Below are 144179 nucleotides of genomic sequence, written 5' to 3'. Positions count from 1 at the left end.
GCAATACCACTGACAGAAAGTGAGCCCTGACTAGTCCTTAGTCCTTGACAGTTCTACTTAGGGGTATGAACAAATGACCATGCCCTTACGGTATTGCAGAGTACCCCAATCACTGAAGTCATTTTGATCCTAGGAGAAAAATCTCCCTTTGTATAGCAGTACACATAAGAAGCTGATGATGCCCCCCACACAAATGCTCCAGGAGAACAGAGTGTATGAGTGTCTACACAGTTGGGGAAGCAGATTCTGAGGGGTGGGAAGGAAAGATTTCAGATATTGCACTATAAAGTAATTATAAGTTTTTGAATTGCTAACCCAACTTCCTTGCTGATCCTTACATTTTGTTTCAGGAAGTGGTGGAATATTTATGATCACAAAATGGAGTTTTTAACCCCAGGCCCAAACTCTAGATGACATTGTTAGATCTTCCCACATGCCACTTATGCCAAATAAAGAGATGTGGTGGAAATCAAGAAAGGACATTGATTAGATGTTAGCCATGACAAGACAACACCTTAGCACAACTTCAGAACACTAAGCAATACTCACCTACATTTCTATTCATCCATGTCATTAGGTCTGAGTTGTATCTAGGAGTCCTCAGTACCTTCAGAAAAGGAAGATCTAGGACAGAACCCAAGATTGGTCTGGCATTTTGGACATAAACTAACTTGTTTGATGGAAATCCTGTGTACTGTCCTATAAATATGTGCATTTACCTTACTACATTTGATTCATATCCTCTCACTAAATTATCTATGATTGGTTCGGTTGCTGCCATAGCAGCTGTCTGGTGGCTCCATTTTGATTTCACTTTATTCTACTGAACTAGTAATGGAGATGGAGAGACTGACCACAGCACATTTGCATGTTTCTCAATGAGCAGTGATTGGCTGGGAAGTATTTAAGATTCTACCCATGTTCTTAGTTGCCTAGTACCACCTTGGATTCCAGAGTCAATGTTGATAAACAGGTACAGAAGTTACATGTAGCTTGCTGTGCCGGATTCACACCTAGATAGGCAGATCAGAAATTGGAAGGGTTTGGTGTGAAAGCCACAGGTTGATACAAAGCAGAAATGAAAGGATGTGGAGATGAAGTAAGCAACATGGTAGGAAAAGGAGAGATGGTAAAAGGTGATGATTACCTAGAGGAGACAAAGAAAGTTGGAAGCAACATTTGGACCTGTAGATCAAAGTACATCTGAGGTAGAACAGTCTGGATTTCCAGAGCCACAGAAGTTAGAAGAGCAGAAGCAAGCGTTCTTGCCCATTTCAAGGGAGCTCCCAGAATGCTAGGGTAAGAACTGGTAGCTTCCCAGAGCACTGCTGCTGAGCACTACACAGATCCCTTGCTACCATGATAATTGATGTTGGAGATGAGCAGTGAGATCTGTAAAAGGTGATTTCAGCCAGATGCTCGTGGCTCGCGCCTGAGATCTGAAGATCGCGGTTCAAAGCCAGCCAGGGCAGGAGAGACCGTGAGACTTCTATCTCCAATAAACCACCAGAAAACCGGAAGTGGCGCTGTAGCTCAAGTGGTAGAGTGCTTGCCTTGAGCTGAAGAGCTGAGGGACAGTGCCCAAGCCCAGAGTTCAAGCCCACGGCCAACAAAAAACAAAAACAAACAAACAAAAAAGGTGATTTCAGCTCACAATGTGGAGCCTGTTCTGCAGCATTGTGGAGTGTGGTCTCTCAGGATGCTAAGGGAAAAGATGCGAAAGCCAGTGTCAAAGATTGCAATCTATTTGGAGTAGACATTTATGGATGGAACATGCCTGAACCCAACATGCTGATAATGAGCTGCTAATGGTAATTCCCTAAAGATCTAACAGCCAAACTGGAGAGGGAAACTCTGATCTCTGCACCACATCAGTCTACCATGCCAATTGCTTTATCCTAGTAGTGGCTACCCAGTTTGCACACTCTCGACCTTTTTAACCTGATTGTGCCACCCTAATCCATCACAACTTTTACACTTTCACGTTCTCTTTTCCTCCTTGTCCCTGCTAAACTGTCTGGATATCCCAATCCTTGCAAAGCTGTTGGTGCCACTGTCACTCAGCGATTACAGTCACAATTCCCCTTTCCCTGGTATCCTATTCTCTGCTACTCTACTCTGTTACTCATAATTCACAACACCATGGTTCCAGCCACCTGGTCCCTGGCAACCTTGTTGCTGATACCCCCTTCCCTAACAAAGCAAGGGAAGAATGGGGACAGCCAGTCGACTTGGGTACTACTGTCTTCTTGTAGGCACATTGGAACAAGTTATTCCTCATGAAGGACAAACTGGAGGTGGAAATGAAAGAGGTTAATCAGAGGTGACTAAAATCTAGAGACATCAACATGTCACTGGTTGTTAGAAAAAGAAGGGCCCGAGGTGAATATTAATGGGAAAATAAAATTTTTAAAAGAATTTTGGGAATGATGCAATGGATTTAGCTTATTCTCTTCTACTAGTTATCTGCATTATTTTATAACGTAGATATGCAATTGTTTTGCATTTTAAAAATTACATGAAATTGCACATTGATGTGGTACTTATATTAATTTATGGAATAGTTACATAAGATCACGTTAATAATATTCAATATTTTATGCTATATGATATGCTCACCAATCTGCCTTTGTCAATATGAATTGAGCTCTCTATCAATAAATGGAATTTCATTGTCAAATACTAGAAGGAGATTACTGATGCTAGTACCAAAATGAAAGCTAGAACAGGAAAATTGAATAAAGCTACATGTTTGAAGGGAGGGTTCAGTGTTAAGGGTTATGATGAAAGAGAAATTCTTCACCGTGTAATCTGGGAAGAATAGAATGTGTTTTGTTGAAATACCAGTTTTTTAACCTTAGAAAGAAGAACATCATCTTTATTTTGCTTTTTGGAAACTTTTTAATGATTGGTTTACAAAAAATTATCAATATGACTGAAAATTCACTAATGTGAATGGTCAGATTATCATTATACTCAAAGCTGTCTTGAGAGACAGGGAGGTTAGATTCCTTTGCTATTAAATTAATGGAGTAGTGTTACTTTGGAATGGACAGATAACCCATGACACTTGTTCCAAAACAAGAAAGATACTGGAGAAACAAAAAGAAGAAGGAGACCCAAAGCTGCTGAAATGAGCCTATTTCCCATTTGGACTTAAAAGGGGTATTTTGTACAAACAATAAGGATTTCATCTTAATAATATAATTCCAAAATCTATGTGCTACAGAATAGCTTTTAAATGTAATATTTAATGCTTTGGATTACTTGAAGACAAAGTTATACAGAAAACTTTAAATTCCAGAAAAACTGCAATGCTCCAACAAACAACTAGATGAAATATAATTTAAAAATTCAGCCGGTTGTAGGAAGATGGTGTTGCTCTCACAGGTAACCCCATTAAGTGTCTCTGACCTAAAGAAGGTCTAGTGCCACAGCCACACTTTACCTCAAGAAATCCACTCCAATAAAACTCTAAACCCCTAAAGGCTTTTTCTACTACAAGAGGACTATCCTAGCAGGCAAATATGAAAAGGCAAAAGAGAAAGAGTGAACGGGACCACTGTGGCACACCTGCACCACATGCCATGATGTTTTGGGACTTTCTGCAGACTTTAAGCAGAGGAGTGCAGACTTTAAGCAGAGGAGCACCCAAAAGCTGAAGAAAGTGCTCAATACTATACCCATGGAATGTTAGGAGGGAATCTGGTGAAGATCTCCCAGTTGGTGAATGCCTCCTCTAACCTGTCCCCCACCTAGAAAGGCTATGGGGAAGGAGTTAACTTAGTAATACCGCCACTATTACAATTGCCAGAAATTGGCACCATCGGGTAAGCCCCCCAAATCAGCCCAACCTGCAGCACTGGCAGGATCCCTGTGGGCCCCCTGCAACCCTGCACAAGGCCTCCAGGAAACCAGAGCTGTAGCCAATACAACGTTGTATGCTCTAATGGCCAATTGCTCTGGCTATTGGGCTTTCTGCTGAGACCTGCTCCCTCCCTGCTGTCACCCTGCACAGACCCCAGGCTCTCAGCTGCTTCACCACCAAGCTTCTGCATGCATCTCTGCCAACAAACCTAGCAGCCACAGGCAGAAATTACCAAGACTGCCCTCCAGTGTCTGCCACCTTCCACTACATCTGCCGCAGTCCAGCATGGCTACTCCCCGCAGTCCACATCAGCCTGCCACACCAACCTCTACCCAGTCCTCCCTGTGCCAGGGCTCCCCACACCACCAAATAGGAGAGAGAACCTTCAGCATCAGCAAAGCCACCCCCACTTGGATCTGCTAACACCCAGACTCTCTGATTGAGAACCATCTTATCCACCATACGACAGGCCTTGTGGTGCAGCACACCATCAGCTACAGATCTTGTGAGTAACACAACTGGATCCACGCTCTGTGAGTGGTAATTTTCTGAGGGATCCCAAAGCCCCCTGACACAAGCCCACTTCCAAAAGGGATGGATCACATCAAAACTGAGCACAGACATAAGCTCTGTTCCTAAGGCTCCTGTGGCTACCTGGCAAAGCCTGGGAACCCAACTCCAGGCTTATGATAGCAGTCTACAAGCCTGAAACCCTCCAAACTCCCTGCCACCAGGCCTGAGAATGGAAATCTAGATAGCAGGCACCCTCCCCAATCAAAAAGACATCTGCTCCCAACTAAGCCACAAGGAAAGTGGACTACAGCAAGGCATATGAGGTTCCATCAGGAATCTGCTCTGAGGACTACAGGGAGATTAAAGCTCCCCAAAGAACCTGAAAAATCCAATCTTTAGTATTTTCTTCTTGATTTGGTTTTGCTTTGTTAGTTGTTATGCCTGATCATTTGTTGTTCATTTGTACTTCTATGTGTTACTTATGTGTATTGTGATTTAGGATTTGCTATTCCACTTAAAGTTTCTATTTTTCATTATTATTTGGTTTCTTCTTTTACTTTCCAATTTGCTAATTTGTAAGTTTTTTCCTCTTTCTTTTCTTCTCACTCCCCCTTCACCTCTCTTTCTCTACCTTATACTACTACTCCATCAAGGCTACCCTGTCTAGTTCTATACACAAATAAGGCCTCCTTCTATGAGAGTAAAAAATAATTACAGGAGTTAACTTAGATTAAGCAACTTTCCAATAATATCTGGATGATCTTTTTCTAATCTCAGCAAGTCTCCCCAATATATATATATATATATATATATATATATATATATATATATATGTATATATATAAATTATTTTTCTTATCTTCATCTTGATCTCTAAGCTACTTGCTACATAAGCTTTCTTGGAATTATTTAAACCTTTTACACTCAGTAACAAGTATTTATTCTACTCCTAGTAAATATACCCTTCCCAAAGCTGTTCTTACCCCTCTACTATCATTATACCCAAGTCCTCTCCTGAACTTAAATGTGTATCTCTCCAATCCTAATCCTTCACTTCTCCATCTGATCCAGCTCATTGATCCCTAATGATTTATATCTGACCAAACTTACAGTTGGTTCTATATTTGACTACAAAATTGGTTCCATTTGCCAACTTTGAGTACAAGGGGCCCATTTTGTTAACTTTAAGGAGCAAACTACTTATTAGTCAAACCTATATTGTCTGAAAAGTTACAACTATATGCAATCTCGACCCGGAAGCTAAAATATCCCTCTGCAAGCAAGGAAAAAGAGAGCTAAACAGGAAAACACCTAACCTTACCTCTGAAACCCTAAGATCTACAAATGTACACGACACCAGGTTGGCTCTGGTCCTAAAAGAGTGTCCTGTTGTACTAGTGTGGTTCTTGTCTCCAAATGGGTAGAACTAACTGCAGAAAAACAAGAAAAATAGCCAATAAACAAATCCCACCACCATCTCCACATAAACAAGCTACATAGCAGTCCCAGAATGCCTTAGAAGATGATGATCAAAATAGATTAAATGCATGGCTGGTAAACCTGCTAAATAAAAAATTGGACACCCTACATGGGGTTATCAGAGGCCAACCAGAAGTTAGTAGATGACTTCATGGCCCCCACAAATAAAAACATAGAGGAACTCCAGCAGAGGGAGAAAGAATCTAATTAAAAGATAGAAACTCAGATTAAAGAGTGGAAAAAGAAGTCAGATAATCAACTCCAGGAGGTAAGGTAATCTATTCAAGGCTTGAAAGAAAATCTTAATTAGAAGCTGGGCACCATTAAGAAAGACCAGCAAGAAGGAAAGGAGTTAAACACCAAAGTAAAATGTCTTCAACCTAGAATGGAAGAGGACAAAGAAAGAATATCAGTAGCTGAAGACAATTTGGAATCCATAGAGAAAGAGCACACAATTATTCATAACAAAATTAAGAATCATGACAGATCACTGAAGGAAATACAGGATACATTCAGAAAGCCTAATATGAGAATAATAGGATTACAAGAGGGCTTGGAGAGGCCAATGGATTAGGAAAAGCATTCAGCAGAATCCTAGCAGAGAACTTCCAAAATATAAAAAGGACATGCCTGTCCACATACAAGAAGCTTTTAGAAAACCAAATAGACCAGAACAGAAAAAGTCATCCCACCTCCACATTATAATCCATAATGGCTCAATAGCCACTAAAGAAAGAATTCTAAAAGCTGCCAGGGAGAAGAGAACAATCACATATAAAGGTAACCCAATCAGAATTACCTCAGATTTCACAGAAGATACTATAAAAGCAAGAATGTGCTGGAAAGAGGTCTGCCATGTGTTAAAGTCAAATAGCTACCAACCAAGAATAATCTACACAGCTAACCTCTCATTCACAGCCTGACAAAAAAAAACCTTCCACAGCAAAGAATATCTGATGCACTATATTGCTAACAAACTAGCTCTTCAAAAATCCTCAAAGACATTCTAAATATAGAAAACCAACAAGGACAGAATATATGCAATGAAGCAGTCCACAGAGAAATATCAAATCACAACAAGACCAGCCAAGGCACAGCTTCCCCCCCACCAAATGAATAAAATGGTAAGGACAAACACCTCTCAGTCCTAACCCTCAATACTAATGAATGGTCTTAACTCTAATTAAGCAACATATATTGTCCAGTTGGATCAAAAAGCAAGATCCTTCTATCTTCTGTCTTCAAGAGACACACCTGGTCCACAAAAATAAACATATTCTGAAACTGAAAGGCTGGAATAAAATATATCAAGCAAATGGACCCCATAAACAGGCAGGACTTGCAATCCTAATATCAGATAAATAGACTTCAAATTAAAATCAATGAGAACTGATAAAGAAGGTCACTACATACTAATTAAGGGATCTCTCTTTCAGGAGGATATTATGATCCTAAATATCTAATCACCAAATAACAGAGCACCAAAACTTATCCAAGAAACACTACTTTTATTCCAATCTCACATAGATCCAAAGACATTAATTGTTGGGGACTTTATCTCTCCTCACTAGAGAGATCAACCCGTCAAAAACTCAAGAGAAGATCGGATCTTAAAATCTGTATAGATCTACAAAACTTAACAGCATCAGATTACACCTTCTTCTCAGCAGCACATGGGACATTCTCCAAAATAGACCACATTCTAGGCCAAAAAGCAAATCTGTCCAAATTTAAAAACATTGAAATTATGCCCTGCATTCTATCAGACCACAAGGGAATAAAATTAGAATTCAACATCAAAAGCCACCAAAGGAAAAACTGTAACACATGAACGCTGAACAACACACTCTTGAACCACCAATGGGTATTGGAAGAGATTAGAAAGGCAACTCAACTGTTCATGATATTCAACAAAAAAGAACACACATATTACCAGCTCCTCTGGGACACAGCAAAGGCAGTACTCAGAGGCAAGTTTATAGCTCTGAGTTCCTGCATTAACAAATTGGAAAGATCTGAAACTAACAACTTAATGAGGCACCTAAAGCTCCTTGAAAAAAAAAACAAGAAGCTAAACCCAAATCCAGTAGATGGGAACAAATAATTAAAATTAAATCCAAATTAAATAAATTATATTTTAAAAAACTATAGAAAGAATTGACAAAACAAAGATTTGGTTCTTCGAAAAAATTAAGAGAATTGACAGACCCTTAGCAAATCTTATGAGAAAAAAGGAGCACACACCCAAATAAACAAACTCAGAGATGAGAATGGAAACACCACTACAGAAACAACCAAGATTCAGAATATACTACGGGCATATTTCTCAAAACTTTAGGCTAGTAAGTTTGAAAATCTGAAAGGTATGGACAAATTTCTAGCAAATATTGACATGCCCAAACTAAACCAAGATGATTTAAACCAACATAACAGACCCATATCAAGCATCGAAATAGAAGCAGCAATAAAAGACCCCCAAACTTTGCCAGGCACCAGTGGCTCACACCTATAATCCTAGCTACTCAGGATGCTGAGATCTGAGGATCACAGTTCAAAGTCAGCCCCTCCATAAAAGTCCGTGAGACTTTTATCTCCAATAAAACACTAGAAAAAACCAGAAGTGGCACTGTGGCTCAAGCGGTAGAACACTTGCCTTGAACTGAAGAGGGCAGGGACAGCGCCCAGGCCCAGAGTTCAAACCCCATGACCGACAAAAAAAGACCTCCCACCAAAGAAAAGTCCAGGACTGGATGTATTTACATCTGGATTCTACAAGGCCTTCAAAGCAGAACTCACACCAATACTCCTCCATCTCTTCAATGACATTAAATGCAAAACATCCCTATCACACTCTTTTTATGAATTCAGCATAATCCTCATCCCAAAACCAGGCAGAGACTAAAAAGCAAGGTGATGGACATGAAGTTCAGTTGGGGAAAAGAAGAGAAGGAATTCACAAAGATGACAACAGGAGAGACCCCAATAGGAGAGCAGACAGAAAACACAGAGAGAAACAGGGACATATACAGGTTCAAACAAGTCAGAAAGTCAACAGGTCATAGCTCCAAAAAAATGTTCTAGAACATTTCCAGAAAGTATGTTCTTGAATAGGTTCTAGAATAGGCACTGGAATAGTCTCCAGGATTGGGTCTGGAACATATTCTAGAATCTGTTGTACAATGTTTTCTACAATAGGTTGTACACTCAATATGTATGAAAATAGTGAAGAGAAATTAGAACACATAAGGACAGTATGGTTGATGGAGGCATATTTTAATCTTTAATTTAAATTTTTAATTATATTTAATTTTAAATTACATATGTATATAATTTATACATAAATTTTATGTGTACATTTACTTATATATTTATATAATTTTATATAATTTATGTATGCATATACATTAGCATATATTATATTATACATTATATTATACATATATTATATTATAATTACATTAAATTATATACATATATATGTATTTATGCACAAATTATATACATATATGTAGAAGCAAGTCCACAGAAAATCAAGTTAGAAGCATGTCTTTGTGGCTTAGCAAAGAATGACATTCACCTAAAGTAAGCTTCCAATATTCATGCAATCATCTATGTAATACTCACAGGAAGGATTCAAATGATGAAGATGATATTTGTACATTAAAGGGGTATTGGGGATGACCAATAACTACTATTTCTCTTTAGTGGAGCATGTGTGCCAGAACTGGGACTGAACTCGGGGCCTGGACCCTGACCCTGAGCTTTTGTGCTCAAGGCTAGCACTCTACGATTTGAGCCACAGCTCCACTTCTAGCTTTTTGGTGTTTAACAGGAGATAAGAGTTTCACGGACTTCTTTTCTGCCTGAGTTGGCATTGAACCATGATCCTCAGATCTCCAGCCTCCTGAGTAGCAAGGACTTATAGGTGTGAGTCACCAGTGCCCAGCTGACACACCCTTTTAAAGGTACAAAATTGAAATTATTGGTTACTATATATACTCAATTATCCTTGAAAGAAGTATTTGATTCTGTAAACTTTTATTCAAAATGAAAAACTATCCAGGCACCGGTGGCTTATATATTTAATCCTAGAGATTCAGAAGGCTGAGATCTGAGGATCTTAATCTGAAGCAAAAAAAAGCTGGAAGCGGAGCTGTGTCTCCAGTGGTCAAACTAGGCTTGAGCAAAAGAAGCTCAGGGACAGCACCCAGGCCCTAAATTCAAGCTCCAGGACAGGCACAAAAATATTTAAAACGATATATAGATGCATGGAACTGAATGCCCTAAATTTAAGCCCAAGGACAGGCACAAAATATATTTAAAAATACATTTAGATGCATGGAACTGAATATGGAGCTTATATATAAACCCCAACATCTGGAGCCAAGTGATTTTTGACCATGCCCAGAAAAGACAGGCAGGTACTGGAAAAGGGACAATCTTTTCAATACTTGAGACTGGAGAAATTAGATATCTTGCCTGCAGATGAATAAAATCAGATCCCTACTTTTAGCAGTTTCAAAAGAAGAAATCAACTCAAATGGATCCATGATTTAAATAAAGATTTGAAACTGTGTGATTATGATGTTTATATGTAATATTTCAATCAGGTAATACTTTATTTTCCTCACACATTTTCTTTTGAGCCTAGGACTCAAATTGGGTATCTGATGTTTTTGCTCATTGGCTGGTGCTCTATCACCTGAGCCATGCCTCCAACCCCAAACACCATTGCTCTATGACAATTGCAAATTAGGGACAAGTATTGGGAAAAGCAGACTAGCACATTACTTACAGGAACTCACAAAGGATCAAGGCCATCACAGGCCAAGTCCCTATAGAATAATGAGATGGGATTGTTTTTACAATCAAATGACTCTCACACTCTTACCTTTCCTTCTGGCCTCCTCAATTAGAGCCAAGCAGCTTTTGGTTACATTCATATAGGTGGACTTTCTTCTCTAAAACCTTTTTCTTATTAGACAACTTAAAAAATAAAAATAATCCAGGTGCTGATAGCTCACACCTGTAATCCTAGCTATTCAGGAGGCTGAGATATGAGGATTGAGGTCCAAAGCCAGCCCACAAAGGAATGTTTACGAGACTCTTATCTCCAATAAACCATCAGAAAACTGGAAGTGGTACTGTTGCTCAAAGTGATAGATAGCTAACCTTGAGCTGAATAGCTCAGGGACAGTGCCCAGGCCCTGAGTTCAAGCCCCATGACTCACCAAAAAAAAAGCAAAAATACCTTTATGAATACACAGATGAACAATAACACTTTCACTAAGCTCCCTTCAAAAAAAGGACAGAATACAAACATACATAGTAGCACAAAAGAAATTTTTAAATGAAGTTGTAAGTCATTTTTTGAGATAACAGGATATTCCTTCCACATACTAGAAAATGGGTTTTGAAAAATTGGCCAAAAGAAGGAAAATCTTAAGGAAAAACATAGTCTCATACTGTAGGATGCTTCAGAAGACAATGTGGAAACAGCTATAACAAATTAAATCACATTTCTTAATCAGCAGTTTCTTCACTAAGCATTTAGCCTAAAGTATGCCAAGGAAATTGTAGAGCTGAATATAAAGCAACCAGAAAAGAAAAAAAAAAAAGCATAAGCATCTGTCAATATCAAATGGGGCTAGACACCTGTGGCTCACACCTGTAATTCCAGCTACTCTGGAAGCTGAGATCAGAAGATCAAAATTTGAAGCCAACCCAGTCAGGATTATCTGTGAGATCTTATCTCCAATTAACCAACAAAAAGTAGAAGTGGAGCTATGGCTCAAGTGGTAGTGCTAGACCCCAGTACTGACACACACACACACAGAGCCATTGGGTTGCATCATTAAGTATTGCACATCCCTACAATATAATCCTGCACAATCTTTAAAAAGAATAAATTCAACATATCACACTGGCACAGAAAGGCTTCTAAGATAAATGGTTTAGCTAAGAAAATCAAGGTTCTACACAGAACACCCTCATATTTTTTTACGTGTCCCCAAACTGCTTTCCAGAAAGGAAAAGCTGTCACTTTGTGGAGAGAGGCTAGAGCTCAGGAGGAAGAACTTTGGTTGGCTGCTATTTGGTTTTGTGCTGTTGGATGAACTCCGGGCCTCATATACATTAGACAAATGCTTTACCATCAAGCTATACTTCCAGCCTTTGCTTGGTTTCTAAGCCTTTTGAAATGTATCTTTTTTTGCGGGGGAGGGGGGGTTCCGGTCTGGGGCCTGAACTCTGGGCCTGGGCGCTGTCCTCCAGCTCTTCAGCTCAAGGCTAGCACTCTACCACTTGAGCCACAGCACCACTTCCGGCTTTTTTCTTTTTGCGTATGTGGTGCTGATGAATCAAACCCAGGGACTCATGCATGGAAGGCAAGTGCTCTACCACTGAGCCACATTCCCAGTCCCCTTCTAAGCCTTTTGAAAGGTTTAGTGGCCCACCATAACTAAGGATCATTTTTTTATTTTTTTATTTTTTTGGGTGGGTCCGGTCATGGGGCCTGAACTCTGGGGCCTGAGCGCTGTCCCTCAGCTCTTCAGCTTAAGGCTAGCGCTCTACCACTTGAGCCACAGCGCCACTTCCGACTTTTTTTTTTGCTTATGTGGTGCTGAGGAATCAAACCCAGGGCTTCAGGCATGCAAGGCAAGCGCTCTACCATTGAGCCACCTTCCCAGCCCTCATTTATTTATTTTTAAATCACCAATTGTAAAGAGAGAGATCATGCATGAAAAGCAATAGATTAGTTCTGGCTCCAAGGATGAAAATGGCTTTCTGAACTTTTATTCAAAAATTAGCAAGAAGCTGTGTGCCAAGTCATGCCTATAATCCTAGCTACTCAGGAGGCTGAGATCTGAGAATCCTGGGCAGACAAATCTGGGAGGCTGTTATTTCGAAATAACCAGCACAAGAAAGTATAGGTATGGATAAAGTGGTATAACACCAGCCATGAGCAACAAAGTTGAACAAGAGCAAGCAGAAGGTTCTAAGTTCAAGCTTCAGTACTGGCATGCGAGTGCACGCACACGCACACATGCACGCACGTGCGCAAACACACACACACACACACAAACACACACACACACACACACACACACACACACACACACACACACACACACACACACACACACACACACGGTTAGCAGCAATCTCCGAACTAAACTTTCAGATTCTTGCTGACTACCCTGGAGGAATGGTAGCACTTGTTTCTTCTCATCTTTTAGAAGAGGTCAAGGACTATTTGTTGCTACCAGTAGCTAGGCATCAGCAACTTGCTCAATACATACATTAACAAATGGGAGTTGAATGAGGAAATGCCTGCCAAACATGCCAGAAGGAGGTGACCGCCCTTCCCCGAGGGAGCTAAGGCCCTCTGTCCCCCAGAGACGTGACACCTCACCCCTGAATCCTCATCTGGGACGAAGGTGACTGTCGCACTGACTCCATTGTCTGGCATGATGGATAAGGAGGATCGGAACATAAACAGAAGGCTTCTGCAGTGGTGGCTTCTATTGGCTTTCTGAACACATCCTGCAGCTGGATGGCTGTCAGGTGCAGGGCACAGCAATTTGTGATAATCCCTAAGCAGAAGCAGTCTCTACAAGGCTGGTTTGGCAATAGCCCGGGAACCAGAGCCAAATTCTCACATTCCTTGAAGCTGTAGCTCCTCCTGCACCAAAGCAGAAGAAGGAAGAGGCCCTGGTGTCTCTCTCTCTCATGGGACCTGAATATATCACTGTTGTTGAGACAATGTCCACCTGGGCGACCCAGATAGCTTCATCAGGCGAAGCCCAGCCAAGTGATACACAGGGATTTGCCACCCATCTCAAGATGCCATAATTCATGTTGCCAACAACGAGGCAGAGCTCTGCAGCTGATATGGCAGTCCAGGAAGAATAAGTATGACTGATGGAGCCCATGAGGCATGAGTCTATTCCCTAGCTTTGCTGTTTGTCAGTGAGTTAATCTTGGACAAGCTGCTTAACCTGTGTCTCCATTTCTTAACTATAAAATGACAAGTGTGTGTGTGTGTGTGTGTGTGTGTGTGTGTGTGTGTGTGTGTGTGTGTGCGCATGTGTGTGTATGTGTGTGTGCATCTGACAGTCTTAGAGCTTGAACTCAGGGCCTAGGCACTGCTCCTGAGCTTTTTTGCAGCTCAAGGTTGGTGCTGTATATAAAGCTCTGTATTTTTGGTGGTTAATTGGAGATAAGAGGCTCTCAGATTTGTCTGCCCAAGCTGGCTTCAAACCATGATCCTTTTATCTCAGCTAGAATTGTAAGTATAAGCCACTGGCCCACAGTTTGGCAATTTTTATAAAAGACAACTGCTTTGATCATAGGCTTGTTGTGAGATCGGAAGGAGATAGGACATTTGTTGAGGCCACTGTGTAACAGGCAGTTCAGGAAGTAAAATGGGTTCCTATTTATGATCAAAGAGATTGCATCTGGTGATCATATCACACATGGCTTCTTGAAAGGGTAAGGGATTGGGAAGAAGATGGCTAAAACATTCTTCACCAAATGGAGGTGGCCAGGAATGAACAAAAGGAACCACAGAAACAGGAGAAAAGGAAGAAGAGGTAACCATAGTTGGGCACCAGTGGCACATGTCTGTAATCCTAGCTACATGGGAGGCTGAGATCTGAGCAGAGATCTGAGATCTGAGATCTCATCATTCAAGCTCAGCCTGAGCAGGAAAATGAATGAAACTCTTTTTGTCAATTAAGCACCAAACACACACACACACACACACACACACACACACACACACACACACACACACACACACACTCAACAGAGGTAGAGCTGGGGCTCAAGTTATAGACAGCACTCTGAGACATCACTCAAGCCCTGAGTTCAAGACCCAAAACCAGCACCAAGAAGAAAAAAGAGGGAGAGAGAAACAGAACTATGCCCAGAGATGATGTGTGGTTTATGGGTCAGCAGGAAAACTATTGAATAGAAGGCTAAAGAAGATGCTTGTCTGAGAGTCGCTGAGTACCAGCAGAGCAATCCAACACTGCACTTCTGAAAAAGTCACGTGATAATACCTTGCTTAGCACAGGGGACAGAAGACGCTAACAGAGCTTAAAACAAGAAACCAACATCCCTGGCTCTTTCTCCCTCCTTTCTTCTCCAACCATGCACTTCTTAGCTAAACCACCAGCTGCCTACAGAGGCTGATTCTCTAGAGAGATGTATGCATTCTATGGCTGTATCTAAAAAAATGTCCCCAGGTGTATTCATTTCTCGTGTCTCTGCATGGTTAGTGGGGAGCCAGACAGTTCTTTGCTTCCCAAAGTAACATGCGCTGCTACACTGGATTTGGCCACCAGGGGCGCTGTTCACCGAGAGCCCTGCCCACAGAAATTCCACAGGCCACTCAAGTCCCTTTCCTGGGCCTTTGGCTTCCCTACCCCAAAAACTCAGCATAAAGGAATGATTGTCAGTCCACATTCTCTACAACCAGATGCTTTCACCATTATTCACCATATTCCACCCACCTCATCTATTAGGATCCCGTCCATCTTTCTACCATTTCTCTCACATTTCTTTTTTTCTTTTTTGGCCCGGTCGTGGGGCCTGAACTCTGGGCCTGGGTGCTGTCCCTCAGCTCTTCAGCTCAAGGCTAGCACTCTACCACTTGAGCCACAGCGCCACTTCCGGCTTTTTCTTTTTGCTTATGTGGTGCTGAGGAATCAAACCCAGGGCCTCAGGCATGCAAGGCAAGTGCTCTACCACTGAGCCACCTTCCCAGCCCCTCACATTTCTATGACCTTTTTAATTACAAAGAAATCAATAGAAGAAAAATAAAGCCAAAACAAAGCATTACAAAACTCTGAATCCTTTCCATCTCTTTTCCACTTGGAGGAGAAACTGGTGGTGTTCAGGAGAAAGGAATTGAGGTTCTCATGAAACTACAAGAAGGAAAGAGGGCTGACAAGAGAAAGAAAACCATTCTCAAACATGAATGCAGGGCTTGAAATGCAGGACTTAGTGGTAAAGTGCTTGCCTAGCATTCAGGAAGCCCTGAGTTTGATTCTTCAGGACCATATACACAGAAAAAGCTGAATATGGGGCTGTGGCTCAAGTGGTAGAGTGTTAGCCTTTAGCAAAAGGATCTCAGGGACAGTGCCCAGGTCCTGAGTTCAACCCCCAGGTCTGACAAAAAAAAAAAAAAAGAATCCAGCCATGTGTCAGTGATACACACCTTGTAATCCTAGCTACTCAGGAGGCTGAGATCTGAGAATCGCTGTGCAAAGTTTGATTCCTTTTGCCCAGAGACACTGGCACCCATTTATCTCAAAGAAAAGCAACAAATACCTTTCAGTAATGCTGTAGGTCTCTAAGTTTGAAGCCTCCCCGCCCCTACTTCTGAGGGACATGAAGGAGACACAAAGCTACTGTGCAGATGGCATTATCTCTGAAGAATATCCGGCTATTGTGGGAAGGAGAGGCACAGGGGGTCAGGGATGAAGATGCTCTACAAAGCGTGTTTTGTTGGAGATCAAAGAAGGATCGCTTCAGAGCAACTTCACATGTGGAGAATCCAAAAAGGAACTTATGTCAAGAAGGAGGAAACCCAGACTTTCCGTTTGTGGCCATCAAAGAGATGCCAGGGTCTCTTCTGTGTGCTTTTCCATTTTATCACATACTGCCTGGGTCCTATAATAGCCCACACTATGTAATCCTCACCACTAAATGCCCAGGAGAATTCACCTCATGTGAAGGTAAACTCTACTTTGTACTGTGTGGGCTATGGACCTAAGCAGGATATAAATCCATCCAAGACATGCTTACAATCTGCATCAGAAGCAAAAACAAAAACAAAAAACAAAACAAAAAACATGGCATGAATCTGAATGCTGGTGGCTTGTGCCTATAATCCTAGCTCTTCAGAAGGCTGGGATCTAAGTACCTCGGTTTGAAGCCAGCCTAGGCAGGAAAGTCTGTGAGAGCCTGATCACCAATCAACCAGCAAAGAATTGGGAACAGGGGCTGGGAAGGTGGCTTAGTGGTAGAGTGTTTGCCTAGCATGGCTAAAGCCCTGGGTTCAATTCCTCAGTGCCACATACACAGAAAAACCAGAAGTAACACTGTAGCTCAAGTGGTAGAACGCTAGCCTTGAGCAAAAGAAGCTTAGGAACAGTGCCCAGGCCCTGACATCAAGCCCCACGACTGGCAAAAAAGGGTTGGAAATGGAGCTGTGGTCGATATGGTAAAGTACAGTCTTAAGCAATAAAAGCCAAATGAAAGCTCCAGGCCCTGAGTCTAAGCCCTAGTACTAGCACAATTATAAATGGGCGTGCGCGTGTGCGCTTGCACACACACACACACACTCACACAAAGTTTAGAGGGAGGAAGAAATGAATTAGAAAAGGTTGAGAGACAGTTGAGATGATATGAATTCCTGCTGCTCTTGTCACCCCAGTGAGTCAGGCAAAAGTTCTATTTCCTTTCTAGCTATGCTGACTCACTCTTCTAGAGGTAGAGATAGAAGAACCATAGTTGAAGGCTAGCCAAGACAAAATTTAGTGAGAACCTACCTAAAAAGGAGGAGGAAGAGGAGGAGGAGGAGGAGGAGGAGGACGAGGAGGAGGAGGAGGAGGAGGAGGAGGAGGAGGAGGAGGAGGAGGAGGAAGAGGAGGAGGAGGAGGAGGAAGAGAAGGAGGAGGAGGAAGAGGAGGGGAGGAGGAAGAAGAGAAGAAGAAAGGAGGAGGAGGAGAAGAGGAGGAGGAGGAGAAAAGTTGGAAGAAGAAGAGGAGGAGGAGGAGGAGGAGGAGGAGGAGGAGGAGGAGGAGGAGGAGGACAAGGAGGAGGAGGAGGAGGAGGAAGGAAGGAAGGAAGGAAGGAAGGAAAAGACACTGGTGGCTCACATCTGCACTCCTAGCTATTCAGGAGGCGGAGATATGAAGATCAAATTCTCAGCCAGCCTAAACAGAATATCCTCTGGGTCTTATATCCAACCACCCAGCAAAAGGCAAGAAGTAGAAGTGTGGCTCAAGGGGTAGAACACCAGCCTTGAGCCTCAAAGCCCTGAATTCAAACTTTAATACAAATACTTAAAAAAATTCAGACATGATAATGCATGACTATAATCCCAGCTACTCTGGAGGCAAAGGTTGAATGACTGTGGTCCAAGGTCAGTAGGAGTAAAAACATGAGACCCCTATCTGAGGGAAACAAAGAAAGAAAGAAAGAAACCCTAAAAGTAAACAGGACTGAGGGTATAGCTAACATAGTAGAGTACTTGCCTGGTAAATGTGAGACTTTAAATTCAATCCCAAGGGCCACAAAATAATCAAGTTCTATTTCTGGTTTCTTAGGTATCTTTGGGAAGATATGTGGAAAAGAGATTTCCCGAATAGAAAAGAGAACCCTCTGGACACTAGTGGCTCATGTCTGTAATCCTAGCTACTCAGAAGGCTGAGATCTGAGGATCACAGTTCAAAGCCAGCCAATGGAGGAATATCTGTGAGACTCATCTCCAATTAACCACCAGAAAACCAGAAGTGTGCTGTAACTCAAGTGGTAGGGCACTGAAGAGCTCAAGATCAGTATCCAGGCCCAGAGCTCAAGTCCCATGACTGACAAATAAAAAGAAAGGAAAAGAAAGAAAAGGGAACCCTACCAGATTTCCATGCCCCACTGTGACCCCTGAGGAACTCAGATTAACAATACAAGCTTGAAGTCATCCACAAAACCTCACACAAGTTAGCTGACAGTATCTTGCCAGTTGCCAGGAGTGGGAAAATTTGACGGCTTCTTACAAACAGAAAATTAGGGCCTTCGTAGGTGACCTTCATGTCTCTATGTGGGTTGCAGCCCCTTATTCACAAACTGGTCCCCTGGATGAAGGGTTACCTAACAACGTCTCAATTATCCTTTGGTTGTTTTTCTTCATTTTGCTGCTATTATGCAAGAGTGGCACAGTGGATCTGGATTGGCAAAGGGGTTTTGTGACATGGAAGTCTGCTCCTCATGATCGTATTTAAGATACTCATTCTGGTCATAGATTTACCAAAAAAAGGCACTTTTTATTCCCACATATTTACTTCTCTGGAGCAGAAATCTTTACTCTACATGTGGAAAAAAGAAAAAAGAAAAAAAGAAAGTGTTAGAAATAAGGCAGGTCTGTGGGTTCTTGAAACAGTTTTTGATTCAAATTCTTGTGGTTATAATGATTTTTCCACTGATTATTATTTGTTGTTGTTGTTGATGATGTGGGACTTGAACTCTGGTCCTGGGCGCTGTCCCTCAGCTCTTCAGCTCAAGGCGAGCACTCTACCAGTTGAGCCATTGTGCCACTTCCAGTTTTGGTTTATTGGAGATAAGAGTCTCATGCACTTTCCTGCCTAGGCTGGCGTTGAACCAGGATCCTCAGATCTCAAGCCTCCTGAGTAGCTAGGTTGACAGGCGTGAGCCTGTAGCTAGGATTAAAGATGTGAGTCACCAGCACCCATCCAGACTGTTTATTTTTTTTAGCCTGATTATACCCTCACTCCTAATTGCAGCTTAATTTTTTGAATATATTTTCTAGCTTCCCTATCACCTTACCCTGCCTACATTATCCCAACTATGGAGTCTTTTTTTATTGTAATAGATGGCAGAAAATGACAACCATTTAGTAGAAATCATATCTTGAATTTGTGGGTAAGGGGTTTGGACGGTAAGTTCATGCACATGTTTGCCAGTCCTGGGACTTGAACTCAGGACCTGAGCACTGTCCCTTGATGAAGGCTAACACTCTACCACTTGAGTCATAGCTTCACTTCTGGCTTTTTGGTGGTTCATTGGAGATAAATGTTTCATGGTCTTTCCTGCCTGGGTTGGCTTTGAACCACAATCCTCATATCTCAACCTCCTGAGCAGCTAGGTTGACAGGCGTGAGCCACCAGTACTTGGCTCATATCTTGAATTTTCAATGTGAATCTTTTCTCAGGCTGATGAATGGGATTTTCTCCTGCAAAGCTGAACAGAGATGGTACCTACAGTTCAGATCAGCCCAGCAATTCTGAGAGTTAATAACTAACCACTCTAGCACATTGTTGCTAGCCAAAGATATCCAGTAGCCAGGGTGAATTAAACACATTTTCCAACACACAATATTTTTTGCTTATAATCATCTTTTCACATACAACTCCATCCCACATTAGGGAGCACCTGAGAAAACTCAAACAGGGCTGGGGAAAAGAAAAAAAAAACAATTACAATTCGGGCACTGATGGCTCACAACAGTAGTCCTAGCTACTCAGGAGACTAAGATTGAGGATCATGGTTCAAAGCCAGCCTAGTCTGGAGTGTCCCTATGACTTTTATCTCCAATGACCCACCAAAAAGCCAGAAGTGGAAGTGTGGCACAAGTGGTAGAATACTAGCCTTGAGTTGAAAAAATCAGAAACAGTGCCGAGGTCCTGAGTTCAAGCCTCAGGACCAGAACATGCACCCGTGTGTGCACACACACGTGTACACACACACACACACACACAATGGCTCACCATTTCCTTCCCAAGATACCCGGCTCCAGAAAGCACCACAGCATCAATGTTTGCAGTGCCCATGAGACAATCGGCATCCTATAAAAGACAAGCGATGTGTTTTGATTAAATGTTTGCTCTAGTATGTAAAGCATGGTTAGCTTGACAATGAAGGCCACCCGTATGAAGCACTAAGCACTGTCCTGTATGAAAATTTTGCCATGTATGTCAATTCACTTCATCATAGCAGTAATTAGCTTGAAAGGAATGCCATGATACTCTTATTTAAGAGCAGAAAGTTGAGAATGAAGGAATACAGTAGCTCACTCATAAACAGTCCTTAAGATGGCGGCAAGCCTTTGGCCTGAGTAACCTAGTTCTGAAATCAAGTTCCAAAAAGAATGACCTCATCATAATGACCTCATATTTCTAGTTGACCAAGAACTCAGGGAGGGGCAACGATATGTGCCAGGGGCAGGCAGCCAATGTGATGATCTTGGTGATGGGCTGGACGTAATTGGTTGTGAAATAACGGAAAAACAACTTGGAACACATAGGAGTGAATTCAGCAGGAGCATCTGCTCCATGTCTCAGCAAGAAACAAAATGCCCCATGGAAAGCCCAGTACTAGTAGCTCATGCCTGCCATCCTAGCTATTCAGGCAGCTGAGGTTTGAAGATCAAGATTTGATGCCAGCCTGGGTAGAAATGTCTGTGAGACTCTGATTTCCAATTGACCAAAAAGCAGGAAGTAGAGCTGTGGCTCAAGGGGTAGAACACAAGTCTTGAGTGGACTCAAAAAAAGCAAAGAGACCCAAGTCTAAGTACTTGCATACACACACACACACACACACACACACACACACACACACACACACACACACACACACACACACACACACAAATTCAGTTCACTTGTGTGAACCAACTGGAAGAAAGAAGTGATGGTAGGAGGTTAAAGAATAAACAAGGGCCACTGAGCCACATGGAGATTGGCAGCAAAAGAGAGTTGTGGATTCCCCAAGGCGAAAGGAGATGAAAGCTCAGAAGAAGTGTTATAAGTGTCCACAGAGAGTCAGATTTGTGCACAAGGGACTGTCCATCAGGGACCACACAGATGGAAGCCATGATGATCACCAATGTCACACTGAATCAATAAAGCAATAGAGAATGGCCTAGGCCTCCTTCCTACCTCCCACTGACCCAGCCCATCAAAAAACATCTAAGTGTGATATTTCACTGGCCCCTTTATATGTGAGACCAACCAGCAAAACTCATCCAGGTGAAGTGTCCTAGAAGGACCAATCTACCAGGAGAGAAAATGGGTCAGAAGAGCTTCAAAATAGTTGGAGAGAACTGAAAACTCAATCACATAGAACAGCTTTGGCCGAGGAATGGTAACCAGTGGGAATAGAACCTTCAACGTACAACGTGAATGGTTGACACCTGCAGAGAACGGAGAGGTTCCCCTCTGCTCCACTGAGAAGCATCAAGCAGAGTTCTCGTCATTTGAATGAAGGTCAAGCACATCTATACCAAATCTGTAGAAGAGTGTGCTGAGGCATACTGCATTATTTTGTTGTTGTCTTCTCTGGAGCCTGGCACTGGGACATCAACTCAGGGTCTGGGAGGTGTCCCTGAATCTTTTTTGCTTTTTTGTTTTGTTTTGTTTTGCTCAGGCTACCACTTTCCCACTTGGGCCACAGCTCCATTTCTAGCTTTCTGGGGAGATTAATTGGAGATAAAAATCTCATGATGGGGCTGGGAAGGTGGCTCAGTGGTAGAGGGCTTGTCTTGCATGCCTCAGGCCCTGGGTTCAATTCCTCAGCACCACATAAGCAAAAAGAAAAGAGCCGGAAGTCGCACTGTGGCTCAAGTGGTAGAGTGCTAGCCTTGAGCTGAAGAGCTGAGGGACAGCGCCCACGCCCATAGTTCAGGCCCCACAACCGCTCCCTCCCCCCAAAAAATCTCATGATGGACTTTCCTCCTAGGCTAGCTTCGAACCATGATCCTCAGATCTCAGTTTCTTAAATACTAGGATGACAGGTGTGAGTCACCAGTGCCCAGCTACAGGTGGAGGTTTTTGCAGGGGTAATTAAAGTTAATGGTGTCATGGACCTTCTTTTGCAGGTTGGCTTTGAACTTCGATCCTAAGATAACAGTCTTCTGATTAGCCAGGATTACAGGTGTGAGCCACCAGCACCAGGCTATGCTGAGTTTCTCAGCCCACTGCTGAACTTTTACAAGAAAATCTTCCCTATAGCTATGGGTCCAAATGACCATTATAACATCTGCTAGTTTTGTAACTGTGCAATGTTTGCACAGGCCCAGCTGGTCTAATCTCACCACAGATTGCTGAGCAAAATGTTGCCCAGAGCACCAGCCTCAGGTCTCTGCCAGTGTCATGGAGCTGAGCTCTTTTCTCACCTCTCCCTGACTTTGGAAGCAATGTTTTACTTCCTGGCTACATTCAGCCTGACAGCTAGAGTCTCATCACAATGCCAAACTTTGACCTCTATGGAGGACACTGTCTCCACCCAAGCCCGCAGATGGTATATTCAGAGGGCTGAGGATTCCTTCCTATGACATGTGAAATGAGAAATCTATCCCAGATGGAAACTTCCTGCTCTGAAAACTCGCCTTATTGGTGTTATTTAATTGGATGAGCAGTTGGCCCTATCTCTGCTGTTGGATGATTCTAGTGGTTCCAGGGCAGGGGGTTGTGTTTTGTCAGTCAATCTGCATCAGAGGTTTGCCTGGTAAATTCCTTAGCTTCTTTGAACCTCTGTTTCCTCTTCTACCAAGTGGGAGATGTTAATGCCAACAACTCAAAAGAATCCATTGAGAGAAGGTGTTGAAATCATCCTAAATTCTACTAAATAATGGCTGTTATGATCAATAAAGTTAATGATACACATTCTTTCTGGGAGAGGGGGTGAAATGTCAGACAGACAGGAAAATATCAATCTGCTTTTATTTCCCCTTTTGGCTGGAAGGATGGAGCAAGCCTTGCTGTAGTTAGAACCCTCAGGAGAATCTGGATCATGCTAAGCAGATGATCTGCTCAGGGATGCAGGCAGCAAACTCCACTGAGCCATTTGGGTGAGTGGAGATGAAGTTCCGGGAAATGTAGCACCCCCTTTCCCCTGCCCCCCACAAATCACCTTTTTGGCCTTTCAAATGCTGCAAAGTTGGAGGCATAGAAATGGAGGGACAAAGGGTGAACCAATGCTGTAACAGTACTCAATGGACACTTTTAAATGAACTATCCAACTTACTGGTGGAGATGGGAAGGTAGGGAACACTGCAAAATAGCATGGGAAGGGGTGACCACTGGCCAAGAAGAACTGTCTTCATGACTTGACTTATGGAACTGTAACCCCTCTGTGCATCATCTTTATAATAACAAGGAATTTTTTTCTTTTTCTGTCAGTCATGGGACTTGAACTCTGGGCCTGGGAGCTGTCCCGCAACTCTTCAGCTCAAGTCTAACGCTCTACCACTTGACCTACAGCGCCACTTCTGGTTTTCTGGTGGTTTATTGGAGATAAGAGTCTCACAGACTTTCCTGCCTGGGCTTTCTTTGAACCGAGATCCTCAAATCTCAGCCCACTGAATAGCTAGGATTACAGGCGTGAGCCACCAGCCCCCGGCTACAATGACATTTTTTAATGGTAGCAATTTTCAACTCCAGCTATCTGTTCCTCCAGATGCAGAATGAAACCATCTATTCTTTAAATGATGACAACTAATTTGTGTGTGGTAGTAGGCACTGAAACTTGAACTCAGGGTTTCATGCTCTGATTTAGCTTTTTCTTAAAAAATCAAGATTGGTGCTCTTCCAACTTGAGCCACACCTCTTCCTCTGGCTTTTTTGCTGATTAATTGGAGATAAAAGCCTCTCCAATTGGTCTGCTCAGGCTGGCTTTGAACCTTGATCCTCAGATCTCAGCCTCTTGAGTAGCTGGGATGACATGTGTGTGCCAGAGGCACCAGAGCTGACAAACTAATTTGAAAGTCTAAAATCTTCTGTGGGTCAAGCAAAACCATCGGTTGGTAACAATCTGGGGGATCTATAGCACAATATAATATCATCATAATGTTGTCTCTTTTAAACACACACACACGCACACACATACACACACACATACACACACACACACACACACACACACACACACACACACACATACACACAAGCGAAGGCAGAGAGACCCATGTACCCAAATTTCCACAACCAGTTGGTATTTCTGTGGATGAAATAATCATGGAATTTTCTCCTTGATCTCTTTGCTACTCTACATTTGGCAATGGTCAATGCTCCTAGTCTAGTTGCCTATGTTCTGCATTTGTGTATTTTCTGTCCCACTGAACTCTTCAAGAATCATTTCCAATGCAGTCTTCTGCCCAGAGTTTACTGGCAGTAATCATAGTTCAAAGTGATACATGCAGCTCAATTCTAACATGTTGAGGGAGCGACAGGCATGGGGTGACCAAACAACTCCAGCCCCCAGGCAGGACAGAAACCCAATCTGAGCAACAACCTTTTGCAGATGACCTCCTTCTAAACAGCAAAAGCATATGATCATGCTTCTCTGCTTATGAAAATAGTACTGTTTGGGACTAAAATACACTTTCAGGTAGGTAAATGAATACACTGTATTGAGCACTGTTAAAGGCAGGGCCTAGACCAGAGACTTCCCATGAATTATCTTTGCAATCACCCAGTGAGGTAAACATTATCTTTGTTCCCATTAGGTAGACCAGAAAACTGAAGAACAGGAGTAGAGACAGAAGGAATAAGTCAGCCTGACGCAGAAACCAATGTGGTTCCCCATCCCACGTGTCTGCCATCTTTGGAGCAGCGAAAGAGACGTGTGGTCACACGATCACATGATCTTCTGGTCATGTAATCATGTGGTCTCCTTCCTGAAGATGTGGAGGAGACATCAACAGAAAGCATCAGCTGACCTGTGCCATCTTTGTCTGTGAAACAAGATTAGGCAGGTGACCTATTCCAGGATTCAGGCAGCATGGATACTGGAGCAAAATTCCATGGAAGGAATTTGGGGACTATATTTCTCAGTACTTGCCTCAGTCCTTGGTATTTCTTCATTTGACTCTCCTGGGAGTCTGGCCTCAAAGGGCATACCCAAATCCCCTCTATGGCAAGAAAGAAGGGCCAGCATTGGACTTGTGCTTATGATATTACAGGATTATGAAAGAATGAATGCATTAGGGAATGAATGAAATGATATAAACACTTGGTAAATTGGTTCCAACTCTCCAGTGACATTTGATATACATAAGCAAAATTTCAAAGAGAAGCTTTTCCATTTTAAGCTTAAAATAAAATCAGCAGAGCCAGGTGCCTGTGGCTCACCCCTGTCATCCTAACTACTCAGGAGTCTGAGATCTGAGGATCGCAGTTCAAAGACAGCTTGGGTAGGGAAGCCTGTGAGACCCTTCTTTTAATTAACTACCAAAAGAAACCACCAGTGGTAAACCACTCAGTGGTAGAGTGCTTGCCTTGAATGCCTGAGGCCCTGGGTTCAATTCCTAAGCACAACATAAGCAAAAAGAGAAAAGCCAGAAAGTGGCGCTGTGGCTCAAGTGGTAGAGTGCTAGCCTTGAGCTGAAGAGCTGAGGGACATCACCCAGGCCCAGAGTTCAGGCCCCACGACCCGACCCTCCAAAAAAAATTAAATAAAAGAAACCACCAGAAGTGGAGATGTGACTCAAGTGGTAGAGTGCAGGTTTGAGCAAAAAATAATTCAGGGACAATGTCCAGGACTGGTACAAAAAGAAAAAGCAAGAAAACAAACAAAAAAACAACCAATAATACGCAGAAAGCCCACAAGGGTGAAAACAAAGATGGGGTGAATAAATCTTTTCAATGCTAACAAAGCAAATGTTCCCAGGGAAGGATAAATGAGATAAACCTATTGGGAGCTTCTGTTCTGGATGCTTGGTTCTCTGCAGAGAACAGAAATTTTAGAAAAAGAAAAAGCAAAGAAAGATGGAAAAGGAAGTAGGAGGCGGGCTTCACTCTGAAGCTTCAACTCTTCCTCTTCCTCCCTGTCACTCTAATGCCTTCCTCCAAGTCCATTCATCCCCAGGACCTAGGTTTGCTCAGATAAGGGATTTGCAGAGAAAGAACTCTCCCTATCTCTCCCCTGAAGAAGAAAAGTTCTTCCCACTTTCCTCTCTGCCAGTGTCCCATATGTGATCTGCTTGACAAACAAAAATACACTGAATTTTTTAAAAGGGCAGTGGCAGCCCAAACAGCTATCTGTTCAATCCCAGTGAATTTTTCTCAGCCAGGGCTGGTTTTCTAAATCCCTCTTATCAATGATTGGGTCAGCAATTGGCCAGGTGACCCATTTCTGGCCAATGAGGGAATGCATGTCAAGGGTGTAAGGGAGGAGGGGAGAAGTTTTCTGTCTCTGTGAAGCAGCGGCAGGCAATGTCTCCTAGAGCAAGGCCACCCATCTTATTCCCAAAGATGGACTTAATATGTTGAATAGATATGCCAAAATAAACCATGATGCATCCCCACCCAGCTACTCTCTGTGTCTTACCTTGACACATCCCTCCTTCTGTGCCTGCACATGGTATATACCTGATGTGGTATATGTTGTTTATTTAAATTCATTTGTGCCAGGGGGTTCTCTTCATGGTAGCCAGAAGCCTCCAAATTGATGAAACAACTCCTTTCCCCTCCTGACCACATGGATTCACTCACTCACTAGCCCTAAAAGTGTGGGCAGCAGGGCTATCACCAAAGACTGTGAACAACAGAAGTGGGACCAAAACAAAAGGAGGAAAGAGATAAAGCAGCATTGGGGGGAGGGGTGCGGCTATGCTCTGAGCCTCCCTCTCAAATTGAGAAAAAGGTGATTCTTTCCAATTCTGTATTCCAAGACAAGTTCCACATAAGCCTCTAGCAGGGGACTAATCTTCAGCACAATGGACAGAGCTCTCTGAAGGAATGACTGAAGAGCTTTCCAGCAGCTCTGCTGTACCCACTGAATAGCCCCGGAGTCTGTGAATCACTGTCTCCACATGATTTCTTCTCTTACTCAGAGATGCAAAGGTTGAGGCAAGACTGGTCACGATTTTGCTTGAAATGTGCCCCCAAAGTGTCTGGTAGATACATTTTGTATTTTCTACCTTAGGCCTGAGTAAATGAGCTGTGATTCGAGACCGGAGGTAGTAGCCGCATCAGACTGTTGGTGTGAGCTAGTGATAATCCTTGCATTGTTAAAGCAGTGTTCAAAAGAAGAGGAAGGAAGAAGAGTGGGTACAGAGATCCTAGGATCCACAAAGTCTAAGATGTTTCTTGTCTGTGCTTTTTGGTGGATTAACTTTGTTTGTCCTGAGTAATAGCCTAAAGTTCATCTGTCATAAGCAGCCATCAAAGATAAATAAAGCCAGGAGCCAGTGCCTCACACCTGTAATCCTAGCTACTCAGGAAACTGAGACTGAGGGTCAAAGAGCCAGCCTAGGCAGGAAAGTCCATGAGATTCTTATATTCCATAAACCACCAGAAAACCAGAAGTGGCGCTGTGATTCAAGTGGTAGAGCACTGCTTTGAGCTGAAATGCTGAGGGACAGTGTTCAGGCCCAGAGTTCAAGCCCCACAACCAGCCAAAAAAGAGATAAATAAAAGAGTCCTGTGTGCTGAAATGAAAGCAAAAATGTTAAGCAAAAATGGAGGAGGTCTACACACACCATGAGTGGCCTAATTACTGTTGTGTTAAAATAAGAATTTATTAGATTCATGCAAATAAAATGTTGAAGTAAGCATTCAGGAATCTTAACAACGATCATCTCTGAGGTAAATGAGATGCCATGACATAGAGATGCAGAGAAAGACTTGTCTTTTGTGCCAGTACTAGGATTTGAACTCAGGATATTGCACTTGCTCTTGGCTTTTTTGTTTCCTTCGCTCAAAGTTGGCACTCTACCACTTGAGCCACAGGGCAACTTCATATTATGTAAACAATGCCTACTCTGTCTGTGGTGGAGGATGTATGACTCTGATAAAGTCACACACCTTATCTGGGCCTCATGTACTTACTTCTAAGGTAAAATGATTGCCTGGATCAGGTGTCATAAATGATTGGGCCATCAATTATTAAAATGGCTAGACAGGTCAAGAGGTCTGGAACTAGAGAGCTCTGGGCAAGTGCAAAGCAAGGTGTATACTCATTCATATGTATAAACACATATGCACACACATGCATGCATGCACACACACACACACACACACACACACACACACACACCAATTTCTCATAGTATACTACTGAAGATGTATAAGGATCAATATTTTCTGGAAATGTGACTTAATGGTAGAGTGCTTCCCTATCATGCATGAAGTCCTGGGTTCAATTCCTCAGTACCACATAAATAGAAAAAGGTGGAAGTGGTGCCATGGCTCAAGTGATAGCATGCTAGCCTTGATCAAAAGAAGCTCAGGGACAGTGTCCTAAGTTCAAGCCCAAGGACTGGCAAAAAAAGACCAATGTTATCAAAAAAACTGGTGTCCCAGAGGAGCCAGAAACACATATGAATTGTATGTGAAAATATCTCATTTTAAAGTCAGGCACCAGTGGCTCATGCCTGTAATCCTAGCTACTCAGGAGGCTGAGATCTGAGGATCATGATTCAAAGCCATCCTGAAAATTCATGAGACTCTCATCTCCAATTAACCAAAAGGCTAGAAGTGGACTTGAGGCTCAAGTGATAGAGCAGCAGCCCTGAGCACAAAACCTCAGGGACAGCACCCAAGCTCCAAGCTTAAGTTCCAGGAACAATTTGCTGGTACTAAACCAAACCCATCTAACAAGTCACCTACCTACAGGCTGCCTATAGCTACCTCTTGCTAAAAAGTCATTGTAAGCTGCACACTGGTGGCTCAGGCCTGTAATTTAAGCTACTCAGTAAACTGAGATCTGAGGCTCAAGGTTCAAAGCTAGCCTAGGGAAGAAAATCTATGAGACTCTTATCTCCAATTTACACCAAAATGATGGGAGTGGAGCTATGGCTCATGTAGTAGAGTGCTAGCCTAAAGATCAACATCCAGGCCCTGAGTTCAAGCCCCACTTACAGCACAAAAAAAAGTGATTGTGGATATTGGAAGTCCAAAGAATTGAAGCCCTGATGGAGATACAGAACTCCATCTTCCAGAAAGTTCTACTGAGCTTCCACTAGCCCCCTCCACCAAAAGCTCACATTTCCTTTTCCCACTGGTGTCTCTTCCTCCCCCAGCCAAATGAGAGCTGGCAGAAGACCTTCGGGATAAAAATTCTGAGCAAAGCCAAGCATGGGTGGCTCACACCTTTAATCTGAGCTGAGATTTGATGATCATAGTTCAAAGCCCAGGTTAAAAATAAGCCTGTCGGGGCTGGGAAGGTGGCTCAGTGGTAGAGCACTTGCCTTGCATGCCTGAGGCCCTGGGTTCAATTCCTCAGCACCACATAAGCAAAAGGAAAAAAGCCGGAAGTGGCGCTGCAGCTCAAGTGGTAGAGCGTTAACCTTGAGCTGAAGAGCTGAGGGACAGCGCCCAGGCCCACAGTTCAAGCCCTATGACCGGACCCCCCCCTCAAAAAAAAGCCTGTCATATGACCATATAAGATGATGCTAAGTGAAATGAACTCCCCCCCACCCCAAGATAGGCAAACAAGAGATTTTATCTTTCTTGCTGTTATTTTAATGTATGTATAATGTACTATGTGATTTTTTTGTTTCTTTTGTCTGTTCTTTCCCCATGGTATAACCCCTGGTTCACTGATTGTAGTGCCCTGCATCTTGTATATTCAATTTTCTAATTTGGGGAAGGGAAGAACAAAAACAAAATGCTGAAATAAAGATACAGGTTGACACATTGTAACAATGAGATGTACAAGAAATTTGTTGAAAATGAAGTTTACAACTTCTGGTGGAGGGTGGGAAGGGAGGAGTGGGGAGGTAGGGAGGGAAGGGATGGTATGGGAAAAACAGAGAAGGAGGTAACAATGCTTCCATGGGAAATGTACTCATTACGTTACTCATGTAACTGTAACCCTCTGTACAGTATCTTTACAAAAAATATATTAAATAAAGGTTTCATAATATATATTTGAATATATATCTGTATATATATACATAGCATGTATATATACATATATACAGATATATATATATATATCTCTGAAAGCGGAGCTTTGGCTCAAATGGTAAGGCACCAGCTGCAGATTTCCACCCTAGAGGAGCTGTGCATGGTGCAGGTCCTCTGTCTCACTGCTTCAGACTCAGCCTGAGTGATTTTACTTCCCATATGTTTACCTTACCATAGGGTCAATGTGCTGGTGGAGGTGGTTTTGAAGGGCTGTGGAAACACCATTTCTACTTCACATGATTATATAGATGAGGAGACCTCCTAAGAGCATGCACACTACCATTATTACCTGAAGAACTCAATGGATGCTTTGCACCCCTGAGAGGGAAGGCAAGGACTATAAAACTCACCCCACAGCTCAGCCATCAAGGTTATGGAACTGAGTGTTGGGTCACACAAAAACGTTGAGAATGGCCTGACTTCTGTACTCCTCACCTCCTCTCAGTATCCCCTAATAGCTCGATCCCTTCATAAAGAGAACTCCAACAAGTAAGAGCTAATTCAGACGTTAGAACCATGATTGCATCTATTTTTATTATTATTTTGTGCTTCTCTTGGGGCTTGAACTAGTATCGTGGGGCCTGGCTAGTATCCTTGGTCTTGTTTTCTTTTTGGTCTATTGTGGAGCTTGAACTCAGGTACTGGATGCTGTCTCTCAGCTCTTTTTGCTCAAGGCTAGCACTCCACCACTTTGTGCCACAGCACCACTTCCAGTTTTGTGGTGGTTCATGAGTCTCATTGACTTTCTTACCAGGGCTGGCTTTGAACTGCAATCCTCAGATCTCAGACTTCTCAGTAGCTAGAATTACAAGCATAAGCCCCCAGGGCCTGGCTGACCAACAGAGTTTTGAAGTCTCGAGTTCTGTCCATTTCATTTCCATATAGCTCACCTTAGTCTGGTGTCTAATTCCATGTGATTCCTGAGTGAAATACAATTTAGAATTCATAAACAAGCTTATGCTGTTTGAATCGGTATCACCAAATATAGCTCCATGCTATATATTTGGAAAGCTGGCTTCATGAATCTTTTTATCCTAGTTCTCAGAAATCACAATGGTGGCCTGGAAATAATACCAAGATACAGAGGACAAACTGACACTTTTGTTCACAGTGTGTTTAATTCTATTCAGGAGAAAGGGATAAAAATCCTAGAAAAAGCAGGAACTTGTGGCTCACTTCTGTAACCCTAGCTACTCAAGAGGCTGAGATCTGAGGATCACGATTCAAAACCAGCCCAGGCTGGAAAGTTTGTGAGACTCTTGTCTCCAATAAACTACTAGAGAAACCGGAAGTGGTGAAGTGGCACAAGTGGTAGAGCGCTAGCCTTGAGCTGAAAAGTATAAGGACAGCGCCCAAGCCCAGAGTTCAGGCCCCATGACTGGCAAAAAAAAAAAAAAATCCTAGCCATCATCCCTTCTCCCTCTATCTATAGTTCCTGGCAGGTTTCCTGGTGCTCATATGATTTCACATGGAACTGCTTAATATACCTGTTTAGCACTCAGAATGTTTTATATCAGAGATGCAGAAAGTGAGATCACTGTGGTCTGAGCACACACACACACACACACACACACACACACACACACACACACACACACACACACGAGTTCACACGCTGAACAATTAATCCCCATCCTCTCAGTGTTAGAAGGTGGTGACTTGGGGTGGTGTTTAGGCCAGGAGGGCTCTGACCTTGTGGAGAGATTAATGCTATCAGAAAGGAATCTATGGGGAGTCTGACTGCTGGTGTCCATGTTCAGCAAGTGTCCGTCCCCATCCAAAGATGCTGTGTTCCAAGCACCATGTTGGAAGCCAATTGTAGCATAATCTGACAATTGAGCCTCTGACAGCTGGGCCATGAACTTGACTCCATTTTCAAGGCAATAAAACACAAGTTTCTCTTGTTAATAAAGTGTCTAGCCTCTGGTATTTTGTTATAGTCATACCAATGGAATAAGATGACAAAGATGGGTCCCAGAGCCATGTGGTACACTGTGGTGGCTCTCCTAAATATCTAACAATGTGGAAGTGGGTTTGGAGCTGGATACAGGGCCCAAGCTAGAAGGCTTTGGAGATGAATGCCATGAGGAGTCTTGCTTTTTTGTAAATGAAGCATTAGGCAATAGGTTCTGTGAGAATAAAGTGGTAGGGAGGGAAAACAACTGTGTTCTCAGCAGTTGCAGTCAGGACTTAGAATCAGCTGAAATGGAGCCTCAGTTAGACATGCTGAGCAAAGTGTGAGAAAGAAACAAGAGGAAAGGCCAGCCTTGCTGTGACCTTGCAAAGATGCTGGGTGATGGGGCTGGGAAGGTGGCTCAGTGGTAGAGCGCTTGCCTTGCATGCCTGAGGCCCTGGGTTCAATTCCTCAGCACCACATAAGCAAAAAGAAAAAAGCCAGAAGTTGCGCTGTGGCTCAAGTGGTAGAGCGCTAGCCTTGAGCTGAAGAGCTAAGGGACAGTGCCCAGGCCCAGAGTGCAAGCCCCATGACCGGACCACCCCCCAAAAAAAAAGATGCTGGGTGAATTCTGTCCCTCTCCTCAGATGCTATAGAAGGCAGAATGTGTGGGCTGATGCTCTGGAATCAGGCAGAAGAAATCTCTCCAGGCAGCAAAGGTTCGGGAACCTATGTGGCTTCTCTGAAAAGCTTCTTGTAAAATGCAAGAAGAGAGGAATTATCAAATGATCTGAAGCCCAGAATTTACACTCAGGAGGGAATGAGCATGGAAAGATCTGGAAAGTTCTGAGACTGTCCATGTAAAGAGTCAAAATAGCATGTTCAAGCTGAGCACTAGTGGCTCATACCTGTAATCCTAGTTATTCAGGGAGGCTGAGATCTGAGGATCACGGTTCACTAGTGGCTCATACCTGTAATCCTAGCTACTCAGGGAGCCTGAGATCTGATGATCATGGTTCAAAGCAAGACTGGGTATACATCTCTATGAGACTCTTATCTTCATCTAACCAGCCAAAAAGCCAAGCCAGAAATGGAGATGTGGCCCAAGTGTTAGAGCACCAGCCCTGAGCATAAAAGCTAAGCAAGAGCTCAATGTCCTCAGTTCAATTCCTAGTACCCATGCAAAGAAACAAAAATGGAGGTGTGGCTCCAGTGGCAGAGCACCAGCCTTGAGCAAAATAGCTAAGTGAGAGCACAAAGTCTTTAGTTCAAACCCCAAGACCAGCATGCACACATGCATGCATATATGTGTGCACACACACACACACACACACACACACACACACACACACACACACACATAAACAAAGTGTGCTGAGGACAGAAAAGCAAGGTTGTGACCAAGTAATCATATGGAGATTAGCAAAGGATAGAAAGAAGCTTCTAGAAGGCATTTCAGAGATTTCTAGGGTTATCCTTCCCCTCACAGGCCCAGAGTACCTGTGGGACCTATGGGGATCCTTGCCCAGAGTTGTTCTAGTTTCTGATCCCTACATTCTGCAACAGCACTCCTCTGCCACACCCCCAGCTGTGGCTCTGAGGGCCAAGATGTGCCTCAGGCCACCACAATGCAAGCCTTGTTTGTGTACTGTCCACATACAGTGAATTCCACAGGCAATCTGAAGGTGGGAGCTATGGGGGCATGGCTTCCTCCGGCCAGATTTCAAAGGATGCTTGCAAAAGCCTTGAAGACCAGGCAGGGTCCTACTTCAGGGACAGAGCTGCTATAGAGAGCAGGCTTTGACACTGGAGTCTTATCAAGATCTCTGCTAGGACAATATTGAGAGGACTGATGGAAGACCTGGCTACACACACACACACACAAACACACACACACACACACACACACACACACACACACACACACACACACACAAGCACAGAGCTACAATGTACAGCCTCAGCCTAAAGAAGTCATAGGCATGAAATTTCAGCATGAGTGGAACCTTGAGCATCACCTAGGAAAGTCTTCCTGAGGCCTTGAGTGTCCACGAAATGGAATCTCATTAGGATGACCCATCTCCAGCCTTGAGATTTAATGTTGCTTACTCTGTTGGATTTGAGAGACTTAATGGTTATTCCTTTCTTCTATTCTATGTAGCCCTCTAGTAATGAGGATGTGCATTTTTTTTGGGGGGGTGGTCCAGTCATGGGGCCTGAACTCTGGGCTTGTGTGCTGTCCCTCAGCTCTTCAGCTCAAGGCTAGTGCTCTACCACTTAAGCCACAGTGCCACTTCTGGGTTTTTTCTTTTTGCTTAGGTGGTGCTGAGGAATCAAACCCAGGGCCTCAGGCATGCAAGGCAAGCGCTCTACCACTGAGCCACCTTCCCAGCCCGAGGATGTTCATTCTATGCCAGTCTGCCATTGTATTTAAAACTATACATTAGGTTCTGCTGGCATACAGCCTCAGAAGGAAGCGTGATTTAAAGCTGGTCTGTATGTGACTTAGGTCATACTAGGGATTTTAGACGAAGTTGATGCTGGAATAAGTGGCAACGTTTTCATTTTTGTGGGTGCAGGGATGGGGAATACTAGGATGAAGTTAATGTGTCTATTTTGTTTCTTGGGGGGGAGGTTGGTAATGGGGCTTGAACTCTAGGTCCAGACACTGTCCCTCAGCTCTTCAGCTCAAGGCAAGCGCTTTATCACAGAGCTACTATAGAGAGCAGGCTGTGACAATGGAGTCTTATCAAGATCTCTGCTAGGACAATATTGAGAGGACTGATTGAAGACCAGGCTACACACACACACACACACACACACACACACACACACACACACACACACACACACACACACACACACACACACACGCACAAAGCTACAATGTACAGCCCCAACTTAAAGAAATCATAGGCATGAAATTTCAGCATGAGTAGAAATTTGAGCATCACCTAGGAAAGTCTTCCTGAGGCCTTAAGTGTCCACGAAATGGAATTTCATTAAGATGACCCATCTTCATCCTTGAGATTTAATGTTGCTTACTCTGTTGGATTTGGGAGACTTAATGGCTATTCCTTTCTTTTGTGCCATGTAGCACTCTAGAAATGGGGATGTCCATTCTATGCCAATCCACCATTGTGTTTTAGAACTATACATTGGGTTATACTGGCGTACAAACTCAGAAGGAAGCGTGATTTAAAACTGGTCTATATGTGACTTAGATCATACTGGGGATTTTAGACTTTAAAGTTAATGCTGGAATAAGTGACGAAGTTTACTTTTTTGTGGATGGAGGGATGGGGAATACTAGGATGAAGTTAATGTGTCTATTTTGTTTTCTTGGGGTTTTTTTTGGTCATGGCACATGAACTCTAGGTCCAGACACTGTCCCACAGCTCTTCAGCAGAAGGCACGCACTTTATCACTTAGGCCACAGCACCACTTCTAGTTTTCTTGTGGTTAATTGGAGATAAGAGTCTCATGGACTTTCCTGCCTGGGCTGGCTTTGAACCATGAACCTCAGATCTCATTCTGAGCAGCTAGGATTACAAGTGTGAGCCACTGGTGCCAGGTGAGTTAATGTGTTTTACAAAAAAGACATGAGTTTAGGGGCATGAATGAGTGCCGTTGTCTGAATGTCTGTCTTAAAAAATATGTGTCTTCCTTGAATCCCTCCCTGGTGTGGGGGGAGGGGGTACTCACCTGTTAGGAACCATTTGGCCATAAGGGCTGCCATTATTAAGGGACTTGACAGAGTAGAAAGAAGTTATATGCTTGACAAAAAGACAGTCTAAGATGGAGGATTCGTTATAGAACTTTATTGTCCAACATTGAAATTAATATTTTATGTATGTTTCACTTCATTTAGAGATATAATTGATTGCTGGGCACTAATATCTCATATATGTTATCCAAGCTACTCAAGAGACTGAGACCTGAGGCTTGCTATCCAAAGCCAGTCTGGACAGAAAAGACTGTGCAATTCTTATCTCCAATTAATGAGTTAAAAAAAGGCCAGAAGTGAGGCTGTGGCTCAAGTGGTAGAGCACCAGCTTTGTGAGTAAAAGATAAATGACGGTGCCCAGGCCCTGAGTTCAATTCCCATAACTGGCACCAGGAATAAACAAATTTTAAAAATGTCTTAAATATATAGGAGAGAAGAAGGAGCCTGGGAAATGCAAGAGGACAAGGCCAACGGGACTGGAGAAGAATTTAGAGATTGCTAAGCATGAACTCCATTGTTTGAATGGGCAAATGAACAGCCAGGAGATAGAGACAAGGTCACAGAGCTGATGGAGATTCTAGTCTATCCCATGCTGTTTCCTGTCTCAGTACAAGTGCATTATGGTCAGATATAGAGCAACGCTGCTTTGCTCAGGACAGGCAGCAAGCCCTACCTCTTCTGTGTACATGCAGACTTCCAGGTTGTGTAGGTTTAGGATCTGGACAGTAAAGTGGATTTTTAGTTCCTGGGTATCTCAAAAGGAACTCACCAAGGCTAAGTTTATTCCTACAGAAGAATGCACCATCAGTCAAAAAGTTGGCAAGCAACCACACAGAGCAGGCAGGCTGGCTGTTCCCTTTCTGTCCCTGATCCAGCAGGCACCACCCCTCTGCTCCCATTGGCTGAGCTCAGGCTCACAATGTGGAAAGGGATGCAGATGTAATTAAAATTCAAGGAGCTTCTCAGGTGCTCAGGAAAAGGAAGTTTGTAATTAAAGTGTACTTAACAAGGGCCAAGCCACCTGGCCAAAGCAGGAACCCTTCAGAAAAACAATTCTCACAAGGCACTGGTGGCTCACACCTGTAATCCTAGCTACTCAGGAGGCTGAGATCTGATGATCACAGTTCAAAGCCAGCCTGGGCAGGAAAGTCCATGAGACTCTTTATCTCCAATAAACCACCAGAAAACCAGAAGTGGCGCTGTGACTCAAGTGGTAGAGCTCTCACCTTGAGCTGAAGAGCTCAGGACAGTGCCCAGGCTCAGAGTTAAAGACCCATAGTGGACAAAATGGAAAAAGAAAAGAAAATCTCTCAATATTAACAGAAATGAACAAAACTCTTTTGATAGAAAAGACTTTTTCTCACATTAGTGCTAATAGCTCATGTCTCTAATCCTAGCCACTCAAGAGGCTGAGACCTGAGGATCAAGGTTGAAAACCAGCCAGGGCAGACAAATCCATGGAAAATTTCTCTCCAATTAACCAGAAAAAGGTCAAAATTGGAGGGGTCAGTCGAATGGTGGGTAAAGCACTAGTCTGGAGCAAAACAAGCTAAGGAAGTGCATGAGGTCCAGAGTTCAAGCCTCATTGCCAGCATAAGCATATTTCTGTGTCTGCACATTTAATAGATCTTTGGAGGACAGAAGGGTGAAGGGCAAAGTCTGAGTTGCAAGTTGCCTGCTTTATGCTTTAACAAAGCCTGATCCTTGGTCCTTTGTGTGTGGATATCCTTGAGCTGCAGGATGACGTGGGCCACAGTGGTGGCCTGTGTGTACAGACATGTGGTGCATGCCATAGGAACTGCATTGTTTCTGCCCTTCTATGTGATGCCTCTGCATTTCCAAAGATCAGAAACAAAGGGAAGATGACTAGGAGCAGAGAGAGAGAGAGAGAGACAGAGAGACAGAGAGAGGGGGGAGTGGGAGAGGGAGAAGGAGAGGGAGAAAGAGAAAGAGCGAGCATTGCAGAAACAATGCCTGAGATGCAGAACATTAAAAGGCAAGTCATACAAACCGGCAAACCTGCACCACCACAGACATAAAACACCCACACCTGCTATCATCCACAGCCTTGTGCCCCGCCTGGCCGCTCCAAATTCTCCACTAGGCTGTTCTAGAGCCCATGTTATAGTTTCCTGGAGAGTGTGAACCCATCCTTAGCCAGAACCTGATTGCCTTCCTCCTCCTCCTCCTCTTCCCCTCTCTCCCCCGGCCACCCAGAGTGGGCCCCACCTGCTGAGATGAGAAGGAAAGAGGAAACCAGCCTTGGTCTGTCACCTATATGGGTTTTCCAGACAGCAGGACAACAGCACTTGGAATTCCCTACCATCCATCTATCCTCTCTACCAACCCCCACCTCCCACCAGGGCCACATCCCTTGTCACATGGCCCACGAGCTGCTCCTCCCAGGTGCACTGCTATTTCTTCGGTCCTGACCCTCCTACAGCTCCTTTCCCCAGTAGCTACCACAAACAAGAAGCACCCAGAAGACCTGGTTTTACTTAGCACTTAGGGACTCTTGTGAGCACCTTGCTGCGGGCTACATCTGCACTGCCTTCAGTAAGGTATGACAGGTACTATGGCTTCAGTGCATTGACAATCAGGAAACCAAGACAGCTAGAAGGAGATCAAGGTGTGTAAGCGAATGGTCAGACTCTGTGCCCTTTTGTGCAGGTTTGCATTTTAACCAGAATCACAATGATCTTCTTTGGGGAAAAATAAATAAATCAGTAAATAAATCTTATGGTGGAATTTTTAATTTATACTAGTGAACTGACAAGGATCTATTGACCAAAGGGCATTCTCTGGGCTCCATGAAAGCAATGCTAGAACCATCTGAGCCCCAGAAATTATCTACTTCATGCTGAATGGAGCCCCTGAACATCATACTACAAAAGTAAATTGGCCAAGATCCACTTGCTCTTACAGAAACAGTTCTGGCTCCATTCATGGGGGTTGCAAGATCAGCCATCCACTGTGGATCTAGAAGGGTCTAGAAGGTCTCTATCACAGGAATCTTATGAAGTGAGGAGTGGACATGAGGTGGTGGAATGGAGGAGTGTGGAACAGGTGACATGAAGGGCAGGCAGGATCAGCAACTGGCTGGTTGTGTGTGTCACACTAAGCGAATGGCTTCACTCAATGAAACCTCTTTGCTTTTCTCATAATGGTCTCCTCCCTCTGGAGGAGTCATGAGCATTGAACGAACTAGTGACTGAGAGTATGAGAACACCCTTTTGAAATTGTAAGTGATATGTATATGTGTGTATTTCTGAAGAGTATAGAATTATTAATTTTTTTGTCGGTCAGGGGCTTGAACTCTAGGCCTGGGTGCTGTCCCTCACCTCTTCAGTTCAAGGCTAGCACTCTACAACTTGAGCTACAGCGCCACTCCGGGTTTTCTTGTGGTTAATTGGAGACAAGAGTCACAGACATTCTTGCTTTGGCTGGCTTCAAACTGTGATCCTCATATCTCAGCCTCCTGAGTAGCTAGAATTATAGTGGTGCCTGGCAGAAAATAAGTTTGTTTGTTCAAGAAAAGCGTTTGCTCCTTGAGCCTATGTCGCTACCGCCTTTACCAGCAAGGAGACGTGACACCGGACTCTTCTCTCTGCCGTTTATTCAGGACCTTTTTTTTAATCTTGTGACCCCAACCCCGGGGAGAATTCCCCACAGCCTTAAGTACCCACTGGGTAGCCAACCCTGATACGCCGCGTGGGAACCACCAATAGGTTCAGGTGCACGGAAGCAAGCCAGATTCTTTGCCTTAGCCATATCAGGAGTTGTTTACCACAGAGAGCACTCGCCATCGGGAAGGCGGAGGGCGGAAGCTGGCACCATCTTCCAGGTGCGGCCTCTCGCAGCTCTCTACAGTTCCCCCTTTTTTGTTTAAAGAACACAGATGAGAACAGAGGTCTGATCCCTGTTGTGCAATTGCAAGGACTGCATACAAGCCTTCACCCAGAGGGCGCCTTCTCTAGGGATGACTCAGCCTGTCCATTGATTCGTTTTTCACAAGGACGGGAAAAGGCGAATCGAACCCGTGTGCAATCAAACATGCTCTCCTCGAGGGCAAAACTCATGCCTCTCGACTGCAGTACTTTGGCTTTGCAATCTGTGTTCATTGTTTTAGGGTGGCAAGCCACGCTTAGGGGGACTGACCTGCTCCAATGACTGTAAAGGCTTGGATAATCATGGCTGCACTGCGACGCTGAGAACCTCTAATTTGGCAAATGCACCACAGACATACCAAGGAGGCTAACACCAGGAGGCCTATCAGGGCTCCCAAATCCGCCCCCTCCATGAGATGAATCATAGCAGCGGAGATCCATGAAGATAACCCCTCCGCCAATCCGGCATCCACTCGGGTCGAGTTCACCATGACGATGGCAACCCTGAGCTGTTCCATCAGGCTGTCGAACTCCCCAGTTCAATTACCTAAAAGATAACTAGACAACTGTTTAGACAAATTTGCAGTGTTTTTTAAATAGGTTTTTTCCTGGGCCTGAACTCTGGGCCTGGGCGCTGTCCCTCAGCTCTTCAGCTCAAGGCCAGCACTCTACCACTTGAGTCACAGCGTCACTTCCGGCTTTTTTCATTTTGCTTATATGGTGCTGAGGAATCGAACCCAGGGTCTCAGGCATGCAAGGCAAGCATGCTACCACTGAGCCACCTTCCCAGCCCCCTTCTTCTGGGTTAATTGCACCACAGCAGCAGCTAATCCAGCATTAGTTAGTGGTCCGCCCAGCTCTCTGCAAACTTTCATCCATGCTTCTAGTCCCCTATTCTTATATGGGGTTATGGCGGCTCTGCATTCCTTAGTACACTGCTCGTAAACAAGCTGTTTAATTAATGGCATGGCTGCGTTTGGGTCACCAAAAATTCTTCCAGCGGCCTCGACCATACGAGCAACAAAGTCCGAAAATGGCTCCATAGAGCCCTGCAGGATTTTGGTGAGATTGCCACTCACCTGGCCTTTATTTGGTAAGGCCTTCCATGCCTTTATGCCAATTTTATTGATTTGTTCATAAACTTGGACCGGGTAGCCTATCTGCTGATTGGCAAATCTCCCCTGTCCAAGCAGCATATCTCTGTCCCAAGCTGGGTTTCCCCCAGCCTGATTGGCCGCAGCCTCTTCACTAGCAAATTCAATCAAAAAGGCCTTCCAATCTAAATACTGACCTGGGCTCAAACAAGCTCGTGCGAGCCCACTCCAATCACCGGGTGTCATGCAATGTCTGTTTAGGGCCTCCACCTGGGCTACAGTAAAGGAGGCTGTGATTCCATATGTCCGCACAGACTCAGCTAAAGATTTTATAACCTTAAAATCTAAGGGTTCATGATACCGCTGTCCCTGTGGATCCTGAAATATTGGACAGGCTAGATGTAACTCGGTTCTGACCGCTTTCCACACGCCTGGGCTGAAAGAACAGCCGGGGCTGCCACTTCCGGGGTCCTCCGCATAGAGCGGAGGGGCCGAAGGTGTGGGGCGGTGCACGGAGGATGTGCATTCGTCTTTATCTGGGTCCTCTCTCTCCTTCCCTTTCCTCCTCTTTCTTATCTTTATTTTTTCTATTTGTTCTATGAGTGATTGTAGTTCCTCTGAGTCTGTAGACTCAGAGGTCTCTAGTTCGGCAAAATCAGGGTATGACCCCCCCCCCCCCCGCTCTCCTCCTTTTCACTGTCTGCCCTTTCTGATCTTTCTTCCTGCAGCATTTCTAAGGCGGCCTGACCATTCTCTACCGCCTCACTGCAACGCTGGTCCTCGAGACAGCCTCTTATCAGTTTCCATATTGGTCTCACTCCGCTCTTAAGCGTTCCTTGTTCAGAGGTAAAATCTAGGTCCCTCCCTAGTTTCTCCCAAGAGGCCACCGTGAGGCTTCCGGAGACAGCAAACCACGGGGCAATGATGTCACATTCATTCAAAAATCTCTCTAAAGTACTCTTTTTTATTTTTAACTTTTTGAGTGCAGTAGCTCATTGAGAGCCAAAAAAATTGGGTGCGAAGAAGAAGCGCCCATGTTTTAAACATTTAAAGCTGGTAAACAAACTTTCACTTTCACTTTTGGCTACTCTATTGACTAGCCCCGGGTTCTCACTCTCTCTTTATCTACTGAGAAGAGCAAAAATCCCCCCGCTCTTGTCGCGGATTCCCCTTTTACCTGGGAACTTACTCCCCGCTCTTGTGGCGGATTCCCCTTTTACCTGGGGACTTACCCCCGCTTTTGTCACGGATTCCCCTTTTACCTGGGAACTTACCGGTGCACCACCCTGACCGCAGAGAGTTCTGAGTCCTCGTTGGGGTTATGGCTGAGTCCCCTTACGGGCCGCCACGTGTCGCTACTGCCTTGACCAGCAAGGAAGACGCGACACCGGACTCTTCTATCTGCAGTTTATTCAGGACCTTTTTTTTAATCTTCTGACCCCCAACCCCGGGGAGAATTCCCCACAGCCTTAAGTACCCGCTGGGTAGCCAACCCTGATACGCCACGTGGGAACCACCATTAGGTTCAGGTGCGCAGAAGCAAGCCAGATTCTTTGCCTTAGCCATATCAGGAGTTGTTTACCACAGAGAGCACTCGCCATCGGGAAGGCGGAGGGCGGAAGCTGGCACCATCTTCCAGGTGCGGCCTCTCGCAGCTCTCTACAAGCCTAGAAATGCTACCACTAAGAAATCACCCTATAGAGTTACAACTGAGTTACAACTGTGCTATTTCAGATCCTTTTGAAAAGGCAAAAGAATAAAACAACAAAAACTAACCTGGAAACATCATAAAATGTCCAACTAGATAAATATATCATGGAGCTAGCTGGGTGCCTGTGGCTAATGCCTGTTTTCTGAGCTACTCAGGAGGGTAAGAAGTAAGACTCGTAGCTCCAAGCTAGCCAGGGCAGAAAAGTCCTTGAGACTTTTATCTCCAATTAATCACCAAAAAGCCAGAAGTAGAGCTCTGGCTTGAGTTGTGCTATGCCAGCCTTGAGCAGAAAAGTCAAAGCAAAAACTCATTCTCTTAGTTCAAGTGCTATTACCAGCACACACACACATGCACACACATACACGAAAGAAAGACTCATGACCAGAAAAAAAAAAAAAAAAGAAGAAGAAGAAGAATCTCAGATTTGTATGCCAGGGCTGGTTTTGAACCTTGATCCTCAGACCTCAGCTTCCTAAGTAGCTGGGATTACAGGTGTGAGCCAGCAGCACCTGGCCTAAAAAGCATCTTTCTTTCTCTTTCTTTTTTGTCAGCCATAGCTCCACTTCCAGTTTTCTAGTGGTTAATTGGAGATAAGAGTCTCATAGATTTTCCTGCCTGGGCTGGTTTCCAACCACAATCCCCAGATCCTTAGTCTTCTGAGTAACTAGGATTATAGGTGGGAGCCACCATTGCCTAGCCTAAACTTGTTTTTGTTGTTGGTGTTAGTCATGGGGCTTGAAATCTGGGCCTGGACTCTGTCCCTGAGCTCTTCAGCTCAAGGCAAATTCTCTACCACTTGGGCCAGAGTGCCATGTCTGGCTTTTTGCTGATTAATTGGAGATAAGTGTCTCTTGGACTTTCCTTTCCTGGGGTGGCTTTGAATCATGATCCTCAGATCTCAGCCTCCTGAGCAACTAAGATTACAGGTGTGTGCCCGGCCTAACCATTTCTTTTTTTTTTTAAATATAATTTTATTTGTGAACATACTGTACAGAAGAGTTACAATTACATGGGCAGGATAATGAGTACATTTCTTACCAAGCACTGCAGCCTCCTCCTTTGTTTACCCTTCACATCCCTTCCCAGCCTCCCCCCTCCACCCCAATCCCAATCCTTCTCCTGCTCCCCCTTTCCTCCCCTCCCCCCCCCCCGCACCGACGTTGTAAAGCACAATTTGGACATGACAACTTGTACTTCTCATTGTTGCAACAGGTCCACCTGTATCCTTAAACAACTGGTTTTTCCCCAACTCCTCCACAGGTTATACTGACATCAAATATAGTGAAAGCAGGGAGGGGACATACAAAGCAACAAAGAGATAATCTTATAAATGCTTTAGAAACACATGCATGAAAGAAAAAAACATTAAAATACATATCTAAGGGATCATTTTCATGACATCACATTATCTGACCTTTTCGCTTGACTCATACATATACTAGATATTACAAATAAGGGAAACCATGGGACCTATGTTTCTTTGGGCCTGGCTTATTTCACTTAATATAATTTTTTCCAAGTGTTTCCATTTCCTAACAAATGGGGCAATGTCATTCTTTCTGATGGAGGCATAGAATTCCATTGTGTATATATACCACATTTTCTTGATCCATTCATCTACTGAGGGGCATCTAGGTTGGTTCCATATCTAACCATTTCTTAATATGGGTCTTGGTAAAAAATATTCAAAGCCAAGTATGGTGGTATGTGCTGGCAATCAGGAGAATCAGAAGTTCTAGGCCAGTCTGGGTTATATGGTGAGACACTGTTTCAAAATCAAAAGAAACTAAGGAAAAGTATGTAGTTGAAACTATTCTTGTAGCCATCTTTGGAAAATACACCCAGCCATTTAGCAATGTGGGGTTCAGAGAAAGCACTAGTGATGGCAGCTTCATTTTGCTGTCTGAAGTTTCTGCCTGGCGAGGGGCTTGGATGGTGGTGGTCATGGAGGTGGTGGAGGTGGAGGTGGTGGTGGTGGTGGTGGTGGTGGTGGTGTGTGTGTGTGTGTGTGTGTGTATGTGTGCGTGCATGCGTACATGCGCACACTCATGCCTGTCCTGGGGCTTGAACAGAGTCTGGGTGCTGTCCCTGAGTTTTTTCACTCAAGGCTGTTACTCTTCCACTTGAGCTCCATTTTGGATTTTTAGTTAATTGGAAATGAGTGTCACAGACTTTTCTTCCTTGGCTGGCTTTGAACTGTGATCCTCAGATCTCAGTCTCCTGAATAGCAAGGATTATAGATGGGAGCCACCAGGACTTGGCTTCCTCTCCTGTTCTTTGAAATAGCGTTTTGCTATGGAGTTCCAGGTGGCCTGGAACTTATAATTCTCTTGCCTCTGCCTTCTGATTGCTGGGATTACAGACACACACGACTTTGCCTGGCTCTCTGTTCAGGAAGACATTTGATAAGCCTTCCTTCCTTCCTTCCTTCCTTCCTTCCTTCCTTCCTTCCTTCCTTCCTTCCTTCCTTCCTTCCTTCCGTCCTTCCTTCCTTCCTACCTTTCTTCCTTCCTACCTTTCTTCCTTCCTACCTTTCTTCCTTTCCTCCATCTCCTTTAACTTGGGGCCTTGTGTTCTTACTGAGCCTTTTTGCTCAAGGCTGGTGCTCTACCACTTGATCCACAGCTCTGCTTCCAGTAGTTTGCTGATTAATTGTGGATAAGTGTCTTTCAGATTTTTTCTGCCTAAGCTGGCTTTGAACTGCGTTCCTCAGATCTCAACCTCTTGAGTAGTTAGGATTACAGGTGTGAGCCACCAGCATCTGGCCAAGATTTTTCAATAATTCTCCAAGAACTTGGTTTGGAGGGCATTTCTTGATAAATGTCCTATCTCCATCCCATGACCACAGTAGCATAATGGTTGAAATATGTGGATTTTAAAAATTATTATTCTTTTTTATTCTTTTGCTTTTTTTGTCTGCCCTCAGGCTTGGAGACAAGGACTGGGTGCTGTCTCCTCCAGGTGTCTTTTGTTCAAGGAGCATTTTACCACTTGAGCCACAGTGCCACTTCTGTCTTTTTTGTTGTGGTTGTTCAGTTTTAGGGCCCGAACTCTGGGTCTAGGCACTGTCCTTTGAGCTCTTCAGCTCAAGACTGGCACTCTACCACTTGAGCCATAGCACCACTACCAGATTTTTCTGCTTATGTGGTGCTGAAGAATTGAACCCAGGGCCTCAAGCATGCAAGGCAAAACACTCTATCACTGAGCCACCGTCTCAGCCCCATAAGGAGTGTTGAAGTGGATTTTTTGTTGTTGGTGGTGCTCAGCTCAAGCTCAAGGCTAACGCTCTTCCACTTCTAGCTTTTTTTGAGTAGTTTATCAGAGATAAGGGTCTCACAGATTTTCCTGCCCAGGCTGCTTCGAACTGCAATCCTGAGATCTTAGCCTCCTGAATATCTAGGATTACATGTATGAGCCATGGTGCCTATAAATTGTTTTATTATTATAAAGGTGATGTACAGAGGGGTCACAGTTATGTAAGTCAGGTAATTACTATATTTCTTTTTGGACACTGGCACCCAAGGAATATTTGTTTAAAAAATTCAACAATTTTCTGAATCTGAATTCTCCTTCCTTTCTTCTTAGCAGGCAAATCTTCATCCTGCTCTTCATGCATTAGAAGTTAGTAAATTAGAAATAAATGCACAGCTGTGTGGCTGTAGGGACAGAGGAAGTTCAGAAGAGAAGATAAACACGTCATCGAAACATCTGCTTAATCATCATCAACAACAACAGTAACCAAGCCTACACAATTGGATCAGTGATCTTAAAAGGGATCACAGAATTAAAGGCAAACTAAAAATAAAATATAATCGCGTGCTGTTAGCTCACTCCTGTAATCCTAGCCACTGAGGAGTCTGATAGCTGAGGATTGAAGTTCAAAGCCAGCCTGGGCTTTGGAGATAAGACTCTTATCTCCAATTTAACATAGTAAATGCTGGAGGTGGCACTGTGGCTCAAGTGTAGAGTGTTAGCCTTGCTCAAAAGTAACTCAGGGACAGCATTCAGGTACAGTTCAAGCCCTAGGATCAAATACATATATCCAGAGAGAAACATAAGGGAAAATCCTTGTAACTCTAGGAAAAACTTTTTTTTTATGATTCTTTTTTTAATCTTATGTGGTACCAAGGAATCTAACCTAGGGCCCCATGCATGCTAGGCAAGCATTTTACCACTGAGCCACATACCCTGCCCCTAGGAAAACCTTTTTGTTTTGCAGGGTGGTCTTCGTGGGGCTTGAACTCTGGGCCTGGGTGCTGTCCCTCAGATCTTCAGCTCAAGGCAAGTGCTCTACCACTTGAGCCATGGTGCCACTTTGGGTTTCTGGTGGTTAATTGGAGATAGGAGCCTCACAGACTTTCCTGCCCAGGCTGACTTTGAACCATGATCATCAGATCTCAGCCTCCTGAGTTGCTAGGATTACAGGCATGAGGCACCAGTGCCCAGCTTGTGGTTATTTTTTTCAGTTATTAAGGTGTTATACAAAGGGGTTACTATTTCATAAGTCAGGCATTGAATACATTTCACTCCTTTCTTTGTTTTTTCTCAGTTTCTCCCTCCCAGCCTGCCTGCAAGTTACACAGTTCATTTTCCACAGTGTATACTGACTTTTGCTATAGTTACTTTTGAGATAGGATCATGATTTTTGCTACCCTAGACCACATTTTTTAAAATATATACTGGTGCTTGAACTCAGGGCCTGTAATTCTGTTTTTTCTGCTTAAGGATGGAGCTCTATTGTTAAGATATTTGGACATAAAAAACTCTTACGTTTCCTGCCTCAGCTGGCTTCCAACCTCTATCCTTAGATTTCAGTCTCTGGAGTAGCTGGAATTACAGAAGAAACCCACAGCCCTGGAGCCTGAGATTTCTTTAATAAGGGCTCAGTGATGGGGTAGACAGATGGAGATATTGATCAAGATGCACTGTAGACCTGTGGAAATGTCACAACGAAACTTGCAGTGATGTAGGTGCTAATTTGAAAAGTCATTGATTAAGAGGAGCAGGGGCAGGGCTTAAACCTGGGGGTAGGGCTTGATTCCCAGGGCCCTGCACCTTTGTGCTCCAGGGGGCTAGAAGACTGGATCAAGACCCTAGGAAAACATCTGCCACTTGATAGACTAATGCCTCTCTGGAATGGCAGCTCAAGTCCCCTTCAGCCCAGCCCTGCACTTGTGGCTAAGCCCAGACTATGGCCCAGCCTGCTGGCACAGCTGGTGGCCCCCAAAAAGCTGAAGAGGGACTGCCAGAGCTCTCCATATGTAAAGAAGATGCGAGCTGGTGTTGGACTGTGATCTGCCTTTGCTTTGCACTCCCCTAGCTCTGGGTTCCTGCTCATGTGGCTTCCTGGTGCTAAATGCTGAGGAGGGAGCCAGGCAGGTGCTGGTGGCTCATGCCTGCCCATAATCCTAGCTACTCAGGAGGCTGAGATCTGAGGTTTTCCAAGAGACTCTTATCTCCAAGTAAACCCCAGAAAGTCAAAGTGGAGCTGGGGCTGGGGATACATGGAACAGCACATCTCCTGGAAAATTGAATTGTCTCAAAGTGGTAGAGTGCTAGCCTTGCGCAAAAAGACCTCAGGGACAGTGGCCTGGCCCTGGGTTCAAGACCCAGGACTGACAAAAACAAACAACCCCTCCCCCCCAAAAAAAACTGATAAGTGACAATGTCAAGCAGATTTGCAATCCCTGACCATGGCTGTGTTTGGCACATAAGAGCCTTTGCCCCTCAACCCCAGGCACAGGGAGGGCCTGTCCCAAAGTGGCAGCCCTGGGGGGCAGCCTGGACTTGTCTGCCTCCCACTAAGGGTCTGCTGCTCTTGAGGGCCCAGGTCACTTTTGGAGCTCTTGTGACAGATTCTTTTATTCTCTTTTCTTGGGGGGGCGAGTCTTGGGGCTTGAACTCAGGGCCTGAGTGCTGTCCTTGAGCTTGTTTGCTCAAAGTGTTCTACCACTTGAGCCACAGCTCTACTTCTGGCTTTTTGCTGGTTGATTGAAGAAAAGAAGAGCCCATAGCTCTGTTTCCCCCCTCACTGTGAGATCCTTCTGGGTCATGTTACCCTCTGCCTGCCCTCCCCCCCAATGGATTCTGGGAGAAGCACTACCCCATGTGATGGGGTCTCTTAGCTGGGGCTCCTGTCACAAGGACAGAGGTTGGCTCAGCACTGAACACATTAGCTTCTCATGGCTCCTCACTCTGCGGAGTCCAGGGTCAACACAGCTGCCAGTGGAACATCCTTGAACCAAGCCCTCTTCCCCTCAGCCATGGCCTTAACAAGGTTTTGTTTCTCTTTCTTTCTTTCTTTCTTTCTTTCTTTCTTTCTTTCTTTCTTTCTTTCTTTCTTTCTTTCTTTCTTTCTTTCTTTCTTTCTTTCTTTCTTTCTTTCTGTCTGTCTGTCTGTCTGTCTGTCTGTCTTCCTTCCTTCCTTCCTTCCTTCCTTCCTTCCTTCCTTCCTTCTTTCCTTCCTTCCTTCCTTCCTTCCTTCTTTCCTTTCTTACTTTCTTTCTGATAGGGTTTCACCCTTCTGCTTGATTGAGATCTTCCAAACCTACACTTCTCACACAGCTGTGATTACAGATACTAGTCGCCATGCCTGAACTGTGTCTCTTCTTCTAAGGTCACTGACCGCACCATTGCAGCCCCACCCTCTCATTCCTCCTATCAGCTCCCTTCATGCAACTCAGTCCTTCTGTTCTACCTTCTTTTCTTCTCTCCCTTTTGCTCCCCCTTTACACTCTTCCCTTCTTTTCCTCCCTTCTCCTCTCCTATAACCCTTCTTTCTCCCCTTCCCTTTTCTTCCTTCTTCCCCTTCTTTCCTCCCCCTCTTTCTTTTCCTTTCTTCTCCCCTCTCCTCCTCTCCCTTCTTTCCCCTCCTCTCCTTTCTCCCTCCCTTGCCCTCCCTCCCCTCACCTCTCCTTCCCTCCTGGGACAGACTTCACAGAGTTCTCTGGCTGCATCTGGCCTCCAAGGCCTGCCCTTTGTGGTTAGCATTATGCATTTGCCCCTGTCCCGCAGAACTGCAGCTTCCCTTCCCTTCTCTTCCCTCCCCCCCTCCCCCCTCCCCCCTCCCCCCTCCCCTCCACTCCCCTCCCCTTCCCTTCCTTCTTCCTCTTCCTTTTACACCTTCTTGTCAGTCCTAGAGCTTGAAATAAGGGCCTGGGCACTGTCTCTTAGCTTTTTCACTGGTATTCTATTGGTATTCTACCACTTGAGTCACATCCCTTACTTCCATTTTTTTGTTGATTCATTGGAGATAAGAGTCTCATGGACTTTCCTGCCTTGGCTGGCTTCAGACTTTGATCCTCAGATCGTAGCCTCCTGAGTTGCAGCTAGTATGACAGGCATGAGCCACTAGTGCCAGGCTCTTCTTTTTATTCTCTTTGTGTTTAACTGGTTCTCTCTTTCTCTCTCTCTCTCTCTCTCTCTCTCTCTCTCTCTCTCTCTCTCTCTCTCTCTCTCTCTCTCTCTCTCTCTCTCTCTCTCTCTCTCTCTCTCTTTCTCTCTCTCTCTCTCTCTGAGTCACATGATCCCATGATCCATAATGATATAAAAGGTTCTAAAATTTTCCAGAGGCAAACTCCTGCCTTGCTTGTGACCCTGAGAAGGTCAAGTTGAAATTTTAATTACTGAGGGAACTCAAAGATTAGCCCCAAAATTGAGCGGTGGAACCCCAATGTACTTGTGTGGGCCAGGATCCCAGAGGTGCTTATTCACGTAGTTCTGCCACCTGCTTCAGGCCCGAAGGGGCTGGAACTGGCTGGGGGTGGAGGTGGAGGCATGTGGAAAAGCTGGAGCCATCTGCCATGCTGTGCTGGCTCAGGTCATATGCAGGGTGTGTGTGTGTGTGTGTGTGTGTGTGTGTGTGTGTGTGTGTGTGTGTGTGTGTGTGTATGTGTGTGTGTGTGTGTGTTTCTTTCCAGCACCTGGTCTTCAATGCAGCACAGGACAACAGTATGCATGTTCTGAGGAGAATTGGAGTTAGCAGTGCATCGCAGCATGGCTTTGCCCTGCACAGACCTGGTGCTGCAGCTAACCTAGTATCAAAAGGATGGGACATAGCTGGGTATGGGTGGCTCACACGTGTAATCCTCAGAAGTCTGAGATCTGAAGATCACAGTTCAAAGCCAAACTGGACAAGAAAGTCCCTTTGTATCTCATCTCCAATAAACCACCAGAAAAGTGTAAGTGGAGGTGGTGGCTCAAAATGGCCGAGTGCTAGCCTTGAGCAAGAGGTCAGGAACAGTGCTCAGGCCCTGAGTTCAAGCCACATGACCAACAAGAGAGAGACAGAGACAGAGACAGAGACAGAGACAGAGACAGAGAAGAGGAGGGGCCTTGTCTCACTACATGTTGATGGGAAAGGAACACCAAAGGATTTATAGGCCTCCCAGCCCATTTTTTGTTCCTCAAGTCTTAGGTGCCTGGTGCAGGAAACAGAGTAGACATTCCTTGTCTTGTGGTGAAGGAGTACACGGGGCCTCTGCCTCTTGCACAGGCCCATCTCTGCAGTGGAAAAGGATCCATCTATGTGTGGCCTGGTGGGTTGCCTGTGGGCCTGGGGTGGTCCAAGTGGTACAATGCCAGCCTTGGGCAAGAAAGCCACGCAGCTGAGTGGGTCCCTGAGTTCAAGCTTCTGGAACCAGTGCGTGTGCATGTACCAATAACACACACACACACACACACACACACACACACACACACACACACACACACACACACACCAATAATAAAAGCACAGGTCTTCAGCTATAAGCTGTCCCTCAAATACAAACAGCAAGTAGCTCTAGGACACCTCCATCCAGCCCTGCCTTCCTGGTGTCTGCAGATCCACATTGACTTCAGTGTTCAGAGCCACCGGCTAGTGTGACAGGCAGAGGCAGGGGCTCCACATGCTCTTTCCCCCAATTTATCTGTTGACATTGAATCCAAAATGGTGATATTAGGAAGTGAGCCACTGGGAGGAGCCTTAAGGAATGACATGGACCTCTGTTCCAGCGGCCCACAAGCTCTCATTTGCCTCTGCCCCCATGACCTGGCTCAGCCACAGCCATCCTCCTGGGGAGCAGAGAAGGCCCTCTCCCTGCTGGAGCAGTTGTGTTTGTTGTTTAGATGAGATCTATGTCATCTTCCTTGGTAGTGCAAGGGATGGATCTGTAGGTGAGTGGACAGTCCTTGATTTATGATGGCTGAAATCTCAATGGCAGTATCCCACCATGGGACAAAGACAAGAACAGTTCACTTTCACCAGGTCTTGCATGGTCCCCTGGCTAGTGATGTCCAGGACATTGCGTGGTGACAGTGAGCTTACACATCACCGGGGAAATCAGTGGACCCTCTGTGGTGTGCTGTGTTGCTAAGCAACAATGCCTGGGAGGAGGTGGATGAAAGGCATCTTTGACTTACAGTCTATCAAAATGTTTGACAGGAGACTTGAGATGTAACCCTATGGGAAGTCGGGGTGTAGGCTGTGCATGGAGCATCTGTATATTGTAAGAGTTATCGTCAGCCATTGGTTCCTGAGTTATGGAAATCTAGTCTGCTGTCAGTTGGAGGCCTGGGAAAGGCAGAGGGTGAATTCCAGCCTGAGTTCAGATTCTCTGAGACTTGGAAGAGCCAGAGGTGCCAGTCCCAGTCCAAGGGGAGAAGAGCAAGGTGTCAGCTCCAGCTGGCAGGCTGAGAGAATCAAGCTTCTTCCACCTTTGTGCTCTATTCTTGGGTTGGATGACGTCCACCTGCATAGCCCAACCTGGCTGGACTCTGCCCACCAAGTTAAATGCCAATGCCATCCAGAAACTCTCAGGGAGGCCAGAAACCACATATCTGGGCACCCTGTGGCCCAGTCAAGGTGACACAGAGAATCAACCAAGGCATGACACCCGAGGAGAGGGAGACGGTAAGGGATGGTAGTACTTTTCTAGCCTGCCACAGCCAATTCTCATGGGCTTGGTGACTTTAAATAACAGAGATTTATTCTTTGTTCAAACCAGGTGTCAGCAGGCCTTGCTTGCTCTGAAGGCTTACCTCTTTCTAGAGGCAGGATCTTACTAGTTTACCCAATACTTCCTTAGTCTTCTGAGTGCTGGGATTACAGGTGTACAACAACAAACCAGCTCTGTGGCTTCTTAATTTGATGCAATCCCAATTGTTAGTCCTTGTTTTTTTGGGGGGAGGGTGTGTGTGTAGGTGGTGGGGCTTGAACACTGGGCCTGAGCGCAGTCCCTGAGCTCTTCAGCTTAAGGCAAGCGTTCTACCACTTGAGCCACAGCACCACTTCAGGTTTTCTGGTGATTGGTTGGATGTAAGAGTCTCATGGACTTTTCTGCCTGGGCTGGCTTTGAACCGTTATCCTCAGATCTCAGCCTCCTGAGTAGCTAGGATTACAGATGTGAGCCACTGGGTAACTGGCTAGTTCTTGCGTTTATTTCCTGAGCTATTAGAGTCCTTAGGAAATTATTCCCTGTGCCTACATCTGCCCCTCTCTGTGCTTGTGTTTGAGCTCAGAGCTCCATACTTACTAAGCTGGCCTAATACTGCTGAGCTATGCCTCCATCTTTATTTTTTGCTTATTGTTTATAGGGCAGGCTTTCCATTCCCCATGTCCTGGCTGCTTAAGTGTTCTGTTGTTGTTGGAACCACAGGAACAGGCTGCCCCATTCCACTTCCCTCTGTACAGATGGAGTTTTGAGGGCATTTATTTATTTATTTATTTATTTATTTATTTATTTATTTATTTATTTATTTATTTATTTATTTATTTATGCCTTGGCTTGCCTGGAACCATGATCCTCCCAATCTCAGCCTTTCATGTAGCTTGAGATGACAGGCATATGACACTGTACCCAGCTCTGGGTTAAGGTAGGGTATCTTGAACTTTTCTGTCTAGTCCTCTTGTTCTTAGCCTCCAAGTAGCCAGGATTCCAGGCAGAAGCCACCACACCTACCTGGTGGTCTTGAAGTGTTTCCTCTAATATTTTCAAAGCTTCAGGTCTGACCAATTTTTGAGGAAGAGACGGGAAGAGACTGAATTCCCAGCATGGGAATTGGGTCCTGGTTAAGGTAAATAAAAACCAGTGCCAGGTGCCAGCAATTCCTGAAGGGAAAGCAGTGGTCTGCGTCTTAAGTGTGGCATGGGTCTATTCAGCTGCAGACAGTTCTGAGCGGACAGCAACTCCACAGCCACTTTTGGAGAGGAGCGATGGCTGTGGTCATCTTTCCAAAGTGTGGATTTGGATGAGCACATGGCAGCTGGCTTTGAACACAGTCAGTGTCTGCTCTGGGTGCTGAAGCAGTGTTCTTGAACTGGAGGACTATATGGGTGCATCAGGGAAGGGTTGGCAGGGTAAGAAGAGGGTGGAACCAGGAGAGCATGTGTGACAGACTTTTTTTTTGCTTTGCTGGTTTGAACTCAGGATGTCTTGCTTGTTAGGCAGGTGCTCTGCCACTTGAGCCATGCTTCCAGACCTTTTTTATTTGAGATTCTTTCTCAGATAGGGTCTCATGCTTTTTCCTGGGGAGCATTAGTACCCTTTTCCTCAATGGTAACTGGGATTAAAGGCATGTGCTACCAAGCTTAGCCCAGGAATTCCAACCCCCCCCCCCCCACACACACACTTCTAATAGCAGATAAGCACCTAGTGGTCCGGGACTGGAGAAGTGTCTCATGCTGAGCTCCCACTCTTCCTTCCAACATGCCCTTGGCTTGATGGGAAGAGGTGGTCAAGAGGGGTTTTGACGTGGACCTTCTTTCTCCACTGCCCCTGTTCCGGTGGTCATGGTTCTGCTTGTCACTGCCTCACTTGCTCCTCCCAGGTCGAGGGCATGGTGGGAGTCCAGGCCCCCGACTTCTGCCTCTGGAACCCCAGCAAAGTCCCCTTCTCCTTCCTCTCCCCTGCCTGGCCCTCCTGGCCGAGACTCCCCGCTGGGCCTCCCAAACAGCCTCACTCCAACCTGGGCCCAGCGAGACTGGAGGCGCCTCCCTCCCCCCACATCCAGACCCTTGCTCCACCAAAAGGAGGCAGCCAGGAGGAGGTGCTGCATCCTGAGGAATTGGCGGGATTCTTGGTGATTGCATCCAGGACTCTGGGGCAGGGCTGGGCCTCCCAGCTTCATTGTCAGTCACCCTTAGGAGCCCCACCCTAGGGGAGGGGCGGGCGGTGGGCAGACAGACAGGGCTGGGGCCAATCAGAGACCGTTGCTAGGAAACCAGAGACCTATGCAAATTACAGCGAGAGGGGCAGGGTTCCCAGCTGGCCTGCCTCAGAGCTCAGCTTTCCAGGGACTCAAGTCCTCTTCCTCTCTTTTCCTTCCTCTCTCCTCTCCCTCTCCCTCTCTCCCTCTCTCTTCCTCTTCTCTCTCCCTCTTTCCATGCCTCCCTCGCTTGCTCCCTCTCTCTTCCTCTCTTCTCTCCCTTTGTCCCTCCCCCCTTCTCCTCTCCCTCCATCTCCCTTTCTGTCCCTCCTTCCCTCTCCTTCCCTCCCTCCCTTTTTCTTCCTCCCTCTCTCTCTCCCTCCCTATCTCCCTCCCTCCTTCTTTTCCTCTCTACCTCTCCTCTATCTCCCTCTCCCTCTCTCTGTTTCTCTTTTATCTCCCTCCCTCTTGTCTTTCTCACTCCCTCTTTTTCCCTCTCCCTCCTCTGCCTCTCTCCCCTGTCTCCCTCTCCTTCTTTTCCCCTCTTCCTCTCCCTCTTTTCTTCTCTTCCTCTCCTCTCCCTTCCCTTCCTCCTCCTATCTACTCCTTCCTTCCACTTCTCCAACTTTCTCTCCCCTCCTCTCTCTCCCTCTCCCTCCCCTTCCCTGTAGATACATCTGACATGAAGTTGCATGTATGGGGGGAAGGGATGTGTGCCAGCATGAGTTTAAGCCAGAAAGGAAACAAGGCAGACTTTTATGACTCAAACCTCACTGAGGGTGAACTCACCTTCACCCATCTTACGTGGGGAGCTTGCTCAGTCTGGCTTGTCCAGAACTTTTGCCAGGGCTGCGTGCCAGCCTTCTGAGGGCCAGATGCCAGCAGCCCATTAGCTACGAGCCACCAGCCTGTGTGCACCTGTTCAGCCTGTCCCCTGGGCTTGGCGGCCCTGCCTCCTGAACCGGCTCTGTTCTTGCAATTGCAACATCTTCCCTTAATAAAACCAGGATGGAGGTTAATTGCCTACATCGTTCTGCAATTGAACAGCTCCATAAAATATTTATGAGGCGCATACAGGGGGAGGAATGGGGGTTGCTTGCTTGGTTTGGGGCTACAGCTAACATCTGGCGAGGGAGTCCCCCAGGAGAGGAAGTGTCTTAAGAATTGCTGATGCTCAGTCTGGAGCTGCCAGGTCACTCCTGGAATTCCAGCTACTTTGGAGGCTGAGATCTGAGGATCATGGCCTAAAGCCAGCTGGGGCACCAAAGTCAGACTCTTCTCTTCAATCAACCACCAAAAAGCCAGAAGTGGTAGAGCACCAGCCAAAACAAAAGAAAAAAAAACGTTCAGAGACAGCACTCAGGCACAGAGTTCAAGCCCCAAGATTGGCACATAAAAGGACTTTCTGATGTTGAGCATTTGGAACTCCTCTTTGGGTGCTGTCCTAAAGTATTTAGGAGTCTGAGTTGGTCCCTTGCTGCTAGACATGCTGTTAGTGATGTCAGGAGCATTTGAGTTTAGCTAATGCATTTCAGGATGAAATGAAGGGGAAGGGGCACTGAGTCTAGAAGAGTAGACATACACCATCCATGCAGCTCACCGGCCTGGCTCATTTCATACCCAGTGTCAGACATGGGTACACCCTGAAGCTCTTTCTTTTGAGAAGGGGTCTTCCTATGATGTCTAGGCTAGGCCATAGAATTCTTGAGTTTAAATATTACTATACCTTGGTCTCCTGAGTTGCTGATTCTACAGGCATGTACTACCACTCTTGATATTATGCAATCTCATTGAACAAAACAAAAAATCCTTGAAGCCAAGCGCCAGTTGCCCACACCTGTAATCCTACCTACTCTAGGAGGCTGAAATCTGAGGATCATGGTTGGAAGCCAGCTTGGGCAGGAAAGTCCTTCAGAGTCTTATCTCTAATAAGCCACTAAGAAAAAGCCAGAAGTGGTGTTGTGGCTCAAGTGGTAGAGTGCTAGCCTTGAGCACAGAGAGGCTCATGGATAGAACCCAGGTCCAGAGTTCCAGCCCCAGGACTGGTAAAGACAAACGAACAAAGAAAACAAACAAAAAAAACAACAAACCTTTTGGTCCCAACTGGGGTATAGAAACTGGATTGAAATGTTCAGTTAGTCCAAGCTGGCTTGATTTATTTTTATTTATTTTTTATTTATTTTTAGTCAGTTTTGGGGCTTGAACTTGGGGCCTGGTGCTGTCCCTGAGCTTTTGTGCTCAAAGATAGCACTTTACAACTTTAAGACACATTCTACTTGCAAACACTTAGATCTCTTTTTTATCTTTTTTTTTTTTTTGGAGTGCTGGAAATTGAACCCAGAACTCCAGGCATGCTAGGCACTTGCTCTCCTACTGAGCTACATTACCAGCCCCAGGCTGGCTTTAAATTCCTCCACCACCGCTGGGTTCCTGGGATTATAGGCATGCTCCACCATGCCTGGCTTCATATTTTGTGAAACCACCAAACAAACCCAAATCAAGAGACCTCCTTCTAAACCACTGGCTTGTCCTGACTAGGAATATCTGGGGATCTAGATGTGGACACATCTGAAATTCTAACACTTGGGAGGTTGAGGCAGGAGGATCATGAGTTTGAGGTCTGCCTGGGCTACATAACAAAACATCCTCTCAAAATACAAAATGAAAATAAGAACAAGGTTTGCATTTTTAAAAGACTTTTGCTTGGGTCTTTAAAGAAATGTAACATATTACAACTTACAGGTACAGCAGAAACTTCCTGGATAAAGTCCCAGGGGCACAACAGAGAGGAGAGAGACTTGATAAGTGGGATTACATCAAGACAAAAAAAGTTTCTGCACATGGTTATTCACCTAGAAAGACAGCTAGCAGACTGAGAGAAGATCTTTACCAGAAATACATCAGACAAAGGCTTAATAGCCAAAAAAAAAAAAATACAAGGAGCTCAAGAAACCAACCTCTGTTAAACCTAATATACTAATCACTAAATGGTCAAGGAAGCAAAAGAGGGAATTTTAGATGAGGTAAGAATAGCAAAGAAATACAGGAAGAAATTCTCATCATCCCTGTCCATAGATAAAATGCTCATCACCTCCTGCCATAAAGGAAATGCAAATCAAAACAACCCTATGGGCTGGGAAGGTGGATCAGTGGCAGAGTAAATTGACTTGCATGCATGAGACCCTGGGTTCGATTCCTCAGCACCACATAAGCAGAAAAAGCCAGAAGTGGCACTGTGGCTTGAAATGAAGAGCTGAGGTACAGTGCTCAAGCCCAGAGTTCAAGCCAATGACTGGCCAAAAAACAAAAAAAAAAACACCAACATACCATCTCACCCCTGGTTATACTGGCCAATATTCTGAATTTGAACAACAAATAATGCTGAGGCAGGGGTGGGGGGAATGTGGGGAAAAGGAACCTTACAGTACTTCTGGTGGGAATGTAAATTAATACAACCACTCTGGAAAGCAATCTGGAGGTTCCTCAAAAAACTAAATGTAGACCTTCTCTATGACCCAGCCATACCCAGCATCTACCCTGAACATCATGATTAGGACACCTGCACATCCATGTTCATTGCCACACTATTCACAATAGCTAAGATATGGTAACAGCCCAGATGCTCTACAATAGATGAATGGATCAAAAAAAATGTGGTGCTGGGTGCTGGTGGCTCATGCCTGTAATCCTAGCTATGGAGGAGGCTGAAATCTGAGGATCACAGTTCAAAGCCAGCCCAGGCAGTAAAGTCCTTGAGACTCTTATCTCAAATAAACCACCAGAAAGCTGGAAGTAGCTCAAGTGGTAAGAGTACTAGCCTTGAGCTGAACAGCATCTAGGCCCAGAGTTCAAGCCCCATGACCACCACCACCACCACCAACAACAACAACAACGAAAGTGGTACTTGTGTACAATGGAATTTTACATAACCATCAGAAAGAAGAAAATAATATCATTTGCAGGGAAATGGATGGAACTAGAACAAATTATGTTAAGTGAGGTAAGACAAGATTACAGAGACAAATAGCTCATATTCTCCTGATATGTGGGTTAGATCTGAAACACACTGGTATATGACAAATTATACAGAATTCTAGATACTCACATACAGTGAGACCAAAAGAGGATCGCCTTAGGAGAGAATCAAAAAGGGGTATTACCCAAGCACCTTTTTATTTATATAATACACATACTGCAATGAACTCCAAAAAGATGGAAAATTAACTTTTTTCTTAGTTTTTTTATTTATATGATTACTCTGTGTTCTTTACCTTATAGATAGTGTATTCACATGAACATCTGTGGAAGGGGAGGGGAGGGCATAGAATCTGAGGAAAAAGGGTGAAAAAGTGCGGCAGTGGAGTGTACTAAACATGGATGAAAACAAACTATGCAACTCGTGGGTGCAGATAGAAGGGAGGGAATGGAAGAGGATGAGGGAAACAGATGATACTCTGTGAAAGGAAATGCACTTATTACCTGGAGTATGTAAATGTAATCCCAATGTATATCACCTCTAAATTAACAAAGTAAAAAACATGTAACCAGTTGCAAGTATTAAAAGATGGCAAAAGCAAGGCATTGATGGTTCATTCCTGTCATCTTTGCTACTCAGGATGCCGAGATCTGAGGATCACGGTTCAAAGCCAGCCTGGGAAGGAACATCTGTAAGACTCTTCTCCAATTAGCCACCCAAAGAAGCTGAAAGTGGAGCTGTGGCCTGAGTGATAGAGCAATAGTCTTGAACACAAAAGCTCAGGAAGAGCACCTATGCCCTGAGTTCAAGGCTCAGAACACACACACACACACACACACACACACACACACACACACACACACACACACACCAAAAACATGGCAAGAAGTGTTTCATTGGATATTTTCTTAATTTAATTTTATTTTATTTGTGAACATACTGTACAGAGGAGTTACAATTACATGGGCAGGATAATGCGTACATTTCTTACCAAGCATGGCAGCCTCCTCCTTTATTTACCCTTCACATCCCTTCCCAGCCTCCCCCCTCCTTCCCAATCCCAATCCTTCTCCTTCCCCCCCTTCCCCCCCCTTCCCCCGCAACGACGTTGTAAAGCTCGTTTTGGACATTACAAATTGTACTTCTCATTGTTGCAACAGGTCCACCTGTATCCTTAAACCACTGGTTTCCCCCCATCTCCTCCACAAGTTATACTGACATCAAATATAGTGAAAGCAGGGGTTATACTGTGGGGGAGGGACATACAAAGCAACAAAGAGATAATCTTATAAATGCGTTAGAAAAATATGCATGAAAGAAAAAAACATTAAAATACATATCTAAGGGTTCATTTTCCTGACATTACATTATCTGACCTTTTCCGCTTGACTCATACATATACTAGATATTACAAATAAGGGAAACTTATTTGTAATAAACTATGTTTATTTGGGCCTGGCTTACTTCACTTAATATAATTTTTTTCCAAGTTTTTCCATTTCCTAAAAAATGGGGCAATGTCATTCTTTCTGATGGAGGCATAGAATTCCATTGTGTATATATACCACATTTTCTTGATCCATTCATCTACTGAGGGGCATCTGGGTTGGTTACATATCTTAGCTATGGTAAATAATGCTGCAATAAACATAGTTGTGCTGGTAGCTTTAGTGTGGTCTTGTTTGTAAACATTTGGGTAAATGCCCAAAAGTGGGATTGCTGGGTCATAGGGGAGTTCTATGTGAAGTCTTTTGAGGAACCTCCATACTGCTTTCCAAAGTGGTTGAACAAGTTTACATTCCCACCAACAGTGAAGTAAGGTTCCTTTCTGTCCACATCCCCTCCAGCATCTGTTGTTGTTAGAGTTCTTGATTTTTGCCGTTCTAACTGGAGTGAGGTGATATCTCAATGTTGTTTTTATTTGCATTTCTTTTATGGCTAGGGAGGTTGAGCATTTCTTCATGTGTCTATTGGCCATCCTTCTTTCTTCTTCAAAGAAGTTTCTCTTTAAGTCTTTTGCCCACTTATTTATTTGGCAGTTGTTTCTTTGAGGATTTGTTGTTGTGTGTGATTCTATTGGCCCTGGTGCCCTGTAATCCTAGCTATTCAGGAGGCTGAGATCTGAGGATGGAAGTTCAAAGCCATCCTGGGCAGGTAAATCCATGAGGTTCTTATCTCCAAATAATCACCTAAAAGCCAGAAGTGGAGCTGTGGCTCAGGTGGTAGAACACTAACCTTGAGCAAAAATGTGAAGGGACAGCACCCAGGTTCTTAGTTTAAGCCCAAGGACCAGCCAAAAAAAGAAAGAAAAATGACTGATTCCCATTGTGCATCAAGTGACAGGTGCTTCAAAGCCACTTTTGTTGGGCCCACAAATGAACTATAAGTGGAGGCAGAGTCTCGTGCTGCTAACCCATGTTGTATGTGTCTCTGCTCTGAACCATTTTTCCAGCAATTGCTTTGCAATCACCTTGGGGTTCAGGAAGGACCAGACAAATTGATAACTTCTTAATGACAAGGGATGAAGCCACCCCTGAGGGCAGGCAGAGCCCCCCAGGACAGCTCACCCCGCAGGACACAGGACATGTTGATCCTGACCAACTGTGACAGCCATCATGCCTCTCCAGAATCCACCAGAAAAAAGGACCAGAATTATCACCACCCAGGCCACACTGGGACTGGTGGCCATTTTAACATGGCATAACTTTGTCCTCAAGTCTCCTTATTTTTTAATTTTTTCCAGTCTTGGGGCTTGAACTCAGGGCCTGGGCACTGTCCCTGAGCTTCTTTTGCTAGTGCACTACAACCTGAACCACAGTACTGTTTTTTTATTTTTCTGTGTAGTTTGTACTGAGCAATCAAACCCAGGGCTTCATGCGTGCTAGGCAAGCACCCTACCACTAAGCCACATTCCCAGCCAAGTCTCCTTATTTAACTTAAGGCAAATGTCTGTACCCCAAAAATAGCTGAAGATGTGCCCAAGCTGTCTTTCACCCCATAGCCACCATGGAAGAATTGACCTTTACATGCCCCTCACCCTGTCCCTTTATTTGAAGTGGAGCTCTTGGGGTTTGGATCTGGGGTGTAAAACACTGTTTTCCAGAGGACAGCTAGACCAAACCAATCAATGGGTGGGTGGGTGGATTGGTAGTGATAGGCTCCCATCTTAGTAGCCAAGGTAGTGTGGCTGTGCTGCCTTATTTACACTGATTATATAGATGCATGAGGGGAGATCATCACATAAGTAGATACTATGATTGTAGCACACAACATTCAACAGTTGGTACTTCGTGTAACAACCTCCCTCCTCCTGATGCAGGGGGTGAACATCTGCTTGGATCCCTCCCATCCTGCCACCTGTCCTGAGTTCTGGGGGCAGTGGGCAGTGTCAGTGTCTGTCTATGTCTCAGGAAAGCCACATTCCTAACGCTACCTCCCTAGTGGCTGGAACTGCAGAATTACAAGATATGTACATACATACATATATATATATGTATATATATACATATATGTATATGTATATGTACATGTATAGATATATATATATGTGTGTGTGTGTGTGTGTGTGTGTGTGTGTGTGTGTGTGTGTGTGTGTAAGTATTTGAGCTTCAGTTTGTGGGAACAGCCAAGACCAGTTACTGGATGATGGAATAGTTGTGCTGGGGGCAGGGCACCTATGGCACCTTTGTTCTGTGGCCAGAAATTCCCTGGGGCTGAGGCCCCTACTAGGCTGTCACTTGGAGCTACTGCTGGTCTCCTTCCCATAGGAATTCTGCAGAATGTTGTGCCCGTGTGTATGTGTGTAGGGATGGCATTCATGCTATGGTCTCCTGCCACTCATTTATGCTCCTCTGCAGCCTCCTTTCCCAGTGTGGAGGATAGCCAGAGAGAAATCTTTGAAATCAAAGGCACATGGACTAATGGCATAATTGCTCTGTGAAACCACTTGCCAAGTAATTATAGACTATTGTTAGGTTGATCTAGCTTCTTTTTTTATCCCTGCTAAATAATGAGACTTTGCTTGGAGTGATGAGTGGGAGCAATCATACACACACACAGTTAGACAGAACAGAGGTCCCCTCTTTGCCACCCTTTTCTTTTCTACCTTCTTTAATGCAATAGCGGAGATGAAACAGCACCCCCACCCCTCAGCCCCAAGCCAGCAGGTGAGTGAACAGGCCCGTGGGGACCTCTGTGTTCTTACCCCTGCTAAGAGATATTTTTGGTATTAAAATATACTTTCAAGAAACAGCAGCTGGAGAATTTGCTGAGACTGGCAGTTCCTGGAACATAGAAGGTCCTTGAGGCCCTGAGGTTAGAGTAATGAAACCCAGGAGTTTTCTATGTCACTCTTTTGAGCCTCTCCCCCCCACACCAGTGGGCTTCCTTCTTCCTCTGCTCCTCCTCCTTCTATGCCCTGAGATCATGTCCTTCATGTGCTCACTGCTCACAGCAAGCTAATGCAGATAAATAGTACAGTATTCACTTTTAAAACATGGTTAATAGAGCTCCACTAGGATAAATGAGGTCTGTGGAAAACCAGAGCATGCATTTCGGTGTCTGCTTAGTGCATCCATTGTGTCCAGATGAAGTCCTCGGAGCCACTGCCCTGGGAGAAGGGGTGAGCTCTGCCCAGAAGAAACTCCATGTGCAGGGGTTGGCGATGGGAAACAGAGGCACACAGGGGGGCTGGGATTGGGGTGGACTTGGTGGTCAGAGCCCATGGCTGCAAACAGCCATCAGGGAAGATGGTCACCTGTTGGGGAATCAGAAGTGCTCTGGCCATGGCAGTGGGTCGGGAGTTGGGAGAGTGAGGTCATGGTGTGACAGTGGGTATAGAGTCTGGAGCACCATGGCCGTTGCAGTGGGTAGGGATAGTCCTTCACAATGACCAGCAGGGCTCTGGCTCCCCACATCTGAAGAGTGAGGTGCAGCTGCTTGTCACCTGACCCCTCTTGAGACCATGGACCATCACCTGACCTCTCCTAAGACCACGAACTGTCGTTCCACTTCAGAAGCCACCTCTGGCCAGATCTGAATGCACTGGTGACCAGGCCCTGCTTTCCCTCTGCTCACCTCCTCTCCTCCCGCCCTCATCCTTCCTGTTGAACCTAAAGCAAACATCTGTCTCAAAGATAGCCGAAGAAATACAGAAGATCTGTCCTTATCTATTACCTGTAACAGACCCCCTTCTCTGCCCTTCGCTACACATCTTTATTTGGCTCAGAGGAGCAAGTGACCCAATGGAATGTGGGGCTTCTGGTGCTGTGGCTTGGGGTCCCTGGCTCTGATTTAAGCACTGTGTGACCGTGGGAGATCCAGGGTCCACAATGACCTTTACACTTTATCCTTTCTCCTTCCTGGGAGCCAGCGCTCCACGGAGCCGCTTGCTGATGATGCTAGTATGGGCCCAGCCTGTCTCACTGCTTATGGTGACCCATTCTGAGGGAAGAGGGCCGGGGCTGTGCTTAATAGCACTCACTGGAAATCCTAGCACTTGCATGGCTGAGGCAGGAAGATCAAGAGTTCTAGGACAGTCTGGGCTACTTACAAAAGTCTGAATGGCTTACTTCACTTAATATAATTTTTTCCAAGTTTTTCCATTTCCTAACAAATGGGGCAATGTCATTCTTTCTGATGGAGGCATAGAATTCCATTGTGTATATATACCACATTTTCTTGATCCATTCATCTACTGAGGGGCATCTGGGTTGGTTCCATATCTTAGCTATGGTAAATAATGCTGCAATAAACATTGTTGTGCTGGTAGCTTTAGTGTAACCCCTCTGTACAGTATGTTCACAAATAAAATTAAATTAAATTTAGAAAGAGGTCTGAACGGTCCTTCTTATATCAAGGAGTCAGCTGAGCCTGCCTCTCGTCTGAACTACACAGGATCCCTCAGTCACTGGAGCTTTACTCCTCTTCCTGCTCCTCCTCCTCGCCTCCCTTCTGCTCTTTCTCCTCTTCCTCTTCTTCCTTCTCCTTCTTCATGCCAGTCCCGGTGCTTGAACTCAAGGCCTGGGTGCTGCCCCTTAGTTATTTATTTATTTATTTAATTTGGTCAAGGATGATGCTCTACCACTTGAGGCACAGTTCTACTTTCAGCTTTTTGGTGGTTAGAGATAAATGTCTCATGGACTTTCCTGCCTGGGCTGGCTTCAAACCATGATCCTCACATTTCAGCCTCCTGAGTAGCTGGGATTACAGGTGTGAGTCACAGATGCCCTGGCTGTGATTTGACATCTTAATGGAGTTGGTGGAAGGGTACTAACTACTTTTTGTTCTGATTTCTGAGTTTGACAGTTTTATTATTTATTAAAAATGATATGATTTCCTTGTCTCAGGGGGTCTATTTTTATTTGTAAAGTTCCAGAGTCCTTGTCAGTTTTCTTCCATTTGGAAATAGGTGTGAGGACCATTGTTGTCCTATGTATGTCCCACATGTAGCCTCAGCTCTGAGTTATGATTCAACAGCTCCATAAGGAGTAGAAACAATTTATAATGATGAGATTTATCATGGAAATATATGGCCACCACTTGTTAATGATGAGATTTATTGCTGTAAAATTTATCTGCTCAGTGTCTTTTTTTAGTAAGACCAGAGAGATTGCACAACTCTTAATCCCTTCTCAGGAAATCAAGCTGTCCCCTATCCTCAGTGAGGAGCCCAGTGGAGATGTCCAGGAAGAACATACATCGATAAAGACTTTTCAAGGGTACCTTAACTTATTGTTATTATTATATTTTGGTGGTACTAGGATTTGAACTCAGGGCCTCACCTGCTAGGCAGATGCTCTACTTGAGCCCTGTTCCAGTTCTTACTGCTTAGGTTAAGGATGGGGTGTTTGTTTTTGAAATAGGGTCTCATGTTGTTGCCAGGGCTGGTGTGAACCTCCTGTTTGTATGATACTCCCACATGCATAGCTGCCACTACAACCTGCTTATTGATTGAAATTGTGAGGGAGTGTGTATGTCTGAGCTAGCTTCAAATTGTGAGCCTCCTGATCCCTGTCTTTCAAGGAGGAGCTAGATCCCACCCAGCTGTGATGTCCTTGATTGCTGAACCCATTGGTAGAGCCAGAGCCCTCACGATCCAATCACTTATCAAGGCCCCACCTCCTGACAGTTCATTCAGCTATCATGTCATTGGTGGATGAGCCCATTGGTGGAGTCAGAACCTCTATGACCCAATCACCTCTCTCTTGTCTCCAGATTGCAGCAAGCTTTCAACCCAGGAGGCTTTGGACCATATTCATGTTTCCCAGGTGAAGAAGATGACATAAAGGGATAGCAGGGATGGCTGGTTGCAGTCCTAATGGACCAGTTGATCACATCAAGAGGACAGCAGAGATGGTGACTCAGAATTCTAAACCTAAGGAGTGAAAATACCTATCCTAGAACCATCCACTAACAGATTTTGTCTGAGTGAGAAGTTAATGTCTGCAGTGCCTAGCTGCTTTTATTGGGGATAGAGTCATGTATTTGGGGCTGTCAGGGAGGTGGGGAGACCTATGGAAGATGAGGCACAGAAAACATGCCACTTGCACATTGCAAAGTTCAGGCCAATGGCTCCTCTTTCTCCTCTCATTGAGAGTCAGCCGTTGCATAGTAGGCTGGAGAAGAAATATTCAGTGTCATCAAAAAGCCAAAAAATCCCCAAGCCAAAGCATTTCGACGCACTTCCAAATCTCCTCTATCAGGCTGGTTATTTTTCTTCCCAAAACTAGTAGCAAGTGTTTGGCTGTGTCCATTAAAAGCCATTTCGTGTTCCCTTGACAAAGGAGTTTTTTATTTAGTGCTGTAAGCTCAATAATACAGCATCTCATGAGAACTATTAAAATGGGAAATGTCTGCTGGGCTGACAATTGTTCTATCGATACATACTGAGTACTACATTGAGGACGGCCAAATGGACCAATAGCTCTTATGGAAAAGGCTTAGCAGGGGGCCCTGGCTGTGCCACAGCTTCCATGCTGGCCTTGGGGGATGCATTTGGAAGAGTCCTCCATAGATCCCTGGCAGTCCTCCATCTCAAGTGGGGTGGAACATGGCTTTGGCTGCCTGAGCTGCTCAAACTCATGTTTTCCAGTGTGGTGGAGAGCTGTGTAGACTAAACTCCTCTCCTTGCCTTCTCAGGCAGGCCTAGAGCAGTTTCACTCTGGACTGCGTGCCTGGGATTCCAGAACTGCAGACCCTCTGACCCCTTACTTCCCACCACTCTGTCATTGACTTGGCTCTGAATCTATAGGTTTTGTCTCCTGATTCTTAATTGTTCCTAGGATTTTTCCTCCACTTCTGTCTACTGAACACCATTTTGTGTAAATCCTCTTCTCCATCCTCTTCATCACCACCCCCGCATCCCCCCCTGCTCTCCCATTGATAGGGCTTGAGAAGTCCTAGCCCTGATTGGTCAACTTGACTGGATGGAGAGACTTGGGGGAGACTGGGGAGGCTCACTTCTGCCAAAGTCCATGATGGATTTTGAAATGATCCAATCACATCAGGGTGATGATTGTGGATGGATACATCAGATCATGAAGTGATCAGTGTAGATCTGATCATCAGTGAATTCATCAGATCATGATGTGATCAGTGAATCTGATTATTGATGGATTCAGGATTTGATTAGACCCTTGGGAGCTGGTGGAAATGATGGGGTCTGGGTGGAGGAAATGGGTGGCTGGGAATGTCTCCTTGGGAGTTGTATCTTGCCTGGCCACTTCCTGTTACTGCTTCTCCTCACTTCCTGTCTACCAAGACATGAAGTCCTCCCCCCCCCCCAGCTGCCATGATGTTTGGGAACCTGGTGCTGAGCAACCAGGGATGGAGCCCTCTGAAATTGTGAGCAGGAGATACCATTCTTTCTTCAATGTGTTTATCTCAGGGATAATCACAAAGACAAAAATAATATCAAATATCAAATATACACACTGATAAATCCCTGTGAAGAAGTTACGTTTCAACCATTTTTTTGATCGGTCATTGGGCTTGAACTTTGGGCTTGGGTGCTGTCCCTGTACTCTTCAGCTCAAGGCAAGTGCTCTACCACTTGAGCCACAGCTCCACTTTTGGTTTTCTAGTGGTTTATTGGAGATAAGAGTCTCACAGACTTTCCTGCCTGAGCTGGATTTGAACCTAGATCCTCAGATCTCAGCTTCCTGAGTAACTATGATTACAGGTGTGAGCCACCGGCACCTGGCTGGACCATTTTCATTTCACCCAGTGTAGAGCTCAGAAGCCATGATCCTCCTATCTATGCTCCATAGCTGGTATTATAGCTATCCATCATCATGCTCAGCTTGTCGGTTGAAATGTGGTTTTAAGTTTTTGCCCTGGTTTGGCCTCAAACCACACTCCTTGATCTCTGCCTCCTTAGTAGTTGAGCTTGTAAGTGTGAACCACTGTGCTTTTCTTTTTCTTCTTCCTTTTCCTGGTACATAGCCCAGGCTGGTCTCAAACTTACTGACTTCCTGCTTCAGCCTCTTCATCGCTGTGATTATAGGGCTGCACTTCCGTGCCTGGCTGACTGTAGTTTTCTTTGGGGTGCTTACCAGCACATAGACAATATTAATGAGGATTAATGATGTTGTAAATAGGTGTTTAAAATAAATAAAAAAGGTGAAAACAGGGATTAGGGAAAGCTACAGTGGGTTAATAACTGAGGTGTTCCATGGTGAGCCCCTCCAAGATTATTTTAGCAGCAAGAAGGAAACATTTTGTCACAAACAAAATCAATCTGTAATCGGAAAATAATTTGCAATCAGCTTTGCAAGTGAAATTGCATTTTCTTGTGGTCTGAGGGTGTTTTGGGAACTGCATGAGTGAGCCGATAAAAGAGTAATGGATTGGAAGGTGAGGGTGAGGGCTGGTTTCACCAGTCAGGTGTTTACAGGGAGGGAGGGGGTGCTTCCCCCACAGCGATTCTTTAGAAGGAGCCACAGATGGACTCTGCTGAGAGTAGAAATGTCTGGCGCCTGGCAAGTGCACTGGTAACACGCTCTGCAGGATGTGTATGTCTCCTCAAAATTCACTCCACCTCCTGCCCCACTGCCTTGGTGATTCTGTGTATTTAAATTGTTGTGGGGGTCCTGGGGTTTGAACTCAGGTGCTCAAGCTTGCTATGTAGGTGCTCTACCACTTGAGTCACAACCCTGATTCTGTTTGCTTTCTTCTTTTTTAACTGGATTTCATGGCCTTTCTCTTTCCTTTCTGAACTGTGATCCTCCTGTTTACACTTTCTGTGTAGCTGGAATGACAGACAGGAGCCTCCATGCCTGGCTTATTGACTGAGATGGGGGGGGTCTCATGAGATTTTTTGGCTTCCATCAAACTGTGATCCTCCTACCCTAGCCCCCAAAGCAGCTGGTATTACAGGTGTGAGCTCCCATTCCAGCTGGGTATAACTCTGTATGAGCAGTGACAAATGCTCCCCATGTTTCCCACTTAGGTTTATCTTGAAACCAAAATGAGGGTAACATGGGGTTTGGGCAGGTAACCAGCTAGTCACACAATTACACACATTCTCTAAAGAAACCACAGATTGCCAAGTTACAAAATTACTTAACAAACAAAACAAAAAAACCTCCTGACAATAAAGACTGAATTCAGAAAGGACTTAGTGTATTTCAAGCAGTGGCTTAAAAAAAAATCTAGCAATAAAATGGAAAACAAATCAAAAGAGGATGGCAGGCTCCCATCTTCCCTCTTGTGATGTGCAGAATGTGGGTACTAAAGCCTCGGAAGCTTCCAGAGCTAGTTTTCAGGGGCAGCTCTGCTTTGGCCAGCTGGCTCTCTTCATGCATTATGCAGTGTTTTCCCTTTCCCCATTCTTGTCTTAAATACTTATGAAACCTGTTTAGACTGCGTTAATCCAAGAAATAAAATAGAATTATCTGAGCAGAGGTAATGCAAGGGGACACCACCGTGATTTAGGAAGCCAGCTTGGAGGTGTGTGTTAGAATATGAGGGAATTAGTTTGCTGAGTTCCTGGTGATGCACTGCTGTGGCCCTCACAGTATTCTGCAAGTGAACAGGACAGGGTTTCATGCTCATCCTCCTCGTGCCTGCTTGGGACTCATATTTTGTTGGATGGAACTGGGTTCAAGGTTCTGCATGACTGGTTATGAATGGGCTCTGGCTAATTTGTTTTTTCACTCATGGGTATGGCTGTTTTGACAGTCCTGAGTTTATCTTCTACCCCAAATCAGTAAATGTGGACTTCTTCCAGAACATTCTCAAGATTCCTACCTTGGATATGGACTTCTTCTAGAACTTTCTGACAATTCCATCCTTGGGAGTCGATTTTGGTATCTGTTGTCTATGACAGTTTCTCACCTCTTTCAGAATGAGTGGAGGGGAAAGTTTGGAGGGTCACAACATGGAGGGGATTAAGGAGATGGAGATGTGGATTAATGACAGATTGGTAATTACTCATCATGTGTGTGTATTGGCTTATGTACAGTACCCCACAAATAAGTAAAAATATTGTATGTTCACTAAGAAGAAAAAAAGCAGTCAGGTGCAGGGATACATGCCTGCAATCCCAGTACTTGGGAGGAAAGATGGGAGGATCTTCAATTTGATTGAGGGCAGCTCAAGTAGTAGAGGCTGACTTTGAGCGGAAGAGCTTTGGGACAGAACCCAGGCCCACAGTTCTAACCCCATGACCAACAAAAGGTTAGCAATCTACTACTTGAGCCACAGCATCACTTCCGGTTTTCTCACCAGAAAATTGGAGATAAGAGTCTCACAGACTTTCGTACTCAGGCTGGCTTTGAACCATGATACTCAGAGCTCAGCCTCCTCAGTAGCTAGTCTTACAGGCATGAGCCACTGGCACCTGGCTGCCCATGTGTTTTGAACCCCTAAACCAGAGCTCAGCCTCTGTCCTCCTGGTTCTCTGGAGTCTCATGGACTTCCCTGCCCAGGCTGGCTTTGGACTAGGATACTGAGATCTTAGCCTCTTGAATAGCTGGAGTTACAGGTGTGAGCCACTGGTGCCCAGCTAGTCTGGGGGGGAGTGTTGTATTCCTGGTTCAAGGAGGTGAAGAAGACCTCCCCCTATGGCCTTCCATGACACAGGCACCCCAGGGTTCCTTTGTGTCTGCTTCCCTTCTGCCTGGGAGGAAGGTGGGCAGCTTTTCTCTGCCAAGACTGGAATGTGATGATTTGGGGCCTGGCGGCCTCTGCCATGGCTACAGACACTGCTAAGCCCCGGAACATGGCCATGGACACTGCAGTAGACAGCACCACAGCATGCAAGGGCAGATAACAATGCCTTACCTGTGAGGGTGGACAGAGCACCGCACTGAAAGGCTGAGTCCAGATGCCCTGCTCTGCCATGTCTGTCCCTGGGTCTGCCTGGTCCGTTCTTGTCCTGGTCCCTAGACAAGAAGAGACATGCAGATGGGGAGCCATTCAGCCAGGCAGCGGATGGTGGTGGTTTGAGTGTGGATGCTGAGGACTCAGGCAGTGACCAGAACTCGACTAAACCCCGTGATCATGGACAGAGGGGATGGTGATCAACCCTCCTACCTGAGGGTGGGAGAGGGGCCTGGGGGAACTCTCTAAGGGAATTGGGCCAAGTGAGCTGACTCTCAGCTATGGTCTGGGTCTAGAAGATTCTCCAAAGGCCCACACATGGAAAGATTGGTCCTCAGTCTGGGAGCTGCCAGAAGAACATGATTTAATCTTTAAGCATCTCCAGGAGGAGTGAGGTTTGGGACCCTGTTCTCTCTCTCTCTCTCTCTCTCTCTCTCTCTCTCTCTCTCTCTCTCTCTCTCTCTCTCTCTCTCTCTCTCTCTCTCTCTCTCTCTCTCTCTCTCTCTCTCCCCCTCTCTCTCTCCCTCTCTCTCTCCCTCCCTCTCTCTCTCTCTCTCTCTCTCTCTCTCTCTCTCTCTCTCTCTCTGTCTCTCTCTCTCTGTCTCTCTCTCTCTCCTAGCTGCCATGAGGTAAGAAGGTAAGAAGTATTCTCTGCTACAGGTAAACCCACAGCAATGGGACTGCTGCCCTTAAATGGAAACCTATGCGGCAGTGAACCAAACTAAACCTTCTCTTGTGGTGAGTGATCCCACACCGGGATCTGGTCACAGTGCTGGGGAGACGGTGCATGCAGCCCTACACTGGACATCCATCCCCAGAGCTTCTCCAGGGTCCCTACTGGCTCAGAACCCCAGGGGTCAGAAACCAAGGATGGACTAGGATGGAGCAAAGGGTCAGAGCCCCTGCCACCCCAGTGTTCCCTCCCCATCCCCTGCATCTCCATGAAAGTGTCTCTTGTTGTGTTTGTGGGTTTGGGGTGGCCCAGTGTGGTGCTGTTATTTGAGAGTTAATGTCTTTCCCTTGGAAGGAATAAAAAAAAAACCAAACATGTGGTGACAAAGAATTTGTTCTGCTCTTTAGACTGTAGGCACGGATTCCTTGCCAATTAGCAACATCTAGTTCTAGTGGAATATGGGTCCCTGGTGGCACTGGCAGCCACCCTGGATGCACGGTGAGAAGCTCCTGATGGACCATCTATGCTGTCTGCCCTTCCAAAAACCCGTCCCTTCCTCCTTCCCCTCCTTCCCCTCCCCCTCCCACCAGCCTGCCTGCCTCCCTTGCTTTAAAAATTATTTTTAAATGCTCAACACTGAGAAGTGGTAGCTATATCCTGCCAGAGCCTGCCGGCAACAAAAGGGAATCCTGAATTAGGGGGCGAGGATGTGGAAAAATAAAGACATAAGACAAAGGATGGGGTTGGGAGGTCTGCAGCTTAAGACTGCAGCCCCATTTATTTTTAACTTTCTCTATTATATACTATTAGAAGTCAAGAGGTAACATAAGGTAACCAAAGTCTAGAAAAACAAGGAAAATTTCAGTAAAAACAGAGTGTACTAAAAAAAAAAGACAAGGTCAACTGGTAGAAAGTAAAACAAACTCTGCTGACATAACAAAGAAATCCCAGGCTTCTAGTGTTCTTTAAGTAAGGCAGTTTCTTGTACATGCCCCACAGTGAGCATTTGGGTCAAGATAACTTTTAAACTTTGCTATGGGCTCCCAACAATCTCCAGCTCTTTCTTTCTTTCTTCTTCTTCTTCTTCTTCTTCTTCTTCTTCTTCTTCTTCTTCTTCTTCTTCTTCTTCTTCTTCTTCTTCTTCTTCTTCTTCTTCTTCTTCTTCTTCTTTGTTTATTTATTTTTTAAAATGTTTTATTTATTTATTTTTGCTGGTTTGGTATCCCTTTTATTGACTCATGTATTGTGTGGACAGAAGTTTTGGGTGTTTGGGGAGCTACAGGAGTCCTGCTTGAAAGAATCCTTCATGCCCATCCCAGTGGACCACCCAAAGGCAAACAGGCACAAGAGAAAGATTACTACAAGGTGTATTAGAGAAGCCATATTTCCCCAAAGAGGGAACACATGGCATCCGCCCTATTCAGGTAGCAGGAGGGTCTTGGAGCAGGAAGTGAGGTGGCTGTTTGCTCAGGTGGGTCTGGGTGGAGAGAGGGAGTGGCCAGCTGTAGGACGGGAACTCCAGGGCAGACAGTAGCTCAGGGCTGGGTGGAGCTGAAGACCAAAGGTGGGGGTAAAGCTAACTTCACATGGCAGCTGGTTTGAGGCTCAGCTTTCCAATACGGCTTCTTGAATTGATCTGACACTGGTCCTGATTGCTGGCTGGCTAATATAAGTGTCTTCACTTGGTGGAAAACTTCTCACCAGGAAGAGGGGGGTAAACTGCAATGCATAAATACCTTTCAAGCTTCTGTTTATATTTGCTGATGGCCCAAAAGCCAGAGCAAAGTGCATGTGCAAAGGGCAGAGTGCGTGTGGGAGGGTGTGCAGAGAGTGAATTCAGGAAGTGAGATTCCCTAGCCAGATGTGAAAGGAATCATCAAACAAGTTGTTGAAACATCTCCAAAAATCTGAGTGGCTTCCTCCAACTAAGGACTCTTCTTATTTTTGTCAGTCATGGGGCTTGAACTCAGGGCCTAAACACTTCCTCTGAGATTTTTTTTGCTCAGAGCGAGTGCTCTACCATGGTAAGCCACAGCTCTACTTCCAATTTTTAGGTGGTTCATTGGATATAAGTCTCATGTACTTTCCTGCTTAGGTTGGGTTTGAGATCGTTAGATCTCAGCCTCCTGAGTAATTGGGATTGCAGGCATGAGCTACTGGCACCCGGCTTGAGGATTATTTCTTGCCTAACACAATTCCAAGCTGAGGAAACTCAGCAGGAATTCTCTTATTCAGTTGCTCTGCCATGGGCTAAGAACTTCAAAGCCCATGGCCTGGTATCAGTGTCCACCCTTTCTGGAACCATGGGCCCCAGGAATTCTCCACTGCTCTGTACAACACTGGGAAAAGCAGAGGATGGAGGACTAAGGAAATGTTTTAGAGATCTGTTGTATGGCAGCTGTAGCTGTTGCCAGGTCAGAGGGGCTGGAAGCTTCTAGAAAGAATTTAAGGATAGATGGAGAGGAGACACGAGTGGGAGCAGGCTTACTAATACAAAGTGAAGGCAAAGGGCGAAGGCGGCAGAATAATGAAGGACTAATGGCCTTGAGGGTCCAAGGACCCTCGATCTTTTCCGGGAGCTTAGAGGTGGTCATGTCTGGTAACTCATGTCCATAACTTCAGGGCTGTGCAGCACCAACACCGGCATGTTGGGCAGGACTTGATGGTCAGACTAGGACTGTCCCCTTCCAAAACTGTGGGAATGGCAAGACCTCGTTGTATGTCACGACTCATTCTATGAAGGGCAGCAGGTCAAGATGTGACTTTTTTTTTTTTTACCTATTGCTGGGGTTTTGAACTCCGGGCCTTTCCCTTCTAGGCAGTGCTTTACCAGTTGAGCCACTCCCTCCATGCTTTTTTTGCTTTCTTTTCTAGATTGCATCTCTTGTTTTTGCTTACAGCTGGACTCAGAGCAAGATTTTCCCTCCTTTGATTGCTGAGGAGCTGGAATGCAGTTACCTTTGGCTTATTGGTTGAAATGGGGAATCTTCTTGTTTGCTACGCTGGCCTTGAATTTAAATCCTCCTGATCCCTACCTCCATTGAGAGCTTGTTTTATGGGTTGTTCTAACGTAATTCGGAACCCTCTGACATTCTGCCAAGCTTTTAGAAACTGACTAAGATGTTGGAAATTAAACAAGCTCTACCTGAAAATGAGCTGTGAATTCCAATTGTAGTTGTTACAGGTGTTCTGTGGTCTGTTTTGCTTTATGGAAGGATGTGAGTATTTTCTCTGGCTTACTTCCTGATTTCTTATAAAGTTTTTAATTCATCTTCAGGAAATTAGAGTGGTTTAGCCTGAAAGCTAGTGACTCCTGTTAGCCATAGCCAGAATACAGGACTGATTTCCATTTGTCCAGTCTGACTCTGGTATAGATGGGGAGCTGGAGTAGTATGAGGGATGTTGTTTGAGGGCAGACCATTCCTAATCCTGGGTCCACCCCCTGTCTGTGGACTGGCTCAGGGTCCATCACTCCCACGTGTCTGTGCTGGCAGCGAAAACATCGATGGGTTAGTCGGGGGAATCTGAGCGACCGGGCTCCACGTGGCACCTGCTGAGCACCTGACAGGGACCTCCAGCGATCAGTGAGCCCAAGCCCCATCAGAGCCGCACGCTACCAATGCACTGAGGTCACAGGCTTCTTCTTCTTCTTTTAATTTAAAGTTTTTATTTTTGTAGAGAGATTCCCAGTGAGTTGTTTATTTTTCTTGCCCTTTTCCATATTTGATGAGGGAAGAGAACCACGGCAGTAATAGCTGTGATTCATTGAACCTTTATGGGGTCTGGCTCTGTATGCAGCACCCTGTTGCAGGTTCTTCATGATCAAAACAGCTCGGGGGAGGGGAGAGGGGAGCGGGGTTGTCGATGTCAGCAGCCCCATTTCCACACCTCAGGGTTGGGAACCCCTCCTGGGCAGGGCAACATGGTACAGAAGTGTTTGTTGTATTGGAGACCCCACCCTTCCACTTTGTCTGTCAGATAGAGGAGATCTGAAATTCATGTTGGCTCAGCATTGGTGCCTCACACATGTAATCCTGGCTACTACAGAAGGCTGAGATAATGGTTCAAAGCCAGTATGAGTAGGAAACTCCTCAAGACATTTATCTCCATGGAGCCAACCAAAAGCCAGAAGTGGACCTATGAAAGTGAATGAAAATGCTTTGGGACAGCGCCCAGCCCTGAGTTCAAGCCCCAGGACTGGCACAAAGGCAAACAAACAAAATTCCATTGCCCAGAGGACTGTTTTATCAGTGACACCTTGTGGGAAATGCTGTCTCCTCCTGCTTTTAAGTGAAATCGGGGTCCTGTGAGACAGGTGGGCACTGTGCATCTTCATGCTCTGCTGCCATGGGCACAGGCCAGGCTGCTCGGGGTGTGGTGAGACTGCCTCCGCAGGGCACAGAGGAGCTGCTTCCGCCTGGATCCAGCACTTTCCTAGACTTGCAGGCTCTCCTTTCTCTTTCAGGTAGAGGAGCGTCATCTCCCAGACTTGTGGAATTTTCTATGTGTCGTCCTGAGCAATCCTTGCCTGCTGCTCCCTGCTGTGGACATTTTCAGATGGCAGTGGGAGAGCCACACAGCCTATGATCATGACTCCATTCGCTGGGATGGAGCAGGCCTGGGCTTCTTGGAGAATGAAGAATTCAGAGACGGCACCTTCTGGCTCTATCAGAGGTTCAGGTTGACAAATGGAGATGTGGCAGGCTGTGGTCTTTTGTTTTCAGCAATAGCAGGGTAAAATCTGCATCGGCAGCAGCTGACAGCTGACAGCGTCCCAGTGTTGGCCCTTTGCCCCTCAATTTCATATCCTCCACTCGAAACCTCATAGCTTTTCCCTAAGCTAAATAATGGGACACACTGCTCTCCCAAGAAAAGACAGGGGTGTGTGCAAATATGTGCCTGGGTGAGTGTGTGCACACTTATGTGAGGGAGAAGTTTCCACCAATCAGAACAGATGCATCTCAACTAATGACTGACCTTAGAGCATTTTCATTTCTCCTAGGGATCTGGAACACAATGGAAGCATCTGAAGTTGACTGGGCCCACTGTGCCATGATTTCACATAAACACAGAGACTGAGTGTGTCCTGAGGTCTTGGAATTGAGCAGTTGTGGGTGAGCCTGCACCCGACCTTGCTATCTGATTCCTGCATCAACCTCAGGATGCAGCCTCCATCTTTGGACATTTTCTTTTGGCCTCCCAGATGCTTCTTAGTTTGAACATTATGGGTCAAGACTAGCTCAGGCAAAAAAAAAAAGTTTGTGAGACCTCATTTCAATGAAACAAGCCAGGTGTGTAGCACATGCCTATCACCCAGCTACACAGGAGCTGTAGGTGGGAGGATTGCAGTCGGGGCCAGCCCTGGGTATTTAGAAGTGATTAGAACAGTGGGAGCACAGGAGGCAGAGGGTTGGAGGGGTGGGTGGGGGCTGGTTAGCAGGGGGTACCGTTGCCAGCTATGGTAGAGAGGGAGAAGGTGGTGAATCTCCTGGAGATTGGATGTCTGGGATCAGGAGGGAGAGACAGGAGGTGCTCAGGTTCCTGGTCTTTGGGATCCCATACACACGTCTCCCTCCCTGTCCCTGGCCAGCAAAGCCAGACCTCATCTTCATCCTGGGGTGCACACACAGCCTGACCCACCCTGGATGCCAGGACCGAGACAAGGAGAGGTCTGGGGAGACATGGCAGGCCACAACAGAGGACAAGCGAAGGCTCTCTTTGCCCCTTGTTTCCCCTTTGGTAGCCATTTGGAGCCCTCACTGCACTCATTTTCTTGGCCTGTGATGTGTTCTCAATCACATTAATTCCTCCTCTAAATATAGAAGCCATCTGCCGCCAGCTGGCTTGTAATCACTGATCGCCCACTTAACAACCACTTCCTGCGGCTGCTGGGTAGGGGGTGTCTGTGGGGCCAGGGCAAAGCACAGGCCTGGAGGACCGGAGGCCTAGACCTGCAGGCTTCACCCAAGGGCTGAACCAGGGCCTCCTTGTGGAGGAAATGTCTGCCTGACTAGCTCACTTGTCTATCTATCTTTATCTATCTATCTATCTATCTATCTATCTATCTATCTATCTATCTATCTATCTATCTATCTATCTATCTATCTATCTATCTATCTATCTATCTATCTATCTATCTATCTATCTATCTATCTAATCTATCTATCTATCAACCTACCTAGCTAGCTACCTACCTACCTAGCTACCTAGCTACCTATCTAATGAGTCTATTTTATCTGTCTGTCTGATCTATCTTCTCTTTCTAATCCATCTATCTGTCTGTCTTATCTGTTTGTCTAGCTAATCCATCCTTCTCTCTTTCTTTGTGTTGGTCTTCTGTTAAAGCTCCTTCTAAGAGGGTGCCAGCCTGGTGGGAGGCACCTGTGCACAGGTTAAGGGAAGCTAATGATACATATCCCCGCCTAGCTGGTCTCTGCCCTCCCAGCCGCTGCCTGGTCTATTGCAGCACTCCTGTTAAGGACAATTTAGCCATGCCACTAATTACTTTTAAAGTTCTAGATCTCAATTAGAGAGTTCATTACTTTTCACCATCTTGCCCCCATTAAAGACATTTTCATTATTAAGTTGATTTGGCAGAATGGAAGAGTCCTGCTGAGACAGAAGAGTTACTGTCCACAGTGCCTCCTGCTTGCTCTGCAGCCTGCCTGGTTTTAGGGATCCCTTGAAAGCTTTGCTTTGGGACCTCCTCCTCACCCCCCCCCCCCAGTCAGTTAACAAATATTCTTGAGGTCTTGGCTTTGGACTCGGTGCTGGACTGGGCTTGGGACAGTGGAGCCGAGTTAGAGTGTTACCATTTCTGTGACAAATACCTGTGAGAAGAAAAACTGCAAAGAAGAAAGATGAAGCCAGGCACTGAAGCTCATGCCTGTAATCCAAACTACTCAGAAGGATGAGATCTGGGGACTCGGTTTGAAGCTGGCCTGGGCAGGAAAGTCTGTGAGACTCCTCTCTCCAGTTATCCACCAAAAAGCCAAAGTACTGCTGTACTGCTGTCCCTCAAATAACAGCTTTGAGTGAAAAAATCTCAGGGACAGCAAATACCAGGACTTGTTCATATGTGCATGCACATGCATGCAAGTATGAACACACACCACATACACACAAGAAATAAAATGAAATAGAGATGAGAGTTTTCTGAGATTTGGTTTGGGTGGCCTGGGCCCACATCTGTGGCCCCACGCAGCCCCACACAGAAGAACTTCTGGCCTCGCCCTTCCTCACAGGTCACGGTGCCTTGCCGATTCCACTGGGACCAGTGGAAGTGCCTCTAAATCCTACATCTTTTAAAATTCATTTATTTATTTTACATTAATTTACTTCACTGTTCTTCTAGAGATGATCTACAGTGGGATTCTGATTACATGAGTCAGGAAACAAGTACATTTCCTTTCCTACAGTGTCTTCCATTCCCTTGCTCTCTCCCGGTCCCTCTCTTCTGTCTCCACCCGAGAGTTGCGTAGTTCACTTTCACCAGTGTCTAGTGCCCTCCACTATTGCACTTGTCACCTTCTTCCCCTCCAGTTCTGTGCCCTTCCCACACTCTTCCAAAGACATACACGTGAATATACCATACATAAGGAAAAGACGACTGAATCATCAAAAACTAAAAACACATACTAGTCTCTGATCTTGGCTTACCTCACTTAACATGATTTGTTCTAGTTCCAGCAATTTTCCTGGAACTGACATTATTTTATTCTTTCTAATGATGTGTAAATTTCTATTGTGAATAGGTACCATATTTTTTGGATGCCATCATCTATTGTGGGCATCTGAGTCGTTTCATATTTTGGCTAATGTGAATAGTGCAGCAATGAACATGGATGTGCAGGTGTCCTTATCATATCCTGGATCATGATGTTCAGGGTAGATGCCCAGGAGTGGGATGGCTGGGTCATAGGGGAAATCTGTGTTTAGTTTTTTGAGGAACCTTGGGACTGCTTTCCAGAGTATGGTTGTACTAGTTTACATTCACACCAGCAGTACAGTAGGGTTCTGTTTCCAACATTTCTTGTTGGAATGCAAAATGTTGGCCAGTCTACCTGGGGTGAGATAGTATCTCAGGGTTGTTTTTATTGGAATTTCCTTTATGACCAGGGATGATGAATATTTCCTCTATGTTTCTTTGCCATGCTTACCATTTCTTCTTCTCCTTCTTCTTCTTCTTCTTCTTCTTCTTCTTCTTCTTCTTCTTCTTCTTCTTCTTCTTCTTCTTCTTCTTCTTCTTCTTCTTCTTCTTCTTCTTCTTCTTCTTCTTCTTTTTCTTCTTCTTTTCTTCCTCCTCCTCCTCTTCCCTCCCCCCTCTCCTCCTCCTCCTCCTCCCTCCTCCTCCTCCTCCTCCTTCTCCTCCTCCTTCTCCTCTTCCTCCCACCTCCTCTCCTTATTCTTCTGTCTGTCATGGGGCTTGAACTCTGGGCCTGGGCACTGTCCTTCAGCTCAAGGCAAGTACTCTACAACTTAAGCCATAGCACCACTTCCAGTTACCTTGTGGTAAATTGGAGGTAAAAGTCTCATGGGCTTTCCTACCTGGGCTCGCTTTGAACCATGATCCTCCAATCTCAGCCTCCTGAGTAGCTAGGATTACAGGTGTGAGCCACCGGTGCCCCGCTTCTAACCTCTTCTGAGAAATCTGTCCTTAGCACCCTTGCCCATTTAGTGATTAGTGTACTAGATTGGGGAGGGGTTAGTTTCTTGAGCTCCTTGTATATATTGGATATTAGGCATTTGTCTGATGTATTGCTGGTAAGGATCTTTTCCCAATTGTTTGGCTGTATTTCTAGGTGATTCTGTCCTTAACTGTGCAGAAACTTCTTTATTTTCATGTAGTCCAGTCTCTCTCCTATCTGTTGGGCCCCTAGGACTCTATTTAGGAAGTTCCTGACTATACCTGAAAGTCTAATGTCTCTCCTACTCTGTCTTGTAGTAGTTTCAGTTTTTGAGTCTGATTTTGAGGTCTTTGATCCACTTTGAATTGATGTTAGTGCATGATGAAAGGCAGGGATCCACTTTAGTTTTCTTCATATAGCTGCCCAGTTTTCCCAATACCAATTGTTAAAGAGGCGAAGTATTTTCCACTGTATGTCTTTGGCTCCTTTGTTGAATATCAGATGACTTTATAGTGATTTTATTTCTGGGTCTTCTAATCTGTTCAATTGATCTTTGGATCTATTTTTGTGCCAATACCAAGCTGTTTTTTTTTGGCTTTGTAGTAGAGCTTGAAATCTGGTATTGTGATACCACCACATTGCTCCATCTCCCCCCAAATTGCTATAGCTATTTTAGGTCTTTTGTTGTTCCATATGAATTTTTGGATAATTTTCTCTATCTCTGTAAAAAGCATCATTGGGATTTTGATGGGTATTGTTTTGAATTTAGCAGTATGGCCATTTTCACAATATTTATTCTACCTATCCATGAACATAGACTATCTTTCCATTTCCTTGTGTCCTCTTTGATTTCTTTGTTCAGAATTTTTTTGCTGGTCCTGAGGCTTGAACTCAGGAACTGGGTACTGTCCCTGAGCCTCTTGTTACTCAAGGTAGTTCTCTACCGCTTGAGCCCCAATACTACTTCTGGCTTTTTTGAGTGGTTTATCAGAGATAAGAATCTCAACAGAGACTTTTCTGCTCAGGCTGGCTTTGAACCATGATTCTTATAGCTTAGCCTCCTGAGTATCAAGGACTACAGGTGTGAGCCAACTGCACCTGGCTCTTTCTTCAGATTTTTATAGTTTCCATTGTATAGATCTTATAGGTCTTTGATTGCTAGGTACTTGTTTTTGAGGCTATTACAAATGAAGTTGTTTTCATGATTTCCCTTTCTAATTGTACCTTGTTTTGGCATACAGAAAAGCTACTGATGTTTTGTGGGTTAATTTTGTTTACTGCTACTTTACCAAAGTGATTGATCAGCTCTAGGAGCTTGGAGATGGAGTTTTTGGGTCCTTTAGGTATAAGTTCATATCATCTGCAAATGGGATAGTTTGATTTCTTCTTTCCCTCTATGAATCTCTTTTATGTCCCTTTATTGCCTTTTTTGTTGTTGTGTTGTTGAAGATGGTCATTCTGACTGGATTGAGATCTCTTTTTAAAAGAGAGGATATTTTTGGGAAGGGAAAGAAACCTTATTTGGGTCTTCAATGATCAGTTACCTTTCCAAGAGCAGCTCTATTTGATTATTTGTTGAGATAAAAATCTCATGGTGGGTATAACCTAGACAAAATGTGTGAGAAATTACATTTTAACCACTTGGGCAGAGTCTGATGTTACCTTTATAGAGACTGCATACTACTTCACACTCTGAATGGACCATTATGTGTTCTGCTTCCTCATTTCACAATCTGTTCTGTGTGCATAAGTCACCACAGAAAGAAGGTGGCTGGAAATCCATTACTATTTTCAGTTCTGTGTCATGGCTTCTCAAAGCAGAAATCCTGGGTTCAAGATACTTAATTTTAATGTTGTGATGAATGCCACTTGGTGGCATTTCTCAGAGATAAAAGCACCTTGTAGGTGGGGCAGCACTTTCTTCCCCCGTGGGTGTCAATGTATTCCAGGTGCTGATGACACAGAGTTCCACTGGAATTCACATCTCTTTCACTAGTGGCGTGTGCCAGCCCATTTCCTGCCCAACTCCATGTTTACCCTCTGAAGTATAGTGGTTCCTGTGAATTCCCCAGAGCTCTTTGCAAGTTAGTTATTCACCTTGTGTCCTGCATCTGTATACAAAAGCTCTTCCTAGACCCAAATCACCTACCTTTAGGTCCTTCTTACATGGTGAAGTTCTACATTTTTACATAATTAAGTAGGCATACATATTTAATTATTAAAGTTATCTTAAAATAGTTATGCCAAGGGGTTATTCATGCAGACAAGTCAATCAACTTCACTCCTTTCATCATTCATATATGTATATCTTTAATTTTAGGGTGGGAGGAGTTCCAGTATTGTTTAGAAAGTTTGTTTAACTCCCTAATGGCACCTGTGATCTTCTTGCAGTTTTTGGTTTTTACATTTTTATTGGAAAGGCTTTCTGGGGTTGGAACTTGGGGTTTTGTGCTTGCCAGGCAGGTCCCCAGCATTTTGTGTTTTAGTTGATTTCCAGCTACGGTCTTATGCTTGTGTCTGAGACCAGCCTTGGACTGTGATACTCTTATCTCTGCCATCCATATAGCTGGGATTGTAGGCATGTGCTGCTACACTAGGCCTGTGGTTTTTCACTTTACATGTATGTCTTCACCTATATGTAATGTTGATTTTATCCTACAAGTGGATGAGGTTCCTCTTTCAAAATTTTCTGATTGATAATGCACTGTCTCCCAACAGTTTATAAAGAATCCAGTATTTATTTTACAACTAAGTGACTAATCTTTTCATAATTTAGTATTTATACACAAAGGGCATCACATTCTGATTTCTCTCCTTATCAAGTGGCTCGAACACAAGAACTTGCACTTGCTCAGCTTGATTGTTAGGCTGGTGCTCTACTAATGGAGCTATGTTTCCAGCCTGGGTTTTGGCTGACTGTTTTGGAGATAGCTTCTCAAAGACTTTTCCACCTGGGCTGCCATGATCTCAGCTAGGATTATGGGCATGGGCCACTGGCACCCAGTAAATGACTGTTTAAAATATGCATGCAATTTCAGAGTTGAAACAGATCAACAGAGAGCAGAACTGTGTCAAATTATCTGTTACAATTTGGGGACCTCATATTACATCCTGAATTTGCTTTATGGATTTTAGTAAATATGATAGCTTTCCTTATCTGCATCTTGTACCTCTCATAAATGCATTCATAAGTCATTTATAGCTTTTACATTCCTGTAAGAGGGATGCAGTGAGAATAAAGGAAAGGCATTGATTTTTGAAATCCTTTGGTTCAACTCATGCTAGCTTTGTGTGGTGGTGGCTGCAGGGCAAAGATGTCTTACTCTCCCTAGGGGAGGTCATCTCTTGGGACCCTGGGACCTGGGCAGTCTGTCATGACAGAAAAGTGCTCAGCTAGGCAGTTTGGCTTGGGCAATAGAAAAGATCGTCATGAGGCAGAGGTTAGAAGTCTGAATTCAAGGCCAGCACATTTGCTTTTTGGTGAGGGCTTGGGGCAGATGTGTTGGTGTCAGGCTGACATTGATGGTGAGCCACCACATTGCAGGTGGTATGCCAGGTCTCCACATGGCTGGGCGGACCATGGGTGTTTTTGTAGGGGCCCTGCTGGGAGGATGCTGGGAGTACTTGGGAGGAAGTTTGGCCTGAGAATCAAGGGCAAAGGGGAGGCTTTGTGGCAGATTCAAGAGGCACAGATAGAGCGGGGGAAGGCGTACAGAAGGGCAGGAGGTCAGCAGGGAAATGGGGGTAGCAAATGTCAGCACAGGCAACCAGCCATAGCAATCTCCATGACAGACTTGTATGGGGAAGGGAGAGGAGGGGATTCGCCTGGACACTTGCAGGGAAGCCCAATCCCGACTCCACCCATTCCTAGCTGTGTGACCCTGGGGATTTTTAAAAAACTACTCTCAGCTCAGCTCTTCAGTTGGCATGGTGAGAGGAGCAGGGCACAATGAGTTGATGGGTGTCACCCTGGCAAGAGGCCCAGAGAAGGTTCCTCGTGGGTGATAGCTCTCCGAGGGGATTCCTAGATTAAAGGTGATCACACTGACTAAAGATGAACCCCATGAAAAGAGGGGGGTCTCTGGTAGCTCCCATGTGTCTGATCCTTGGCAACTTATGAAGAATAGACGATGTGCATGGAGTGCTGGACCTACCTCTGGGCCCAAATCTGAAGACAATGGCAGCTTTTATATCTTGCTATCAAAATCATCCAAATGTCCTTGGCTGCATGTTATGAGGATGCCCAGGCAGCCTGTGGGACCCATTGGGAAGGAGCTGGGGCCCTCACTCTACCCAGAGCCACCAGAGGACAGCTAGCACCTCTGTGATGTTGAGCGCATGTGCCAACTTGTAGTCCAGGAGATGCTGCCCATCAGGCATTCCATGTGTCCACAATGGAACACCCTTTTGACCTGGCCTTGTCCATATCCACTACTTGAGAGCAAAGTAAGTGGGCAGCGGTGGCTGCGAACAAATCCATTTCTGGGACCCACACTACTCCAAGGCCAGCCTTAATGCATCCATGAGGGACGGTCCTCATAAGCTAATTACCATCCAGGAGGCTCTGCCTCTAAAAGGCAACATTCTCCCGCCTCTCCTCCCCACCTGTTCAAGCCATAGCAACCCTCCATCTTGGGGTAGTCTGTTGCAGAGCCACAGCGAGCTGGAAAACACACGTCACATGGTGAGAACAGCATGCTGGACTCCAGAGTGATTGTAGAAGGATCACAGGATCATGCAAAAGCCGTTATGAAAATCGATTCTAGCACCAACATGACTTATCTGTCACCATTGCTACTCAGCTGGCCCGCAGATCCCTCTGTCCCCAACCCCCCCCTCCCAAGCCCCCACTCCCCTGCCGCCTGCATGGGCTTACCATTTTAGTGCTATGGGCCATTTTAGTGCTATGGGTGTCATCAGGACAAAGCTTTGTGCATCTCGCTGTTCCTGGTGGGGCCCTGGGGCTCCTTCCAGACTGGCAGGTGATGGCTCAGTGTGTGGAGGAAGGCACAGTTGCCTCTCTTCCCAAGGACTGTGTGGAAATTATGTTCTTATAATGAGGGTCCTGAAGAACCCCCTGCCCCCCCCAGGCTTAGATGGTGCTGCTGTACAGTGCTCAGCAGGCACATAGCAGCTGTTGATTTTGACAGAACATGGCATGATGGGGGACGGGGCTTGCCTCAGGGACAAACTCCCACTACACTGCCTGGCTGTCGCCATTAGTAGTGGCTTTTGAGGTTACAGGCTGGTTGATATGTCGCCATTGGCATCCTGTCTCTGCCTGCCCATCTTGGGAGAGCCCTAGATGGTGAGGTACCCCATGACATTATTAATGCTACTTTGCTGAAAATTTCACACACTCAGACAAATGCCTTATGGCATTTCCTGATTTCCTGGGGCTCCAAGGATGGAGAGAAAAAGTCCCGAAATAGCAGCTCAGTGCTGGTTGTCAAGGCAACGGGACCCTCCATCCAGCAGCCGGGACTGCCAAACTGGGCTCCCGGAGGGGAGGGGCAAGGATGAAATAAATGACAAATGTGCCCAGGGCCCTCCAGGAGCCTCAGATCTTGGCTTTGTAAATCCAGGGGGGCCTCCTCTCCACCCATGTGTCCCAGCAAACAGGGGTGGCTGGGGTCAGCTGGTGAAACCAGACAGACAAAGGAGGAGTATGCTGCCAAGTGCAGCGGGCAGTGTGGAGTTGGATATGGCTGGGCTTCTCGTAATCTCTAATGGGCTCATGGGTGGATATTCATGGCTAGGTGTTAGGGAATCCTTTGGCAACGGAAACTCTGTTTTGGGGATCCTGCAATGGTTTAGGAGTGTGGTGGGGCTATCAGAGCAAGGATGGAGTTGGCTGGAAAATGGGGAGATGGTTAGGGAGGCTGGGGTGTTATGGGTTGGGAACGTATGTGTTAGGTTGTGGGGTGGGGGTGCTTGCTCCTTGCCGGACCCCCGGGAAGAAGAGTTCCCCTTGGACACAGAGCAGGGAAGTGGCTCCACTGAGCATTGGAGGAAGTGAGCTTTCCTGGCCCTTTTCATCCCTGGAGTAGCACTTACATTGAGTTTTCAAAACCTCGAACACCCATCCACACATGGCCCAGGAATGGAGTAGGTTCTTCATTCTTGAAGGCTGGCCTCCAGTCTGGACACACTGTGTACTCTTTCTTATGCATTTGAGACCCATTGTGTGCTCCTGGTTGTGTTAAGAAAGGCTTGGTCACTAGGCCCAGTGTGTGCTTTTGGGTGTGAAGGGCAGGTTAGAACATCTACTGTATGTTTTTGGTTGAAGTAGGCACATGTGTGCTCTTGGGTATATTATTCAGGGATAAGCCAATAGACCTAGGGTGTGCTTGGGCATACTATGCCCTTGTGTGTCTTTGAATGTTTTATATTCACTGTGTGCTCTTGGGAAGTTCAGTTCATGTCGGCCAATAGACCTACTGTGTGCTCCTGGGTATGCTAGTCAAAGGTGGGTCAGTAGACCTACTCTGTGTTTTGGGGTGTATTAGGCAAGGTCAGATGGAACAAGTGAAGTTGTCACCACTAATAGGGTTTGCTTCCCAGGGGTCCACCTCATCTTTCATTTTGGGGTAGATCAGCCTGCTCAAAACAAAAAGCAAAATACTGTTCTCTATCATGCAGGGAAGCCTCATCCAACTGTGTCTGGCCAACACCGAGCTCCTTCTCTCAAGGCCACGGGTCAACCAGAAGGAGAGATCTGCGGGAAATTTGAATTGTGAGGTGTTTGGTGTGAATCTAACAAGTGAATTGGCAAGCATGAAGACCGTTCCCCCCTCCCCAGCCTCAGCACGGAGATGCTGCAGGAAGAAAGCTCAGCTGGGATTCATGTGCTCAGAGAGACAGAAGCCAGCCCAGGAGCCGGGATTGTGGATCAGTCAGTGAGTTGGCCTGAGGTGATGGCTCTGTTGGCTGGGGTCCTCCACCCTCCTAGCGCAGCCTTGCTGACATTCTTCATTGGGTTCCCTGATGACATGATGCTGAGAGACTGGGAAATGGCCAGTGTCACCCTGGGGACAGAGAGACACCCCCCACACTTTTGAGGCTTGGTTCTCAGTGAGGGATTTTTTTTGGGGACCGTATCCAATGAGTTCAAGGCCGGGACTCAACACCTCCCCTCTGCTGTTGACTCACAGTAACAAATATGAGAGCTGGGCATGACGTTTAAGGCCCAGTAGGGGACAGGGCCCGAAAGGAAATCATAATGAAATTGGGAGAGGAATGAGGAGAGGTGGAACTGAGCACAGAACCATAGGAAATGACTCCCCCAAGCAGGTTTATGACTCAGAGAACCCCTTGTCTGCATTCATCTTCTCTAAGCCTTGTTTCTGGCTTGGAATCATGCGTTCTACATAATAGGACCAGAAATCTGAGTACAGGCATCCCGCTCATTCACACACCTGCAAACCTGCATTGGAAATGGGGCAGAAAATGAGATGTGGGATTATCAGGACAAGTGTGGCCTCGTCCCCCCACACCTGTGCTCACCTTGAGGCAATCAGGAGAGTGGAAATCCCTGCTGTCCAATGTGACCCAGCCCTCCTTCCTTCCTGACAGGTCTTGGGTTTGAATTCATGGCCTCTCACTTTCTGGGAAAGTACTTCACCACTCTCTGAATGGTCCTGGTGTTTTGTCTTTTCTTTTTTCTTCTTTGGGGCTGCTGGACTTGGAACTCAGGATTTTGCTCTTGCTTGGCTGGCAAACTACTACATGAGCCATGTCTCTGGCCCCACATTTTGCTGGTTATCCTGGAGATGCGGTTTTCCAGACTTTTCTGGTGAGGCAGATTTTGAACTGCAATCCTCTGACCTCAGCCTCCTGAGCAGTTGGATGGCAGGAGTGTAATCTGAGCCAGGGCCTGACACTGAGTTTATACAGCTTCGCAGTCCTGTAGCCATGAGACGCAGAGACAGGGACAAGGTGCACTTCCACGTTGCTTTCCTGACGACCTTCACCCTCCATGCAAGAAGAACGATGGCATGGTGGGGTGCAAGGACCCTCCAAGTCCGTGTCCATGTGGCCTGTCCTGGCCACTGCTTCCACAAGGCTGGCTTCTAGGTTGGGAGGCCCAAGTGAATGGAGCTCCAAGATTCTTTGCTTTTATGTCTAAGAGGCTGTGACCCCCAGATCTTCCACAGCAGTGAGCAATGTTGCTTCTGGGATGCTGGGATGGGACACCCCCAATTCCTTCAGACAGACAGAAACCCTGCCTGCAGAATTCCTCATCTCCCTGGAAACAGAATGGGGATGTAATTCTGGCCTCTTCACTTCCCATCGCTTTGAGGTAAGGGTGAATGACTGGAAGGCTTGGTTGGCTTTCCACAGCCTTGTCTGGTGCTTGGGGAGGAGATGGAGCTGAACCCTGTGGGTACAGCCGCCCTACCTGACTGATGGACTTACAGCCACTTCCATGGCCACAACCACAGCCACAGCCACCTTTTACTCTCAAGGATCCACTGAGGCATGGATGGCCTCAGAGGCTCTACATGCTGACTGGGGCTGAGGAGCAAGTGGGATTCCAGAATGATCAGGGCTCACCCTCCCTCTCACGTTATCTGCCCACCTCCCCTCGTCCAAGCCCCTCAGACAGGACATATTTCAGCTCTGCAGCTTTCATCTGGAAGACTGTCAGGTCATTGTTCAGAGGAGTCACACCGTGGAAATCCTCCCTGCGTAAGCAGTGAGGTTTTGGAAGTGCATTTGTAGTGCAGTGTGTGCCTTCAGGGATGGTCACATTTTAGATCTAACTTCCACATCTGTCCTCTGAGCTTGACACACTCCACAGGCTACTTGTTTCCCTGAGAAAGACATAATATAATTCTTAATTTAATTCTATTGTATATATTTAATATATTTAATTCATATATATTCATATATATGTACATATACTTCACACACACACACACACACACACACACACACACACACATATATATATATATATATATATATATATATGTGAGTAAGCATAGAAACCTTGGAACAGTATATGTGCTTACTTTTATGTTCTAGTCCAACATGAAATTTAAATATGGATGGGTAACTTTCTTTTTCTCCTTTAAGTCTGAGACTGAGACTAGAACCTGGCACTTTCCTCATTGACTGGCATTCTACCGACGGAGCCACACGTTCAACCCCTGATTGGTAAGTTTGACAACTTAATATGTTTAAAAACTTTTAGTTTGGAAAATCACCACCATAGACTAAACAAAAAAATAGCTTACCAAGATCTGGGCTGTCATCCGTTTGTAGCATCCATCATAGAAAGCAAGTGTGATCATAATATATCAAGAGCATTTACAAATCAATAAGATGAAGGCTGATTACCTTTGTCAAAATAGTGGGTAAAAGACACAAATGATAATTTGCAGTTTCCAAGATGTGGGAAAATATGTTTCCAACTAAGGAAATACAAATGGAAACAAGATGCATTTACTATAAATTTGGTGTTCCCAAAGAGGCAGGGCAAACACTTCAAGCAAACGCCAGCCTAAAGTGTATGGGGAAACTTGAGTTTACTGATGTTAGCTGGAACAAATGTTGTGCAGCATGAACAATGTCAAATCTCTGGACCCACATTAATCTCTGAATAAATTTTATTTTCTTGAGCCTTCCCTTCCTGTCTCCTTTAGGAAATAATACTCAAACAGGAGATTTACAGAAATGTAAATGGATGGCTTTTTTTGACTCCACATAGATTTTATTGTGCATCTGCAGTGGGGGTTGGGTCTGTATTAAAAGGAAAGATTTGTTTCTACCACTTCCTATATATGCAGTAATTGCAATTCTTTTTTGATCAATTTGTAGAAAAATTGATGTCAACGGCTAGGAATTTTCCCCCTTTTTATTTTTCTTTCCATTCCAAAATTACACCAGAACTTATTCTTGAGGTGTAGGTGTGTGTGTGTGTGTGTGTGTGTGTGTGTGTGTGTGTGTGTGTGTGTGTGTGTGTGTGTGTGTGTGTGTGCCAGCACTGGGGTTTGAACTCAGTGCCTCACACTTGCTAGACGTGGTGTTCTTCCAATTAAGCCAGGGCCCTCCAGCTCCTTTGTGCACTGGTTATTTTCCGGGTAGGGTCTCACTCTGTGCCTGGCTTGGCCTGGCCTGGGTTGTCCTGCACGTATTGCCTGTGTTGCTCGGGATGCCTAGTGTGTACCACCATGCCTAGCCATTGTGCTTCGTTTTTGGCTGGGATTACACATATTTGCACCACCACAGTCAGCCACTGGTCAAGATGGGGGGACTCAGACTCTTCTGTCCTGGTTTGTCTTGAAATTTGATCCTCTTGTTCCCACTTCCCAAGTAGCTGGAATAACAGGTGAGTCAGTCACCATGGTCAGCCCTGCATATGCTTTTTAAAAATATTCAATTTCATTAAAAAAAAACACCACACAAGACATTTATCCTCTGGCCTGTTTAAAAACTGACACCGTGCCCTGTTTTCTCCTGATGCTGGTTTGTAGCCTCATCCTGAAACCGGCCAAGATCTTGGTTGCTCAGGCCAACCTCGGCCATGAACCACATTAGCATCTGGTCCTGTAATGATGGCAAACTTCTTGTGTTTTAAAACAGAACAGAGAAGAGCGCTCCCTGTCCCTGTGTTCCCACCTGCCACAGGCAGGAACATTTGCTCCTCGAGAGTCTTTTGTGGCTCAGTTCCCAGGGACACATTCAGGCAGGCAGGCAAGCTTCAGAGCCTGAAAAGTACACATCCTTGTTCAGGAGAAGTGCCGGAGGTTAGGAAGCGCCCCCACTTAAAGAAGGGAACAGAAGATAGAAGGCAGAGGACTGACTGGGTTTGCCATCATTCTCTCCCTGTCATCAGAGACACAGGATGCGCTTCAGTTGGATTGGCTGCGGAGGCAAACGCTGTCTTTCTCACTCAGCTTTCCTCAGACATTTTAAACTTTTTGGTTGGAAATAAGAACTCAGAGCCTAGGTCCTTTCTCTGCCCGAGGCAAGTGCTCTACCACTTGAGCCACAGCTAATTGGAGATAAGTGCCTGGGCTGGCTTTGAACCAAGGTCCTCAGATCTTAGCCTCCTGAGTAGCTGGGATGCCAGGTGTGAGGTACAAGCACCCAGCAGCCATCTTCACTGCATTGCTCTGTTCTTTAGGCACAGATTATACAGGACGATGTAGTGAAGAGCTCACAGTACAAATCGCACTTCTTCCTTGTTATCTTCTTAAAGCTCTCACAAACACACAGGTTCTGGGCTAGTGTGGTGACATATAGCTGTAGTCTCAGCTACTCAGAAGGTAGAGACAGGAGGATCTTCAGTGTGAGGCCAGCAGAGGTAAATGGCACACATGGCAGTTATGAGTTATTTGTTTTATTGGTATAGCTCTGTTGAATTCCTTCCTTCCTCCCTCCTTCCCTCCCTCCCTTCCTTCCTTCCTTCCTTCCTTCCTCCCTTCCTTCCTTCCTTCCTTCCTTCCTTCCTCCCTTCCTTCTTTCTTTCCTTCCTTCCTTCCTTCCTTCTTTCCTTCCTTCCTTCCTTCCTTCCTTCCTTCCTTCCTTCCTTCCTTTCTTTCTTCCTTCCTTCCTTTCTCCCTTCCTTCGTTCGTTCCTTCCTTCCTTCCTTCTTCTCTCTTTCTCTCTTGTCAGTTATGGGCCTTGACTGTCCCTTAGCTCTTCAGCTCAAGATGAGTACTCTACCACTTGTGCCATAGCACCACTTCCAGTTTTCTGGAGATTCACTTGAGATAAGAGTCTCAAGGACTTTCTTGCCCTGGCTGGCTTTGAACCTCGATCTTCAGATGTGAGCCTTCTGAGTGGCTAGGATTACAGGTGTGAAATACCACCACCCAGATTCTTGTGTTTATTTCTCATTTCCCCTAAGCAATTGATTAAAACACATTTTCCTTCAGGAACTTAGGATCCCTCTCTTGAAGTTCCTATCTCTCTTACACTGAAAAACCACCATGTTGATCTGGTCAGAGTCTGATGTTGCTCTTTACAGACACACGGTGGCACTGTTGACCTTACGTCCACCTCCTCTCAGGCTGGGCAGGCCCAAAGTCCCAGGGATGCCATGGGGAGCATCTGAGGACCAGCCAGAGCTCTGTCCCCATGAGTGGTGTCATAGCCCTTGTGGTTCAGCCATTCCCACAAGTGGCACAGTTGGAGCACAGCTGTCTTGGAGCAAGCCTTTCAGGTCCACATCTATCCCCACTCTCAGAGAAGGCACTGGGCCTCTTCTATCCCCCTAGCTCTCCTGACCCCTGGGTCAAGGTGGGGGGGGGTCAGCCCCTGGAGGACCTTGGTGACCACCTGGGTCTCTCTAGCACGTGGTTCTGAGCATGGGACACTTGCTGGCCTGGCTTGTGTTCTTCTGGCAATGAATGGGGCTCTGTTCTTCCGTGCATTTCCAGCAAGCAGTAGAAGGACTGTTGGGAGCCTGGAAGGCCTCCACAATGCCTGGGGACAGGAGCATGCCTGGGGCCTGGCAAAGCCCAGCCTGCAGGCCCATCTTGGCTTGGACACTCTGAGTCCGTCAATTTAACTCTCCACACTGCTGCCATTGATTTTTATGTCTCTCTACACTAATTAGACGTGTTATCTCTAATCTTTCGTAATCACCACAAGGAGCTTGTGGAAAGTCTCTGAAATTTCAATCTACATTAAAAATAAGAAACATTATCACCTCTGGGAAAATGAAAAAAAAAGCACATGTAATTTTAATGTTTAAATCAATAAAGCTGTCTGGCTTTTCTTTTGTGCTGGTATCAGAGGAATTTATAAATATCCCATTCAAAGTTCTTCCTGTCCCTCTGATTCCCCAGGGGTGAGGGCTGACTTTTGGTGTTAGATGGGAGCTAAGCAGATGAATGTCAAGAGCACACTCTTGTGGGGGGGCTGGGATGGACTTGGGGGTGGACAGAGGCAGGGGGGTGTTCTCACTCCTTTATTTGATTTCTGTTTATTCTTATTCAAAAAGCCTTTGAAAGGCGAGAAAGGAGGAGAGAAAAATCCTTTCTTCTTTAATTAATCTGTCTTTCCAATTGTTAGATCGCCAAGTTTGATTGCCAAACAACCGGCCTGCCCCAGGCAGATTAGATCAGGTAGGTGCAGACAGGGAGGGAGAGGTAACCAGCATGCTAACCAAGGACCCTGCCTTTGGGAATGTGGAGAAAAGAAATGATGTTCAAATGCAGAGAAGCAACTCCAGCACATTCTCTCTCGAACAATTGGAATGAGAATGTATAGATACAGAAGAGAGAGGAGCTTGTTTTTAATGTGCTGTAGATATGACAGGCTGTAATTTGGAACATCTCTGATCAGAAACAGAGGTGACATGTACCCAGGTACAGGGTGTGGGGGGGAGACAGAGAAGGCAAACACATTCTCTCTGCCCCAGCCAGGCTGGCACAGGCCGTGGAGACAGCTGGTGCCCACTGGGTGCTGTTGTGTGCCACAACTGCAGAGGCAGGCTGTGTTCGCACAACTCCAGTGTGTGTAGGGGAACTGTAGTCAGCTCCAAGTGAGACAGCCGGGGAAGAATACGCTGATCCATTCTCCCTGCTTGCCAGGGAGCTCCCAGCTCAGATCTGGTGAGACCTCAGCTGCTGACTTGGTGGCAGGAGGGTGAGGTTTGTGGTGTGCTTCTAGTTTGTCTGGAGATGAGAGGCAACTGTTGTGAGGATGGGGCCTTCCTGAGGCTCCCAGGAAGGAATTCCTGGCTTTCTAAAGAGAGAACAGACCTGGGCTGGCATACTTGCTCTGCTTTGCTATGTGCAGTGTGGAAAATGATGGAGAAAAACACATTCAAGAGGTTATTATAGAGACAGTGAGTCGGCTGCAGGGAACGCGGGCCTGGCTGAGGTTTTTCAGGTCGGGATTAGGCGAACCGTCCCTCATTGAGTGTGAACTGATAGGAAGCTAGATCGACAGGTAGAACTTACGCCCCTGGTGTGCAACTGCGCATGCCCAAGTTTGCTGTGACTGCTCATGTGCAGTTAGTAGAGCTAGACTGGCCTCCTGCCAAGGCTTCCGGACACCAAGAGGCCTAGGGGTCACTGTAGGTCACTGTCCTGTGTTTGCACTGGGGCCTAGGGGTCACTGCAGTTCACCATCCTATCCCACACTGGTGAGGGGCTGTGCTTCTTCAAGGAACCCTGGCCAAGGGGACTAGGGACCAGGCCGTGTAGCCTCAGGAATCCCGGCTCCCTTTTGATGGGCCCTTTGCTGGCCATGTACACTTTTCACTGGTACTGGGCTGTGTCCTCTGGAGAGGTCTCTCCCTTGTCCTAGCCTCTCCCCTGCCATGGAAGACCGGCCTTTGTCCCCACCCCACCCTCCAGAGTCTCTGTCAAGAGTCAGTGAGGTTGCAGACACCAACCCTAGCACAGGGGTGGACAGAGCATGTGTATCCCCTGTTGTGACCAGGAACGCTGACCTGCCCAGGAGCTCAGCAACCAGTACTCCTGTACCTCACCACTGCCTCATGCACTCCTCCCAAATCCAGGGGGATTTCTTCTCAGAAAGGGGGATTTTCTGGATTCAAGGTTTCTAGACACCTTTGTCATCTAAATGTGGATTTATGGACAGAAAAGGCAAAAGAGTTGATAAAACCAAATTTTCTATCTCTCCCTTTCACTCCTTCCTTTCTTCTTTGGCCTGGGATTTGAACTCAGGTCTTTGAGCTCGCTAGGCTGGCACTCTACTACTTGTGCCACATGCCCAGTGCTTTCTGCTTTCATGACTTTTTCTATAGGGTGAAGTTTCCATCTTGTCAATGATTGTGTGGCCAACAAGACCAGTTCATTCACCCATTCACACTCCAACAGTGGTCTTCGGGAGGAAAGGAAATGCTAAAAAAAATAATAATAATACACAAAGTTTTTTGCCTTTTGTTTTAGCCGTATATCTGAGCAGATTATCGTGGCTTTGGGTTTTCACCAATTGTGATCAAATTTTGGACAAAAAGCAGCTAAGCAGGGGGTGGCTGTAATTGGACACTGGTGGCAAGCTCTACTGTCTCATTTCTGGGCCTGTGATGAGGGGTACGTTGGGGCCAAGCTGAGCTGCGCACTGCCTGGCGGCCAAGAAATAGAGGCAGACAAGTTGTTTCTGGGAAAAAGACCCACGCTGGGAGGATACTCCACAGTGACTGCGCCCTCTTCCAACAGGGCTTCAGTTCCAGTGTCCACTCATGAGTGTTACCCAGGGATAAATATGAGAGCTTATGACTAAGTCAGCTCTCAAAACCCTATCGTCCAGAACCAGGCCTTTGTCCCATGAGCCTCTGGGGGCATCTTTGGTTCAGACAGACCCTGATAATAGCATTGGAACAGCAAATCCAAATCCCAGCAGCGTTCCTGGGAGAGGGCTGTGTGGTTATGTCTGAAAGTCAGGAGCCTCCTTGGCAGAATGAGTATCAGTCCTGGGCGACTGAGCAGAGGTTTGAACCCAGTGCTGCCCAACACCAGCACAGTGTTTCTCCTGGCAGATCTCCCCAAACTACTGTCAGAGTGGATGTTTCTAGAATCTTCGATGAGGAAGCATGTGGCCCTGGGCCTTGCATGGAGCCCTCTTGGGAAATACTGCCTCCAAGCCCAGAGGGAAGGGTTATTGCCAAACAAGCTGTCCATACCAAGAGGAAATTAGAGAGAAATATAGAGCAATTTTGCAGTGCTCTTGCTCTTCTGACAGCTGCGTATGCAGCTGGCAACGCATAAGGAGGATTTATTAGAAGACGTCATATTTGGTTAAGTACTTTGTATTAAGATGAGTGTTTCCCTCATACAATGGGTTTCCAACCATTTCCAGGCATTTTTTTAACTCCTTGCATTTCACCGAGGCTGAATTAATTACAACAATTACCAGTCAGAAAACCCATACTGCCCAATTATCATGTAATTCATTTTCACAGATCACTGTGAGTTTGGATAAAAAGTGGAAGACTTTTAGAAACTGCTGTACTTTCCTCTACAAACCTTACTGTTGTGCTCCATAGTTCTAGGGTGGCTTGAAGATGAGCTAAAGGCATGGCCTTTGTTAGAGGCGTGGCTTCAGTGGATAATATGGCATTAGTAGAAGTGTGGCTTCAGCAGAAGGTGTGGCTTCAACAGGAGGTGTGGCCTCAGCTGTAGGTATAGCCTCAGCAGGAGGTATGGATTCAGCTGGGGGTGTGGCTTCAGCAGGGGGTGTTGTCTCAGCTGTAGGTATGGCTTCGGCAGGAGGTGTGGCTTCAGCTAGGGGTGTGGCTTCAGCAGGAGATGTGGCTTCAGCTGGGGTGTGGCTTCAGCAAGGGGTAGGGCCTCAGCAGTGGTATAACTTCAGCAGGTGTGGCTTTAGCAGGAGGTACTCCTTGTGGCATCCAGGCAGGTTCGAATCCAGTTGTTGCAGCCTTAGGCAGATATGGAATCTTTCTGTACCTGTCTTTGCTCATGTATAAATAGGTGAGTGCATGTGTCTTTGTTTTATGGGGCCAAGGATGAGCCAGTGTACCTGGTGCCCCAGAATGGCCAGTGAGCAGTGAGCTCCTGTCGGTGCTGGCTGTAACCTTCCTGCAGGCTCACACAGCTAGGGAGCTAGCTCAGACATTCCAACACCTCATGGAAGGACACTCCAGGCTGCCTTAAAGGTCCTGGATGCAGGGAACTGTACTTGGCCCAGTGGTCCCACTGTCCTTTCCAGCCAGAGGGAGAGTTGCAGTTTCTGGCTATGCATGTGGGGGACCCAGTCATTTTGCTGTAGGCTGACACAAATGAGAGCCACCAATTGGTGTCTCCATTGGAGCTCTTAATCTCCCTCTTTCTACCTGTCTCAGTGTGGTCAGACGTAAAACTCATTGGCCTGGGGCCAGCAGCACGGCTGACCCAAAATGGAACTAAACCACATGTTTCCTTTCTTCTCTTCCCTACTCCTCCCTGGGCCACCAGCCGATGGAGAAAGCTTTCATTGCTCTCATTGTTTCCCTGCCCTCTCCCCTTCCTCCTCCTGCTCCTCCTCCTTGTCTTTCTCTGCTCCCAGGCCATAAGGTGAGCAGCTTCCCCCTGCACAGGTTCTCATGTGCTGCCATGATGCTCTGCCTCAGTGCAGGCCCAGAGTTGTCAAACTGGTGAACCTTTGATCCAAACCATGAGCTAAGATGAAATTCTGTACCTTTTAAATAACTTCTCTCTCCTGTATTTGTCTCCACAGCAGCAGCAGCAGCAACAAATCCATTGGTGCCAAAAGGAGAAGTATCCAAGAAAGAAAAGTGACAACGGAAGTGCTGTTATTTAAAATCATTTCTGTTATATCACTCTGAGGCTCATGGTGCTGACTGAAGTCTGTCTCAAGTTCCTCTCCTGGTTACAGCCATACTTCTGAATGAATGTCAGGCCCCTTTGGTATCTGCTTGAGACTGGCTTCAAGACCTGTCCTCCATGCAGAGCACTGGTACCTACCCAGGGTCGGGGTCTCTACATGGAGTCCCGCTCCCCTCACAGTTCATCTGTCAGGCTTCTTTTTAACTCTTGAATTATGCTTTGGAAAAGTAGCCAATTGAGCAGAAAACATAAATTGTAACCTATTCTTCCTTGTACTAAAGTTTTAATATACTTTTTTTGTCTTTAGCTCAAAAGAAATCGGTTCTACATCCCTTTTAGACTATACTGACTCAGTTCCATACAATCTTCACGAAAGCCAAATTGCTTAATTAGACAATAATATCAGAGAAATTGACCATTATATCTGATTACTGACTTCTCAGATGGTTGGCATTACAATTTATATTCTTTGCAGATGGGTTTTTTTAGACTGAAAATAATTTATTGAGAGATGGTTCTTGGAAGTTATTTTTAATAGCCTAATGGTTTTTTAATTTTCCAATCATTTATATTCATCATCTAGAACCAAAAATGGAGTCAGATTGATTCACATCATGTGGCAACTCCTTTTTCCTCAGTTACAGACTGGTGGGACATGGAGATGAAACCGAGAGAAGAATTATTTCACCATTACCTATGATGTTAGAAGGGACAGGCCACAGAGGAGATAAACTCTGAGTGGGGAGCCATAAAAGTAACCCACCGAAGAAGGTATGTTTTATGGTTGGATATTTTTTTGGTTGTCATAGAAGTCTCTCAATACTTCCAGAATATTGTTGTTGTTACCTTGCATTAGCAGAGTGGGAAATGAGGGTCAGAGGAGAAGCAAGATAGACAGGGGCCTGGTTCAGGCCACGGATCTCAATACTTTGAAATAATGTCCCCTTTCCCCTTTTCAATTACCCCCAAGTAATTGGAACACCTTTCCAATTATCACCAAGTAATTGGACCAAATGGTCAGTCTATTGCTGAGCACCCACCAGATGTGTGACACCCATGCCAAATAGTACACATGCACTTTGCCCTTGAATTTCACAGCCACAATGTGTTTTTTTGTTATCTCTAGTCTACAGATGAGGAACCTCTCTCATTGAGAGGGAAGGTCCAAGTCAAGGTCAAGTGACTGGCAGAAAACACAGAGGTGACTCATGACAGAGCCACACTTCTATCCTAGGGGTTCTCTGTGCTTTCTCCTTACCCAAAGCTGAATATCAATCAGTATCACAAATTGATATTACAAAAAAATAAACAGCTGGATGGAGGACGATGTTTTCTGCAAGTAGTTACTGTGGTGAAGGGGAAAGAGCACTGTTGGGACCAAGGGTTTAACACATGGCTTGGTGGAGGTGGAGTAGGATTGGTAAGTTTGCAGCAGGAAATCACATTTCTCTCTCATTAGTGTCTCCCTGGACAGGAAATATGGTCTCTTTATAGTGAATATCAAGAAGAGCTCCTGCTTTAAAAGCCAACAGAGCAGCTGGTCACGATTTGGGGGAACCTCTTGGTTCTTACAAGCTCAATTAGACAAACACAATGATTGTCAACAACCATAATAAGGCCTTAGACTGTTTTTATGCAAATGTAACATTCCAGTAAGGGAGTCCTGGATCCTGTTTTCAGCTATCCACAGTGGCACACTGTGTTCCATTTAGGGTGCCCCACTGTAGGAGGGTCCCAGGTGGGGTGGAGGATTTTGGGGTACTTGAACAATGATGCCCTCTGGTATGGTTTGTACTTGAAATATCCCCAAAAGCTCCTGAGTTGAAGGCTTGCTCCCCAGCTGGTGGCCATAGTGAGAGTTGACTGGATCCTGAGGGCTCTGCCTCTACCAATGGGTTCATCTACTGATGACCTCATAGCTGAGAGGGCTGTAAGGAGGCGGGGTCTTGAGAGGTGATTGGATCTCCTCAGGAAGTATCTGGCTCTACCAATGGGCATCCATTGATGATATCATAGATGAATGAGCTGTCAGGAGGCGGGACCTTGAGTGGTGATTGGATCATGGGGTTCTGGCTCTAGCAACGGGCTCATCCACTGATGACCTCATAGCTGAGTGAGCTATCAGGAGGTGGGGCCTTGAGAGGGGATTGGATTCCAAGGTTGCTACCTTCATCTATGGATTAATGCCTCCACAGGGTGGGGGATGTAACCTTGAATGGAGTAACTTTTCCCAGCCCATTCCCCTCTCCTTTCTCCACCTTGTGTTTCTGCTGCCACAGGTGCTGCTTACCTCACATCAAAGCTATAGCTCCAGCCAACCACAGATGGAGACAAGCCCAAAGAAACCTTTCTTCCTTCGAGTTCAATTCATTAGATCTTGTCACAGCATTGGAAAGCAGACCGACACTGTCTGTGAGAGCAAGCTCAAGGACCTGAGGCTGTATGGGGAGGGGCGAGGTGGAGAAGAGGAGGGGGCTCAGAGCAGGCCCGAGAGGGGGGCACTCAGGAGCTAGCAGAAGCGTCACATTGGACTTGCTATGATCTCTAGGCTGTGACGGTTGGGGACAGGGTGGAGATGGTGTGCTCTACAGTGTGCTCTACAGCTCTGCCAATGTGTGTAGTGTGTCACAAGGTTTCTGAGAAAGAGAGCACCCAGGGCTACATGGCTGGATGAGGGGACATGGCATAATTGTGGCTCTCCTCACACTTAGAGGCTTGGGGGACATTCACAAAAATTCTGGTCACTGGCTGAAACCTCAAGACATGGGAAGATTGGCTCAGATCTCCATTTGTCCTCTATCTTATAGTGTGCATTTTAAGGTTCCTCCTCCTTCTCCTCCACCTCCTCCTCCTCCTCCTCCTCCTCCTCCTCCTCCTCCTCCTCCTCCTCCTCCTCCTCCTCCTCCTCCTCCGCCGCCTCCTCCTCCTCCTCCGCCTCCTCCTCCTCCTCCTCCTCCTCCTCCTCTTCCTCCACCTCCTCCTCCTCCTTCTCCTCTTCTGCTCTCCCCTCTTCACATCTCTTTTCTCCCTCCTGCTTTCCCCTCCATCTCTTCTTCCCTTTCTTTCTTCAACTACCCTTCCTCTTTCTTCCTACTTCTCCTCCCTTTCTTCCTCCTTTTCTTTTCCTTACCTTCCTCATCCCAGGCCTTGTTCTTTCACTACTTGGCTTATGTGATTACTTGCAACTGAATCTTTTGAGAGCAAGTTTGTCCTGGACTCCCAGCTGACTAGCTCAGATCTTGGAGGTTCAGGTAGGCACTGCCTTTATGGATGATCTGAGCACCACCTCCTGGGGACAAGAGGCATGGGGCCAGAGTCACCATGGCGCACCTGGGCCTGGGTAGAGAAGCCCACTGGGCTGTTGGCATATTCACTGGCTGAGGGCTGGTTTATGCCGGGTGCTTGTTGCTCACTGTGGACTGACTTCCACTCCCAGCTCCCCTTTGGAAATAGAAGCTTGGGATGCGTGCTTGTCGTTGAGGCTCTCAGGACTGGAAAAGAGGGAATTTACAAGAAAGCAGACATGTGATTGCTTGGGGAGTTTTAGTGTGGAGGACCTTGCAGCCTCATGACCCAGGCCCAGGGCTGCTGGTCCTTTCTGTAGTGGGAACTCTTGGTGATGACAGAGGTGTGGTTATGAACTGGAACACAATAACTCATCAGACACACCTTGCACTTTGTCATGGGGGTCATTTGGGGAATCACAGAGTGGCATTGGACGGGAACAAGGGAGACCACCTGTCCAGTTGCTCCTGAGCACCCCCCCCCATGAGATGAGGCATGGGTTGGTGGTCACTTGATGGTAAACCAAGAGAAAATAACTGGACACATGTTTGACATGGTCTTACACGATGTGATGGGACACTTGATTAGCACAGACCTGCCCTTTTCCTTCTTTCTCGATGCGGAGTCCCTGGCTACCCCCAGGGCCTCAGGCTCAGGTTCCCCTGGCAAGTGAGAGTGGAGGGCATCCTTTTGTCCCAGTGGAACTGCTCCAACACAGGCCATGTGGGAGAGAGCTGTGCTGGGCTCTGTGGTTCCTGCCCATCTGGTGTTCTTGCAAGGGACCTGTGGCTGCTTAGTAATATCATTGCTGTAAATCTACAACTCGACTTGTCTGTTAGTTTATATTTAAAGTGTTTTTGCTGAGTGCTGGTGGCTTACACCTGTAAACCAAGTGACTCAGAAGGCTGAGATCTGAAGATCGCAGTGTGAAGCCAGCCTGGGCAGGAAATTTCTTTTCTTTTCTTTTTGCCAGTCTTGGGGCTTGAACTCATGGTCTGGACACTATCCCTGAGCTTCTTTTGCTTAAGGCTAGCTTTATACCACTTGAGCCACAGCACCACTTTTGGCTTTTTCTGTTTATGTGGTACTGAAGAATCAAACCCAGGACTTCATGCATGCTTGGAAAGCACTCTATCATTAAGCCACATTCCCAGCCCCAAAGCTTTGTTCTTTTTCTTCTACTTTTCTCCTGATGCTTTGGGAAAAGATGGAAGAGACAGAAGAATAAAAGATGGAGAAGAATGTGACCTTAGGGTCAAGAGAACAGAGCTTTACTCAAAAATCTAGAAAGAGCCAGGGGCAAGAAGCTCATAACTATAATTCTAGGTACTCAGGAGGCTGAGATCTGGAAGATTATGGGTCAAATCCAGACCAGGCACATGAGGTTCCATCTCCAATGTAATCAAGAAACATCTGGGCTGGAGGCATGGCTCAAATGGTAGAGCACTGGTCAGTCAGCAAGAAGCAAGCAAAAAGCCTCGGTTCAAACTTCAGCACCATCAAAAAGACTCTGAAAGAAGAGGAAGGAAAACTAGTATACATATTAGATATACTGTTTTGTTTAATTACTGCCCCTCTCTGGGTGGTTATTTTCGAGGTGCGGTCTTGCTCATGCCTGCACTGGATTGGTCTGTGGTCCTACAATTTGCGCTGTCTCATATCTCTGGGGATGGCACAAGCGTGCCACTGCTCCTAGCCATTGTGCTTCCACTGTGTCCGCACGTCAAGGGCAGGCCACCACTCCAAGCTACTGGTTGAAATGGGGTCTCGCAAACTAACATGTCTGGGCTGACCTCGTAACACAACCCTCTGAACTCCTCTTCTGAAGTAGCTAGGGATACAGGCTCATGCCATGGTGCCAGTTTCTTCCTGTTGTGATTAAGCCACAAATGCCACCATCGGTAGCCTACCCTCATGAAACCATGGGGCACTTGTCACTTCTCAACGTCCCCACCTTGAAGGGCCACGGACACAGGCCCATGGGAGTCACCCTGCAACACATGCACTTTTGGAAGGACAGATGCAAACCAGAGCCCTCAGCTCCTTTTGCTTTAGTTATCTTTTAGATAGAGCCTCACATTCTCGTCCTGGTCAGCCTCGACTGTAGTCCTACTGATGCTGTCTACAGAGCTGGGATGAGAGGTGTGAGACGCCATGCCCTGCTTGCTGGTTGAGATGGAGCTTTTTTGCTTTGCTGGCTGTGATCTATGATCTTCTTTACTTTGACCTCCCCAGCAGCCCAGGATTCACTGGAGCTTTGAGTCTCGCCTTCAACTCTGCCACCCTTTCTACCTTCCCTGTGCCAGGCTCTTCCCTTCACATTTTGTGAAATACAGTCTCAGTTCTCTGCCAGGCCTCTGTGATTTACTGCATGGTGGAGCAAGTAAGACATCCTTCATTTTCATACACAGGAGGAGCCTTAAAAGTTAGTCTCTGAAGTCAGACTGTAAGGCCTCTTGATTAAGAGTGAAATCGCAGACACGATGCCCCAGCTGAGCGCCGGGAAGATGAAGGTGCTAAGTACAGAGCAATTACAGCTAATTTTCTGATACCCAGATGCCCGTGGACCCCAAAGGTAGTCTGAGTTCAGGTGTGAGTTGGGGTGGGAGTGGGGTGGCAGGCTCACTGGGCTGGCTTTGGGGAGATGTGAGTTGGGTGTGACTCCTGAAGCTACTTTGATTAAGGGAGGTCTGAGGGCTAAAGGGTAGGTAGGAGATGGGGGAGGGCTCCCTGGGTATGTGGAGTCTCCACATCACTACCAGGCTTTGGAACAAAGAAATAAAGACATGAGGATAGATCTCCCTCTCTTCATCAACAAGAGAGTGGGCAGCAGGGGCGGGCAGGGGAAGGGAGAGGATGAAGGGGTGGCTGTGGAAAGGGAAAAACTGAATTAAACAGAAATTCAAATTGCATTTTTTTGTTTGAACCCAAGGCCTCCCTTTTTCTCGCCCTCCTCTTCTTCCCTCCCTCCCTCGAACTCAGGGCCTTGTATTCACTCTAGAGATGAAAAGAAGCATACAAAGAATCTTGCTTGGCTTTCTTGCTCACAGCTGACGATCTATCATCTGAGCCATACCTCCAGTCTGAATTGTTGCTGGTAATTTGAGAGACAGATTCTCAGACTTTTCTGTCTGGGCTGGCTTTGAACCAGCCTCTCAAGCAGCTAGGATGACAGGTATGTCCATCAAGAACCAGGCTTGCGTGTCCTTTATTTCTCAAATTATATAACACAGGCCCAGGCTTTTCTGCCTGAACGCGGCACTTCTGAGATAACTTTTTCTTGAAAGACCTGCGCCTCCTTCCATCTCTCAGGAAGTGGTACGGACTCTGAGTCTCTGATCACCTCATGGGGAATTCAGTTTCAACAGTATCTTCTCCCCAGCTCCAAGCCCACATCTCTGGTCTCTGTGTAGCAATGAGGGCAAAGCAACACTTGTAGCTCTGGTCTCAGAGGCCTGGGTCCAGGTCTGACTGTGTCTGCTGATCTCTGGGGTTGGGGTGAGTCTAAGGATCACATGGTGCAGACAAGGCTGGTTATCATGGTGGCTGGGGTGGGAATGAGGAGAAAGAGGGGGTTGAAGAAGAAGGAGGATGAAGACAAAGAGGAGAAAAGTAGAGAAAGGAAGAGAAAAAGTAGTAGAGAGGTGTTGGGAGCCAACAGTAAAGTTTAACATTCATCTTGACCCTGGTGCTCACTTGAAGGCAAGTACAAGGAACTGGTTTACTTAAAAAACACCAGGTGCCCAGGATTGCTTTGCTATGTCTGCAGAGTTTGTTTTACTTTGTACCAGTTGACCTTTTCTTGTTTTTACTGCACTCTATTTTTACTGAAATTTTCCTTGTTTTTCTGGACTATTGTAACCTTATGTTACCTCTTGACTTCTGAAGTATATATTAAAAGTTTAAAAAAAATGGTGCTCAGTCTTGAGCTGCAGACCTCCCGACCCCATCCTTTGTCTTATGTCTTTATTTTTCTGCATCCTCACCCCCTAATTCAGGATTCCCTTTTGTTGCTGGCAGGCTCCAGCAAGTGGCACCCGAACAGGGAACTGAAAACCTGGGATCATGGCAGAGGACCCAGCTAAGGTAAGAGGACATCCAGAAATAGAGAGCGGGAGAGAGTATAGTCGTGAGTAAGAAATTATGGGGCAAGGTAACAGCCACATGTTATATGTGCAGGCTCTCAAGGGTATGCTTCATGCTCAAGCAGTGAAAGTTAGACAGAGTCAGTTAGAATGTTTCTTTTACTTTGTTGAGGAAGTATACCCCTGGTTCCTGGAGGAAGGAACCATTAGTTTAGAAACTTAGCAAAAAAAAACAAAAAACAAAAAACATTCAGGGACACTATGATGCAAATGCCCTGTAAGTTAAAACATTGCTGCTTTGTAATTGTCTGGTATCTGTGTAGCCTGCAGCTTCTGTATTGGGTTTGGCAAGAGGTATTAGCGGACGCACTATATGACAGCCAACTGGGCCAGTGGGAGCCATCCCCCAGATTCCCATCAGGGTAAACTATCCACTAGTGCGGACATTTGGGCCCATCTGTAGTCCAACATTTTCTGTCTGACAGTCTACAATGTGCACGCTGTAAATGTGTTTTGTCTCAATGTTTGTGTGTATGTATTCTGGAATTCTTGGAATGTTTCTTCTCTCAGATTCATCCTGATGTGAGAGCCTAGAGGAGACTGGCTAACACTCGCTCAATATCTGTTTCTCTCTAGCTCCTTCTTTTTTACTTATACTTTAAACTGACCCCCTTTTCTACGCTTCACAGCCACCTCCTTCACCCTCTCTGGATCAAGAAGTAGGGGGGTGGTGGGGGTGAAAAACCTGGAGGATCTAACCATAACTTAATAGGGCTGGCAGGGAGAACTCACAGCCGGATGAAAATGCCACTGACCACCTACAAGTGACACCAGCAAGACCTTAGCCTCCAGCCTTGACCCAGGGGGTCTGAATATGGGGGAGAACCTGTCAGTCTGAGGGGACGGCCGCTAGGGACTTCTTTCCCTTTCTCCAACATGACTGGGAATTTTCCTCTACCTTGGAAGGCCCTTGGGTCAATGTTTGCAGGAATCTAAAAGAAAAATCCTCCGGAGGTGAGTAGAGCGGGTTCGAATCCCCTGGTAAGTGGATTTGAGTCCCACTTGTGAGTGGTGGTGAGATGTACGCCCCATTCACTGAGACCTGATTTTGTCTTTGTGGCCACTGTTTGTCTTGTTTACTTCGATGTGTTTTCTGTTCTATGTTTTCTGAGGTAGGGATGAACTGGGGGCCCATTAGTCCCCAACTCAGCCTTTTGTTGTTGTCTTGTCTAGTTCTGTTTTAGAATTGGTACCAGTTTTAAATGTACATACAACTGATTGATTTTTGTGTGCTTTAAGATCTGTGTGTGTTTTGTGTGTGTTTGTGAACATGTTTAAGATAAGCATTATCAGCATGCTGTAACAATTGGGTGAGTTTAAGTTTAAAATTCAAAAGGTTATGAGGTTTGGACATCACCAAAAATTTTAAAGAATTTTCACATTGTTTTAAATGACCTTTGAAGGATTCTTTAACTTAAAAAATTAAAAAAATCTGGTATTTTAAAATGCATAAGGCTGTTTACACTGTAATCTAGTTATCTGACTTAACAAAATGCATTGGCTGTTTGGAATTTAGTTCTCTTGGCTAAAATTTGGGAATAAATATTAAAAGTTTAAATGTAAAAGTTTGTTTAACACTGTCAAAGACATTACTGTCCTGTCTGTCTAAAAGTATGTATTTTCATTCAAAAAACCAAGAGATAAGAAAAGGAAAAAATGTAAAAGCCATCAAAAGACCTAGCTTTAGGAGTAAGGGGTAAACAGGCCAAAGTTCAGTTCAGCTGGTCATACATGGTGGGACAGGCCATGGGAGGAGTCCACGCATGGTGAAAGAGGACAAGTTGGCACAAACGCAGTTCATCTTACCCTAAAGAGTGAGATTAGGTGTGTGCCCATTCCAAAGGAGGGGCCAAGTGCCCACTTTGTTCTGTCCTTTTTCTCTACAGGTAAATACTAGAAACATGATGGTAAAAAAAATTAGTGATGTGATGATCTGATTAGTATTGCTAAAACTGCCCCTTGGACTTGAAAAGAGGGTTAAAATGTATTTGTATAATGTGACTTGCTTTCAATGATGTTCTACAATTAGGATATGTTTTTAAAAGTCATAAAGGTGTTAAGTTTACCTTCTTGGTACAGTAATGGTGATTGAAATTCTTGCATTAAGGAAAAATTGTCATGTGAGTTTAAAAGTTTTAATGTGTATCTGTTTAAAAACAAGCATCCAAGAGACAATGAGTGACACTTGGCCTCATGATTTTAAAGGATTTTTTTAAAATGTAACTGAAAACTAAAATATAAAATAATAAAAGAGATTAATAGGAGGCTTAAAAATTAGGAATGGAGCCGGGCGCCGGTGGCTCACGCCTGTAATCCTAGCTACTCAGGAGGCTGAGATCTGAGGATCACGGTTCAAAGCCAGCCCGGGCAGGAGAGACCGTGAGACTCCTATCTCCAATAAACCACTAGAAAACCGGAAGTGGCGCTGTAGCTCAAGTGGTAGAGCGCTCACCTTGAGCTGAAGAGCTGAGGGACAGCGCCCAGACCCAGAGTTCAAGCCCCACGGCCGACAAAAAAAAAAAAAAAAATTAGGAATGGATTTCTGGATATAAAGTTTAAAAGTAAAATTGTTCTTAACATTTGCCTCAAAGTGGAAAAATTAGGATTCCCAAAATAATTGCTTTGGGATTCAAAGTGACAGAGTGCTAGCCTTGAGCTGTAAAGCTGAGGGATAGCACTCAGGCCCCGAGTTCAAGTCCAGTGACCAGCTAAGGGAAATGCAGATGAGGCATTTATCCCAGTGTAGAGAAGACATTCGTGAGACAAGAGCTATGGAGGAGCATCCAGAGGCAGTAAGCCACTGCTCGGATGGCAAAAATGTCAGATCCTAGAGTCATTTGTGTGTGGCCCTTCAAAAATTGGTCAGAGCGAGAATGTTTGTAAGATAGTTTGTAAGCATGCCTAATGTCCATGACTATCTACCTTGTAGGGACAGAAACATTACTAATCTGTGATAGTACTAAAAAGTGAAGTTATAAAATGTGTGAGATGGTTTAAATCCCAGCCCCTGTATGTTTCAAAAGCCCTAATTGACAGTAACTTTTGAGCTAACACCAGCTACAAGAAATTTATCTGTTCAAGAAAATCGTTTGTAAACTTGAGAGTGTGTTTCTATTAACATCTGTCTATTAACATTTGCACGGGTGACTTAGGCATTGTTAGGGTCACTAGGGGTCACATTCCTAAAGATGCTTTTACAAACCAGAGTGGTAAACAAGCTACACTGCTGTAGCTGGAGAAAAAGTCTGTGCATTTGTCAAAAGTTAAAATATTGTTCTTAATGATATCTAACCCTGGTAACCTCTTTCTAAAATAGACTAAGGTTGTAGGTTCCTGGCTAAGTAGGATCAACACCCCTGAGTCTGCTTGAAGAAGTTACAGAAGATGAATCTTCACCCATCATCCCCTTTTTAGAATAAGGGACCAGAGTCATAAAAAAAATGTGGCAAAATAGACAGAAGAAAAACGCATGGAAAATAGTAGTACAGGCCTGAGCACTCTACATCTGCCTAGAAAATCAGCCTTATTAAAAGAACTATCTAGTTAAAAAGCTTGTCATCTTGATAATTTGTCCTGGGCTATTGTCTAAATAGTCTTAAAAACTAGTGGGGCCACAGCCTGCCAAGCCTAGGTATTACTTGTATCCTTAACCAGTCTGTGTAGAAATATACAGCCTAGCACGAGGTGTGACAGTCCCTTGGAGACACTGAAAGACCCTGCTGTTGCTACGGCTGCTACAGCCTTACAGTCATGGGGAGGAAATCGACATAGTTACCTGACCTCCTCCACCATGGAAAAAGTAGACTAAACTCCTGCCTGATTCCATCTTTTGGATGGCTTCGTTTTGTCCATGTTACCATATAACTACTCTAATTTTATTATGGCTACTCCACTTGCCGGGAGACAAACATGGTATTGCTCATTCCCTATACTTCCTAAACATATTAAAACTGATAATGGTCCGGGATATGTCGGACAAGCTTTTCAAACTTTTTGTAAATCTCACCAGATTTTTCACTCTACAGATATTCCCTATATTCCTCAAGAACAAGAAATTGTTAAACAAGCCAACGGGCTGTTAAAACACCAAATTTTTAAATTAAAAGGGGGGAATTATACCCCTTCTCTCCTGTTAATATTCTTCTCATGCTTTATTTGTACTAAATTTTTAAGTTTAGATTGTAATGGACTTTCCACAGTACAGTGACTTTGGGAAAAAAAGAGAGCAAAGAGCTTTTGGCCGAGTTAAGTGGAAGGATCCTTTAACAGGTGATTGGCACGGGCTCGATCCAGTTTTAACATGGGGTTGAGGACATGTTTGTGTTTTTTCGCAGGAAGAAAATGAATCCCGCTGGTTGCCTGAGCATTGCGTTAGGATTGTGGAGGCTCATTCTGATGACACAAACCCTGACACATTGGGCTTACGTGCCAGATCCCCCGATTGTGCACCCTACAACTTGGGAGGGAGTTGAAGTACTCATTCACGTCAATAGATCAGCATACAGTACAGCACCTGATCCCTTCATCCAGCACACCAAGATGGGAGATACCTCAGCTTCAGACATTGGAACTCCATTCTACTTTACCACCAGCTCTAAAGGCTCCATTCCAGGCTGTATTATAATGCTATCCATGACTCATAAAATTTGGATGCCAGACAAAAATCAAATGTACAATATACAGATGACATCTTTACCAACTGGTTACCCAGTTCATGCAAATTTTACTCCATCCTATATGATACCCCGTTGCATTAATTCTTCACAAATAGTAGTATCTACAGGAAAGCCTCATCCAATAAGGTACCAGCATGTGAAGCCATTTGTTACCAATATTTCTGGAACTAAATTTCAATTAATGGACTGGTTTGAAGCTAATCTTACTAATAAGTACAATTTTGGACTGTGGTGGATGAGTGGGCATCCTCAACATCATGTTTGGATGCTGGTGGCTGCACTCAACAACATAACCTGGCCCAATTCATCCCTTTTAAAAAATATTATGAGTTGTGTATCACCACCCCATGTCATTATGTATAGACCATTCAATATCTCTATAGGAGCTAATTATTTTAATGTCACCTGTTCTAATTGTTCTTTTACTAATTGATTGTATAGTGGCATAACTGAATCCATACTTATTGTTAGACAACCATCTGTTGTTATGCTTCCTGTAAATATTTCTAAAACTTGGTATAAAGATTCTGGCATTCAGGTGTTAAGACAATTGAAAAAACTAATGCGCCCTCATCGATTTGTTGGGCTACTTGTAGCTGATGTTTTGGCTTTTATTTTGTTAGCTGCCTCTTCAGCGGCAGCTGCTGTGGCACTAACACAAAATGCACAAACTGTCCATTATCTTAAAAAGACAAAGGCTGGTTCAATCCATTGTTCTCTCTTATGGGAACATGGTATGCTAGGTGTAGAATAGAGACCTGGCGGGCAGGGGAACAGATTCAGACCCAGATTAGAAACTTGCAGTAAAGAGTGAGCGAATTATGGGACTAGCACAGTCTTGCAGTCTGGAGGATTGGATGGAAATTATTTGGACGGTATTTCTGTGATGTAAAAATATGTGGACCAAGTTGTAATATGAGGAAATAGACTGCAAAATGATGCAGTATCCAGTATCCCTACTCTCTGTCACTCACTCATTCCCTAAGCTCTGTGTCTGATCCCTCCATAGTCCCAGCATAAGAGGGACTATGACAGTGATCCTGAGTGGTTATTCCTGAGAACAACCACTCAGGATCACTTGGTGATTGTAATTGCGGGATGGACGACATTGTTTTGAGCAGTCTCCAGTACAACTGTGGAGGCACCCAACTAGAGCTAATCCTAGTTATCAGCCCAACTGGGCAGGTTTGATGGGCAGGGCAAACAGGAGCTGGTGCTGCCCTGCTCCCCAAGTAGATATGTAGATGGGGGAGGACTGTAAGAGCAGGTATGGGGTGACTCCACCCACTGTGTCTGGATCACAATGATCCCACAATGCATTCCTGTTTCTAGCTGAACAATAAGATACAAGAATCGAGGCCACATCCACATTCTGTGCTGCCTAGTACCATTGGCATTTTCCTCTATTGGATCATACCACTACCAGCAGGTGAAGGAAGTAAAGGTGCTATGTGGTGACTGAGTGAATTTCAGAGATCCTGTAAGAAGTGGGTGATTGCAAGAATAGAAGTGATTTCAGAAAGCTTGGGAATATGGCCCCTCCATCTTCCTTATCCCATTGCTGGGATATCTAACCAAACCAGAAACGCATGCACAATAAAATTTTCTTTAGGCAAGAAACAACAGCAAGAGTATCTGGAGAGGAATTGACCTGGTGGACCCACTAACACCAACAAAAAGAAAACTGAAAACAGGTAACCTCATAACAATAATTACTGTGGACTGTAAATCAACCAAGGGTGAGACCAAAGACCATGCAGACCTGGAATCTTCCTCTGGTTCCTTTCCTGCTAGTGTCCTTTCCTCTGACACTGGAATAACTAACAATTTATCAGAAGTCCTAGGTTACCCCAAGAGAGTAACCAAAAGATAAACAAAGATAATAAGAGAGAAGGCATGGCTGGAGAAAGCTAGAGAACATGAAAGAATTAATGACCAAATTAAGCCTGGAGAGAGACCATGTTGCAGAGGACTTGAAGTTGGAGAGGCCCATGAGGAAAGACAAGGTTCAACATATGAACCAACTGAGAGATGAGAAAGAGCAATGGGCATGATAAGTGTTGACCTAGAGATAAACATGATGGAACTTCAATGGCAGTTGGCAGAGCTACCCTCCAGCAGCAGCCTGCAGGACCAACTCAGACCAAGCTACAGCTGCCAGCCAAGACCTATTAGTTGCAGAAGTAGCAACAGAAATGTGAGAAGCAGTGTTACATTCAAAGGCAGGAAAACTAGAGCCTCAGTCTCCAAAATTTGAAGCAGCAGGAGAGGCTGTGGTAACTGGAGCAGCAGGAAAAGGCCTGGGATCTGCATAAGCTCTTCAAGACAATGGGAATATTACACATTAATGAGGCCATGAGATGCACAATTTTGCATAACCTAGAGATAAAAGAGCAGCTGGGCCAGCTGCAGGATGCCTTCCACAGGCTAAGAAACAGAAGGAGGAGCTCTCTCGTGTGCTGCACTCAAAGCTCCAAGTGAAGGAAGAAGCTGGACCAGCAAGAGGAGAAGTTAGAAGAATGGAAAGAGATGGCTGAGTTAAGGAGCCAAGTGGCTCAGAATCTCAGGAGCTTCATGAACAGCTGCAGGAGCTCAGAGCTACCTGTGGACAGCACAGGGCCTACAATTTGCAGCTGACCTTAAAGAATGAGGCCTTGCCTCAGCACCTGCAGAAGCAGACACAGTTGCTGAACAAAGTTGGAGGACAAAGAAAGACCATCAAAAATTACACAACACTTGTGATGTGCCTTAAAACCAACAGACAGAAGCAGTAGCAGCTATGGGCCCCAGCTGAGCTTTCTGGCTTTCACTAGAGAAGGAGGAGTGAGTAAAAAGTAAAGGGGGTGATTCTACTTGTTGTGGTTGTCCTAGAGGATAGACAACCCAAAGACTAGGTGGGATTTTTATCTTTATCCATTGATGAATTAAAGAAGGTGAAGCTTAGCCAGCAGCTACAGGAGCAACAGACCTACTATGGGTTCCTGGCCAATATGGTAGTCAAGAGACAGAGTAAGCTGAAGCAGTAGGGTTTCTTCTCCAGAAGTTGAAACCACGGGAATGGAAGCAGGACACACAAGTGCCCAAGAAGACCCTGAAATTTTGCTTCATGAAGACCTGGAGACTTCCAGCTGGGGAACAGGACTCTTGTCCTCTAACTTACTTTGTCGCCATAGTACTAGGTGGCATACTCTTAGGCCTAAGTATAATGAGTGAGAGAGGGGAGGAGCCAAACATACCAGAGGGTTCTGGGAGCTGGCCCAAATTCTATAGACATTTAACAGTCCATTCATTACCAGGAAAGGGGCTCAGGTATAGGTTTCCACAAAGTGTAAATTCTTTACAAAGGAAGTTGGAGAGTGATGGCACGGTTTTATATTATTATATTATGATAATAATAGAAAATGTTTGATGTCACAGTTTAATAATAGTGTATTTTAATTTCATAACATTACATTTTTTACATTTTATGCAATATTTTGATATTACTGTATTGTATACATTATATCAATCATTTCATGATGTATGTTGTATGTCACTAGCATCACTTGGCTTTTTGAAAATGTAAAGAATGCTGAGCTGGGCAATAGTGAATTTTCTTTTTTGTTTGTTAAAAAGTTACAACGGTGATAGTGAGATGAAAAAATAATAAAAACCACGGAAAACAAGAAAACATTACTGCTGAAATCCTGGAACAAAGCAAAGATGTGAGATGAACAATTGGAAGTCTAACACAATTGGAGTACAGACTCATGGATTACAGAAATGTAATCCAAAAATAAGAATATAGAATTATGAAATATCTATAGATATGGCATATCTTAATAATTTTTCAGTGAAACCTACTGAAATGATACCTCTTGAATATTATTGTTGAATTAAAAAATAAAATTCAAACTAATATGTTACTTAACTTTGTACAGTGGATTAGATTCTGCAAGTGTAATGATATACCTTTGACTCAGGTAATAAATTGAAAATTCAGAAAGAACTCTTCAGTATTTAAATAAAAAAGTAATTACACAAATTGATCTAAATACCGAATGTATCATCTGTCTTAGATTTTCTGTTTATTAACTTAAAATCACATTCCTTATGAAGGAGAAAAATAGCTGAACTAACATTAATATCTCTAAAATATTTTCTTAATTAAAAAAATTCCTCAAAGAAAAAGATTAGTGTAAAAATCACCTTTGAGCATACTCTACAACTGAGGTGTGAAAAATTAAACAAAATAATGAATTATATACAGCTCCATATTCATAGCTTTTTAATGAATTACTTTAAAATGTCCTTCATTTTTGAAATCAGTTCAGAATTCTTGCATAAATTAAAATTGGGAAACTACATTACCAATAGAAAATTAATATTTTTTATGAGATTAGAAGTCTGATGAAAATATAAAGATTGAAATGGCTCAAGTGGTGAAGCACCAGACAAGCAGGAGGCATGACAATTTACAAATAAAAAGACTTGGATGGTCATCTAATAACTCCACAATGAAAGCTCAGCTAATTTTCAAAATCACAAGATAAAAAGTCACCTATAGTATGGTGGAAAAGTAATTAATTCATAGTACAAAAATAAAAGATACAAAAAAGTAAGAAAAAAAAAAGTTTTCCAATCCTGTTCAAATTTAACTTTCGCTTAGCCAAAATAAACAACACTTGTCACTGTCTAAGGAAATTGTAAGAGGCATTTCCATGAAAGAGGAAGTTAAAGTTGTGGTTTCCAGGATGGAAATTCCAACTCCAGATGATATGTAAATCAACTTCCCTAAATGAGAACTCAGGTACAAACCCTTTTCTTGGCCCACCGCCCTGAATCAAAGGACCTATTCCTCCTCTTTTTGTGAAAGGGAACTTTCTTTACACTTTTTTTTTTACCAGCTCCCCATTGCTGACACATTATATAGAGAAGTCTCTTGGGGTTGTGGTGTTTCTTTATCTTGACAATGGCAGTGTGAGTTTTTGGAATGTGGTTAAGAGTTCCCTTCTCTGGAGATTCGCTATTGGCTAATTCCAACTTCCTGTCAGACCCTTTTCTCCAATGATAAGCCACTACTAGTGAAGATTCTATACATTGGGAACTCTATAGCAGAGAACCTTTCTGAAATGAAGCAAACCATTAATACTGTACTAATTTGAATTTTATGCACAGTAATCCCATTTTGTTATGAAACATGGAGGTAACATATAATAAAACATAGCATGTAAAAAATGAAGATAAGATAAAGTAGCAACAATGCAACAAGAGAGCAAGAAAATATTTAAAAATTGCTATAAAAATAAACCCATGCAAAAATGAGTCCCCAGTGACTGCTTTTCACCATGAAAGAAGGTGGATCTCAGAATAACAGCAAAAAACAAAACAAAATAAAACAAAAAAACATTTAATTCAGTGGGCATTGTTGTTTTCCCAGTAATCCTTGCTACTCAGCAGGCTGAGCTCTGAGGATGGCAGTTCATAGCCAGTTCATATAGGAAAGTCCAAAAGACTCATCTTCAATTAACCACCAAAGTGGAGCTGTGGTCCAAGTAGTAGGAGAAAAAAAAAGCAAACAACAACTACAACAACAACAACAACAACAACAAACCCTCACGAACAGTGCTCATGCCCTAAGTTCAAGCCCCAGGTACATTCGAGAACAAAAAAGCAGTACTGGTTTCAGTGACACAAAGCTCTATAGCAGACTTCTGATTACTAGATCCTGTTACCTGGGAAGAAAAAAATAGAAACACCTCTATACTAGACCATTGGGGTGTTAAACTTTCTATTAGATTGGATTCTTTAAGTTTCAGTACTAATTTCTAAAACTAAAATAAAATAAAATCAATTGGAATACTTAGAGAAATAGCTGGTAATAATGGAGAAGAAAGAAAATGCAGGGTTGAACACTAAAGATGAAAGAATGGCTTCAGAAAAAATAAGTCCTAATTTTTGGGGTAAAAATGAGGAGAACATTAATTCAGGGTAAGAGATCAATAATAACAATGGCAAAGCTCAATTTACCCATTAGGCATACTGAGTGGTTAACAATAGCCAACAATTGTAACAATACAACAGTTTGCTGTCCAGTTGTGATGGTTCTTTGTTGTTGTCTGTCTTTCACTCTATGTACGCAATTATTGTGCTTCATCCCCCCTGTCATTATCATATGAAGGTAAAAAATAATGCTTAGCCAGCACCAGTGGTGCACCCCTGTATTCCTAGCTACTCAGGAAACAGATCTGAGATCTCAGTTCAAATCTGGCCCAGGCAGGAAAGTCGTAGACACTCATCTCCAATAAACCACTAGAAAGCTGGAAGTGGTGCTGTGGCTTAAGTGGTAGAGGGCTCCCCTTGAGCTGAAGAGCTGAGGTTTCCCTCAGACCCAGAGTTCCGCAGCACTAATGACAAAAATTTTTTTGAAAAGAAAAATTTAAAAAAAGATTGCGAGTCAATGCCTGAGAGTCAAAGATGCAAGCATAGTGTTAGGCTACTATTTCTCTGCTGACAATTCAGATAGGGGATTATGCTTTCAAAGCTAGTGGATCAACAGCAAGAAAGGTACAAAATTGATTATAGTAACAAAACCACAAATGGGAAAGGTTTTGCCAGGGAAACTACAGAACCTATAACCCTAAAGAGAATATTCTGATAGGATAAAATTTATAGCAAATTGAATATTGATAATGTGCTCTTGAAATCCAATGTATATAGATATATGTATATATATATATATGTATACTTATGTCTATGATAATTTTTTAGATCATTCTCAATAACGGCATTGAGTTATTAAATTATATATTAGAATACCACATCATTTTATAATAAAAAGGCATAAATGATATTTGAAATAAAGATAAGAGAAATAGAGTGGAAGAAGAGCTCAGGGACAGATCCTCTACCCTGAGTTCAAGTCCAGCACTGACAGACAAACAACAAGAAAAACAACATCACAAGGATGAGTCAGTATAGACAATAGACAAGAGGAAGTGATCTCTGAGCCTAGGATCTTTGTTCCCTCATAGTCAGGTGATCAACGATAGTCACGTGATTACTGGTATGATTCAGGCAAGTGATGGGAAAGCTGGGAGGGGCTGATCTGTGGGCAGATTTAATCCTGATCACAACTCAAGCAAGAGATAATTCTTGTCATCTCAGCTTTGTGCAAAGTGTGAATTGGAAGAACTCAGTCAAGGAGATCCTAAGAATAAACACAAGTTTCTATTCCAAAAACAAAAGCAAACACAGAGAGGACAAGGCCTAAGTGGTAAAGTACCAGCCCAACATCAGGCCTGACAAATTACAAATAAAAAAAGTATAGGATGATCACCTGTTAAGAAATACGAACTCGGGGGCTGGGAAGGTGGCTCAGTCGTAGAGCACTTGCCTTGCATGCTCGAGGCCCTGGGTTCGATTCCTCAGCACCACATAAACAAAAAATAAAAAAGCCGGAAGTGGTGCTGTGGCTCAAGTGGTAGAGCGCTAGCCTTGAGCTGAAGAGCTGAGGGACAGCACCCAGACCCAGAGTTCAGGCCCCACGACCGGACCCCCAAAAAAAAAAAAAAAAAAAAGAAATACGAACTCAGCTACTTTTGAAGACCCACAAGATACAGTGGATAATGTCAGTAATATGGCCTACAGTCCTGTGGAAAAGTAATAAATGCATAGTTCCATTATAAAACATACAGAGAAGTAAAAAACAAAACAAAACAAAATAAAACAAACACAATAAACTTTTCCAATCCTGGACAAACCTATATTGCACCTAACTCAAATAACCTAACCAAATTGTAAGAAGTAGGTCCTTGCAAGAGGAAGTGAAAGGTGTGGTTGCCAGGATGTAAATTCCAGCTCCTATTGATAGGTAAATCAGCTTCCCTAAGCAACCAATCAGAGACTTCCTTTCCTGGACCCACCCTCTTTCAGTATAAATAGAGTGGAAGTCTGAGACTCAGGCATTGCTGAAGATCCTACATCAGCAGGACGGAGGCCATTTGGAGCTTGGATACTCCAGGTGAGGATTAGAGTGGGAGAATCTACTCCTCTTTTAATTCTTCTCTCCTTGGTATGGTGGTGGTGGTGGTGGTATTGTTTTGTCAGTTGCTGGGATTGAACCCAGTGGTAGGGCAGTGTTGCTGGGTCACTTTGTGCTCAAGACTGGGCATTGTCCCTGGGCCACTTTGTGGTCAAAGCTAGTGCTTTACCACTGGAGCCACAGCCCACTTGTGATTTTGGAGTGGTTAATTGGAGATAAGAATCTGTGTCAGGCGGACTTTTGTGTCCGAGGCAGTTTCAAAGCTTGATCCTTAGCTCTCAATCTCTTGAGTAGCTAGGCTTCTACGCGTGAGCCACCACCACCTCATTAGATTCTAGGAATGATGGACCCTGACACTGCCCAGGCCTTCCAGAAAGAACTGAGATGTGCGATCTGTATAAATACTTTCATAGAGCCAGTCACCCTAGAGTGCGGGCACAGTTTTTGTCGACCTTGTCTCTGCCTCTGCTGGGAAGAGACCCATACTCCAGCCACGTGCCCTGTGTGCAGGGGACCCTGCCAGCAGAGAGACCTCAAAACCAACGTGGTTCTGAGGAGCCTGGTGGCCATTGCCAGAAAAGTCAGCCTCAGGCATTTTCTGAGCTCTGAAGAATACATGTGTGGGACACACAGGGAGACAAAGCAGATGTTCTGTGAGGTAGACAGGGCCCTGCTCTGTAGGAGCTGCTCCCAGTCTCAGGAGCACAGGACTCACAAACACCATCCCATAGAAAGGGCTGCTGAGGAGCAGAGGGAGATGATTTCAAGCAGATGCATGCTGTATGGGAAAAGACTCAAGAAAACCAGCATAATTTACAGGAGAAGAGGAGACTCATCAACCGATGGATTTGGTATGTGAAGCTATTCCGAGGCATGACTAAGGATGTTTTTAGAGTGCTGTTTTTAGAGCTGGTGTCCAGGAGGAGGAAAGACATCATTCCCAGCTACTGATCAATGAAGGAAGAGCCATGTTACTGCAACTCAGAGAAAGGGAAACCCAAATGCTTCAGAAGAAGCATCAGCTCAGGAATATGTATCAGAAGCTGATCGAAACATACCAGAAGCCAGATGTGGACCTGCTTCAGGATGTAGAGTTGACCCTAGAAAGCTGTGAGTCAGTCTTGTTCTTCCTGCCTCTTCCTTTGAGGCCAGAGCTCAGTGCCCCTCCCATTCCTGGACTGATAGAGAGGCTCAGCCAGTACCGGGTGGAGATTGGTTTCAATGAAGCTACGAGGAATCAAGATCTTGGGAGCTGTGTTGGACACGACAATCCCTATGCAGTTTTGAATTCTGAAGAGTCCTTCCACTTTACTGCTTTTGGACGCCAAGTCTTCAGCTCTGGGAAACATTACTGGGAGGTTAGTGTGGATGACTCTTCCACCTGGGCCCTGGGAGTTACTAGGCATTCCTCCATAGAGAGCAACCTCACTGAATCTGAGGATCTTTTCCTCCTTTTGTTTGTGAAAGAGAATACACTTTCCACCATTTTTACCACCTCCCCACTGCTGCCTCACTATGTAGAGAAACTTCTGGGCCGGGTTGGTGTGTTTCTTGATCTTGACGATGGCAGTGTGAGTTTTTGGAATGTGGCTAAGAGTTCCCTTATCTGGAGATACCCTACTGGTGCAATCCAATTTCCTGTCAGGCCCCATTTTTTCAGTGGTAGCCTGGTGTTCTAAGTGAAGAAAATCTCTATATGTTGGGAACTCTATGGCAGAGAACCTTCCTCAAATGAGGCAAACCACTAATACTGTACTAATTTGAATTTCTCGGTGCAGTAATCCCATTTTTTCATGAAATATGTTGGTAATAATAAAATGTAAAATGTAGACACCAATACTAAATGAAGATAAGATAAAGTAGCAACAATGTAACAAGAGAGTAAATAAATATTTAAAAATTGCTATACAAATAAACCCATGCAAAACTGAGTCCCCAGTGACTGCTTTTCACCCTGAAAGGAGTGGGAGCTCAGAATAACAATAAAAATCAACACTTAAAGCAGTGGGCACTGTTGTTTTACCAGTAATCCTTGCTACTCAGCAAGCTGAGTTCTGAGGATAATGCATAGCCAGGACGAACAGAAAAATCGAAGCGACTCTTATCTCCAATTAACCACCAAAGTGGAGTTGTGGTCATGTGGTAGAAGAAAAAACATCCCACAAGAACAGGGCTCATGCCCTAAGTTCAAGCCCCAGGAACAGCTAGAAAAATAAAGCAGTACTAGTTTCAGTGAAACAAAGTTCTAGAGCAGCCTTTTTATTCATAGGTCCTGTTATCCATCCCAGGAGGAAAAAAAACAAACACCTCTCTCCTAGCGCATAGGGGTGTTATATTGGATTCTTTAACTTTCAGTCAGTACCAATTCCTAAACAAGGGGGAAAAAAAAGGTATACTCAGAAAAAGAGCTGTTAATAATTGAGAAGACTGAAAATGCATGGTTGAACACTAAAGCTGAAGGCATGTCTTTAAATAGAAGAAGTAAGTCATCTTTTGGGGGTCTACAAATGAACAGAATACTATGATAGGCTAAGAAATTCACAATAATAACTATGGCAAAGCTTAATTTATATATTAGGCATACTGAGAAGTTAACAAGAGCTACCAATTGTAACAATATAACAGGATGCTGTGAAGGTGTGATGGCTCTTTTTTGGATACTTAATTGTAGTTCTTTCATCCCCTGTGAAATTATCAGATGGAGTTAAAAAATACATACTTTTGGTGCTGGGAAGGTGGCTTAGTGTTAGAGCGTTCCCTTGCATGCATGAGGCCCTGGGTTTGATTCCTGAGCACCACATAAGCAGACAAAAAGCCGGAAGTGGTGCTATGGCTCAAGTGGTAGGTACTAGCCTTGAGCTGAAGAGCTGAGGGACAGCACCCAGGCCCAGCGTTCAGGCCCCACGACTGGACCCACCCCCCCAAAAAAAAGCTTACTTTTTTGTTTCCCTTTCACTCTAGATACTTAATTGTTGTGTGTTCATCCCTTCTGTAATTATCTTATTGATGTGAAAAAACTATTACCTTGAGATTCAATGATATGTGTGTAGTGTTAGACTGCTACTTCCCTGTTGGCAATTCAAGTGTGTAGTGTTAGACTGCTACTTCCCTGTTGGCAATTCAGATATAGGAGAGTTTGCTTTCAAAGCAATTTATCTAATCATACAAACATATACTATTCCATCTTTCTTTGCATTATCTTTCTTTGCATCTATCTTTGCATTATTAATTAGTAATATCCTAGATACTGTGTTGCTCATTTCAGAACTTCATGATTATTTTTACTACTGGCATAATTAATGCCATTGACAAAAGAACTCAATAAATTAGATTTAGTCAAAATTTTCTACCTTATATATCTAGAAGCAGCAACAAAACTACTTTATTCTTGTTTGTGTTTTAAATTTCTGGCCTATATTGTTATAGATCTATAGTTTATTTTTATTGTATTTTATTTATCTATTCATCATTTATTTTTGTTTAATTAATTATTTTTGCTAGTTTTTAAAATATTTTATTTAATAGTTGAAGAAAGGAGTTGCTATTCAATAAAGTAGTTTGTGAATACAAAGCATCTTGATCACTTTAATCCCTTTCTAACATTTCCATTCATCTCTCCCAACCACTTATTCTCTGATTTTTCTTAATTTTGTAGCATATGTATTGATTTTTTTTTACTTGCTCCTGCTATCTACCACTTTGCTATATTCTATGTCTACTTTCATGGTAGAACACTTTTGCTGGTTAAAGATTATCTAGTATCCCTTTTAAAAATCATTTTATGTGTAATTGAAAAATGTCATATTTGTTAAATTAATTCTATAAAATTTAGGGATTCTTTGTATTCTGAAAGTATATTCAATCATCATCACCTTGGAATCTTCTCAAATATTCATCATTCACAAAGAAATCTCATACCTGTCTGCAGCTATTATGAATTCTCCTGAGACTTCCAACCCCAAAGAAACTGTTATGCCTGATTTTGATAATTCAAAAATTTCATTAAAATCAAATCATTTTATTTGTTATTTTGTGTCTGGCTCTTTCCATCTAGCCTGTTGTCAGTGTTTCCACTAATATCAATTCTCCATTTCTCTTTTTTACTTGATAATGGGCTATTTCATGAGTATAAAATGTTTTGTGATCTGTTTTCCTATTGGTCAGCGTGAATTTTTTTTTCAATTCTTTGGCTGTCATGGATAATATTGCTGTTTTAAACTTAAGTGTATAAAAATTATAGACAAAGTTTTTAGGCTGTACAAAGTTTCTGGGCTGTTTTGTATTTCTATAACTAACTTTGTGAGGAACTTTTACACTAATTTCCAAGATGAATGTGCTATTTTACAATGTATGAGAGTTTCAATTTCTTTACATCCTTGTCAAACCTTCTAATGCACATCTTTTACCCATTCTGGTGAGTATGAAATGACATCTCATTTTTATTTTATAAGTGATTTTACAGGTGCTAATGCTTTTGTCTGTTTACACATTGTTCGATTAAGAAATTTCAAGTCAAATTCTTTGTCCATTAATTGAGTTACTGATCCATTTTTGTTCCTTTTTCCCCAATTCTTTTGTTTTGGAATAGGAATGTTTACACCATGTTATTATATATTGAAGATATGGTGCTCCTCATCCTCTCTGTCAACCTCTTCCTCTTCTTCCTTTCTCTTCTTTCTCCTCATTGTTGCTCTTTCTATACTTCCTTTTTCTCCTCTTCCTCTTCTTCTTTCCTCTTACTCCACCTCTTTGTTTCCTCTTCTTCTTCTCTTCCTTTCTTCCTCTTCTTTATTGGACCAAAGCTTCATACTGTCCTAGTAAACACTCTACCACTTAAACCTGGACCATCCTAGTTTGTTTTTCACATAGGGTCTAGTGCATTTACTCAGGCTTCCCTAGAATTGTGATCCTCCTGTCTTCACTCTGAGTAGCTTTAATTAAAGGCCTGTGACTTTATACTTGGCATATATTTGGTATTGCTTTTTTAAAAAAATATATTTACTTTTTTTTGTTGGTCATGGGGCCTGAACTCAGCCTGCGCACGGTCCCTCAGCATTTCAGCTCAAGCTATCACTCTACCACTTGAGCCACAGTGCCCACTTCTAGCTTTTTCTGCTTATGTGGTGCTGAGGAATTGAACTCAGGGCCTCATGCATGCAAGTCAAGTACTCTACCACTGAGCCACCTTTTCAGCCCTATTTTGTTTTATTTTCATGGCAACTCTCAGCTAAGAATTTTCTTTGAGTCTCTGTGGACATTTTGAAGCTGGAATTTTGAATGGTGTTGGATGTCAAAGCTACAAAGAGTTTTGGAGAGGGGCAATGCATCTGTTAGCTCTCCATTTATGCTAGTGTCTGAACATGAATATAGGTCTTTTGGAGACAAAAGTGGAACGTTTTTGTATAAGGAGATGTGTTTGGGTGCTGCGTTCAAATGAAATGGTTAAGTCATATTGTCACTTTGGTTGGATTGAAAAATATTCAGGAGAGCAATAACATACACAACTAGGTGTATGGGAGACTGAGTTCCCAGAGAAATTTAGCTAAAGTGGAAAAACACATGCTGATCGTGCACTATCCTGAAGTCTTAGAACTTAGAATCAAAGGAGGGAAAATGAGAGTATTCTCTCTGCTCCGAAATCACCATTATGTGTTACTCTTGGCTATTGTCTTTCAACCAAGATCAACTAAAACTCTGAACCATGAAGCAACATAGCCTTCCCTTCTTTTTTCTTTTTTATGTGCATTGTTAATTTTTTATTATTGTGAAAATACTATGCAGAGGGTTTAAATTTACATGGGCAAGATAATGAGTACATTTCTTATCAAGCATTGTAGCCTTCTCCTTTGTTTCCCTTTCATAGCCCTTCCCATCTCGCCCCACCTCCCCCACCGAATTCTCCTTCCCCCCCCCAAAGTGGTAAAGTTCGTTTTTCGACATAAGGACTTGTACATCTCATTGTTGCAATTGGTCCACTCATATCCCTATTTAAACGATTTGCTTTTTTCCGAGCCCCTCCACTAATTACACTGACAACAAATACAGTGAAAAGAGGGGTTATACTGTGTGCGGGGTGGAGGGACATACAAAGCAAGAAAGAAACCAACACCCCCTTCCTGCAGGCATGCTTCCTTGAAGCTCTTTGTCTAACATGATCTCTCACACAGACTCCGCAGAAGGTGGCGTGGCACCTACTGGCCACAGAAAGATGTCCACTCAGCTGGAGATACCAGGAACCACTCGAAGTGCAGAAACTTAAGCGTTTGACCTTGTTTCTCTGGCCAGAAACCATTCATTGAATTTGCAGCCCCTTATTCTGTTGCCGATGTCAAATCAGAAGCTATCTATCCACCACAGGCAGCTTTATTAGATGTTCAAATTGGTTATGGCAGTGCCCCACCCACATGCGCCGGCCTCTCTTTCCTGAACCCAGCTAAGGACTCCTTGAAGACACATCCTCATGGCTGCTTTGCCTGCTGTGATCTCTGCTCCTTTCCAAACGCTTGCTTTGGCAGCTTCCCCTCCATTGTGCCTGTGCCTCTCAGACTGGGTTCCCATGGTGGTTTGTTATTGAGCTGCTTGTTAGAGGAGGAAACAAGGGTTTTTTTGTACAATGGCAGGCCTGAACTGGCCTGGAGGCAGGACAGACGCTCTCCCAGGTGGGACTTGTCAGGGCATAGGGCAGGCATCCTGCCAATGGGCCCTGAGTTACTGTGATGAGCAGCAGTCACATGTGGCACCGACCGCCCTTTTTGGCTTTAAAAAGGGCTGCTCTCTGTTAATAAACGAGTTTTTCTTCCTGCTTGATTTGGATCCCCGCTGTGTCTGATTATCTCCCGGGATGAGGGAGGCTAGGGAACGGGTGAGCGCTGCACTGACCTTTCCTCATACCCTGTCCGTCTTTTGTGGGACAGATGAAGTCCCAACACCTAGGTATATCTTTGCCAGTTCTTGGGTTGAACTCAAGGCCTGGGCACTGTCTGTAGCACTCTACTACTTGAGCCACAGTCCCAATTCTGGCTTATTCTGTGTATGTACTACCGAGAAATCGTACCCAGGGATTCTTGCATGCTAGAGAATCACTCTCTGATTAATCCACATTCCCAGCTTCCTCATCTTTTTCTTAATGGTAGTTTTTTACACAAGTATGCTGCCATTTTACATCCCCAGGTTTAATTTTCTGAATACTGGTTACTTCTACGAAACCTGATCTTCTCTTCTCCTGCCTGGTTTCTTACTTTTCCTGCATTGACCTCATAATAAAATCTAAATAAAGGCTGCTGAGAGCGTCAGTGTATCATATAACTACCCAGGCCTGGAACCCTGGAAGAGAAAATCCATGGGCCTGAAATAAAGAGAATGATGCAGTATACACAAGGAGCATATCTGAAAAATAAATTAGTAAATAAAAGGAGAAGCATTGCATAAGGTCTGTTTGCATTCAGGGAGTTAGTATACAGAATAAGTAGGTAGGACACTGAAAATTTTTGTGGCCATACTAGTGCTTAAACTCAGTGCCTGATGCATTCCTCAGCTGTTTTTCCCAAGGCTGAGGATTTACCACTGCCACAGCTCCACTTCCAGCCATCTGGTCATTAATTGGACATAAGCGCCTCCCAGGCTTTCCTTCCTGGTCAGGCCTGTGAATCCTGCTCGTCTTTCTCTCTTAAAGCTGGAGCTCTACTCGCTGGACCACTGTTCCACTTCTGGTTTTCTGGTGGTTTATTGGAGATAAGAGTCTCACAGAATTCCTGCTCAGGCTGAATTTGAACTGCAATCTCGTGAACAGGAATCAAGCGGCTTTCTTCAGGAATACACCAAGGAGCCCCCCCACACAAACCCTTAGTCTAAATCTAGAGAGGCACTAGAGAAAAAGAGAAACATGAAGACGCGTCTAGTGTGTTCTAGATACTTAAAGTTGGAGACACACAACACTCATAATTATTAGATCATTTTATAGACAAAAGGAGCAATGAAGAAAGTTTGAGGATCACTCCAGCTTTTGGTCCTCTCATCTTGAGACAACAAATTCACTGCAGCTCAATGCTAAGTGACAAAACTGGCGTGTCCTGTGGACATTTGCTCCCAAATCCTGTGACACTCATTTCTAACTTTTGGCTTCAAATCTGTGACTGAGAGGAGAAGATGAGGAGAGAAAATTCTTCTCAGAGAAAACAGCTATAAAGAACATTGGGTAGTTAATTCATAAATTCAAACCTTTGGAATGACCCTGTTAAGAAGTCAGATTGTCCAGATTAAAAAATGAAGAAAAGAAAGAAGGTGCCATGGGCTTCTCACTGTAATCCCAGCTCCTAAGGAGGCTGAGGTGTAGAGAATCTGAGTTTGAATCCAGCCAGCATAGCAAAATCCACGACACTCTTATTTCTAAGAGATCACAGAAAAACCCAGAAGTGGGGCTGTGATTCAAAGTTAATGCACTACCCTTGAGCAAAAGTAGCTCAGGGACAATGTCTAGGCTCATAGTTCAACCCCAGGAACTGCCTCCTCAAAAAGAGCCTGTATCTCCATGTCTTTTGGAATGTATGGATGCATTCCTTTAGGTGAAGCTCCACAGTAGTTATGATGAACGGCACCAAGCTAGGAAATTTGTATTCAATAAAATGATTTAATAACAGAGACTGCTTTCATGACAGTGCATAATCCAGGGCTCCCCTCACTGTTCCCAGTGTAGCCTGAGGGTTTCTCTGCATCCCAGGCCTGCTGGAAGAAGTCTCTCTCATTGTCTGGACAGGCAGACAAAAGGCCTCGCTCCTGTACAGCTGTGTAACAAACAACTCCATCTGGGTCAGATAGTGAGGATGATTTTGGGCAGGCTCTGATGGTCAGAAGAAAAAGGTCTCTTTGTACCCCAAACTATCTCTATCCACAGTGCTCTGGTTTGCTAGGAAGCCTTCATTTGTGCCACCTCCTGTGGCAGGCCAAGTCCTGTGCACTTATCCTTCCTTTGTGAGAGTATATTCTGGTGTTCAGATACAGTGCTCAAGAGTCCTGCTGGCAGACAACTAGGGCACTGAACTTAATTAAGTGTTTCATTACCAGTGATGATGGGCCTATGATGCCTCTCCTAGGTTTCTGGAAGCTTGGGAAATCCAAGCACATATCTGATATCACAAAGTTTCCTATCATCTACGGCTGGTGAATCTCATCAGGTTTTGAAACATTTGACCTCTCCTAGTTGGGCCCTGGGTGGCTAGGTTTTGGGGTTGAACACAGGGCCAGGGTGCTGACCATGAGCTCAGTGCAGAAGCCTGGTGTTTAACCATTTTGGGTAACAGCATCACTTTTAGTCTCTCTCTCTCTCTCTCTCTCTCTGTGTGTGTGTGTGTGTGTGTGTGTGTGTGTGTGTGTGTGTGTGTGTGTGTGTGCATGTGTATGCACATGGGCACACAGGGGCACGGGCACATACACCATTCTTGGAGGTTGAACTCAGGACCTGAGCACTGTACCTAGTTTCTCTTGTACAATCATAGCCTTCTCCCACTTGAACCACAGAGCTTCTTCAGGCCTTTTTTAACTGTTGTGGTCCTGAGAAATCAAACCCAGGGTTTCATATTTGCAAAGCACTTGACCACTTGACCCCTAAGGCACATTCCAAGCCCTAAACTTAAGTTTGTTAGTTTGTTTCTCTCTTTTCTTATTATTGTAGGAGTTGATATCTGTGCTTGGGTGCTGTCCTTGAGCTCTTCAGCTCAAGTCTTGTGCTTACCACTTGAGCCAAACACCATTTCAGCTTTTCTGGTGGCCCATTTGAGCTAAGTGTCTCAATGACTTTCCTGCCCAGGCTGGCTTTGAACTATGATCCTCAAATCTCATCCTCCTGAGTAGCTAGGATGACAGGCATGAGTGACAAGCACCTAGCTTCCACTTCAGGTTTCTTAGTGGTGAATTGGAGATAATAGGCTCATGGGACCTTTTGTGTCTGGGATAATTTGGAACCCAGATCCTCAGATCTCAACTGCCTGAGAAGGCAGGATGAGAGACCTCAGCTATAGACCCCTAGGCTGTGGAATCTGCTGGAATGGGGTTCATGGCTCCAAGCGGTGGAGTGCTAACCATGAACCCAAGAGGTAAGGGTCAGAGCTTAGGTCCCTATTTCAAGGTTCATGACAGAAAAAAACAAAACAGAACAATTGTCTGAAGTAGACAACTCACTAGTCTTCAGTAATACGTAATTTTGTCCCTACCATGGAGACATATGTGAGCCTCAATATTCTTGTCTGCATAATCATCTCAGTGGGGAGATCTTACAAGGGCCCAATTAAAGAATGTACCTGGTGAAGGACACAGCACATGGCACTCTTTGCATGACTCAGCACACAGCATCCTGTGAAAGACTCAGAACCCAGCACCCAATGCAGGACTCAGCACACTGTACCTTGTGAAGTACACAGCACATAGCACCATGTGCAGGACTCAGCACAGAGTACCCTATGGAGGACTCAGCACATAGCTCTGTCCCACAAGCTGTCATTAGACTGAGGGCGCTCTAATCAATATCACCATTCTTTGAGGAACATTTCACAAACCACACAAGTTTACACCTAACAGTTTAGTGGGATTTTTTTTGGGGGGATTAGTCATGGAGCTTGAGCTTAAAGCTTGGGGATATTATTGTTCTAATAACATTTGCACATGACTAGAACTCTACCACTTTGAGCCATATTTCAAAGAGTCTAGCAGACTTCCTGCCAGGTATTAAAGCCCCAGAGCGGCCAGCATATCGGGGGTAAGCCAGGGTAAGCCAGGATGATGGGGGTAACCCGTGGAGCTGGGTTGCAGCAGTTTATATCTTGCTAAGTCAGGTTAGGTGGCAGCTGTCAGCACCAGACTCCTAGCTTGCTCTGTCATGTGGTTTTTGAAGTCCTATCCTTTTATAGTTGCAGTTAGAACATTATACCTTTTTTTGGCGGCAGTCCTGGGGCTTGAGTAAGGGTTTTGACACTGTCCCTAAGCATTTGTGCTCAAGGGTAGAACTCAATTGATCGAAAGACAGCAGAACTTCTGGGTTTTCTGTTTATGTGGCACTGAGGAATGGAACCCAGGGCTTCATGCTCACTAGGTGAGCAGTCAACCACCAAGCCCCAGGAGTGAACGAGGTATAAATAGATAGAGATTGATGTATATAAGCATTATATACACAGAAGATGTATGTATATTATTAATTTATAGATATTACTATCAATTATTACTTATTAAATTATGTCTCCATTTAATGATGTGTCCCAGTTAACAATTAATAAAGCATTAACTAAATTACTCAATATTTTGTTATTGTTTATCACATATGTACATATAGCCATACACATAATTTCATATTTTATAGAATGAGACAGATATCTATATATTATTAAATTATGCATCATGTGTTACTACCAATTATTAGGTATTTATGTTTCCATGCAATTTTTATTCTAATAATCCTTAATAAAATATTAAACTTAATCCACATCCTATAGTTTTTGTGTCTAATTTTATCCTAGAATGATTCACTACTAATTATATCTGTTTTTCATTTATTGTAGTGACAATTCTTCCACCTATGACATTTTTTACATTTATGACATCCTATTACATATAGATTTGCATATATTACATATAGATTTGCATCTGAATTATACATACTACCTGTCACCGAGCACTTTCAAAAAAAAAAGTAAACATGTGTCATGCTCGGCTTTCCACTCCAAGATTACATTTTTTGGCAGTGGTGGGATCTAACTCAGGCCCTAGAAGGCTCAATTCATGAATGGCTGACTGTCAGCACAGCAGCCTCTAGCCAATTCAGCTGCCAGGCACTTCCCAGGCCCTGAAATCGAACCCCGTATGTTGATCCCATATTGCGCATAGTGTACTAATTCATTTTATTTTTGTTTTATTTACTTACCATTTATTTTATTGACATTTATTACACATGAAATATTTATTACATTTATTACATAGGATATAGATTTGCCTATGTATGAAATTTCACACCAGATACCCAGGACTTTCACAGAAAAGGAAAACATGTGTCACCATTGGCTTCTTACTCCACTATTTAATTTTTGTGTGTGCTGGCATGTAAAGTCACAGCCTACAAGGTCCAATTCATGAATGGATGAGTGTCAGTATGCCAGCCTGATGCATATTGAGCTGACAAGGATTTCCAGAACTTGAGATCCAGCTCCAGGAGTTGAGAAAATTAGAATAGATAGACATGCAGATGGTAGTACACAAATAAATATTGATTTTTATAGAGTGCCAGAGATGTCTATACATTATTCGTTTGCATAGGCTACATTCCTATCAATTCTTGGGTATTTAGTATACCTCCATGTAATTAATATTATTGTTTTCTTCCTTAATTATTAGTTAAATCAACCACTGTCCTGAAACTATTGTGTCCATGTAATTAATAGTATTCTTTCAATGTGTCAAAAATATTCATTAAAATACATTGGCCTCCTAAAATCACTCTATTTATATAGTAGTATTCAGAAACAACTAATTCAACCGTGCCATTCATAATCTTCCATCGGTATTCCTATGAATAGGAAGGAGACTCTTAGGATCTCCCTCCATTGGTAAGGGTCAGGACCCGGCTTCAAACACAGGGCCTATATTTCCCTGTAGGCCTATGGCTTCCCTGGTAGCCCGCCAGCCTTCAGCAATGCCTAGTTACCAACATTCTTCAACCGTGTCATTCAGACGCAGGATGGTCATCTTGAAAAGAAGACAAATGTAAAGCCAGTAGCCATCTGCAAGTTGCCAGTTCTTTTTTTTTTTTCTGTGTCTCATTAATTTTTTTTTTCTTGTCAGCCTTTGAGTCTCAGGAACCCAGGTTCGGCTATGGGTCCAGTGGCTGCACCCCAGGCTAGAGTGATGAAAGCTGAGGCAGAATTGCCATGACCTGATTTCAAACCCTGTGCTTGACAAAAGAAAAATACATACATACATACATACATACATACATACATACATACATACATACATACATACATACATACATACATACATGCATGCATACATACGTACATACATGAAAAATATTTTAAAAAATTATGAGGCTCCTTGGCTTAGAATTCATGCCATTTTTTCTGCCAGGCCTGGGATTTGAACTCAGGGTCTGGGTAAATCTGCAGCACTGTGGGGGATGGGGAAGATCACCATTCTGGAAGACAAGAAAGACAAGCCTGTTTATAGGGCCTGAATTCAAGTCTTGACACTCAAAAAAATAATATATTTATATATTTTAAGTACATGATTTTTATTGACCTACACATTTTTACTGTATACTAACTGAATATTGCAGTTAGTACATTCATTTTATTTTGTGTTTTATTTGTTTCTTTTATATTTTAGTGAATATGATTACACATATAATATTTTTTGCATCCTATTACATAAGACATAGATTTGCCTATGTATTCTACATCATTCCTGAGTCCCAGAAATTTCACTGATAAAGAAACCAAGTGGGGCAATTGGCTTTCCCCAGGATTAAGTTTTTGGCAGTTCTGTGACTTGAACTCAGGGGCTAGCAGCTCACTTCGTAGTCGGTAACTGTTAGCACGCCAGTCTGATGCAAGAGAAGTTGGCGGGCAAATTTGAGGACCTAAGATCAACCCATAGGAATGGCCAATATATAAACAGATAGATGATTAGACTGCAGTGTGTGTGTGTGTGTGTGTGTGTGTGTGTGTGTGTGTGTGTGTGTGTGTGTGTGTGTTGTGAACTGCTTTTGATCAGGAATAGCCGTTTACCACTGGAGCTACATGGCTCTACTTCTGGCTTTGTTTGCACTGAAGTTGGACAGGAATCTCAAGGACTTTCCTGCCTACTGTGAATTTGACCATTATCCTCCTATCACAGCCTTGTAAATATCAATGAAGACTGCTGAGAGCCACTGGTGCCTGCCTAATCATTGGTCTTGCTGATCTTAGACAGACCAGTGAGTCCCCTATCCTTGAGTTAAAATGGTGGGAGCTGGAGCCCACAGTTGGAATCCTGGTCCTGCCAACTCCAAATGGAAGGAGATCTTTATAAAGTCATTCCTATCTATATGAATACCAAGGGAATGTGATGTATGTTATGATTGAATGGGCAGCTCTTAAATAATTCTAGGATAAAATTATACACAATTATATTATAGGACACTGATAGATTTTAATCAATATTTCATGAAGCATTTAAACAATCACGTTCATTAAATGGAGGCATAATGAAATACCTAAGAATTGGGCGTCACATAGTATAAAGGTGCCATTTTTACTGCTAGGACTGGATTGGAACTCACAGTCTGGTTAACTCTGTTGCACTGTGTGGAAACAGAAATCTAGCCTTCTTGAAGTCAAGAAATTCATGTCTGTTCCTTAGGTCTGAAATTGATCCCCAGCACAAGAATACATCCTATTTGTGTACATTTTAAATATTTTATTTATATTTACATACATAGGTTGACACCATATTGCATTCAGTGTAGTTATTCATTTTATTTTTTGTTTTATTCAGGTGTTTGTGGGGCACATGGGCAGCAAAGATGGTGCTGAGGGGAAGTTGAGTGGGCACAGCCCAATTGTTTACCTTAAAATCTGATTGGATAAAGCTTAGGCGCATGATAGGGTGTGACCTTTACAGTGATTGGTTGGTTCCTTTCCCTCCCCTTCCATGCCTCGCAGTTTTTCCCTTTAAAAGTTGCTTGTTGTGTGGTAATAAACGAGTTCTTGCTTGATTTGACTCCCCATTGTGTCTGAATGTCTCCCAGGCTAAGGGAGGCTGGGGAACAGACTAGTGGCACACTTACCATTCCCGGGCCCATCCATCTTTCGGGGGCAAACAAAGACCCAACATGTATTGACTGTTTATTTTATTGACTAATATGCCACATAGAACATTGGTTACATTGATTAAATAGGATATAGATCTGCATATGTATTCCACTTATACCTGACACCCAGGACATTCACAGAAAAAGAAAACATGTGTCACCATCAGTTTCTTACTTCATGATTCATTGTTTGGGCATGATGACATCTGAACTCAAGGCCCACAGGGCCAAATTCATGAATGTGTGTGTGTTAGCATGCCATCCTGGAACAAATTGAGCTGATAGGCAGTTCCCAGGATCTGAGATCAAGCACCAGGGGTTGACAAAATAAGAACAGATTGACACGCAGATCGTAGTACACTAATTTATATATATATATATATATATATATATATATATATATATATATATATATATATATATATATCTTTACAGAGTGCCAGAGATGTCTATCAATTATTTTTATCTTTAATAAACTATTAAGTAAATCAGTGTGAGAAATAGTATTATTTTAATGTTTCATAAGATATTAAATAAAATCAATCAGCCGACTGAAATCATGAAGTCTAATTGTGTACAAGTGTCATTCATGAGCATGTCATTCAACTGTGATATCGATAACATTCCATCATTATTCCTGTGGATGGGAACGAATTTCTTAGGATCTCCCACCATCTGAAAGAGGCATGACTATATTCGAAATGTAGGCTTATGTTGCAGTGCAGGACAATGGCTTCTCCAATAGCCCTCAATTAAAAAAATATATTTAGTTCCTTGGTTTGCAATTCATGACATTTTTTCTGCCAGGTCTGGGATTTGAACTCAAGATCTGTGTATATATGCAGCACCATGACGGAAGGGAATCTGAACATGCTTGAAGACAAGAAAGTCAGGCCTGTTCCCTAGGCCTGAATTCAAGCCTAAGAGCTGGAAAACATACTCCTTATATCCATTTTAAAGATAGGATTTATACTTCCATACACATAGTCAGTCCATATTTTGTTGGGTGTGGTTATTCATTTCATTTCTTGTTTTATTCATTGATTTATCATTTATTTCATTGACTCTGATGACCCCTGTAACATTTATTACAATTGTTTACATCCTATCACAGCATCCAGATGTGTAAATATATTCTCCACCATGCCTGACTCCCAGGACTCTCACAGAAAAGGAAAACATGTGTCACACTTGGCTTCATACTCCAAGATTAAATTTTTTACAGTGCTGGATTCTGAACTCAGGGTTTAGCAAGCCCAATTCATGAATGGATGAGTGTCAGCATGGCAGCCTTTAGGCAATGAAGCTGTGAAGTGGTTCCCAGGTACTGAGATCCAGCCCCAGGATTGACCAAAACAGTGATGCATGTATAGGCAGAGTGTGGTATACAAATAAATATATATTAGTAAGGAGCATCAGAGCCGTCTATCTATGATTGAATGGCACCTACTACATTCCTACCAACTCTTAAGCATTTATTATATCGCCATTGAAGGAATATTATTCCTTTCATGCATAATAACCTGTTAATTAAGTTCCATCAGCGTCCTAGGATTATTGCATCCAATTTTATACTATACTGAAGAATGAACTACTCTTTCAATTGGTATTCCTATGCATAGGAACGAATCTTTTGTGATCTCTTGCCACTGGTAGGTGTCAGTTCTGGGATTTGAACTCGGGGGCTATGATCACAGGTTGGCTTATGGATTCCCTGATAGCAAGCCAGCCTTCAGGTATGGCAGTTCAGGTCCACTTTTCAGCCATGTTATTCAGACCCAGGATGGTCACTGTGCAAAGAAAAAAATGTAAAACCCTCAGCACTCTGAAGCTTGCCACTTTTTGTGCTATACTACGTTTTTTTTTTTTTCTTTTTTCTTCCTGAAAGCCCTCTGGGCCTAGGATCCCTGGATTGACTACAGGTCCGTCGGTGCCCCACTCTAGGCCGATTGAAGCTGAGGCAGAGTTGCCATGACCTGAGTTCAAGCCCCGTGTTGGCAAAATAAATAATAAATAAAAACATTAATTATTTATCTAAATTAAAAAAGAAATAAAGTCCTTGTTTTTAATTTCTACCAGTTTTCTTTCCTAACCTGGGATTTGAACTTAGGGTCTTGGTAAATACGTAGCAATGTGAGGGAAAGTGAAGATTTGCCACTACTTGAGTTCAAACCTAGTGCAAATCCAAAAATAAAAATTAAGTCACTCAGCTCGGCAGAGGGAGTAGTTGTAGAGATGGGAGGGAAGGAATGGTAGGGGGAAAACAAAGGAGGAGGCAACAATGCTCAATAGGAAATGTACTCATTACCATGCTCATTTAAATGTAACCCCTGTGTACAACATTTTTACAATAAAAAATGAAAAAAAGTAGTTCGCAGACAAGCATTTTTGGGGTAAGAGCAAGGTGTCTGAATCGATGTCCAAAATTCTACACTGAGTTTTTAAAAAATGTTCAGTATGTAACTGAATAAACATAACTGCTTCCATTTAAAAAATTAAGTCACTGTCTTGGAACTGGGGGCAGTATTTCCATCATTGCTGGTATTTGATCTCACCATCCAGGTAACTATTTTGCACCATGGGTGAAGGCAAAGTTCACTGTTGTTGAGGAAAACAAATTCAGGCTAGAGTTCCCAGCGTCTGAATGAAGGCCCTGCAATGGAAAAACTATTTCTACATATGTGTAATATATGATATATATTTACATATGTATGTTTATAACATATTATAACTTTTATTATTGATTTTGTATTTTATTTTTTACTTTTCATTTACGTATTGTTTATTGTATTTAGTAATATTGTAACATAATATTTAGTACATGTTGTATATCTATTATAAATTTATACACAATAATTTAAGACCTTGACTGGTTTTTCATTAATATTTTATTAAGTGTTAAAACATGATACATAATTAAATGGAAGCATTTGTCACAGTCTTCACATGTTTAGAGTCTCTTCCAAGTATGAACTTTGTCTTCTTTATCTTTAGAACCTTCCTATAGGAAATTTTTAGATGATTTATACTCAGAAGCCTTTTCTTGGGGATAGTCAAGTTGAGGAATAAATTTGTAAGGGTGGGGCTAGAAATGTGGCTTAGTGGTAGAGAGCTGGCTCAGCATGCATGAATGGTAAGGTTTGAATCCTCAATGCCACATACTCAGAAAAAGCTGGAAGCTGTGGAGTGGCTCAAGTGGTACAGTGCTTGAGAAAAAGGAGCTCAGAGACAGTACCCAGGCCCTTAGTTCAAGCCCCAAGTCTGGCAAAAACAAGAGGCTAGATGCCTGTGGCTCACAACAGGAACCTTAGCTTCTCAAGAGGCTGAGATCTGAAAACCACAGTTCAAAGACAGCTTAGGAATGGCAAACCGGTTAGACTCTTATCTCCAATGAACTACAAAAAGACCACATGTGGTGCTGTGGGTCAAGTGGTAGAGTGTTTGCCTTGAGCTGAAGGGCTCAAGGACAGTGCTCAGGCTTGAGTTTGAGACATAAAACTGGAAAAAAAAGTGAGGGTTAAGCAAAGTACTTTTCCTTTTTGTTAATTAGAACATTCTTTGGAAAAAATGATTGTGCACGTACACCAGAATTGGAGTTAGAGCTCAAGGTTCAAATGTAGCTCATCCATATGCACAGCCTCTCAGACTCTAGCATTATAACCTTGTGTTCTATGGTTCTGAGAGGTCCAATGTAGAAAGGCCTAATATGCTGCCCAAGCCCTTTGTGATAAGCAGTTGACTTGTAATGCAAAAGTTATTACAGTTCTGAACCTAGGAGAGCACCAGTAGCTCATGCCCATCACTCTAGCTTAGGAGCCTGAAGTCTGAGGATCACAGGATGAAGCCAGCCAGGGTTGGAAAGTGTATGACACTCTGACTTCTACTACTGAAAGTTCAGATGTTCAAGAGCTTCCTGTGTCTCCCTTGGTAATGAGAAGTTGCTTGCACTCTAAATTTTCTTAGAGTTCTTGAATTATAAATGCAGGAAATAAACATCATTGACCAATCCTGGGTTCAAATGAAGTTCTCAGCTCCCAAGCCCTAGTCCTGTTAGCAGGAAGAACTCCAGTGTAACAACATTTGAAGGCATAAAACAGTTTCAAAAGCCTCTAGGCAAAGAGACCTAGGCCTACAGGATTAGGAGGCAGAATGTACATACTCAACAGGGAAGTGAGCTGCAAAACCACTTCATTCCAGACACGGCCAGCAATGAGGGGAAACCTGAAAAATTTGTCAGAGTTACACCAGGGTCAGGCTTTTCTCAGCCTCTTCAAACAATGACTGATTAAACTTCCTCCCTCAGGTGAAGGGAACCTCAGGCTATCTTTAGGTTAACAATAGAGAGCCATGCTCTTTGGTCTTAGGGAGTGGGTTTTTGACTCTCCATCTGTCAGATTTGAAGGCCCTTCTTCTACCTCTGCCAGTCCATTCTCCTTCCTTCATTCTCCACATCATTAATGCAAATCCCCAGTCCAAGGAAAGGCAGGGCCCTCTCTCTTCTGGCTCCAAGCACCTGAGTTAGAACCTGGTTCTGCCCTCTTGACTCTGGGGCCCTCGGCTGCATGAGAAGTGGGAGACAGTGTTCCTACTCTGTGGTTGTGTGAAGACCATGTTGGTGTCCTGGCACACGGCAGAAGGCCTCATGACTGGGGAGTGTTCCCTTCTTTCCTCCTGACATCCAAGACCAATTCTGGCTTTTTCTTGAATGTGCTACTGAGGAATCAAACCCAGGGCTTCCTGCATGCTAGACAAGCACTCTCTCACTAATCCACATTTCCAGCCCCCTCGTCTTTTTCTTAATGGTAGTTTTTACACAAGTATGCTACCATTTTATGCCCCCAATTTTAATTTTCTGAATACTTGTTACTTCTAAGAAACCTGTTCTTCTCTTCCCTAGCCTGGTTTGTGACTGTTCCTGCATTGGCCTCATAATAAAATGTAAATAAAGGCTGCTGAGGGTGACCTGCTTTAGGCAGATGGCTGCACAGATTGTTGTGTATGTCTGTTTGTTGACACTCCTGGACCTTGAACTCAAGATCTGGGCACAGTCCGTGAGCTGCTTTACTTAAGGCTAGCCCTCTAACACTGGAGTCATATGGCTATACTTCTGGCTTTGTTAGCCCTGAAGTTGGACAGGGCTCTCAAGGACTTTTCTGCCTTGGGTGACTTTGACCATGATCTTCCTATCACAACCTTGTAAGTATCAAGGAGGACTTCTGAGAGCCCTGGTGCCTGCCTAATCATTTTTCTTGCTGATGTTCTTGAACAGCCCAGTGAGTTCCCTATCCTCGGGTTGAAGTGCTGGGAGCTGGAGCCCACAGTTTGAATCCTGATCCTGCCACCTCCAAATGGCAGGAGATCCTAAGAAACTCATTCCTATCCATATGAATCCAATGGAATGTGATGTATGTCATGATTGAATGGGAAGTTCATAAATGATTCTCGGATAAAATTGGAAACAATTAGATTATAATACACTGATGAATTTTAATTAGTACTTTATGAAATATTTAAACAATCACATTCATTAAATGGAGGCATAATGAAATACCTCAGAATTGGGTGTCACATAGTATAGAAGTGCCATTTTTTCTACCAGGACTTTCTTTAGTTAATTGTTTTATCCCATTTTCTGAATGTAATTTGGTATATGAAACTAGGATATATTATAAATCAATTATTCAAACAGTTTTTTTTATCAGAAATGTTTATAGCGAAATATAGAGATAAATCCAAATTATATATATTTGAAGACAGTGCTTGGTTAGTCCTCTTCTCATATTCCCCATACCCTTCATGAAAATAATGCACATTGTAAGGTAATGATTAGACTGTTTTGGTGAAATAGGTTGACTTTAAACCAATGAGTTACTCTATGCTGCATTTTGTTTACTTTATATCCAGAAAATCTAAATTCTTACTTTATCATTTTCCTTAGGCTTTATACTCAGATTTAATCTCTGATGGGTGACAAATAAAGATGTAAACATTTTTTAGCAGTGGCTAAATTTATGCTGTGGATTCTAGGTACAATGCAACTCATGCAGATAGTCCTCATAAGTCATGAGACCCTGGTATCAAAATGTTAATGAATGCTTACTGGTGTCGTGCTTATGAGATTTTGTGTATTATAAACAGTGGTTATTAGAATGTTTTTGGAATCAACATCATTTCATGGGTTAGGAACTGAAGAGAGACATTATACTCAGAACAAAATTTAAGGAGGCATCCAAAATTAGTTACCAAGATATACATCATGTAACACAATGTTTTAAAAATGCAAAATAAAGGAAATGATTTATGAAAAATATCAACATTTACAATAAATACAGAATCACTATGACTGATTTTTCTTTTACCCCAGTTTCAATACGGCTTACATAATGACTTTTCTGGTGATATGTTTAATTAGGTCTTGATATTTAGTTGGAGAAGTTATGTTCTTTCATTTATTCATTTGTCAGATCAAAGAGGAAATGAATTCCATGCCAGAGTCAAGATCCATAATAATGTTACAGATGTATCCTTCTACTTTGCCAAAGTTTCAAATCAGCTTGAGTATATGGGGTCTTTTTTTGGATCTAAATAAATAAGTATGCAATTTTGTCAGTACTAGAAAGATTTTGACCACCATTTGTTAAGCTATTGTTTTCCAGAAAATACTTCTCTCTTTTCATGGGATTTTTAATTTCATTTATATCATGTGTTGATATTCTCCTTTAGATTACCCACATTCAGTCTTCTACAAAGTGTAATTTGGAGTAGTTTAAAGCTATATACACTCATGTACACTGCTCAGATTCTATTATTTGCATATTTTTTCTTGTTAAATCAGTAGGAATTGGTTCTCAATATGGATAATATTGGACTTACTCATTGCTTTTCTGAATTTGTTAAGTATGTCAGGATTTTGTTATTTTATTCTTTTAAATATGTGCAGATCTCACTCCACATACAGTCACATTCGTTTTAAACAATTTGATCCATTCAAGGGATTTGCTACATTAGGTTCATCTAGATGAATTTAATTACAAATTAATGCAACCATATTTCTGAGACACAGTTACCTTTATGGCTCTACTCCAAGGTAACATGTATTACAAGTTTTTTTGCTTAAAAAAACAGGGCACAACATGTTTTTGTTCCTGGGGGACTTCTACTTTTTTGATTGTTTTTCCAGTTGTGGTGACTTCAATATATGTGTGCATTTTATTTCAATTGTGTTGTGTCAATATTTTAGTTCATATAACAGAAATTACAAAAATAGTCAGTGATTTAGAATTATTCCAAATGGATTCTAAGCGAGACACTTGAAATTTTGTGACAACTGGGAGTGGGCAGGTCTTCATAGTGGAGGGGATAACAGAATAACAGACATTGTTTGACATGATTTTAATTCTTCCTCCTCTTGTCTCACTATTTCCAATGGTATTACTTCAAAGTCTTTAGTGGAAAGAAAATATTTTTGTCTGTATGAACTCAGAATTTTTTATTCAATTGGGACACATTGTACATTTATATTTCATTTTAACTCAAAAATCTTCTTTCCTTCATTTAAATTAACAGTTGTGAATTTATAGTGCTATAGTAACATTTACTAATTTATACGAAATGGTCCAAAAAATTTTCACTTCACACTATATGTATTATAGAGAGTAATAATAATAATGAGTAATATAGTATGTAATAATTGCCTTTGGGGAAAGTCAATTACAGTGGGGTTTTGTGAGATACTGAATAATAGTAAAACATATTTGATTCTATTAAAAAATTCCTAGTTACATCTAAAAATTACTCATAGTTATGAATTAATGCTGAAAAATAACATTGTTTATTAGAAAAATCCCGAAGTTTCAATAAGCTTGTTTTTTTAAACTTGTCTTGAATCTGGGCTTCGGTGGCTCATGCCTGAAATCCTAGCTACCCAAAAGTCTGAGATCTGAGGATTGTGGTTCAAAGCCAGCGTGGGCAGAAAAGTCTGTAAGACTCTTATCGCCAATATATCTCTTGAAAACTAGAAATGGCACTGTTGCTCAAGTGGTACAGTGTTATCCTTGAGCTGAAGGGCTCAGGGACAGTGCTCAGGCCCAGTGTTCAAGCCCCCGACAGGCAAAAAAAAATTGGCATGGATTTTAACTTTATTATTTCATGATTTTTAATGTGAAAATATATACAGAGGGTTTACAATTACATGACCAAACTAATGAGTACATTTCTTATCAAGCATTGCTGCCTCCTCCCTTGTTTCCCCTTCCCATCCCTTCCCATCTCCCTTTCTGCCCCCCTGCTCCCGCCCCCTGGGCCAAAGTTGTAAAGTTCGATTTTCGACATAATGTCTTGTACATGTCATTGTTGCAATGGGTTCACATGTATCCCAATTTGTTTTTTCCTTCCCCTCCCCAAATTATACCAACATCAAATACAGTGAATATAGAGGTTATATCGTGGGAGAGGGACATAAAAAGCAACAAAGAAATCATCTTGTAAATATGCTAGAAAAAACAGCAAGAAAGAAAAACCATTTGAGTCCTTATCTTTGTGTTCATTTCACCTAACATCAACTTGTCTGAAAGTTTGTGTTCATCACCGACATATACTAGTTATTGCAAATAAGGGAAACCATGGAAGCTATGTTTCTTTGGGCCTGGATTACTTCACTTAATATAATATTTTCCAAGGCTTTCCATTTCCTAACAAATGGGCAATGCCATTTTTTCTGAAGGAGGCATAGAATTCCATTGTATATATATACCACATTTTTTTATTGTAAAATACCGTACAGAGGAGTTACAATTACATGGGCAAGGTAACGAGCACATTTCTTATCAAGCATTGTTGCCACATTTTAATCAATCCATTCATATACTGAGGAGCATCTGGGTTGGTTCCATATCTTGGGTATGGTAAATAATACTGCAATAAACATAGTGGTGCTGGTAGCTTTAGTATGGGCTTGTTTGTGATCATTTGGTAAATGCCCAAATGTGGGATTGCTGTGTCCTAGGGGAGCTCGATATGTAGTCTTTTGAGGAACCTCCATACTACTTTCCAAAGTGGTTGAACAAGATTACAGTCCCACCGACATCCTGTCCAGCTTCTGTTGTTATTACAGTTCTTCATTATAGCCATTCTAACTGGGGTAAGGTGGTATCTCAATATAGTTTAGATTTGCATTTCTTTTATGGCTAGGGAGGTCGAGCATTTCTTCATGTATCTAGTGGCTATCCTTCTTTCCTCTTCAGAGAAGTTTCTCTTTAGTCTTTAGCCTACTTATTTATTGGGCAGTTGTTTCTTTGAGGATTTGTTGTTGGGGGATTTAATTTTTTGAGTTACAAGTATATTTTAGATATGAGAACCTTGTCCGTTGTAGGGCTAATGAAGATCTTCTCCGAATCCATGGGCTTTCTATTCATCTTGCTAACTCTGTCTATTGCCATGCTGAAGCTCTGCAATTTCATGCAATTCCATTTGTCCAACGTTTCTTTGATCTGTTGTCTTCTGGGTCTCTATTAAGAAAATTTCAGCCTGTGCCAATGACACATAGATTATCTCCTAGTTTGTCCTGCAATGTTTTCAGGGTGTCTGCTTTGACTCTGAGGTCTTTCATTCATTTGGAGTTGATTCTTGTGCAGGGTGATACATATGGATCTAGCTTTAGTTTTCTAAAAGTGATTAATCAATTTTGTCAGCACCATTTACAGACGAGGCTCTTTCTTCCATTCTGTTTTTTAGCTCCCTTATTGAAGACTAGGTGTCTATAGTTCTGTGTCTTCATTTCTGGGTTTTCAATTCTATTCCACTGGTCCTGAGGTCTGTTCTTGTGCCAGTACTAAGCTGTTTTTATTACAATGGCTTTGTAGTAGAGTTTGAAATTTGGTATTGATATTCCTCCACCACTTTTCTTTCTGGTAATGATCTTTTACGCTATTCAGAGTCTTTTATTGTTCCATATGAATTTTTGGATTGCCTATTCTATTTTCTTGAGGAATGAGTTTGTAATATTGATAAACATCACATTGAATTTGTAGATAGCCTAGGGAAATATTGCCATTTTCACCATGTTGATTTTGCAAATCCAGGATCATGGGAGGTTTTTCCACTTTCTAAGTTCCATTTTTCAGGTTTTTAAAGTTTGCATCATAAAGGTCCTCTCATAAAATACCTAGGTATTTTATTTTTATTGTTTGCTATGAATGGAGTTGCTTTCTTGATTTCAGCCATGCTTTTCTCATTGTTGGCATACAGAAAAGCCATTGATTTTTGATAGTTAATTTTTCCCTGCTACTTTGCCAACGTTTTGAATCAGCATGAATAATTTCGGAGTGGAGTCGGTGGAATTATTTAAATACAACATCATATCATCTGCATATAGGGAGAGTTTTACATCATCTTTCCCTTTTTGGAGCCCTTTTATGTTTGCATCTTGTCTTTTGTTGTAGCTAGGCATTCTACTACTAAATTGAAGAGAAATGGAGAGAGTGGACATCCTTGTCTTGTTCCTGAGTTCAGAGGAAATGGCTTTAGTTTTTCAGCATTAACTATAATGCTGGCTGTAGGTTTGTCATATACAGCCTTTATTATATTGAGTAATGTTGACTGGATTCATAGTTTTTACAGAGCTTTCATCACAAAGGGCTGTAGGATTTTGTCAGTGCTTTTTCTGCATCTATTGAGATAACCATGTTGTTCCTATCCTTGCTCTTGTTGATGTGATGAATTTTATTAATTGATTTGCATATATTGAACCAGCTTTGCATTCCTGAAATGAATGCTGTTTGATCGTTGTATATGATTTTTTGGATGAATTGTTGACATCGATTGACACAAATTTTGTTGAGGAGTTTTGCATCAATGTTCTTCAAACAAATGGGTCTACAGTTTTCTTTCTTTGATGAGTCCCTGTCTGGTTTTGGGATAAGGGTTCTGATGGAACCATAGAATGAATTCTGTAATGAACTTTCTCTTTCAATTTCAATGAAGACTTGGAGGAGTATTGGTGTGAGCTCTACTTTGAAGGCCTTATAGATTTCCGTTGTGAATCCATCTGGTCCTGGGATTTTCTTAGATGTCAGGACTCATTGCTGTTTCTATTTCTATGCTTGATATGGGCATGTTAAGTCGATTTAACTCATCTTGTTTGTTTCAGAATGTTAAGATTTGCTAGGAAAAGGTGCATTTCTGCCAGGTTCTCAAAGGTATTTGCATAATGGTTTGAAAAGTATTCCCTTATAATTTTTTGAATCTTCGTTGTTTTTGTGATGATGTTTCCATTTGCATCTCTGAGTTGATTTTTTTTTAAAAATTTGGGTGAGTTCTTTTCTTTTTTTGACAAGGTTTGCTTAAGGGTCTGTCAATTTTGTTAATTTTTTCGAAGTAACAACTCTCTGTTTTG

Source organism: Dipodomys merriami, unplaced genomic scaffold (assembly GCF_024711535.1).
Source record: "Dipodomys merriami isolate MVZ:Mamm:240054 unplaced genomic scaffold, mDipMer1.0.p SCAF_626, whole genome shotgun sequence".
NCBI classification, from domain to species: Eukaryota; Metazoa; Chordata; class Mammalia; order Rodentia; family Heteromyidae; genus Dipodomys; species Dipodomys merriami.
Note: the sequence above shows the minus strand (reverse complement) of the source record.